The 144,179-nt window shown below is 43.2% G+C and overlaps 1 protein-coding gene across 1 annotated transcript; it reads right to left on the reverse strand.

The window, feature by feature from the left end:
* Nucleotides 1-41,506: 41,506 nt before the first annotated feature.
* Nucleotides 41,507-94,446, reverse strand: LOC141092824 (uncharacterized). Its single transcript, XM_073579150.1, has 3 exons — nt 93,847-94,446; nt 92,571-93,597; nt 41,507-41,897 (listed from the first exon to the last, which is right to left on the reverse strand). Exons 1-3 carry the CDS (start codon nt 94,397-94,399, stop codon nt 41,507-41,509), a joined length of 1,971 nt encoding a protein of 656 aa, XP_073435251.1. The 5' UTR covers nt 94,400-94,446.
* Between the last annotated feature and the right edge of the window lie 49,733 nt (nt 94,447-144,179).

A 144,179-nucleotide genomic window follows, 5' to 3' on the forward strand; every position in this document is an offset into this window, starting at 1 on the left:
ATTTCAAAGCAGGACATAATGCGGGAAAAATTCTCTTACAAGGATTTATGCCTTTATTTACACAGGAAGTTGCAATAATTGCATGATTTTATATATCTAACCCTTAAAAGGAAATAACTGATTGCATTTTAAAATATGTTCTGTGTGCCTTCACTGCATGGTTCGAATGACTACCACAGCATATGGAATTTGTACCTTGTTCTAATAATAAGTATACCAGACCAGTATACTATGTCCCTGTTCCTTAGGGAAAGAATTTTTAAAGGGGTCTCAGCTTTTGCAAAGCAATGGAATTTTTTTTTTCCAGGCCTAAATGTCAAGTATAGCTATACATATATTTATGTCATGTGTATTTGGGGAATATTCAAAGAAATATTAAGAGACTAAATTGAAATAGTTTACAATGCATTGATGATTAGGATAATTTGGGTTAAAACACGTGTATTCATCACACCTTCGTATGTGAGGTATTTGGTTTAAACTTAAATATGTGACACAGTCTGAGTGACAGTGACTGAGTGTATGAGCAGCTGCTGAGCGAGTAATGTGATACGTTTGTATGAGGCCTCAGGATTCTGAATGAGAAAAAAAACCAAAAAAAACCCCAAAGCTTTTATCTTTAGGAGAAATATGCAGATCAGATAAATTATTAGAATATTAAGATACATAATGAAATATTATCTACACAACATATATTTCTATAGTTCTTTAGTAATTATTTCTTGATTTAGTTAATTGTGGATAAGTGCAATCGCACAACAAAATAGAAAATAGTTTATGAAGAAAATCTATTCTTTCCTTATCAGCTTTAGCTCTTTTAAACAGGCACCAGCACAGAGCCTGGTATTCACCAGCTGCATCTGGGAATAGTGGACCTTCCTTCTCTGTCCAAGTGTGTTAATCTTAAACTACATTTAAATTAATTTTTCCAAAGGATAATTTTTTGATATTCAAATTAATTTTAATGGTTACACATCTTCAGACAAATAATGGTATAAGCAAGTATAATATTTACACAATTTATAAATTAATTCTTTTTAATTTTGGTTTTGATAAATGAATTATTTCATAGAACAATATTTTTTTGGTATTAAGGGGGAAAATATGTTTTTGATCCTGACTACATCATCACATTTGATTAATACCTCTTCTTCACACATTTTAATAGGAAAAAAATATTAATAAGGTACAATGGTATAAGTATTGGGTATAATAACAAGTATTATAAAGAGTCATTTCTTTACACTAAGAGGAATTACATGCAAAGTTGCATGATTTGAATATTTTGATAACACAAGTTTATGACAATTATGAAATAATCCAGATCATGGAAATATTAAGGGTATATGTTACTGAAGACATAACTACTCTGCATCAACATAAAGGCCTTATTCTTTTATTTTTATTCTTATTTTTCATTATTTTTAATTCTTTCACCAATATTTAGTGGGGTAATGTCTACTGAGAATATTGCTTCATTAAATATAGCAATTATATGGTTCTATTACTAAGGAAATGTTTCACTTCTGAGTTATATGCAACAATTCTTTTATTCATTCATTCGCTCACTCATATATTCTTATTTTGGTTCATGGCTTTACATTCCTACATATTATTAGTATAATAAATATATTCCTTATTAATAAAGATGAAAACACTGGTTACATAAAACACAGTGACACCTATAGGTTGAAAAAGGTAATTACACCTATGACATAAAAAATGTTCTATCACATGAAAAATACGGATAATAATTTATCACTTATTATTGGTTTATTATTTCAAATATGGAAATCTATATGGTACAAATTCTGATAATTATATGGATATTACTGATTGCTATGGTACGCTGTGATATTATAGGATAGGAAAATTACCAGATTTGGTATAGAATAGAGAATGAAGACTTCAAGCAAGATACTGAAATTGTCTTCCGACAGGTATGTCCATCCACCCAGCTCTCCTGCTCTCCTGCTGTCTGTCTATGAAGGACACACAGTGCATCACCCAGCTTTGCACATAGACTTGCCTCTGCACCTAGCATTCACATGGTATGCCTTTCAGCTAACCCCAGCTTACCCCAGTGTTATTTATGACCTTGTTTACTCTGGCTTGATCATATACATCTGGTCCACTCTTAATTGTCTGGCCAAGATGAGCAGAGACCACTCCTCTCTGCTTCACACCTGACTGCACTTAGTTGTACATATATTGCAGAGTACAAGTCTGCATAGACTTCAGTCTGCATTGTGATTGCTATAAGTGTGTGCTAGAAGTGTGAAGATTAATTTAAGAATTAAAACCAGAATTGAACCAGAAGGGAACTGAAGGTAATTGGACACAGTCACTGTAAACAATGTTTCTGTTTGTTTTCACTTTCACCCCAATAATCCTTCACTTTCTGCTAATTCCCCTAATCCCTACTCCTAGTAAGGAACTGTTCATCTCTTCTTCAATCCTCCCCATCCACCTCACCTCCGCCTCAAAACTGTTCCTTAACATACAATCCTCTGTCTCCAAACACAGACAGCCCCCTCATGCCCTCTCCTGCTCCCACCTGGTAACACTTTCTCTGCTCCTTCTCACTGCTGGTGATATCTCTCCAAATCCTGGTCCTCCTCACCACATTCCCACAGTCATTTCTACCTCCCATCCACACTCTATCACAACCTTCCGTAACCTCTCCAACCTTATACCCATTCACCCAGCCCCCGCTTCCCCAGTCCCACTAACAGGAGCTCTGTGGAACGCTCGCTCTGTCTGCAACAAGCTTTCCTACATCCATGATCTTTTTGTTACTACCAAACTCTCCTTCCTCGCCATCACCGAAACCTGGCTCACCCCTTCTGACACAGCCTCTCCTGCTGCACTTTCGTATGGCGGCTTCCACCTTTCTCACACCCCCCGCCCCAGCAGCAAACATGGTGGAGGAGTTGGTTTTCTCCTGTCAGATACCTGCTCCTTCACCCCAATCCCACTGCCACCCTCTGTTACCCTCCCTTCCTTTGAGGTGCACTCTGTGCGCATCTACTCCCCCTCCAACCTCCAACTGGCTGTCATCTACCGCCCCCCAGGGCCAGCCACCACCTTCTTTGACCACTTCACCACCTGGTTACTTCATTTCCTTTCCGCGGACATCCCTACTATCATCATGGGCGACTTCAACATCCCCATTGACACTTCCCTCTCAGCTGCCACTAAACTTCTATCTCTCACTTCCTCCTTCGGCCTCACTCAATGGTCTTCTACAGCCACCCACAAAGATGGCCACACACTGGACCTCATCTTCACCCGCCTCTGCTCCCTATCTAACCTCTCTAACTCACCTCTTCCTCTCTCTGACCACAACCTGCTCACATTCTCTTCCCTCTTCACTCCATGTCTACAATCCCCACCCCACAAACTTTCACACCCTCACAGGAATCTTAAACACCTTGACCTACACTCATTCTCCAAATCCCTCCTCCCTCTTACAGATATAAGTTCCTTACACAATGCGGATGACGCTGCCGCTCTATATAACACCACAATAGCTGTAGCTTTGGAATCCGCTGCCCCACTTACACATACCAAAACTCGCAAAATCAACAGACAGCCCTGGCACACCAGCCTGACCAAAGAGCTGAGGCGAGCTTCCAGGGCTGCTGAGCGCAGATGGAAAAGATCCCACTCCAACGAGCATTTCATCGCATTCAAACAGTCCCTCACTACTTTCAAGACCACACTCGCCACAGCTAAACAAACCTACTTCTCATCTCTCATATCCTCCCTGTCTCACAACCCTAAACAGTTATTCAACACCTTCAATTCTCTCCTCCGCCCCCCAGCACCTCCTCCCTCCCCACTCATCTCAGCTGAAGACTTTGCCTCATTTTTCAAGCAGAAAATTGATAACATCAGGGACAGTTTTGGTCAACAACCCCCAGAGCCCTTCCTCCCGACTTCCCAGCCCTCCACCTTCAAAACCAACTTCTCCACCATTACAGAAGATCGACTCTCCACTCTACTCTCAAGATCACATCTCACCACCTGTGCACTCGACCCGATCCCATCCCACTTCATCCCAAACCTCACCACAGTCTTCATCCCAACCCTAACCCATCTCTTCAACCTATCACTAACAACTGGTGTTTTCCCCTCAAGCTTTAAACATGCCTCCATCACACCTATCCTCAAAAAGCCCTCTCTTGACCCATCCTCTGTATCTAGCTATCGCCCTATATCACTTCTCCCATACGCCTCCAAGCTACTGGAACAACACGTCTACCTTGAACTGTCCTCCCATCTCTCTTCTTGCTCCCTCTTCGACCGCTTACAATCTGGCTTCCGGTCACACCACTCCACTGAAACTGCCCTTACTAAGGTCACCAATGACCTCTTAACTGCCAAGAGCAAGCGACACTACTCTGTCCTCCTCCTCCTGGACCTGTCGGCTGCCTTTGACACAGTGGACCATTCCCTATTATTACAGACCCTCTCATCCCTCGGCATCACAGACTTGGCCCTCTCCTGGATCTCATCATACCTAACAGACCGGACATTCAGCGTCTCCCACTCACACACCACCTCCTCACCTCGCCCCCTATCTGTCGGAGTCCCACAAGGTTCAGTCCTAGGGCCCCTGCTGTTCTCTATTTACACCTTTGGCCTGGGACAGCTCATAGAATCTCATGGCTTTCAGTATCATCTTTATGCTGATGACACACAGATCTACATCTCTGGACCAGATATCACCTCCCTACTAACCAGAATCCCTCAATGTCTGTCCACTATTTCATCCTTCTTCTCCACTAGATATCTGAAACTCAACATGGACAAAACAGAATTCATCATCTTTCCCCCATCTCACGTGACCCCCCTACGAACCTATCAATTACAGTAAATGACTGCCCACTCTCCCCAGTCCCACAAGCTCGCTGCCTCGGAGTAATCCTTGACGCTGATCTCTCCTTCAAACCACATATCCAAACCCTTTCCACTTCCTGCCGACTTCAACTCAAAAATATTTCACGCATCCGTTCATTCCTCACCCAAGAATCTGCAAAAACCCTAGTCCATGCCCTCATCATCTCTCGCCTTGACTACTGCAACCTCATGCTCTGCGGCCTCCCCTCAAACACTCTCGCACCCCTCCAATCTATTCTAAACTCTGCTGCCCGACTAATCCACCTGTCCCCCCGCTATTCCCCAGCTTCTCCCCTCTGTCAATCCCTTCACTGGCTCCCAATTGCCCAGAGACTCCATTACAAAACCCTAACCATGACATACAAAGCCATCCACAACTTGTCTCCTCCATACATCTGTGACCTCGTCTCCCGGTACTTTCCTGCACGCAACCTCCGATCCTCACAAGATCTCCTTCTCTACTCCCCTCTTATCTCCTCTTCCCACAATCGCATACAAGATTTCTCTCGCGCATCACCCCTACTCTGGAACTCTCTACCACAACATATCAGACTCTCACCTACCATCGAAACCTTCAAAAAGAGCCTGAAGACCCACCTGTTCCGACAAGCCTATAACCTGCAGTAACCACCGATCGACCAAACCGCTGCACAACCAGCTCTACCCTCGCCTACTGTATTATCACCCATCCCTTTAAGATTGTGAGCCCTCGTGGGCAGGGTCCTCTCTCCTCCTGTACCAGTTATGACTTGTATTGTTTAAGATTATTGTACTTGTTTTTATGTATACCCCTCCTCACATGTAAAGCGCCATGGAATAAATGGCGCTATAACAATAAATAATAATAATAATAATAATAATAAAATTATGTTAATAAAGACTTTTCACATTTCTAAACTTCATTGATTCTTATCAGTTGCAAGAAGAAGAATGCCGCGATCCAGAAGTCCCAGAAGGTAACAAAGCTATGATTACTGAGTAATAGACTGTGTTACTTACAAATGCAGTATCCACCACTGACAGTCACGAGTGCAGTATCCATCACTGACAGTCACGAGTGCAGTATCCACCACTGACGGTCACGATTAAAGTGTCTAACCTGACAAACAGAGGACGATGATCCTATGATGCTGAGATGAACTGTGTTATCACGTTCTTATCAAGTTCCAGAGGTTTTCAATCACCTGAAAAGCTTCAATGTAAAGCTGGTGAACAATGAAGGTAATTAACCCTGACATATGTCCTGTGCATTAGGAAAAGGACTGGTTATGGTGCTATGTTTAGCAAGGAAGAGTCATTTTAACCCTTGCTTTGCTGACCAAAGACGTCACACCTGTTCAAAGACCAGTGCCGATGGAGGATTCCAGAATATCCAAGGCGAGCCAATGTAAGCCCAGGTTTTTAAAGGTGACACTGCACAGATATTAAAGCTGCATTTCATCTATAGACTTTGTTTCTTATCAACATTTGAATTTATGAACTTTGATTTGATACACAACACAATTTCTACAACATCTATATGCTAGAGAAAAACTGTGGTTTTAAAAGAACTAAGAAGAAGACAGAAGACATCAAAATGAAGACCAGATGACATCAGATGATGATGACTGGACCTGAGATGCTTCAATTTAGACTTAGGGAAGTATAATTATACATATTTTATATGAATATTGTTCACGGCTTACCATAACATGAATTCACATCAATTATGTCATTGAGTACTTATAACGGTAATCTGATATTATTATTGTTATTGATATTAAATTATTTTGTCAAAGAAGAAGAAAAGAAGAAAAAGATCTTGTTATATTTGAGGGTTCCAATTAATGTCTGTCTCCCTCAAAAGGGGGAATTGTTAAATATTAATAATTCGTTAAATATTTCTTATTACACCCAGTTCTGTAGATTGCTTTAGCTTATATGACATAGGCTATTTTTAAGCTTGGCTCATGGTAGAAATGTCAGCTCACTACATATTTAAGTTTAGCCTTGAGGTAAATGTCAAACTCCATATATACCGAGATCACGTGCTTCAAGAGATGTATATAATTCATGGCTAACTGTAGAGGTCGCTGTCTTCTTCCCTCACCATCATGAAAGACAGACACGAAGATGTCGCCTGTGTTGGGCCATGACATGACATAACAGCTGGTATATTACTTGACGGCGATGTGAGAAGCCGAACTGAGAGACAGCAGCCATTTGCTATTCAGGATCTCGGAGAGAAGAAGAATACATGCTGCTTTGCTATGAACAATGGACAATCTCTCTTTCACTTATTTTTATTCACCTGTTTTTTCTGTAATAACCTTTCTTTGATGGAAGAAACCAAATAAACCACTATATTTTTATCTGGTAACTAGTCCTGAGTATTTTACAGGATAAGCATTATTTTACAGTACCCTGGGTTGCAATTGCACTTTATTTTTTATTTTGTTAAGAGCAATCCACCAACCCTAACAACAAGTCATGAGCCAATTTAATTTTACTTAAAGCAGATCTCTTACTAGACTTTGTATTAGTTACTGCATAGACTATTTAATATATATTTCAGACCACCTGAGGCAGTTGTACTTGCTTGGAAAATCCATGTCAAAATAGCAATATATAAACAACAAAAATACACATATTTGGTATCGCCACATCTAGAACGACCCAACCTATGAAACTGTGTCACTAGTTAACCTCTTTAGTGTACACCATAAAAAATAAAAAGCAAGGCAATAAGCAATGCTTTATCATCATATCCCCAAACAAAAAATAGCATAAAATGCGATCACAAAGACGTATTTAATTAAACATAGCATCACTGAAAATGTCATCTTGTTCCACAAAAAACAAGCCATCATACAGCTCCATTAGCAGAAAAATCAAAAAAGTTATAGCTCTCAGAATAAAGTGATGCAAAAATAAATATTATTTTTTTTAAAATTGTTTTTATTATGTAGAAGTGCCAAAACATAAAATAAGATATAAAAGTGGTATCGCTGTAATAGTACTGACAAGAAGAATTAAACTGTCTTATCAATTTTACCACACGCAGAATGGCAAACCTCCCCCCAAAAATTCCTGAATTTTTTCATTCTGCCTCCCACAAATTGGAATAGAAAGAGATCAAAAAAGTCATGTGTCTGAAAAAGGTTACCAATAAAATCGTCAGCTCGTCACACAAAAAACAAGCCATAACAAGACGCTGTCAGCCAAAATATGGAAAAATTATAGCTCTCAAAATATGCGATGCAAAAACTATTTTTTGCACTAACAATCCTCTTTTTTTATAAATCTGGTATCGCTGTAATTGCACCGACCCAAAGAATAGAATGGTCTAATCACTTACACTGCAGGAGGAATGGCATAAAAATTAAATAAAACTATTTCTTTATCTGCTGTTGATTTTTTCATTCTGCATCCCAAAGATCGCAGTAAGGCTCGGCGCACATTTATCCTGCTCACAGCGCTGAGAGTTAACACTATGTAAATCTCTGAAACACATTATTCAGACTGAAGCTTCAACAGAAGATTCCCTATAATGAGGCAGATGGTGGCACTGTGGACGCTGTCTGACCTGTGATATGGCGGTGTCCATCTTTTTAGGATTACATAAAAGTGCTGTTGGTCACAGTTTTGTACACTTCTGAAACAAGGCCACCGCTGAACAGAGGCCAGACAGAGTTCGGAGTAACTTTGCTGCCTCATTATAGTGAATGGATCCCTCTGGGGTTTCATCTGATTTACATCACTCAGAGATTGAGATGGAAACCCCAAAGTAAGTGCTTAATGTAGAGCGCCGGATAAATGTAATCCCAAACATTATGAAAAATGTTCCCAGATTCAACTCAATCCACAAAAAAGCAAGCCCCCACTCAAGTCTTACATCTTATAATGGAAATATAGAGGGCTTCCATTTTACTTGTACTTATAGTACAAAGGCTTTGAAAAAGGCGAGAATGGCTCCTCACCCTCCAAAAGAAATTCAGCAAATTCTGTGCTCTCAAATTCAAATGCCCCTTCTCTTTTGAAACCCAAAATGAACCTTAACCACATATAGTATCCACATGTTGGGCATTTCTGAAGTGATGAGAGCCTACCTAACTGAGGGGGGCATGTCTCCAGAAGCACGTATTGGGCATATCATACTGGTGGCTGCAACGTACTCGTCAATACAACATACTGGTCACTACAGCGTACTGGTCACTACAATGGCAGTTTGCAATTTTCACTCGGTAATATTCATACATTCATTGCTGCTTGTTTCTGGAAAATACTCGAGTCAAAATTGTCACAATACATGTAGATAAATTCCCAAATGGGTATAATCTGCAAAATTTGGTCACTTGAGGAGGGATTCTGCTCTTCTAGCAATTAGGGGACTCTGTCTATTTTGTCCACAAACTGTTCTTGTAAAATTTGCACTCCAGTAGGCAAATAGCACTCTGTTCTTCCCGAATGGAAATGAGCAAATATTTCAATGTTTGGTTCGGATTGCGATTGCCGGTTTTGCTATTTTTGCCAAATTATTCGTTGAATATTTGTCAAACACAGCCAAACGTCATAGAGGTCAGTGGGAGGCAAAAACAAATGCATGCACAAAATCTTTAAATGTTCCCAAAAGCTGCCAAACCATATCAAATTAGGGACAGACAGCAGGAAAGTTGCCTCAAATGACACACATTACAAATTTTAGAATGGCAAGGCAACAATTATACATGCATGAGGTATCAGGGTCTGGGTCAACATTTACAGCTTTGAATTCAACTTCAAATTAAGGTGAGGTTGATGTAGCATCGTATAGGCCTGCTGTGCTGGGAGCCTTGATACCACATGCAACAGCTCAACCTACTTTTATTCTCAGCCAGACTCAGGTGGCTCAAATATCAGTTTTGTAGACTACTATTGTCAGAAAAATGGTAGGGATAGTAGCATGGGTAGTTGTATGGCAGTAAGTGGAGGCCAGCCGGTCTCAGAGGCCTGCTGCTACAGGCAAACAACATGAAGGAGACTCAATCAGGAGCTACACATTTCCAAAAATTATTCTCAGGCACCACCAAAGTGGCATCAATTTCAATAGAGTATAACTGGTATAATGGGGACCAACACCTCTTCCACTAAAAACAACCCAGCAGATGGAGACCCAATCAGGAGTCTTCAAATTTATGTAAATTAGGGGCAGACACCACCAAAGTGGCCTCAATTTCACCAGAATAGATATAGTATAATAGGGACCGACACCTCTTCTTCTACAGCCAACCCAGTAGATGGAGATCCAATCATGACTGTTCACAGTTCCACAAATTAGTGTTAACTTCTGGAGCAGCAGCAAAAGCAGGCACAGAAGACACACTAAAGATATCACAGACTGCAATTACGCAATATCATTGCAGCACACTGAAAACTACAACAATGCCTCATCTGTACAGTCTTTGATTGGGATGCAAATGTCCTTTGAGTTCCATGACTTGTTCATCTTGATGAAAAGTTAGCTGGTCTCCACTTTCAGTGGACAGCTGACTGCACTTATCCATCAGGACACCACCAGCAGTGCTGAAGACTCGTTCTGAGAGAAAACTGGCTGCCAGGCATGATAAAACCTCCAAGGCATCAGAGCTCAGGCCACTCATCTATTTTTGAAGACCAAAATGAGAAAGAGTCCAAACCCTACCTGATGGTATTTATATTGAGTTCTAGATACTCCTGCACCATCCTCTTCAGTTGTTTACCACATGTCAGACTTGGACTCTGTTGTGCTGATCCTCGAAGTGTTCTAGAAAATGTGTCAAAAGACTCACAGAAATTGCTTCTGCCAATTACACAGCTGATGTTGCTTCTAATGCTTTGGCATTGATGAATTGATGTGCCAGAGGTTGGAAGTCTAGAGCTGCAATGCAAACTGTGTAACTCGCTTTTGTCTTGGGGAAACCTCTGTTTCCTCCTTTCTCTGAGACCACCATCTCCTCTTGCAGGCTATTCAAAGTCTACTCCAGCATGTAGATGACTAGAATACCGGAATAGTGATGCTGATGATGGCATTGTCGGCGCAAACCATCTTATTAGTGTTAGGGCACACGAGATGCGTGTGTTGTCATCTTAATGGTCTGCTGCCATATTGTATATGAGAGGTTATGGCTGGAGAAATCAGAGGACCAATGCAAGGAGTTGTGTCTCAAATGATTTCTGATTTTATTGGTGGAAAAGAACAGTATTTATAGCAAAAAAATAGGTGGTTTCCTCACATTAACTCATTGCCTTTTATCTAGTATTTATTGCTAGCCATTGCTGATTCCTGTCGTCCACAAGTCAGACCCTCACATGTCTTTATCTTTATTGCTATAAGGATCATTACTAGAATGACTAATCTGTTAGGTCGAGCTGACATCTGTCTTTGCATACAAACTAACAAAGAAAGAAGGGAGTCTATATCCACCTATAAAATTCCATCATTATTTATGGGTACTCACAAAATACTGTATAAAAATCCATAGACAAAACTACACAACCACATGTATGACAAATGCATTACAAAGAGACCAAGGTGCAAATATGTGCAGGATCGCTAACAGAAAACATAATTAGCATATCCACAGCAAGTGCCATTTTTTCTGAACCCTGCTCATGAAGGTATATTCATGTGTTTTGAATCTATTGATTTCTTGCTTATGCAAGCTTTGGGAGATCCCCCGCCTCTCTCTTTTGGGACATGCACAAAAAACATTTCGCCCAGCGAGCCCATACCGGGCAGCGCCTTTCTGAACCCTGCTCATGAAGGTATATTCACATGTTCAGGTTTTTAAATATATTAGATAGGACTGCTCCGAGAAGGGTATAGCTTGATGAGGCGGAGTGGCTTAGCGTACATTTTTTTGCAGAAAAACGTATCAACAAAATACCCTGGTTTTGTTAACATCTTTTACTAGCACTTGCTACTTACAGTTACATGTATTTTACAGCAGAGTATTTATGCACGTTTGTCATACTGTGTTCTGTTTCTGTGTCTTAGTTCTTGGGTGGTGTGAACAGGGTCTTATTGACCCGTTCAGTTTTTGTGCATGTTTCATGTGTTTTGAATCTATTGATTTCTTGCTTATGCAAGCTTTGGGAGATCCCCGCCTCTCTCTTTTGGGACATGCACAAAAAGCCATTTCGCCCAGCGAGCCCATACCGGGCAGCGCCTTTCTGAACCCTGCTCATGAAGGTATATTCACATGTTCAGGTTTTTAAATATATTAGTTAGGACTGCTCCGAGAAGGGTATGCCTTGACGAGGCGGAGTGGCTTAGCGTACATTTTTTTGCAGAAAAACGTATCAACAAAATACCCTGGTTTTGTTAACATCTTTTACTAGCACTTGCTACTTACAGTTACATGTATTTTACAGCAGAGTATTTATGCACGTTTGTCATACTGTGTTCTGTTTCTGTGTCTTACTTCTTGGGTGGTGTGAACAGGGTCTTATTGACCTGTTCAGTTTCTGTGCATGTTTCATGTGTTTTGAATTTATTTCTAATCACAGCAGGGCCACTACCCCTCCACAGAGATATAGATTTCAGTCTAAGAGAGAATTCAAATTAGGTTCTCATACAGATGAAGACTTTAGTCTAAGAGAGGATTGGCATTAGGTTAGAGTATAGGAGTAGCCCCGGCACACTAATGACATGAAAGTAGAGTCTTTGCAACGACAGTCTTTTTTGTTGTGATTTTTGTGGTTAAGGAATAGCAAGGTATGTTGAAAGAAAAAATATAAAAGAAAGTTTTAGGGGTCACATACCGATGTGTAGGGTCAGCACGTGACTCCCGTCCTAAGGACAAATAAGCAAGTCAATAAGCTGAGATGGAGAAGGGAAACCCAGTCTGTAAAGACTGTAGGGCACCATTACCTTATGTCCTAAGTCTAGTCAGGTGTAGAGGAGGCCGGAAGTGCATGTGGCTTAGTGCAGTGGTGTTATATACTGTCTTGCACTTCCTGGATGGGTGGGGAAGGGCGGGGATGGAGGAAGGGCCGTCGCCATCTTGGTGAGGTCAAAGATGTCAGAATGAATGTACTGAGCTTGTGCGGGGCGGGGATAGGAAATGAACATGTTTTGACCTTCCAGGAAGCGATGTTGGCAGTCGCCATCTTGGGATGTCAGAATGAATGTACTGAGCATGTGCGAGACGGGAATAGGAATTGAGCATGTTTTGACCATCCAGGAAGTGATGTTGACTAAGGAGGGGTGTAAAGAAGTGTCACATGCATGCAGGCGGCCATTTTAACGGTGGAACTGTGATGTATTCATGCACAGTGGTGATTTCAGTGCTGGTTGTGCCCATCAGGTTTCAAAGAAACTTCCTTTTCCTGCCTAAAAACAAAGATAAGACAATTAGAGCAGGGTTTACATACATAGAGTAAAATGGCGTTTACTTTAACACACTTATGTCAGAAATATCTCCTGTTAACCAAAATATGTTGTGTGGGAAAAGAACTTTTGGTAGTGATTTTTACACTCCTGCTGAAAAACAATACCAATTCACTATGTGGTGGAATTTAGAAAGGATTAATAATACATTTCAGATTCTCTGTTGAGACCGTGTGGGTGGAGGGTATTTAGGTGATATATCCTATACGCTTCACGCTCTTTGAGCGTTTGGATTCTATTACCCCCTCGTCTGGGTACAGGGATTTGTTCAATGACCTGAAATTTCAATTGACTTACAGAGTGTCTGTTTTCCACAAAATGGGCAGGAATTGGTAATAGTGTGTTCTCACACCGGATGGTTGATTTATGCTTGGAGATGCGGTCTTTGACATGCTGGGTAGTTTCCCCAACGTATCCTAGGCCGCATGGGCATTTGATTAGGTAAACGACAAAGTTTGAGTCACAGGTAAAATAGCCATTGATCTTGTACCATTTGCCGGACATCGGATGGGTGAATGAGTCACCTCTACTGACATTCGTGCATTGTGCACAACCCAAACAAGGTAAGGTTCCGTTGCGTACCGTGCTAAATGTCTTCTGCCTGAGTGTCTTGAAGTTGGAGCCCACGTCGGCTCTAACCAAAGTGTTTTTTAGGTTCTGAGCCCGCTTGTGGCAGATGAGAGGAGGATTTTTGAAGTTTTCAACCCCCAGGTAGGCCTTTTCTAGTAGGGGCCAGTGTTCAAGGACTGCTTTTTTGATTAGAGAACGGGTGATAGGTGTTGATGAACTTAACCCTATTCTCTACATCGCGGTCACGTTGGGTAATTCTGGTTTGTTGTTCAGCGTTAATTTTGGGGTATCCTCTTGTTTGAAACTTTTCAGTCATCTCGTCATGTCTCGTCTGCCTGATTTCAGGTGTTGAGACTATGCGGTCGATCCTGTCATGTTGGGATTTAGGTAGAGCTGTCTTGACGTGTCTTGGGTGGCAGCTAGACCAGTGTAGTAGACTATTGCGGTCTGTAGGTTTGACGTAAAGGTCACTTGTAAGGGTGCCTGAAACAGTTTTAGAGACCATGGTGTCAAGGAATCTGACAGACTGTGTGTTGGAATGTAAGGTAAAGGTTAGGTTCGGTATACTCTGGTTGAGGTCATGTACAAAGTCTGTGAGGCTGTTGGTATCGCCTGTCCATACACAAAAGATGTCGTCTATGTATCTGAGCCAGGTAAGAGCATGCTTTCTGTATAGATGATGTGTGTAGACAAAGTCAGCATCAAATTTACTCATAAAGATGTAAGCGTACGGGGGGGGGCTACATTCGCCCCCATCGCGGTCCCCCGTTCCTGTAGGTAGAATTGGTCCTCAAAGAGGAAATAGTTGTTGTTGAGGACCAATTTGAGTGTATCGGTACAGAACAATTTCTGGGGTTCGCTAAGAGGGGATTGTAGATCTAGGAACCATCTGACAGCCTCGATACCAAGATCGTGATCTATACTGGTATATAGGCTGTTAACGTCTAGGCTGGCTAATAAACATAAGGAAGGAATGTCATGGAGAGTTCTTACGTGGTTCAGAAAATCACCGGTGTCTTTGAGGTAAGATGGAATTTTTGGTACTAGTGGAGTGAGGATCTTTTCCAAGGTTATTGACAGGGGTGAGAGGATAGAGTCGGTAGATGCCACTATGGGTCTACCGGGGGGCTTTTCCAAGTTTTTATGTATTTTGGGGAGTATGTAAATGACTGGAGTTATGGGACTTTGTTTGTGCAAATACTCCGCCAGTTTAGAATCAATTGTTCCCAAATTTAAGTGGAAGTTGATCAAATTGTCTATCTTTCTCTCTATGGAGTAGATAGGATTCGTGGGGATGGGTCTGTATGTCGTGACGTCAGAGAGTTGTCTCTGGATTTCAGACAGAGAGTACTTCTTATCAAGTACTACAATGGAGCCACCTTTATCAGCAGGCTTTATGACAATGTTCTTGTTGTTCTTAAGGCTTTTCAGTGCTAATGATTCTTCTCTATTAAGGTTATGCTTAAGGTGGTATTTACCGTGTTTGATTTCATCTATATACTTATCCACAGAAGCATTAACAAGTGAAATATACGTCTCGACAGGATGATAGAGGCGGGGTGGTTGATATGTGCTCGGGATCTTGAGTCCAAGATCTTTGAAAATGAACGTCTCTTGGGTGCTGGTTCCCGAGGAGGAAGGTACCTGGTTGGTGTTTATGTCTCCGCCATCTTTGTCGAAATGTACCTTAAGTCTCAAAGAGTGGTAAAAACGGTTTAACTCTTGGTGTACGAGGAACGGATCAAAGGAGGGAGTGGGGCAGAAAGAGAGGCCCCTCTGGAGAACTCGTATCTCGGCAGGTGAGAGGCAGTAGGTGGAGATGTTGAAGACAAGATTGTTCTTACCTGAGATCGAGTATTGGGGCATGTGTCCATCTGGGGGTCCTCGTCTGTTCTTTCTTCCTCCTCGTCTGATACTGTGTTTGGGGGTGCCGGGGGTTTCTTGCGCGGGTCGAAAAAAGACTTGGGCGGTTTCCCACCGCGTCCTCCTCTGCCGCCCCGTCCACCTTGACCACCATCCAAACCTGAAGAGCCTGATGAGCCATATCGGTTTCTGTAGGGGGGACCATCTGGAAGTGTGGTATACCGCCATCTGTAGACCTGGTTTTTGAGATAGTCATCCTGGTCTCTCAGAAACTTGTTCTTTTTTCGTGTTTTCAGTTCGTTGGTGTAGTCTTGCAGAGTTTTGTTGGCTCTTGCCTTAAGGCTAGCGAGATCTGTTGGAGAAAGGGTGTTAGTCAACTGATTTTCGATAGCAGCAACCTGATCTTTGGCCTTCTTTATATTCTCCTGGAGAAATTTGATGGTCAACACCATTAAATCCCCGCCCTTCCCCACCCATCCAGGAAGTGCAAGACATTTACACCTTCACCCAATTCCTCTGCCCAACCTCTCACACATACACCGTATCACACCACAATACACACTCACTGGCCTCACATCACTATAGGTCCATACATACCTTCACAAAGGATGCATGACACTGTCCCCACAATATAAATCACTTATCACTAGGTTTTTGTTTTATAAAGTTTATACACTGATTTTTGTTCTTTTATTGTATATTCTGTAGTCATATCCCTGATGAAAGCTCGAGATGTAGAGCTGAAACGTTGGATTGTAACACCATCTTTTTTCACATAAAATAAAATCACAACAAAAAAGACTGTCATTGCAAAGACTCTACTTTCATGTCATTAGTGTGCCGGGGTTACTCCTGTACTTTAGCTTTGTTTTTTTTCCCAGAGCACCTAAGTTGGGGTTTGAGCCTGTCATATCTACTTTATATCTGGCATTAGGTTAGGTCATGGAAAATGAGAATCACTTCAACGTGGCTTCCAGGTACACATGAATTGGCCAATTTATGCGCTAAGCATTCTCAATTTTTCTTATTTCTAATGCAGTAATGCAATTAAATTTTCATATTTCATATTTGAATGCTATGGCACTACAGAGTTGTTAGGCGTCAGGTTTCTGCGTCTGCTCTGCTGGAATCCAGAGCCTCACATTCTGCGGTCTCCTGCTGTCTTTTTACTGCAGAGGAGATTACTTTGCAGCAGACCGCTCTAGAGACTAAGTCCCTCTGTGCTCCTACTGGGCATGCTCACGAGACGATCTCCCATTGGAGATCGGGAGTCATGTGCCCAGGTCCTGTTCCAGATCTCATTGGTCCATCTCGGAGATCTGGAAGGTCCCGCATGGCTATAAAAAGAGCGCATGGCCGTTCCGACATGCGTTAGTATAGACTATACTTGCTATGTGTGAATGGTGACGGATGTATGACTCTGGTGACTGACTCATTATAAAACCCCTTTGCTCTGATATTACGTATGTGGATAGGGAATTAGTTTAGTAGTCAGCGCCAGTCAGTGGCAAGCCTTAGGCCACAGTGCACACCGCACCTCTACGCTAGCGTCCGACATTGTGTGTGCTTTCTAGCTTTGTCATCGCGCGGCAGTGTTCTACGCCGCGCTGCAGTTGCAGCCCTTCTTGGTGCTCGCAGCAGCGACGCCGCACACATGGTAGGTCTAGATGGACGCAGCTCCTCTGTCTTAAGTCCTGCTCCTGTGACCAGATACCGTGTGTGCATTTTTCTGAGGCCTCTGACACTAACAGGCTCAGCGTTTTTGTATGTTTATGTTGTGGCGCCTCTATGTGTGAACAGAGCCCAAACTGCGCACTTCGGGTGAAGTTGAACCCGTGCGCATTATACCGCCATATTGCTCCTCTGTCATTACCCAGCAGCAGTGTAACACCTACTGCATGGTGGACCCCGTGCAGCAAACGCACTTTTTTATTTATTTTTATTTAGTGCATTCCGCCGTTCCTAACAAGAGTGCTGCCTTATTTGTTTGAATGCTGGTGTAGTGCAGGCACAGCTTTCTTAGAGAAGTAATGGCGACTAGGCAACTGGTACTGGGGACTGTGACGGCCATCATATTTTTGAAGCCATCTGAATCTACCTGGTGGAAAGTCAATATTTGCATGGCCAACAGATTGGAGATTGTGGAATTCAATCTTTTAGCTTTGTCATGTGTATGAGGAAACAATATTGTTACGTGACCACAAATATAGGATGAATGACTGGCTGCAGTGCTGAGAGAGGGTGGTGTACAATGAACTGGACAACAGCTGGACCATGAGTGATGTGCAGGCCGAGATGTTATGATTGATCAAGTTGTGGTGTGCTCGATCTCTGAGATTGGTCAAAAACAGCAGGCATGTCCGCTTCCATTTCAGCTGACGGACTTTTACTCAGCCTCACTGGTTCAAGTAAAGAACCAGAGGTTTTACATCTGGAGACCTGCTTGACAATACTTGGCACATTTACAGAGAAGGAGGAAGAAGCAGCAGATGCGGTTGATGGGGCGGCTGATAATTTTTGAGGTCCAGATTTTATTGCAGTGGGATTGCCAGAGCAACACTTGTTGATTGTGCATGTGAAGGTTCATGCCTGTAGTAGTCAAATTATTGCACATTTTCCCTCTACTGAGTTTTCTTTTGCAAAGTTGGAAGATAACGTGAGTTGGCTCATCCTTTAAGGTGTCAAAAAAGTTCCATATTAGGCAATCCTTGCCAACTCTGTAAGCTGCAGACCCGTGAACGCTGCTAGCCACAGCCACATTTGTCGCTGAGGATGCAATGCTCGTCATGGTTGCATCACTCCATGTCTGTGCCATAGGGTGCCACGTAACCTCCTCGCCTTCCAACTACTCAGATGACCTACTCAGCTGCATGCCTTCGGGTTCACATCAAGTGGGATCAATAAGTTCATCATCATCCTCTGTGTTATTCCATTCCTGACAGTCAGCCTCCTCCTATTCCTGCTCTGACAGCACAGTGCAATCCATGTTAGCCTCAGATATCTGAGTCTCATCAGGATCACCTTCCCTGGGGATTAACATCTGTTGACGAGGGTGAGGATACTGCTTGGGCCCGAGTTAGTCTTGCCCTAGACTTAAGTTAAAAATAATTGGAGGCATCGGTGCAGATGATTTCTTCCTTTTGACTCTGTGAATCTTTGCAGTCCATTTCTGATGCCCATGGCATAGAATGAGTGAACAACTCTGCAGACTCAGCCATCTGTGGTTCGTTCCCGACAGTCAGTTGGGTGGTTGGAGAGTTGTGACATGGGGGAATAAAGGATAATTGGGGTACCACGTCTATGGACCGTACTGTGTGTGATGTTAAGGTGGAGGAAGAGAAGAACAGGCCACTTGAAGTTGAGCTTGCCATCCACTCGAACATTTGCTTTTTCTGGCCCTCATCAACAAGGCATACTGCTGTGCGGTTGCCAAAGAAAGGGAGTAGAGTATCCCATCCAGAAATAGACGTTGTCACATGTGTTTGGATAGAATGTGACAGTGTTAGTTCACTAGTGCTTTCACTAACATTATCACCTACCCCAAGTGCACTATGAACAGCCGGCCTATTCGCCCTTCCAGCATGACCTCACTTTTTACCAGTCAGGTTGCTCAGATAGTGTGGTATGAGCACACTTTTAGCAGCAAAAAATTAGATTTTTTTCTCTGCATCAGCTGTACACACATCTGAAATTCAGCGGCACTAAATGAAAATCTGAAATATGACATGCTGAATCATGTTTGCAACTGAAAAAAAGTTATTTTTTTACTGTGCAACAGCTATCAACACAGCTTAATTTAAGCAGCACTAAATGACAACATGAAATATGGCATGCTTATTCATGTTCGTTAGAGAAGAAAGCATTTTTTTTAGTGCGGATGAGGCCTATATAACATAGAAGATATGCACCAAATAATTTCAAAATGAGATCTCCCCTACTGTATAACATAATAACAGAAAAAAAGTATTTTTTTTAGTTTGGGTGAGGCCAGTATAATATGGAAGATATGATACAAACAAATTAAAGCTGAGATCTCACTGGATCTTACTGTATCGTGATAGTAACAGGAGAAAGTATTGTTTTTATTGTGGATGACGTCTGCATCTGCATAACATAGAAGATATGCTTCAAGCTATTTCAAACTGAGTTCTCCAATACTGTATCATATTAACATATACATATTAGTCCTTAAAACCCAACACCAACCTTGGGTACATTCCACAAAGACAAACTAACACTAAATGCCACAGATAAAAAAAACAAATGGCACAAGGAATGTAGAGTACAAAATGTAAACAATTTTATTCATATTAGAATTCATTTATCATACAATCACATATAGATGCCTCAAATTATCAGAAAAATTGCTGGAAACATGGATAAAGAAAAATCACTACATTAACAAATAAATAAACCAATAATTTGTGCTAAAAATGGCATATAATACCCAAGCAGTCATATGTAAGACCGCTAAAAATCCATATTGTAATAAATGCCCAAAATGACAATTTACATCCTAATCATAATACCTGGATTTTACTAAAGCAGATCAAGTTCTAACAGCCTAAAGGGTAAGCCATAATGATGCTACCGAATGTAAAATTAGCGATACCTGTGTATATATGTGTCCACGCTGTCACCATGATCTACCCCGACGTGCGTTTCACCTCTTCTTCTTCCGGGGGCCCCCGTGGATGAGGCCTTTATAACATAGAAGATATGCTCTGAACAATTTCAAACTGAGATCTCCCGCTACTGTTTACCATTAGTAACAGAAGAAAGTATTTTTTTAGTGTGGATGATACCTGTTTAACATAGAAGATATGCTTCAAAACATTTCAACCTTTCTCCCCTACTATACCACGTTAGTAACAGAAGAAAGTATTTTTTAACTGTGGATGAGGCCTATATAACATATAAGATATGCTCCAAACAATTTCAAAGTGAGATCTCTACAACTGTTACACGATAGTAACAGAAGAAAGCATTTTTTAATTGTGGATGAGACCTGTATAACAAAGAATATACGCTCCAAACAATTTCAAACTGAGATCTCCCTTACTGTATCACCTTAATAACGGAAGAAATAATTTATTTAGCGTGGTTAAGGCTTGCATAACATTGAAGATATGTTCCAATTAATTTCAAACTGATATCTCCCCTAATGTATCACTTAATAACAGAAGAAAGTAATTTTTTTGTGTGGGTGAGGTCTGTATAACTGTTAGGGCTGGCGGAACGCACCAAATTATAAAATAATAGTAGGTGCGTTCGCAGCCTGGGGTCCACCGTGCAGAGGTGGTACACTGCTGCTAAGTAATGGCGGAAGAATAGAGTGGCCTAAAAACAGTCACACGTGGGTTACGTCACCCAATGTGAACAGGTGCGAACTCTGTTAATGCACAACCGCTGAACGTAAATACCAGAGCCTGTTTAGCTCACAGAACCCAGCCAAAAGAGCGCACAGTGTACGGCCACAGAACTCTACCCCAAGAACACGGGGTTAGAGTCCCTCTAGGCCCACTGAGTGTGTGGCATCGCTGCCGCGAGCGCCGCTATAGATGCTGGCTATGAAGTGGAGCACGTGCACAGAGGCGTGCCGAGTCCCTGGTGAGGACTGATGCCTGACTCAACCTCTGTCCTACCTACACCTAAGCCTGGGCGCTAGCAGGCTAAGCTGCACAACACATGCGTACCAAGGGTAGGGGTTTCTTAATGAGTCATTCACCAGAGACATTCATACGTGCATACATCACTCACTCCACATAGTCTGTAAATACAGTCTATCCTAGCGCATGGCCGAGCGGCCATGCGAACCTTTTATAGCCGCGAGCATCCGGGACCTTCCTGGCTTCTCGGATGGGCCAATCCGAACACGAGCAGGACCTGAGCACGTGACCTTCGATCTCCAATGGGAGATCACTCCACGGGCATGCCCAGTGGCCTGACATGGGGACTTAGTCCCTGGAGAATCTCGCTGCTGAGCAGCATGTATTGCCATAGATGTGCCAGAGGTGGCAGCAGCAAGCAAACCCACGGAGCTGGTCTGGGCAGAGCGCCTGGACTGATGAGTTTGCTGAGCAGCCTCCTCTGCGGCTGGAGAGGAATGGGAGACCGCTGGAAGTAAGGCTCGGGATTCTCGCTGTGCAGCGACAGAAATCCGACGCCTAACAATAACATAGAAAATATGCTCCAAGCAAATTCAAACTGAGATCTCCACTAGTTTATCACATTAGTAACAGAAGAAAGTATTTTTTGTAGTGTGGAGGATGCCTGAATAAAATAGAATGCTTGCTTCAAACAATTTCAAACTGAGATCTCCCCCTACTGTATCATGTTAGTAACAGAAAAAAAGCATCTTTTTTAGAGTGGATGAGACCTGTATAACATTGACGTTATGCTCCAAATAATTTCAAACTAGCATCTCCCCTACTTTATCACGTTAGTAAGAGAAGAAAGTATTTTTTTGGTGTGGATAAGACTTGTCTAATATAGAAGTTATGCTTCAAACTATTTCAAACTGAGATCTCCCCAACTGTATCATGCTAGTAACAGAAAAAATATTTTTTTTAAATGTGGATGAGGCCTGTATAACATATTCTATGCTCCAAACCATTTCAAACTTAGATCTCTCCTACTGTATCAAGCTAGTAATAAAAGAAAGTATTTTTAGTGTGGACGAGTCCAGTATATCATGAAAGATTTGCTACAAACAACTTCAAACTGAGATCTCCCTTACCCGTATCATGTTAATAACAGAAGAAAGTATTTTTGTAATGCAGATGAGGCACTGTATAACAAAGAATATATGCTCCAAACAAATTCAAACTGACATCGCCTCTACTCTTTCATGTTATTAATAGAAGAAAGTAATTTTTTGGTGTGAGTGAGTCCAGTATAACATAGAAGATATGATCCAAATGATTTCAAATTGAGATCTCCCCAACAGAATTACATTATTTATAGAAGGAAGTATTTTTAGTTTGGATGAGGCCTTTGTAACAGAAAACATCCTGCAAACAATTTCAAACTGAAATCTCCTCTACTGTATCACTTTAGTTACAGAAGAAATTATTTTTTAATGTGGATGAGGACTGCATAACATAGAAGATATGCTCTAAACAATTTCAAACTGAGATCTACCACTATTGTATTCTGTTAGTAGCAGAAGAAAGTATTTTTTTAGTGTGGCTGCCTGTCTAACATAGAAGAAAATGCTTCAAAACATTTCAAACTGTCGCTGCTACTGTATTATGTTAGTAAAAAAAGTTTATTTTTTTTTTCTGCAGATGAGACCTGCATAGCAAACAATTTTAAACTGAGATCTCCTCTACTGTAACACATTAGTAACAGAATAAACCATTTTTTAGAGGGGATGAGACTTGCATAACATTGAAGATATGCTCCAAATAAATTCAAACTGAGATCTCCCCTACTGTATCACCTAATAACAAAAGAAAGCATTTTGTAAGAGTGGGTGAAGCCTGTATAACATAGAAGATATGCTCTAAACAAATTCAAACTGAGATTTCCCCTATTGCATCTCACTTAGTTTGGAGGATGCCTGCGTAACATAGAATACTTCAAACTGTTTCAAACTGAAATCTTCCCTACTGTATCATGTTAATAACAGAAGAAAAATTTTTTTTGGTGTGGATGAGTCCTGTATAACATAGAAGATATGCTCCAAACAACTTCAAACTGAGATCTCATTTACTGTATCAAGATAATAACAGGAGAAAGTATTTTTTAATTCAGATGAGGCACTGCATAACAAAGAATATATGCTGAAAACATTTTCAAACTGAGATCTCCCCTTCTGTATCATGTTAGTAATAAAAGAAATTATTGTTTGGTGTGAACGAGGCATGTATAACATACAAGATATGCTCTAAATAATTTCGAACTGAGATCTCATCTACTGTAACACATTAGTAACAGAAGAAAGTATGTTTTACTGTGGATGAGGCATGTATAACATATAAGATATGCCCCAAACAATTTCTAAGTGAGATCTCTCCCACTGAATAGCTATAGTAACAGAAGAAAGCATTTTCTTAGTGTGGATGATGCCTGAATAACAAAGAAAATATGCTCCAAACAAATTGAAACTGAGATCTCCCCTATTCTATCACGTTAGTAACAGAATAAAGCATTTTTTTAGTGTGGATGAGGCACTGTATAACAAAGAATATATGCTCCAAACAACTTCAACTGAGATTCCCTCAACTGTCCCACTTTAGCAACAGAAGAAAGTATTTTTTTTAGTGGGTATGATGCATGTATAAAATATGCTCTAAACAATTTCAAACTGAGCTCTCTTCTACTGAATCACGTTAGTAACAGAAGAAAGTACTTTTTAGTGTGAATGAGGCCTGTATAATATGTTAGATATCATCCAAATATTCCAAACTTAGATCTCCCCTACTGTATCACTTTAGTAACAGAAGAAAGCATTTTTTTTAGTGTGGGTGAGGACTGCATAACACAGAAGAAATGCTACAAAAAGTTTCAAACTGAGATCTCCTGCTATTGTATTCAGTTTTTAACAGAAGAATGTAATTTTTAGTGTGGATGATGCCTGCATAACATAGAATATATGCTTCAAACAAATTCAATCTAAGATCTCCTTTACTGTATCACGTTTGTAACATAGATGAAATGCTCAAAACATTTTCAAAATGACATCTAGTCTGCTGTATGACTTTACTAACAGAAGAAATTATTTTTTTAGTGTAGACGAGACTTGTATAATACAGAAGATATGCTCCAAAAAATTTCAGCGAGATTTACAGAAAAAAAATTAAATTTGTATCAGTCAAAGGTAAAATTTGTAAAGAGCGACTATACTGAATTTTTGCTTTTCTTGTGCAATCCTTTATTGTGAAGGGGAGAAAAATTGTTTTTCAAAGTTTTCAAAATTGAAATTGCCTTAAATTAAGACATTTAACTGTCATTATCAACCTCTGAAAGTTTGTGTGTCACAAACATTTTTGTGTACATCTATTGTTCTGTTTTACTAGTTAAATTTTACATCTGTACCTAAAACATAAAAGCAGCACAATGTTGCAGAAGCTAGCCTTTTAGACACGTACCTACCTAGCATTTCTTTATCATTTTTTGGAAGGGGTAAAAAAAAGTTTAAAAAATGTGTACATTTAACTGTCTATGTTTTATAAATCAAAATTGACAATCCTATGCCTCGTCTATACTGCAACCTACAGCCACATTTTAAATGATTGTCAAAACTTAATTGTAATGTTGTGCCACATTTAGTGTAAAATAAAAAAAAAATCTCTCATATGGACAAGAATGTAGGATCCTCTAGCAGCAGTAGAATCGCCACCTCCACTGTCACAGTCATCTGGGCAGTAGATATTCCAAATGCAGGCTTTAATTGGTCTCCGTTGCTTCTGGCAAGTATAATATTGGTGAAGTAACAAAGGGTGTTGTGTGATATACAGCACATGATTATATTTTAAATCAGTCGTATACCATTATTTTATTTGACATTTTATCAATGGATGAATGTGTAAGTGGCAAATAAAATATCTTGCGGTCAATGGATAAACCTTAGTAAACTCTCCACTTTATAAGGCTGCATTAGAATACACACACAATGGAATGAACTGAATAAAACTCATCCCATCTTTAACGCTACCATGTCAACCTAACACATCATTTAAACACAATGAAGGTCTTCTTTCCACACAATTGCTTGATGTTTTTCCAGTGCAACAGCAAAATGGTTATTTACGGTACTTTGTTTTTGTCCTCTAAAAATGAAAATATTTATGTCAACTTTGCTTTCCTTGTTGCAGTCTAAAACTGAAAACAAATAAGAAAACTATGATGTTGCATGGTATGACACTAATGGCTCCTTTTTTGTAGTTTTTTCCATTTTTTTATAAAGCCATTTTCTTTGTCCAGTTATTGTTCACATTTGAAATAGCTATTATGCTTGTGATTACTCAGGTAGAAACCACTTTTTTGAATATGGAAAAAAAAGGAAATAAAATCTGACTACCTTTGCAAAACCTTTTGTACATTATTTTTGTGAAAATAATGATAAAGCTTGGCTTCATTGAAAAATTAAAAGCTTCACGTTTTTATAATGCACTACAGTAGCTTTCTGAATCCTATGCTGTTGTGATCATGAAGATTTCTAGTGTGAGGCAGTGACTGGAGTCATATGTGAGGGTCGCTATGTGTAACCCAGGATGCACTCAGAAACGTATTAAATCCGCTGGAGTGCCTTGTGGTCACCGCAGGGTGCCTGTGAGTCTCAAGGCAGAATAAAAGTAAGCTTGAACCTGGTCAAGTTAATTTTGACCAAGGAGTTTGTTCAGAAAAACCCGGTATGGGCTTTTAATTTTGAAACGGACTGCAGGACGGTCCTTTACGTTTCCTCCAGCCCAGATCTTATAAGTGGCCTATGGCCACAGAGTGTGTTAGGCGTCGGGTTCCTGCCACTGCACATCAGGAATCCAGAGCCTTGCACCCAGCGGTCTCCCATTCTTCTTCGGCCACAGTGGAGCCTGCTCAGCAGATTCACCGGTCGACGGTGGGGACGAATGGAAGACGGCATTTAACAACAGGGATGGGCACTATGGATACCTGGTGATGCCCTTCGGCCTCAGTAATGCCCCAGCTGTCTTCCAAGACTTTGTGAACGATATCTTCCGGGATATGCTTACCACCTCGGTTGTAGTCTATCTGGATGATATTCTCATCTACTCTCCAGATATTGACTCCCACCGGAGAGATGTTTGCAAAGTTTTCGATCGCCTGCGGGCAAACTCCCTCTATGCCAAGTTAGAGAAGTGTGTGTTTGAGCAGGAGTCCTTGCCTTTCCTGGGCTATATCATCTCCACCCGGGGATTGGCCATGGATCCTGCCAAGCTACAGGCGGTGATGGATTGGCAGGAACCTCATTCTCAGAGCTTTATGGGGTTCATAAATTACTATCGCCAATTCATCCCCCACTTCTCGACTTTGGTAGCACCCTTGGTAGCCCTCACCAAGAAGGGTGCAAATCCCAAGTTATGGTCGGAACCGGTCTCCAAGGCCTTCTCCTCCATTAAGTTCCATTTCGCTAGCGCTCCCATTCTACATCGCCCCGATGTAGATAAGCCCTTCATTCTGGAAGTGGATGCCTCTTCTGTCGGTGCTGGAGCGGTCCTGTTTCAGAAGGACACACCAGGTCGGAAGCACCCATGCTTCTTTTTCTCCAAGACCTTCACACCGGCGGAGAGGAATTATGCCATCAGGGACAGGGAGGTGCTAGCGATGAAGTTGGCCTTCTCGGAGTGGAGACACCTCCTGAGGGGGCTCGCCACCCTTTCCAGGTGTTCACTGACCACAAAAACTTGGTGTATTTGCAAACAGCCCAATGGCTAAATTCTCGCCAGGCCAGATGGCTTTGTTCTTTTCCCGGTTCCACTTCACCCTCCAATTTCTCTCCAGGGAGAAGAACGTCCATGCCGATGCTCTCTCCCACTCCGTGGTGTCATCAGAGGAAGAGGAGGAGGAGCCTCAGCTGATCGTCCCATCCGAGAGCCTGAGGACTGTGGCTCCGGTTGCCCTTGAGTCATTACCTCCGGGAAAGACATTTGTCCCTGCCCGTCTGCGACCGGAGGTCCTCTCTTGGGCTCATTCGTCCAGGGTGGGTGTACATTTTGGGACAAAACGGTCCTCTGAGTTTCTGGCGAGGACGTAATGGTGGCCGCATATGGCCCGTGACGTCAGGGACTATATTCAGGCGTGCATCTCTTGCGCCCAGAATAGGTCCTCTCGGCAGCAGCCCGCTGGGCTTCTTTATCCTTTGCCGGTAGCGGACAAGCCCTGGGAGATGGTCGGTATGGACTTTGTGGTAGGGCTACCCAAGTCCAGTGGCAGCACGGTCATTTGGGTTGTCATCGAACATTTCTCTAAGATGGTGCATCTGGTACCTCTCTCCCAGTTACCTTCTGCGCGGGGCCTGGCAGTGTTGTTCATTAAGCACGTTTTCCGCTTGCACGGCATGCCGGACAAGATTGTCAGTGACCAGGGTCCTCAGTTTACGTCCCGGTTTTGGAGAGAGCTTTGTTCCCTGCTCTGCATTGAGCTGAATCTCTCCTCGGCCTATCATCCCGAGACAAACGGGTTGGTAGAGAGAGCCAACCAGACCCTGATCACATATCTTCGACATTTTGTCTCAGTCAGGCAGCACGACTGGGCATCCTTGCTGCCATGGGCAGAGTTCGCTTTGAACAATGCTGTGGCCGACTCCACTGGTCAGACCCCATTCCTCCTACATTATGGCCAGCATCCGCGCGTCCCTGTACCCATCCCTGTGTCATACACTGACTCCAGGGTGGAAGACTGGGCGGTGGAGGCACGTGACATTTGGGATCGCACCCAGGATGCTATCTAGGCTTCCAAGGAGAGAATGAGGACCTCCGCTGACACACACCGGCGCCCTGCTCCGACTTTTGCACTTGGCAACTTGGTTTGGCTCTCCGCCCAAAACATCAGGCTGCGGGTAGAGTCCGCTAAGTTCGCACTATGCTACATTGGCCCCTTCAAGGTCCTCGAGCAGATCAGCTCTGTGGTCTACCATCTGGCCCTTCCACCACACTTGGCTATCTCTGATACATTCCATGTGTCCCTCCTTAAGCCTTTTCACTTGTCCTGGTTCTCCGAGTCATCTGCCGGGATATCAGACTTGTCTTCAGACGAGTTTGAGGTCAATGCCATCATGGGATGCAAGGTGATGCGGGGCAAAAAGTTTTATTTGGTGGATTGGAAGGGTCATGGTCCAGAGGTTCGGACCTGGGAGCCGGTGGAGAACATCCATGCTCCGCTCCTCATTGTGGCATTTGAGCATAGCGAGGCTCAGAGGGGAGGGGGCCCTATGAGGGAGGGTAATGTTAGGCGTCGGGTTCCTGCCACTGCGCAGCAGGAATCCAGAGCCTTGCACCCAGCGGTCTCCCATTCTTCTTCAGCCACAGTGGAGCCTGCTCAGCAGATTCGTCGGTCCCAGCGCTCTACACAAGCCAACTCCGTGGGTTTGCTTGCTGCTGCCACCTCTGGCACAGCTATGATAATGCAGGCTGCTCAGCAGCGAGATTCTCCAGGACTACGTCCTCATGTCGGGCCACTGAGCATGCCCATGGAGTGATTTCCCATTGAAAATCGAGGGTCACGTGCTCAGGTCCTGCTCGTGTTCGGATTGGCCCATCTGAGAAGCCAGGAAGGTCCCGGACGCCCGTGGCTATAAAAGGTTCGCATGGCCGCTCGCCCATGTGCTAGGATAGACTGTATTTACAGACTATAAGTAGTGTTGAGCATTCCGATACTGCAAATATCGGATGTCGGACGATATTCGCTGTATCGGAATTCCGATACCGAGTACCAATATTTTTACAATATCGGATACCGGAATCGGAAGTTCCCATAATGCAATGAGCCAGTATTGTGGCTGTGATTGGCTGCTGAAATGATGTCATCATGATGCGCAGTCTGTGCGCATCATAATGAGCGGTCTGTGCGGGCCTGCCGGGGGTCTGTGCGGGCCTGCCGGGGGTCTGTGCGCATCATGATGCGCGGTCTGTGCGGGCCTGCTGGGGGTCTGTGCGGGCCTGCCAGGCATCTGTACTGGCCTGCCGGGGGTCTATACGGGCCTGCTGGGGGTCTGTGAGGGCTGCTGGGGGTCTGTGTGGGCTGTCGGGGGTCTGTACGGGCCTGCTGAGGGTCTGTGCGGGCTGCCGGGGGTCTGTGCGGGCCTGCCGGGGGTTGTGTGTGTGTGCAGGCATCGTCCAATGGGAATACAAGTCCCATCAGGCTATGCCTGCTACAATGACAGTGATTGACACATTAGACAATGATGGGACAGTAGTAGTCCCATCATCCGGCTAATGTGTTGAATGAAAAAAAAAAAAACATACATAATACATGCATACTACATATATACAACATTCATACAACATACATACTACATACATACTTCATATATACTACATTCATGCAACATACATACATACTACATATATACTACATTCATACAACATACATACATGCTACATACATACTACATTCATACAACATACATACATACTACATATATACTGCATTCATACAACATACATACATACTGTATACATACTACATTCATACAACATACATACATACATACATACTACATACATACTACATATATACTACATTCATACATACATACATACTACATATATACTACATTCATACAACTTACATACATACTACATACATGCTACATATATACTACATTCATACAACATACATACATACTACATACATACTACATACAATACATTCATACAATACATACATACATATAGACATACAGTACATATAACATAGAGAACAAACTCACCATCACTTGTCACTTTGATCCCCGAAGCCAGTGTCATCTCACTGTAAAAAATATAAAAATAACAAACAAGCAATATACTCCCTGATCCACAGAAATCCACGAGTGTCCCATGACGATCTCCTGCAGTGCATCACTGAGAGGTTACTATAGTTCACTGGTCTCACTTTATGGCAAAAGCTGCGTGGAAACTTTCTCACACAGCAATGCCAGAAGTGAGACTAGGGACTATTTTTTTACAGTGGCGGAGGAATACAGTGCGGAAGGATACCTACCTCCCGTCATTGTATTCCTGGGGCCCCTAGAGAGCGGTGGCATCAGCTGATGCTGCTGTTCTACACGGCAGATCGTCGTGGGACACTCGTGGATTTCTGCGGATCAGTGAGTATATCGCTTGTTTGTTATTTTAATATTTTTTAAAGATTACACTGGCTTCGGGGATCAAAGTGACAAGTGATGGTGAGTATGTCCTCTTTGTTATATGTACTGTATGTCTATATGTATGTATGTATTGTATGAATGTATGAATGTATTGCATGTAGTATGTATGTTGTATGTCTGCAGCATGTTTTATGTATGTTGTATGTATGTAGTATGTACTATGTATGTATGTTGTATGAATGTAGCATATATGTAGTATGTATGTAGTATGTATGTTGTATGAATGTAGTATATATGAAGTATGTATGTAGTATGTAGCATGTATGTATGTTATATAAATGTAGTATATATGTAGCATGTATATATGTTGTATGAATGTAGTATATATGAAGTATGTATGTAGTATGTATGTATGTTGTATGAATGTAGTATATATGTAGTATGCATGCTTTTTTTTTACATTCAACACATTAGCCGGATGATGGGACTACTACTGTCCCATCATTGTAGTCCCATCGGACGATGCCTGCACACACACACAACCCCCGGCAGGCCCACACAGACCACCGGCAGCCCGCACAGACCCCCGGCAGGCCCGCACAGACCCCCGGCAGCCCACACAGACCCCCAGCAGCCCGCACAGACCCCCGGCATCCCGCACAGACCCCCGGCAGGCCCGCACAGACCCCTGGTAGGCCCGCACAGACCGCGCATCATGATGCGCACAGACCACGCATCATGATGACATCATTTCAGCAGTCAATCACAACCACAACACTGGCTCATTGCATTATGGGAACTTCTGATTTCGGTATCCGATATTGTAAAAATATCGGTACTCGGTATCAGAATTCCAATACAGCGAATATCGGCCGATACCCGATATTTGCTGCAGTATCTGAATGCTCAACACTAACCATGAGTCAATTGATGCCACTTTTGATGGTGTCTGCCCCTAATTGAAGCTGTCTGGGAAGCTTTTTGTCACCCTTAAGATGTTGTGTATACATTTGGTTTTGTATCCCATTGAATTTAACCCTTTTCTGACATCAGATATAATATTCCATCCATGTGACCTGAGCCATTTGACCATAGACGGAATGTTATGTCAATCGCAATCGGCCGAGCACAAGGGGGGTGCACGGGCGAACGGCATTAGGTGCCAGGAATGGTCTCAGACCGCTCCCGGCACTTTAACCCCTAAAATTCTGTGATTGAACACGATCAAATCATTCTGGAAGCCGGCAGAGGGCTAACAGCCCATTTGCCTTTGGTTCGGAGACCCTGCGGTGTGACAAGGGGTCCCAATTCTTGCCATAGTGACCCGATGTTGTCATGATGACATACAGGTCACCATAGTGAGGAAACTTGCCTATCATGCGCAGTGCATGATCAGCAAGTCGCTCTGTCAGTGCAGAGTTGAGAGAATATATGGCATGGTTATTCTGCTTCATCTCCAAGCTATAAAAGCAATCAACCTGCAAAAAATGATTGTCCCATTGTGGGACTAAGTTAAAAAAATTAACAAAAAAGTAAAAAAAAAAATTGTAAAAATATTTTTTTAAATATCAAAAATAATATTAAAAAAATCAATATATATTCTATCACTAAATAACTATTTGAATGAAAAAAAATCTAATCAATAAAAGTACACATTTTTGGTATTGCCATGTCCGCAATGACCCGACCTATAAAACTGCCCCACTAGTTAACCCCTTTACTGCAAACCATAAAAAATGAGTGCAAGTGACATGTTTCGATCTATTACAGATCTTTCTCAAAGCTTTGAGAAAGATCTGTAATAGATCGAAGCATGTCGCTTGCACTCATATTTGCACACTGTCTGTGGAGTTTTTAATCATGTGAAAACTTTTTTGGAATCATTAAAGAATAAAATTTTTAAAGGAGCTGGAAAAAACTTTTTTCTTATCATTACAAGATGACATCGCATTGGGATGGAGTTCCGTGCACCTGATGGTCTGGTTGGTGAGCTGGCTTTGGTTTTATACCATTTTCTTTTCAACATTATAAACTTCTGTGAAGCACCTGGTGATTCAATGTGATCACCATACATCTACATAAGTTCTATTAAGGGTCTAGTTTCCAAAATGGTCTCTCCTGTGGAGGATTTTTACTGTTTAGGCACATCACGGGCTCTCCAAACGCGACATGTCATCTGCTAATTGTTCCAGCAAATTTTACATTCAAAAAGTCAAATGGCGTTCTATCCTTTCCGGCCTCTGCTGTGCATCCACGTATGGGGTATCGGCATGCTCAGGAGAAATTGCACAGGAAATTTTGCAGTTCATTTTCTTTTGTTACCCTTGTTAAAATAAAAAAATTGGGGTGTAAAGATAATTTTTTGCAAAAGAATGTTAAATTTTCATTTTTTTTCCACATTCCAAATATTACTGTGAAGCACCTGAAGAGTTAATAAACTTCTTGAATGTGTTTTTGAGCACCTTGAGGAGTGCATTTTTTAGAATGGTGTCACTTTTGTGTATTTTCTGTCATGTAGACCCCTCAAATTTAATTAAAATGTGAGGTGGGCAATAAATATATGATTTTGTAAATTATGTTGGAAAATGAGAAATCATTGGTCAATTTTAAACCTTTATAACTGCCTAACAGCAAAAAGTGTTTCAAAAATTGTGCTAATGTAAAATAGACATGTGGGAAATGTTATTTACTAACTATTTAGTGTGACATATTCTGATTTTAGGGCTTAAGAACTAAAAATTTTAAAATTGCAAACTTTTCCAAATTTTCGCCAAATTTCCATTTTTTTTTTTACAAATCAAAGAAAGTCATATCGAAGAAATTTTGCTACTATCATGAAGTACAACATATCATGAAAAAAAATCTCAGAATCAGTGGGATCCTTTGAAGCAGTCCAGAGTTTTTATCTCATAATGTGACAGTGGTCAGAATTGTAAAAATTGGCCTGGTCATTAACATGCAAGCCACCTTGAGGGATAAAGGGGTTGAACAAAACAGAAGATGAAAAGATACAGCTGTGACAATTATAATTTTCAAATCCCTTTCTATAATGATTCTATTAAGATTGATCATCATCATCATATCATCACTTTAGTTCCATTCTTAGAGAAAAACTTTTTTCATAGAACCTTATAGTTAGTGCTCAAAGTACCAGTTTCATATATGTTTAAAGAGCAATGATGGAATATCAGTACTAAGGTATTCAGGTATTTTTCTCAATGATATTTGACATTTTCACTTTTAAGATTTAGTGGACAGAAACCTTATGTTATTGATAATGTAACATGCCTCATTGGTTTGTTATTATAACAGCCAATATTTTCTCTAAATTGTTTGATAGATAAGATAATAACATAAGATGATTGAGAAATTATTTCCACTATTAATTCTTCCTAATGCTCTTTCATGTGTCTGCTGTCAAAAGTTGTAATAGAGAAGCTATAAAGTGTACAGATTAAGCCTTTGCTCTCGGCAAACGATGAGCCAGAAGCTCAGAAGTTTTACCATTCTCTACTGGCTTTATTGATTGCAAAAGCATCTTTTCAAACTTAGCAAAAAATATGATATCTTTAAAATTGAATTATAAAATTGTATTTTTTTACCAGATCTTGCATTTTATTGTAAATCTGTACCAACATTTGAGAAAGTTATTTTAAATTTGAGAGCAAGGTTAAAGTGAGGCGGCTTAAAATGAGGTAAACATCTTTTTTTTTCGCTCTATTAGCAGTACTTTCACAGCGTTACGATTTTTCATGTTGCACTGAAATCGAAAACTAAACAAGTGACCACAGTATAATATGTGTAGTTGTGTGTGTGTGTATATATATTTCTATAGTGTGCATATATATATATGTATATATGCACACACTGTGGTGTAGTGACCACTGTGTCCGCTAGGGGGTGTTGTGTGGGTGTCCCAGGAGATAGGATGAGTGGCAGGGTGCTGAATGATCGTTACGTATCCCAAGGTAGGTGGCCTTGGGATGGAAGCTTAAATATGTGTGTTGATCAGCACAGGTACTGCTGCGCTTTCGTTACTCTGTCAGGGAGAGCTTTCCAGGTAGCTGGTGAGACGGGCAGGACCAGCTACCTACAAACCCACCTAGGGGTGGTGTCTAGAACGCCATAGTAAAGTATATGTGTGTGAATGATTGAAGGACCTGTGGTGAGGTCATAGCCATGTGATCCTGTGGGCGTGGCTACGGACCATATAAGGTTGCCAGGGTAGGTCACATGAGTGAATGCTTGGACCCAATTGGTCCATATGGAAGGTCTCATCAGACCGACTGTGCTGAGTGCATGTGGGGACTCTATCACGGTTGCATGTGCCTGAGAATTCCCAGGGAGGGAATGGATGTCGGCATTGTGGTGAAGCAACCATGAGGTAACCCGGCCACGGGGTGAGATAACTGTGAGACTAGAGAGCCTGCACATTGGACAATGCATAGCCTGTGTGACTACAGGGTTAACAGAGTGGAGCTCTGTCATGGACGCTATGCTGTTGATATGAACTTTCTGTTGCTGTTTAGGGTTTATGATGCTTAATAAACCGCATGGACTGTTGAAGTTATATGAGAAACCCGTGCCGGACCTGGTTATTTGGCTGCCTAGCGAGTGTCCCCTACCCGAATAACAAGCGCTACCTTGCAACACTATATATAGGAAATATTCTTAAACCAGCAAATTTAAATAATTTGCAAGTTGATTTAAGTGAACCACCAAAAAGTGCTTGTAGCCATTGCACACACTGCAAAAGTGTCATGGGTGTGTCAGATGCTACAGTCGCTCTGCATCTGGCTGCAGAAGGTCTCTGCGTTTGGCATTTCTGACACCTTCTTAATCCTTCTAACTTTTGAACCCAGTGGCAACCTCCCTCTTGCTCTAATTGAGACACCTGAACTTGGGTGTTTATAAACACCCAGCCTGTTTCAGGGAGTCGCCGGTGAAATTCACATTTTCCCTTGTGAAGGCTTGGAGCAATAACTGTTGGCTAACTTCCTCTCTGGTGCTGTTCGAGGATGTTTGGTGTTAACTCTCTGAGTCTGCTCAAGATAAGTTGCTTTCCCCTTGTTTGTCTCCCTTCTTCTCTTTAGTGTACAGAAGAGACTGACCAGTGCTCATCCCTCTTCCATATTCAGTTCTAGGGATATACAGGGCTTAGGTCCCTGCTTGGCGATTGGTGTGGAACCAATATAGGGATGGTAGAGGAGGCAGGGTGCTATTAGTTCTGCCTAGGGGACTCCACTCCCCTTTCCCTAGCATTTGGGTTTCCTTCCCTTCATGTTTCACTTCCCACACTGTGCATGACATTATCACCAGCCATGCATATTTAGGAAAATAAAGAAAACTGACATGTGGTTTTATTTATGTATGTTTTCTTCCTTTAGCCTTGTTTTTATTTCCTTTTCTCCCTTGGTTATGGATCTGGTTGCAGGGCTGGCAGAGTAGCTATGCTTTCTATCTCTGGAGGTGAATTACATCCACTATGAGGTTCAGCAGCAGCAACAGCTGCTGCAGGTCATGATGTAGGGGTCTCTGCAGGTAGGCCAGTCCAGCTGGAACCTAAGCTTGCCCTCCCGGACAGGATTTCCGGAGGTAGAGACAACTTTTTTGTGTTCAAGGAAGCTTTCAAATTGTATTTTAAACTTCATCCTCACTCATCTGGAAATGAGTTGAAACAAGTTGTATTGTGAATTCTCTGCTGCAAGGAGATCCTCAATCCTGGGCTTTCTCTTTCCTGCAGGATTTGGTTTCTCTCCAGTCTGTGGAGGGATATTTTGGGTCTCTAGCCCTTATCTATGATGACCCTGACCGAGTCTCCTTGGCTCAGTCCAGGTTGTGTCGCCTTCAGCAGGGAAATTGGTCAGTGGAGACGTATAGATCCGAATTCCACAGATGGGCAACTGATACAAAATTGAATGATCTGGCTCTCAGAAGCCAATTTCTTCAGGGCCTTACTGAAAGGTTGATGAATGCTGTGGCAATGTATGAAACCTCTGAGTCCTTGGAGGCTGCTATATCATTGGCTATGCGGCCTGTTAAACGCCTTCGGGATAGATGGGTAAGACCACATTCATCGAAACCTCTTTTTCAGGGTATTGCCACTTTCCCATGGGAGCAGTCTAGCAGTGAACCAATTCTGGGGAAGGTGGACGAACCCATGCAGTTAGGGGGTGCCTCTGCATCATACATTTCCCTGGAGATTCACAAAAAAGAAGGAGTGTGTTTTTTTGTGAAAAAAATGGACATTTTATTGGAACCGGTCCTTTGATGCCAAAGCAATAGGAGACTTGTTTAACCCTTGGTAGTCCATTGTTGAGTAAGCAAGGGGTGCATTTGTAGTCAACCTGCAGTTCCCGGTTTGTCCTGACAGCAAAGGTGGTGCTGAAGAGCAAAACTGAGGAGATTTCTGTGTTTGTAGACAGTGGAGCTGGAATCAGCATGATTGATGCTGAGTTTGCTAAAACTCATGGGCTGGCTTGCTGTACTTTAGTTAAGCCCATTCTCATCTTCGCCATCGACTCAGCACCACTTGCACAGAAAGCTCTGACTCAGATTGTACATAATGTAAGACTGAGGGTAGAGCCAATTCATTGTGATGTAATTCCTTGCTATATCCTGGATGGTCTTCCCACCCCAAATGTAGTGTGTCTTCCCTGGTTGGAGAAACATAATCCGATGGTGGATTGGAAAACCAGGCAGATTGTTGAGTGGGGAGATTAGTGCCATGAGAACTGTTTAAATATTTCTCTTTCTAGAGTCTCTACAGTAACCGTACCTGCATTTTTGTCGGGCTTTGAGGACGTTTTCTCTGAGAGGGAGAGTCAGGATTTGACTCCTCACGGTACATATGACTGTACTATTAAAATGACCCCCCAGAGCTAAACTTACAAAGTCCAGACTGTATAATCTTTCTGTCCATGAAGGATTTCACTGTGGAAAGTCTGGAGAAGGGATATATCCAACCCTCATCTTCGCCTGTGAGGGCAGGGTTCTTCTTTGTGAAAAAAAAAGATAGCTGTCTTTGTCCCATTTAGATTTCCAGGAATTAAATCAGATTACCACTTGAGATCCATACCCTCGTCCTCTGATTCTGGATCTATTCAGCCAGGTCATGGGAGCTAAGGTGTTCTCCAAATTGGATTAAAGGAGGGCCTACAACCTGGTTACAATCAGAGAAGGCGATGAATGCAAAATGGCGTTCAATACCCATGAGGGTCATTTTGAGAGTCTTGTCATGCCTTTCGGTCTTACCAATACAGCTGCGGTTTTCCATCATTTCATTAATGATGCGATTTTCCATCATTTGATGGGCAAGTTTGTGGTAGTCTATCTGGAGGATATTTTGGTTTACTCACCGGATTTTGAGACACATCAGAGGCGTGTTAAACAGATGTTGCAAATATTAAGAGATAACAAACTATATGCAAACTAGAAAAATGCATTTTTGCTGTCCAGGATGAACAGTTATTGGGGTACCTGTTATCATCCTCCAGTTCTTGGATGGATCAGCAGAAGGTCTGTGTTGTCATTGATTGGGACCATCCTGAGAACCTGAAATCTCCACAATGTTTTCTGGTCTTTACTAATTTTTACCAGAAATGTATTATTAAATTATTAAATTATTCTGTAGTCGTGAAACCCTTTACTGACATGACAAGGAGAAGTCTGATTTTTCCAAATGGTCTAATGCCGCCCTGCAGACGCTTTCCTCTCTAAAGAGCTGTTTTGTCACGACCGCTATACTCAGTCAACCCGATGTTTCCCAACCCTTTGTTGTGGAGGTTGTTGCATCGTAGGTGGAGGTTGCTGTTGTGTTGTCTCAAGGTCCATCCCCTAGAAAATTGTGTCCATGCACTTTCTTTTCTACAAAATTGTCTGCGGCTGAGAGAAATTATGATGTGGGCAAAAGGGAACTTTTGGTGATTAAATTGGCATTTGAAGAATGGCAGCATTAGATGGAGGGGGCTCTTCATCCTATTACTGTTATTACTGACCATAATAATCTCTCATATCTTCAGTCGGCTATTTGTCTCAACCTAGGCAAGCTAGATCGTCCCTGTTTTTTACTAGGTTCAGTTTTTTGTCACATTCCATCCAGGGGTCAAAAATGTCAAGGCTGATGCTTTGTCATCGCTACCCTGGTCACAGGCTGGAGGTACGCTTCAATAAGACGTTCATTTTGGGATCATATCCGCAAGATGGAAGCGCCTCTGAAATCTTCTTTTCTCTACCTCGGCTTGGAGTTGTGTATGGAAAAGGACTAACAAAACTCATACCTTAGACGTCTGGCAAGGCATAGTGAAGAATCCCAAATCATCCCACAACTCCTACATGGTGTTTTGCCCACCTCACACACTCCCATAGGTGAGCAGTTACATACGGATCACCTTTACCTCCACTTTTTTTTATTGCGCTTAGGTAGTGCTCTCCTGTTTTTCTCCCATTTCAAAGTTTCCCACTGAAATTTGAGCTCAATAACAGACAATGAGAGTAACAGCAGAGACTCAGCCCTGGATCTGGGATGGTTGAGTAAAGCTGCTCTACCTTCCTCCACGTATGATGCTGTGTGGATTCCAGCATACGGTTAAACCCTTCATCCACTTCCCAGTAAAAAGACTGTATGGATTCTTAAGTCTATATTTATTGAGATGATGATGTGAACTTGGTAACAGTGAACAACAATGGTGGATGACATTATGGTAAAAACTACAAAAGAAATAAAGAGTGTGTCAGTACTGGCAGATAACAGAGACAACAGCATGATAAAGAGTGCAAATACATCAGTAACTAACATTACAGAGGCTGCACAGTAACATTACAACACAGCTACGGCAAAGTACATGCTGCAACACTATCCTGCTCTGTACAGAAATGCAACCTATTTGGAAGCAGTGTAAAAGCATTAACTAAACTAAGAGATACAGAGACTACACAGAGGCTGTTTAACACAGACACATAAATGCTTTAGAGTGTCACCAGAATCCGCTGGTCAGGAGGAGAGATTGAAGGGAAGAGAGAGAGAGCAAGGACACTAATGTATCACTAAGAAAAGCCCGGGAAAGATGTCTGCATATCTCTTTTTGCCCGGGAAAACAAAGGAGGCGGTTCTATGCAGAACACATTATTCCTTAAAGGAGAAATTCTCTCTTGTACAGAGAAGCAAGATAAATGACTAACTAATGACCTCTAAAGGCTGTAACTGGTACTACGCTATGAATTTTAACTTGCTGCTCATGAATGGGCAGAATACTCCCAGCTTGGTATCAACGGATGCCACTATTTGTTTCTTTTGTACAACACAAAGTATTGTAACCTTGACTCTTTCCAAGTTGAGAGCCATAAACGCATGCTTGCAGTGATGCCAACCTTTGCAAGGTCTCTGGCTTGAAGGTAGTGCTGATTTGCAGGACTGGGCCACATGCAGTAGACAAGCCATGGCTCGAACAAGTGACTTCCGGGTGGAGAACCTGCTGAACTGATGAGATTCGAAGTGATGACTTGAAACTACTGTATGAAGAGCTGACACCTGAGGATAGAGTTCTTCGTCAGCAATCCTAATCCACTAGTTCAAATGTATCAGGCTTGATGATGTGGGGTGTCAAACAGTACAAGGAGGCAGGGCCTGTGAACCATATATTGTCCTTAAGATGACTTGGTGCAATGGATCTAGTTGCAAGGTCCGCAGGATTGTTGTGTGTAGATATGTATTGCCACTGATCAGAGCAAGTGGATCTCCTGATCCTCAGCACCCATTTGCTAGCATAGACATAGAAACGTTGTGTTTCATTGCAGATGTATCCCAGTACCACCTTGCTATCAGAGTAGAACTCTACATCTTTGGTCTCTAGATTCATCACATCTGAGATAGTCTCAGCCAACTCAACTGCGAGGACAGCAACACAGAGTTCCAATCTGGATATCGTGTGTTCGCGGAGTGGCGCCAGTTTAGTCAGGCTCATCACAAACCCTATATGGCATTGTTCATACACGTCCATAGTTTTGAGGTACGATACTGCTGCGATTGCTTTGACTGATGCATCACAGAAGATACAAAGCCTTTGTGCTTTGACTTCCGTGGATTGCACAGGAGCATGCAGTCATTTCACATGAAGGTCAGTCAAGGCTTCGAGAGAATTCCTCCACTCTGCCCATAGGTCATCTTTCTCTGCCTGGAGTAGATTGTTCCAATCAGACTTGTCTTGGGTGAAGTCTCTTAGCATCATTTTTCCTTGGATGGTTACTGGAGCTATGAACCCCAGGGGGTCGTATAGACTATTCATGAAAGAACTCCTCTGCGCATGAAGGGTTTCTCGTCTTTGTTGATCTAGAAGGTGAAGGCATCCGTCTTCAGATCCCAAAGCAATCCAAGGCTCCGTTGCATGGGAAGGGAGTCGATGCTTAGGTCTAAGTCCTTTAGATCGCTGGAATAGTCTTGAGAGGGAAAGGCTTCCATCAACTCTCCGCTGTGGGAGGAAATCTTGTGTAACCTTAGGTTAGACTGAGCAAGCATTTTTTGAGCCCTTTTTAGTAGACTGATTACAGCCTCATTTGTCATTGTGAACTTCAAACAGTCGTCTACATAGAAGTCCTTTTCTACGAAGGATCTGACGTCTTACCCGTACTCTTCTTCGCCCTCTTTAGTGGAATGTCGTAGGCCATAGATAGCGACTGCTGGGGAAGGACTGTTACCGAAAATGTGTACCCTCATCCGGTACTCTGCGATGTCTTTGTCCAGGTCATTGTCGCGGTACCAAAAAAAACCTCAAGTAGTTTCTATGTTCCTCTTTGATGAGAAAACAGTGGAACAGCTGTTGTATGTCAGCCATAAATGCCACCGAATCTTTGCGGAAACAGAGTTATACTTCCAGAAGTCTGTTGTTGAGGTCTGGGCCCATCAGTAGGACATCATTCAAAGAGACATCTTCGCATTTGGTGCTTGAGTCGAATACCACTCTTATTTGACCTGGCTTCTTAGGATGGTTCACTACGAAGGTGGGCAAGTATCAACACTCCTCTGCATGCCGAAGTTCAGGTGCAATCTCTGCATGGTTGTTCTGGAATATCTTCCCCATGAAGGTAAAGAAGTGGCCCTTCGTCTCAGGTGACTTCTGAAGCTTGTGTCTGAGAGAGAAGAATTGTCTGTAGACCAGTTCCCTGTTGTTGGGTAGGCGTCTTCTCTGAGGTCGAAATGATAGAGGTACGACCCAACTGTTTGACTTGTGTATGACTATCTGTGTATCCATGATGTCCAAGAACATCCTGTCTTCTATAAACATTGCTACCATGTTGCCTTCCTTTTTCCTGTGGAAGACTGTACATCCTATGTGGTCTTGTTCACCTTCACAAGCATGGTCTTCATTGGTAGGAAATGAAAAAGGGCAAGGTAGGAGAGTGCTGTTCGGTAATTCATTTACAAGCAGAGTATTGTGACATGGCAGGAATAGAGACGGACGTTCATTTTTTAGTGTGCTGGTAAGCATACTATTGACTGAGTCCAGCTTGTGTGCTCCTCCTAGACAGACGTCTCCTATAATGACGCATCCAAGGTCGAGCCTCTGTACGTATTTAGCGTTCTGGAAGCCTTTGATAGATTCTCTAGCCTTGTGGGCTCGTAGTATATCTCTTCCCAGGAGTAAAGCTATTGGTGCCTCTGGATCCAACTCAGATATTAGGTGGGCTATGCAATTCAGATGGGGGTGATGTGTCCCCAGGTATCTCTGACCTGTTGTCGGGAATCTGGTAGCAATCCAGGATAGTCGGTAGCAATAAGCAGGTCTGGCCATCTATGGACTCCATCTTGTATCCGGTTGATTTCCTCCCCACCATCTCAATGGTACCTGAACATGTCCTCAAAGAGTAGTGAGAACTGGGGCCTACAATGCGGAAGTTGTCAATGAAGATGGACCTGGCTAAAGACCTATTACTTTGGTCATCCAGGATTGTATATATCTTGAGGGCTTTGTCCCTTTGGCCTGCTAGGTAGACTTGGACAAGGTAGATTTTTGAACAGGATCTTCCTCCTGTGAATCCCTTCCAGATTTCTGTACAATGAGAGGTGACCGCAGGGGCGTCTTCATCAATGCTCTTCTGCTTTCTATCGTACTTCTTCATTTGCGACAACACTCGTGGAGGCAGTCCAGGGTGCAAGGCTGTGTTGTGATCCACGCTGCTGCATTCTGCACATTTCAAGCTAGCTTCACAGTTCCTGGTGAGATGAGTGGATGTGGCACAGTATTTGAAGCAGATGTTGTTTTCCTTGAGGAAACCTTTGCGTTCTTCCAAAGACTTCTTCCTGAAGGCTCTGCATTTTAGTAGAGGATGTGGTTTCCTGTGTAGAGGACACTGCTTACTGACGTCTTGAGTTTTGTCCTCTTCTGGAGGGGGCTTACTCGTATTATGAGGAGGACCTGTGGAAGTAATGTTAGTTTTGTGAACTTCCACGGGTGTCCTACTGGGTTTGAGACCGAGGGCAGTGGAGCATGACAGAGTGAAGTCAAATCTAGGGTCATTTCTAATCAATACAGTGAAAGGAGGGAATGGTACATTATAAGTTTGCCTATACCATGAACCATATGTAACCCACTTTTCTTGTAAGTTGTAAGGAATAGAGTTGAGTGAAACGGGTCGGTCAAATTCAAATGTCGCCGACTTTAGCTAAAGTCGGGTTTCGCCGATCGAAACCCGACCATAGCGTGAGGTCAGCCATGAGGTCGCCGACCCGAGCGCCAAAGTCGCATTTCAAATAATGCTTCCAGTGCCTTTTCTTACCCAATGATGGAGGACTCACACTGTGGGCAACGCGATGACATGGGCAGCGGCCACCACCGTCTTAGAGAAGGGCATTGAAGTGATTGGCTGGTTTTGTGTGGCATCACAGTGGGTATAAAAGGCTGTGACCGCCGACCGCCATCTTACTTCTGCCGATCTTAGAATAGGAGAGGTGCTGCTGCTGATTCTGAACAGGGAGAGCGTTAGGTAGGGAAGAAGAAAAAAAATAGCTTCTGCTGATAGCACTTTTCACTGTACAGTTAGTGTGCAGTGAAAGGGGAGGTTTTTTTGTGTGCAGCAGCGATGGTGGTGATTAGGCTGCCTTTTAAGGCTAACTGATAGCTGCATTTCTGCGTGCACACTGCTGTCCAAACTGCTTTTTTCAAAGCACTCCAACTTTTATTATTTTGTTCTGGTCAGTTACCGAGCGTTCAGTTTTTCACACACCGTATAGCGATGTATGCTCCTCACACACTACCGTGTACCGGCTGGTATCACGGACAAATACAAGCTGTGTGTGACTCTGGAAAAACAAACAGAGAGGATTTTCCATTTTTCCAGACGTACACCGTATAGAGCTGTCCGCTTTTCAAACAGTTTCGTAATCACTAAAATTGACAAATCCCCCACCCCCGAGTACTGCAGGAATTAACATAGTCATAGATAGACCATTATTTTTAATCTTTAAAGATTCCATAATAACAGGGTCTTTAACACAGGACTGGTGTATAGCAAATGTGGTGCCTATATTCAAAAAGGGGACAAAAACTGAACTTGGAAATTATAGGCCAGTAAGTTTAACCTCAACTGTGGGTAAAATCCTGGAGGGTTTTCTAAGAGATACTATACTGGAGTATCTGGAGAAGAATAACCTCATGACTAGTGTTGAGCGATACCATCCGATACCCTAAAATATCGGATCGGATGGTTTCGGCCCGATACGAAAAAAGTATCAGGCATCGCCGATTCCGAAACCGGAATGCCCATTCAAGTCTATGGGACTTCCTGTATCGGAATAAGAAAAACCCTTTTCTGTCCTTGTACAGCCTCTCGGGGGGTGTGTACGGACCTGCCGGGGGTCTGTGCCGACTGCCCGGGGGTCTGTGTGGACTGCCGGGGGTCTGTAGCGGCCTGCCGGGGGGCTGTGCCGGCCTGCCGGTGGTCTGTACCGACTGTCCGGGGGTCTGTGCAAACTGCGGGGGTCTGTGCAGGCATCGTCCGATGGGACTACAAGTCCCATTGGGCGATGCCTGCTACCATGACGGTGATTGACACATTAGCCAATGATGGGACAGTAGTAGTCCCATCATCTGGCTAATGTGTTGAATATAAAAAAAAAACATACTGCATACATACTACATGCTACATACATGCTACATACATGGTACATACATACTACATACATGCTACATGCTACATACATACTACATATATACTACATGCATGCAACATACATACATACAACATATATACTACATGCATGCAACATGCATACTACATATATACTACATGCATGCAACATACATACATACTACATATATACCACATGCATGCAACATGCATACTACATATATACCACATATACTACATGCATGCAACATACATATATACTACATATATACTACATGCATGCAACATACATACAACATATATACTAAATGCATGCAACATACATACAACATATATACTACATGCATGCAACATGCATACTACATATATACTACATGCATGCAACATACATACTAGATATATACCACATGCATGCAACATGCATACTACATATATACCACATATATACTACATGCATGCAGCATACATACTACATACATACCACATGCATGCAACATGCATACTACATATATACCATATATACTACATGCATGCAACATACATATATGCAACATACATACTACATATATACTACATGCATGCAACATACATACATACAACATATATACTACATGTATGCAACATGCATACTACATATATACCACATATATACTACATGCATGCAACATATATATATATACTACATATATAGTACATGCAACATACATACTACATACATACTACATATATACCACATGCATGCAACATGCATACTACATATATACTACATGCGTGCAACATACATACTACATATATACCACTTGCATGCAACATGCATACTACATATATACAGCATATATACTACATGCATGCAACATACATATATACTACATAAAATACATTTATGCAATAAAAACATATAGACACACAGTACATATAACATAGAGTACATACTCACCATCACTTGTCACTTTGGTCCCCGAAGCCATTGTCATCTGTGGAATAAATATTAAAATAACAAACAACCAATATACTTACCCCTGATCCGCAGAAGTCCACGAGTGTCCCACAACGATCTTGCATGGAGAACAGCAGCATCAGCTGATGATACCGTTCTCTACGGGCTCCAGGAATCCAATGACGGAGGTAGGTATCCTTCTGCACTGTATTCCTCCACCACTGTAAAAAAAAAGTCCCTAGTCTCACTTTATGGCAAAAGCTGTGTGGGAAATTTCTCACACAGCAATGCCATAAAGGGAGACTAGGGACTTTTTTGTTACATGCATGTGTTATATATGTAGTATGCATGTAGTATATATGTGGTATATATGTAGTATGTATGTTGCATGCATGTAGTATATATGTAGTATGCATGTTGCATGCATGTAGTATGTATGTTGCATGTAGTATATATGTATGTTGCAAAGTGACAAGTGATGGTGAGTATGTACTCTATGTTATATGTACTGTATATCTATATGTATGTATTGTATGAATGTATTGTATGAATGTATTGTATGTAGTATATATGTATGCTGCATGCATGTAGTATATATGTAGTATGCATGTTGCATGCATTTGGTATATATGTAGCATGCATGTATGTTGCATGCATGTAGAATATATGTAGTATATATGTAGTATGCATGTTGCATGTATGTAGTATATATGTTGTATATATGTATGTTGCATGCATGTGGTATATATGTTGTATGCATGTAGTATATATGTAGTATGTATGTTACATATGTTTTACAGCAGAGTATTTATGCATGTTTGTCATACTGTGTTCTGTTTTTGTGTCTTAGTTCTTGGGTGGTGTGAACAGGGTCTTATGAACTTTTAAATTCCTATTTTGCATCTGTTTTCTCTCAGAAAGGAAATGCAACATCAACTGTTATTCACTGTCCTATTAAGGGAATAGAAGAATCCAGGATATCTATAAACAGAAAGATAGTGAGGAAACACTTAGCTAACCTAAATGAATTCAAGTCTCCAGGTCCAGATGAATTACACCCCAGAGTACTGAAGGAGATAGCAGAAGAAATTTTTGAACCCCTCTCCATAATCTTTGAAAATTCTTGGAGAACAGGAGAAGTGCCAGAAGACTGGAGAAGAGCAAATGTTGTTCCTATCTTCAAAAAGGGGAAGAAGGTGGACCCAGGCAACTATAGGCCGGTGAGTCTGACTTCTATACCAGGAAAGATCTTTGAACAAATTATTAAACAACATGTATGTCAATACCTGGATAAGAATGAAGTGATTAAACAGAGTCAGCATGGGTTTCTAACTAATAAGTCATGTCAGACTAACTTAATTTCCTTCTATGACGGTATCACTGATTGGGTGGATCAAGGAAATGCTGTAGATATAGTATATCTTGACTTCAGCAAAGCATTTGACAAAGTCTCTCATACAATCCTTATTGAAAAAATGACTAAGTATGGAATGGACAAGGCAACTGTTAGGTGGATTCATAACTGGCTTAGTGATCGGACCCAAAGAGTGGTCGTAAATGGCTGCACATCCAGTTGGAAGAATGTCTCAAGTGGGGTACCACAGGGCTCTGTCCTGGGCCCTGTATTGTTCAACATCTTTATCAACGATTTAGATGAAGGAATTGAGGGTAAACTGATTAAATTTGCTGATGACACAAAGCTAGGAGGGATAGCTAATACTAGAGAAGAGAGAGAGAGGATTCAAAAAGATTTAAATAAACTGGAGAAGTGGGCAGCAACTAACAGAATGGTTTTTAACAGGGAGAAATGCAAAGTACTACATCTGGGCAATAAAAATGAAAAAAGCATATATAGAATGGGAGGAATAGGGCTAAGTGACAGCACATGTGAAAAAGACTTGGGTATACTAATAGATCACAGACTGAATATGAGTCAACAGTGTGATGCAGCAGCAAAAAAGGCAAATGCAATTCTAGGATGTATTAACAGAAGCATACAGTCTAGATCACGTGAAGTCATTATTTCCCTCTACTCCTCTTTGGTCAGACCTCATCTGGAATATTGTGTCCAGTTTTGGGCACCACATTTTAAAAAAGACATCAACAAACTGGAGCAAGTTCAGAAAAGAGCGACCAGAATGGTGACCGGTCTGCAAACCCTGTCTTATGAGGAAAGGTTGCAGGATTTGGGAATGTTTAGTTTGCAAAAGAGAAGACTGAGAGGAGACTTAATAGCTGTCTACAAATATCTAAAGGGCTGTCACATTGTAGAAGGATCAACTTTATTCTCATTTGCACAAGGAAAGACTAGAAGCAATGGGATGAAACTGAATGGGAAGAGACACAGATTAGATATTAGAAAAAACTTTTTGACAGTTAGAGTGATCAATGAGTGGAACAGGCTGCCACGAGAAGTGGTGAGTTCTCCTTCAATGGAAGTCTTCAAACAGAGGCTGGACAGACATCTGACTGGGATGATTTAGCGAATCCTGCTTTGAGCAGGGGGTTGGACCAGATGGCCCAGGAGGTCCCTTCCAACTCTACGATTCTATGATTCTATGACCCGTTCAGTTTTTGTGCATGTGTCATGTGTTCTGAATCCATTGATTTCTTGCTTATGCAAGCTTTGGGAGATCCCCGCCTCTCTCTTTTGGGACATGCATAAAAAGCCATTTTGCCCAGCGAGCCCATACCGGGCAGCACCTTTCTGAACCCTGCTCAAGAAGGTATTATTCACATGTTCAGGTTTTTAAATATATTAGATAGGACTGCTCCGAGAAGGGTATGCCTTGACGCGGCGGAGTGGCTTAGCGTACATTTTTTTGCAAAAAAACGTATCAACAAAATACCCTGGTTTTGTTAACATCTTTTACTAGCACTTGCTACTTACAGTTACATATGTTTTACAGCAGAGTATTTATGCACGTTTGTCATACTGTGTTCTGTTTTTGTGTCTTAGTTCTTGGGTGGTGTGAACAGGGTCTTATGACCCGTTCAGTTTTTGTGCATGTGTCATGTGTTCTGAATCCATTGATTTCTTGCTTATGCAAGCTTTGGGAGATCCCCGCCTCTCTCCCTTGGGACATGCATAAAAAGCCATTTTGCCCAGCGAGCCCATACCGGGCAGCACCTTTCTGAACCCTGCTCATGAAGGTATTATTCACATGTTCAGGTTTTTAAATATATTAGATAGGACTGCTCCGAGAAGGGTATGCCTTGACGCGGCGGAGTGGCTTAGCGTACATTTTTTTGCAAAAAAACGTATCAACAAAATACCCTGGTTTTGTTAACATCTTTTACTAGCACTTGCTACTTACAGTTACATATGTTTTACAGCAGAGTATTTATGCACGTTTGTCATACTGTGTTCTGTTTTTGTGTCTTAGTTCTTGGGTGGTGTGAACAGGGTCTTATGACCCGTTCAGTTTTTGTGCATGTGTCATGTGTTCTGAATGTTGCATGCATGTAGTATATATGTAGTATGTATGTTGCATGTAGTATATATGTAGCATATATGTATGTTGCATGCATGTAGTATATATGTAGTATGTATTTTGCATGTAGTATATATGTTGTATATATGTATGTTGCATGCATGTGGTATATATGTAGTATGCATGTAGTATATATGTGGTATATATGTAGTATGCATGTTGCATGCATGTGGTATATATATAGTATGTATGTATGTTGCATGCATGTAGTATATATGTGGTATATATGTAGTATGCTTGTTGCATGCATGTGGTATATATGTAGTATGTACTGTATGTAGCAAGTAGCATGTATGTAGTATGTATGTTGCATGTATGTAGCATGTAAGTAGTATGTATGTAGCATGTAGTATGTATGTAGTATGTATCTTTTTTTTTTTACATTCAACACATTAGCCGAATGATGGGACTACTACTGTCCCATCATTGGCTAATGTGTCAATCACCGTCATGGTAGCAGGCAACGATGCCTGTACAGACCCCCGCAGCCTGTACAGACCCCCGTACAGTCGGCACAACCCCCCGGCAGGCCGGTACAGACCCCCGGCAGTCGGCACAGACCCCCGGGCAGTCGGCACAGACCCCTGGCAGGCCGGCACAGACCCCCAGCAGACCGGTACAGACCCCTGGGCAGGACAGTACAGACCCCCGGGCAGTCGGCACAGACCCCCCGGAAGACCCAAACTGACGGCGTATCATGATGCACACAGACCGTGCATCATGATGACGTCATTTCGGCAGCCAATCAGAGCCACAACAGTGGCTCATTGCATTTTGGGAACTTCCGATTCCGATATAGAAAAAATATCGGTACTCAGTATCGGAATTCCGATACAGCGAATATCGGCCAATACCCGATATTTGCAGTATCGGAATGCTCAACACTACTCATGACCCAATATCAACATGGGTTTACAAGGGACCGTTCCTGTCAGACTAATCTGATAAGCTTTTATGAAGAGGTAAGTTCCGAACTGGACCAAGGGAATGCAGTGGACGTGGTGTACATTGACTTTTCAAATGCTTTTGATACGGTGCCACACAAAAGGTTGATACATAAGTTGAGGACAATGGGGATAGGGGAAAATATGTGTAGGTGGGTTAAGAGCTGGCTCAGGGATAGGAAACAAAGGGTGGTTATTAATGGAGCACACTCGGACTGGGTCACGGTTAGCAGTGGGGTACCACAGGGGTCAGTTTTGGGCCCGATTCTTTTTAACATATTTATTAATGACCTTGTAGGGGGCATAGAGAGTAGAATTTCAATATTTGCAGATGACACTAAACTCTGCAGGGTAATCAATATAGAGGAGGACAATTTTGTATTACAGGAGGTTTTATGTAAACTAGAAGCTTGGGCTGATAAATGGCAAATGAGCTTTAATGGGGATAAATGTAAGGTCATGCACTTGGGTAGAACGAACAAGATGTATAATTATGTGCTTAATTGTAAAACACTGGGCAAAACTGTCACGGAAAAAAACCTGGATGTTTGGGTGGACGACAAACTCACATTTAGTGGTCAGTGTCAGGCAGCTGCTGCAAATGCACATAAAATAATGGGATGCATTAAAAGAGGCATAGATGCTCATGAGGAGAACATCATTTTACCTCTATATAAGTCACTAGTGCGACTACACTTAGAATACTGTGCACAGTTCTGGTCTCTGGTGTATAAGAAAGACATAGCTGAACTGGAGCGGGTGCAGAGAAGAGCGACCAAGGTTATTAGGGAACTAGTGGGTCTGCAATACCAAGACAGGTTATTACACTTGGGGTTATTTAGTTTGGAGAATCAAAGGCTTAGGCCTCTTTCACACATCAGGTTTTCGCCGTCAGGCGCGATCCGGCGCTTTTGACAGAAACCGGATCCGGCGAAATGCAATGCCGGATCCGGTTTCCCCCCCATTGACTTGCATTTGCGCCGGATCGCGCTGGATGGCCATGCGTTTCATCCGGTTTTCGCCGGATCCGGCAATGTGTCGCAATGTGTCGCGATCCGGCGTCTGGAAAAAACGTCTACTGTAACGTTTTTTGTCTCCGGCGAAAAAGCCGGACACGCCGGATCCGGCGCGTCCGGCTTTTTCACACAATGAAAGCCTATGAGCGCCGCAATGCGCCGGATCCGGCGAAAGCCGGATCCGGTGGCCGGATCCGTTTTTTTTGGTCTGAGCATGCTCAGTAGCTCTGCCCACAGGAGATATATAAAAGCAAGACAATGGGACCCTCAGCCACACCCAACATGCCACCCAAGACAGCAACCAGGCGCAGGAGAAGGCAGCAGACATCTGCAGCAGCAGCACCATCAGCAACACCCCAAATGGAGCAGCATGCTGAACGGGAGGGGAGTCCAGAAGCAGATGAGAGACGGTAATTATCAAATCCCCCATTCCTCCAAACTAGGGCCATGGAATATCAAGATATTCATTGGCCCTTTGTTTCTCTTTATTCAACAGCCGCCAAAGAGATGCAGCAGCAGCACCATCAGCAACACCCCAAATGGAGCAGCATGCTGAACGGGAGGGGAGTCCAGAAGCAGATGAGAGACGGTAATTATCAAATCCCCCATTCCTCCAAACTAGGGCCATGGAATATCAAGATATTCATTGGCCCTTTGTTTCTCTTTATTCAACAGCCGCCAAAGAGATGCAGCAGCAGCAGCAGAAATGGCATCACTGGCAGCAGCAATACCCACAGCCATGGAGTCTGGCCATCAACAGGACAGCACATCTTCTTCTGGGAGCCCTCCCTCGCATCGTCAGCGTTTGACGGTAAGTTTTTATTTCCAAAATCCATCATCTCTGTAATATATGTCTATTCATTGCCTTTTATTTCAAAACAGGAATCACAAGATGAAGAGGAGCTCCCAGAAGAAGAAGGAAGGGGTGGACAGACGCTTGGAGTGGGCTCACAATTCGTAAGTTTTTTGCATCAAACGCAGAAACACAACATCACACTACACACAACACATAGAAAACAATGTTCTGCAGACCACACACAGCAAACAAATGCCTACATCCAAACTCATAACATTTTTTGTTTTCTTCTCTAGTCTTCCCAATCTGGTGCTCGGCCAAGAGGTCCTCGCAGTGCCTCCCAGGGTCGTCGGCGACAGCAACGCGGCGGTCACCAGCGTGTAAGTATAAATATTTTTGCTTTGTTTTTTGGCACTTTTTATTTCATTTCTTTTGTGGAGGCTAATTATGTTATTTTTGTCTTTTTCTTTAACAGCCTTCACAGCGTGCTCCCGACTCTGACGGTGAGGATGGAGGGATTGATGTGGACCGCCTCATCGATCTCGTCAGAGAAAGGGAGCCGCTCTGGAATATGGCTGACCGCCGCCACGCTGACCTGATCATTACCCGACGACTCTGGGAGGAAATCTGTTCTCTCCTTGTGGGCCGCTGGGAGGACCTCGAAGCTCGGGACCAGATTAAAGAGCGTAAGTATATACAGTAACGGTTGCTTGATGTAAACCAGTGTTTCCCGAACTCCAGTCCTCGTGGTCCCCACGGATCATGTGTTCAGGATTTCTATTTACTATTGAAATCCTGAAAACATGACCCCTGGGGACCATGAGGACTGGAGTTTGTGAAACACTGATGTTGTATACTAACCACTCCTTTCTCGTTTCAGGGAACAGAATTGTGAATCGGTGGCGGTCTGTGAGGGATCGTTTCAAGAAGGAGTTCAATAAAGAGATGCGGGCCCCGAGTGGATCTGGAGGACGCAGGAGCAAGTACAAGTACGCACAAGCCCTGTCGTTCCTCCGGGAAACAATGCTCACCAGAAGGTAAATATTACACACCACATGTGAAAAAGATGTAACTTTTTTTTTTCAGCCAGGGCCATACCATGTCAGTATTTTAATTGTTTTTTTTTCTCTTTATTCCACAGCACGGTGAGCAGCACTCGGGAGCCTGCACGATTGGACCCTTCTGAGGCGATCCCTGAGGAGACCGGCACCGAGGGACACTTCGACCGCCCCGGTACATCTGCACCTTCCCTGCCTTCCCACACATTCGACCCATCTGTCCCATCCACCAGCACAGGAGCATCATGGCTGCCTACATTACATGAAGCTGCTGGTGAGGAGATCGCTTTCCCTTTACCCCACCCTTCTGCCCCTGCCGCCTCTAGTACACCTGCGGGTACTGGGCGGCAGCGGCAGAGGGGTCAGGAAAAGAGTTATGCGCAAGAGTTATTGCATCTGAATGCATCTTTCCAGAACTGTCTCAAAGTCTTGTCAGAGCAAATCTCCGCAGGCTTTCAGCAGATCAACTCCAGCATTCTGGAGGTGAAGACACTTCTGCAAACCATGCATTCAGAAGCAAGATCTTCGCCAAACCACACCTTTTTCAGGTCTGTTGTGGAGCGCATGGAAACGCTCTCTCCTGCCCAGCAGATGCATGTAATGCATTCGTGCCACGGTGCTCTACAGCAGGTTACCTCCCAACCTCCACCTCCCACCACTGTAGTTCCTCCACCTGCACCCCCTCCAGCCACTTTCCATCCTCCCCCTCCTATTACATCTGCACCCCTCCAGCCACTTTTCATCCTCCCCCTCCTACTACATACCAGCAACCTGCCCAGTACCAGCAACCTCCCCAGTACCAGCAACCTCCCCAGTACCAGTCATCTCCCCACTTCCAGCAACCTGCCCCGTACCAAACTCCTTCCCCGTACCAAACTCCTTCCCCGTACCAAACTCCTTCCCCATACAACTTTCCATCAACATCATCTGCTCCTACAGTCCCTGCCCAACCCTCCACTCCACCACCCACCACCTCTTCTGCTTCCTAAATGTCCACCCATTCTGTAGTTTTTTCCACACCTTCACCTCTAACTGTTCCTTCCCCACCACGATCCCAGTCCTCTCTCCACACACCCAGTGTCGAAGTGTCCCGCAGCCCCTCCAGCAGTATTTCCACCCCACAATACACAGATTTGTAATGTGTGTTTTTTAATAAAAATGCCCATTGGGTTTAAAACCTTTATTAAAAAAGTTTTTTGCACTTTAAAAACATTTTACAAAAAAAAAAAAAATTTTAAATAAAAGTTAAATTATCGTTTCACAATGGTTGTCTGTCTTTTCTTTCTGCGGCGAACTATGTTTAAAAAAAAGGTTAAATACAGGGTATTTCAAAGGTAAAAAGGTATTCAAAACCAGGTATAACTGTGGGTAAATTTTAGCTTTTTGCCACAGTTGTGTTCCTGGTTGTGTTTGAAGCAAAGTATTTCACCTAAAAAGTTGTGTTTATTGTTGGTGATTTCCTAACAATGTACACAACTTTTGTTAAAAGGTGAAATACTTTGCATAAAACACAACCAGGTACACACCTGTGGCCTAAAGCTAAAAATAGTAGACCATGACAAGATAGCCAACTTTGGTTGGCAAAGGTATATACTGTTGGTCCAGAAGGTACACAAGTTTGGTTAGGGCACAAATCTTTCACACTCTGTCATCCTGCCAGTGTACTCTGCCTTGAGGGGCCACAAGGGTCAATTTTAAAAACCGGATCCGGCGTAATCCGTCGAAAAAACGGATAGAAAAACGGATGAACCGGATGAGACGGATCCGGTTTTGTCTGTCAAGAACAAGACGGATCCGGCAGAAAACCGGATCCGGCACATCAGGTTTTACAAAACATTTGCCGGATCCGGCATTCCGGCACGACGCCGGATCGCGCCTGACGCCGAAAACCTGATGTGTGAAAGTAGCCTTAGGGGTGATCTTATTACAATGTATAAATATATGCGGGGACAATACAAAGACCTTTCTAATGATCTTTTTACTCTTAGACCTGTGACGGGGACAAGGGGGCATCCTCTACGTCTGGAGGAATGAAGGTTTAAGCATACTCACAGACGTGGATTCTTTACTGTAAGAGCAGTTAGACTATGGAACTCTCTGCCATATGATGTTGTAATGAGTGATTCCCTACTAAAATTTAAGAAGGGACTGGATGCCTTTCTTGAAAAGTATAATATTACAGGGTATATACACTAGTTTCTTTAATATTGCGTTGATCCAGGGAGCTAGTCTGATTGCCATATGTGGAGTCGGGAAGGAATTTCTTTCCCTAATGTGAAGCTTACTGTTTGCCACATGGGTTTTTTTTTTGCCCTCCTCTGGATCAACATGTTAGGGCAGGTTAGGATAGGATATGGGTTGAACTAGATGGATTTAAAGTCTCTCTTCAACCTTAATAACTACTGTATTTTACTATGTTACTATGTTGCTATCTTGTCATGCCCGCCATGTCCGTTATGCCTGCCATGTCTGTTATCGGCAAGACCCCAGGGGCAGTGTGCATGTGCACAGAACTATCATGCCTGCCATGTCTGGTATGCCGCATCACTCCTGGAGTGGTGTGCACGTGCACTGAATTCTCATGCCAGTTATGTCTCGTGCTGCAGAATGCCTGGAGCAGTGAGCACGCGCGCCTTACCTCACGGCTGCACGCCGTTGCTAGGTAACCATCCGTCTCTGCTTTGACTCTGCAATTCTCTGTATTCCTGGAACCTCTGATCATGTGACCTTCCAGCGCTGTCTGATTCTGCAATCCTCTATGTATTCCTGGAACCCCTGATCATGTGACCTTCTCTATGGTTCAGCCTAGTCTGATCTAGCAATGCTCTCTATGATCCTAGAGGATCTGAACCGGAAGTCCTTCCCTGATCCTCACCGGGAAGTGCAGGTGCTATGGTGCTATATCAGACCGCCCCTTCCTATGGTCGGGGCCTGAGTATCGTGTTGCTTCCCTGCATGGCTGCCTGGTCTGCTTGGTTGCTCCCTGCATTCTGTGCCTCTGCACTGTGCTCTGTAGTGCGTCTCTGCACACGCTCTGTGCTTGTACTCTGCCTCTTGTTTCGTGCCTTGTCTTGTGTTGTCTCTTGTGCCATGGTTTGTCTTTGTCATGCTAGGACTTGTAGTCCTTGCGATGTTCTCTGCCTTGCCTGCTTTGCCATGTCTTGCCTTTGCTATGCTTTGCCTTGTGGTCCTTCCTATGTTCTCTGTCTTTGCTTGTTCTTCCTTGCTCTTACCTATGGTGCTTTGTTGTGCCTCCTGGCACACGCACCATTCCTCCTCTCTTACCTATGGTGCTCTGCTGGCACACGCACCACTCCTCCTCTCTTACCTATGGTGCTCTGTAGTGCCTCCTGGCACATGCACCATTCCTCTCCTTTTACTTATGGTGCTCTGTTGTGCCTCCTGGCACACACACCATTCCTCCTCTCTTACCTTTTGTGCTCTCTTGCACATTCCTATGCTAGTCTCAAGGTTTTCCCTTGACCCGGCTCTGGGCTTCGGTCTACGCTCCGCTGCTAGCTCTGACCTGGCTCTGTGTTTCTGCCTATATTCCGCTCATTGTTCCGTACCCTGCCTAGCTTTGCCTTGTTTCTTACTTTGCCTTGTCTTGTTTCTTCGTGTGCCCTTTGCATGTGCCTGGCCTTCCTAGCCTCCTGTTTGTGCCTCAGCCATGCCCGCCCTAGCCGTGCCCACCTGCTTGTGCCTCAGCCGTGCTCATCGGTCAGTGACAGCTGTTTCACCTGCTATGCCCCAGCCGGGTTCGCTGGAGTCTTGCCCGTCTGTTTGTGCTACAGCCCGATCAGCTAGCCAGTGACCCAGCCGTGCTCTCTGTGCTTCCTTGCACCCACGCTGTCTCTGCACTGTGCTCTCCGTGCTTCTCTTAGCACGCCCAGGCTCTCAACTGCCCTGTGGCATACCTCCCCATGCTTCTGTAAAAGTATGCGCAGGTCTTGCCATGTCCCCTGTCGTGCCCTCTCGCACGCACAGGTCCTAACCTGTACTCTGTCCCTGGCATGTCCTCTGCACATGCTGGACTCTGCTTTTAACCCTGACCCTGGCGTATCTCTCTACACATGCAGAACTCTGCCTTGAACCTTGACCCTGGCATGCCTGTCTGCACGCACAGGATTCTGCCTTGAACCCTGACCCTGGCGTGTCTCTCTGCACGCGCAGGACTCTGCCTTGTACCTTGTGCCTTGGCATGTCTCTACACACGCACCCTGTCTTGTTTGTTGAACTCTGAACCCTGGCGTGTCCCCTACACATACACCTTGCCTTGCACCTTGCTTTGAACGCTGGTGGGTCCCCTACACACGCACCCTGCCTTGCTGCCTGCCCTGGACCCTGGTGTGCCCCTAGAACGCACCCTGCCTGGAATCCTGCCTTGAATCTCGGCGTGTTCCCTAACACGCACCATGCCTGGATATCTGTCATGCCTCCTTGCCTGTACCCTGGTTTGCCGGATGCCCGGATCCTGCCAATCACCATCAGAGCTCCGGTGTCATGATACTAGTGCTGGGTGACTGGCACTTCAGGGGTTAATGTTTTGATCTCAGTGCAGACTCTTACCTGCACACCTGGGACCTATTATGGTGGCCTCTCATTGATTCTGGGAAAGCTTCTTATAGCCTCAGGAAGCTCCCATCACCCGTCAGTTATACTTTCGCCCTTGGCATTGTGTGGTGACCCCTGAGTGTGTTTGTGCGCTGTTCTGGTTGCTTGATTCTCTGTGTACGACTCTGTCTGTTCTCTGGATATTGCTTTGGATTCTGCTTGGTACCTTCTATGTCTGTTTGGTTTTGACTTCTGCTTGGCCCTGACTATCCGTTCTGTCTCATCCCTGGTACTTTACTAATATCTCTGTGTATGACCTCCGTTTTGCCTGACTCTGAGAATTTCTGTATAGTGTCCTGCCATCTCTGAAAGCAGGATGCTAAGCCCCTCCCCCTTGCAGTCACAGGACCGTAGGATCCTGACATCCCGAACCTGAAGACCCTGTTGATTGTTGCCTGCTGTCCGGAGTCGGATGCCATTGATACCCAGGCATGCCACCTAGCTCGTACCATGTAATGGACCTTGGCGTGCCCTCACATGCACCTTGCCGTGTTTGCTTGTTCTCACGTTTTTGCACTGAATGTTTTCCTGAAGTTGTCTTAATGAAGATACCTTGTCTTGTCTTGTTTTGCTTTCTGCTCATCCACTCGTACCTAGTGTCTACCTGAGCCGGCCGTCTGGTGCCAGCAGTCATGGTGGCTCACCCCCTAGGTCTTGCCCCTGACACTCCCTGTATAGGGGAGGTTCCTCACAAGGTCAGCTCGCCCTAGGTGGGTGGATGACACGACCCAGAGGGTCCACTCTAAAGAAAAGTCGACTCAGCGTAAGCTGACCTAATCACATATCTGCTGTTTGATTACTGTCAAAACTTTACAGAGACCACTCCATATAAAAATAGACGGAGATTTAAAATTTTCCATACCGACACTGTATAGCGGTGTACACTCCTCACACACTACCGTGTACCGGCTGGTATCACGGACAAATACAAGCAATCTGTGTGTGACTCTGGAAAAACAAACAGAGGAGATTTTCCATTTTTCCAGACCTACACCGTATAGAGCTGTCCGCTTTTCAAACAGTTTCGTATATCTGCTGTTTGATAACGGTCAAAACTATACAGAGACAGCGTGTGTCAATCCATATAAAAATAGACGGAGATTTACAATTTTCCATACAGACAAAGTATAGCGGTGTACGCTCCTCACACACTACCGTGTACTGGCTGGTATCACGGACAAATACAACTTATCTGTGTGTGACTCTGGAAAAGCAAACAGAGGAGATTTTCCATTTTTCCAGACCTACACCGTATAGAGCTGTCCGCTTTTCAAACAGTTTCGTATATCTGATAAGAAAAGAAATACACCACGCTATACTGGGAACTGAAAAAATAATAGAACTGAGTACTTACTTGCTGGTGTGTGAAAAAATCACGTGGTGGTGGATGTATAGCAGTATTCTGAGACTATTCACCTTGTCATAGATGTATATTGCCTTGCATTTGGATGCCAAAACTGCTGAGTAGATAATATAGGGTTAAATGGGGGTGAGCCCGTTAGTGTGTTACAGAGGGAAAAAAAAATAAATAAATAAAAATAAAATAAAATATGAACTAATCTTGATTTACTCACTTAAGGAAATCAGAACCATATAAAATACATGCTGTAAATGTAGCCATTGCCAAGTATTAAGATTGGAATGTTGCAGCCTGTTTCTGATGTAAAAAAATATAATAGTTGAAAAATAAAATGAAAAAGAGGGGGATAAATAGATGTTTGAGATAATAACTGAATGCTGACCTTACTGCATGCCAATTTCAACAGGCGAGGTCAGAATGATTAATCCTGTGCAAAACAAATGATGGCACAGTTCCTGCAAAGTGAATGAGCGTTAGTGACAGCTTGTGCCCACTAGTGGAACGAGGTGCTTAATTCTGGTGCACTTACTTGCAGGGCCAGTGCTCAGTGAGGCAGGCTTGGGTGCTCAGCGTGGGGGCTGGGGTTGCTGCTGCTAATCCGTATGGACGTGGAGACCGCCGCTGCCTCGATTGCTACGGCCGAGAGCAACGCTGAGGGACTCGGCGTGTGATGGGGCAGGGCTAGCGTGACATCACACTGGGGGTAAGACGGTGGCTCAAAGGCAGCACAATACCGACATGTTTCGAGAGATAGCTACTCTCTTCCTGATGAAGAGAGTAGCTATCTCTCGAAACATGTCGGTATTGTCAACCCTGCTGAAGAGAGTAGCTATCTCTCGAAACATGACGGCCGGAGCACGTTAGTGTGTTTCCTCTGTAACACACTAACGGGCTCACCCCCATTTAACCCTATATTATCTACTCAGCAGTTTTGGCATCCAAATGCAAGGCAATATACATCTATGACAAGGTGAATAGTCTCAGAATACTGCTATACATCCACCACCACGTGATTTTTTCACACACCAGCAAGTAAGTACGCAGTTCTATTATTTTTTCAGTTCCCAGTATAGTGCGGTGTATTTCTTTTCTTATCAGCTTTAGCTCTTTTAAACAGGCACCAGCACAGAGCCTGTTATTCACCAGCTGCATCTGGGATTAGTGGACCTTCCTTCTCTGTCCAAGTGGACTGGCGCCAGTGTGTTAATCTTAAACTAGTTTCGTATATCTGCTGTTTGATAACGGTCAAAACTATACAAAGACAGCGTGTGTCACTCCGTATAAAAATAGACGGAGATTTACCATTTTCCATACAGACACCATATAGCGGTGTACGCTCCTCACACACAACCGTGTACCGGCTGGTGTCACGGACAAATACAAGCTATCTGTGTTTGACTCTGGAAAAATAAACAGAGGAGATTTTCCATTTTTCCAGACCTACACTGTATAGAGCTGTCAACTTCTCAAACAGTTTTGTATATCTGCTGTTTGAAGACGGTCAAAACTGTAAGGGACGGCGGAACGCACTAAATATAAATAATAGGAAGTGCATTCGCTGCCCGGGGTCCACCATGCAGTAGGCGTAACAACCGCTGCTGAGTAATAGCAGACTCGCTATATGGCGGTATACTGCGCTCGGGTTAAATGTCACCCGAAGTGCGCAGAGCAGACTCTGTTAAACTCACAGAGGCGCTTTATTATAACTCAAGCATAAACGCCGAGCCTGTTAGCTTCACAGGTCTCAGCTGGCGTGCACACACGGTATATGGTCACAGGACATGGCCCAAGGAAGAGGTCGGTGTCCGTCTTGACCTACCATGCGTGCGGCGTCGCTACCGCGGACGCCGGTAAGTGCTGCTAACTGCAGCGCGGCGGTAACTACTGCCGCTGTACGACAGTGCCGTGAGGCATCACACTATTGGACACTAGTGTAGCGGTGCGGTATGCACTGTGGCGTATGGCTTGCCACTGACTGGCGCTGACTATAACTCTAATTCCTTATCCACGTGCGTAATATCAGAGGGAAGGGGTTTCAAATGAGTCAGTCACCAGAATCATACCTCCGTCACCATTTACACATAGAAAGTATAGTCTATACTAGTGCATGGCCGAGCGGCCATGCGTGCCTTTTATAGCCATGCACTTCCGGGACCTTCCAGACCTCTGAGATGGGCCAATCAGATCAGGACAAGGACCAGAGCACGTGACCCATGATCTCCACTGGGAGATCATCTCATGGGCATGCCCAGTAGCGCAGCGAGAGAACTTAACCTCTGGAGTGGTTTCCTGCAATGCAGGTTGCGCTACCATTGTTGGTCCAGAGGTGGCCACAACATCTGGACCCAGAGAACTGGTCTGAGCAGGGCGCCTGGATAGCCGAGATTGCTGAGCAGGTCCCTGAGCTGTCAGAAAGGAATGGGAGACCGCTGGATGCATGGCTCTAGATTCCTGCTGTGCAGCTGCAGGAATCCAACGCCTAACATTACCCCCCCCTAGGGCCCCCCCTCTGAACCTTGCTACGCTCAAAGGCCACGATCAGGAGCTGAGCGTGGATGTTCTCCACTGGCTCCCAGGTCTGGGCCTCTGACCATGACCCTTCCAGTCCACCAAATAAAACTTTTTGCCACGCACAATCCTGCGTCCCACAATGGCGTTAACCTCAAACTCGTCCAAAGACAAGTCTTATGACCCGGCAGATGACTCAGAGAACCGGGCCATGTGAACAGGTTTGAGAAGGGACACGTGGAAAACGTCAGAAATGGCTAATTGTGGAGGAAGAGCCAGGCGGTAGACCACCGAGCTGATTCGCTCGAGAACCTTAAAAGGTCCGATGTATCGCGGTGTGAACTTGGTCGACTTGGCCCGCAGCTTGATGTTTCGAGCAGAGAGCCACACCATGACGCTGGGGGAAAAGGTTGGAGCGGGTTGCCGATTTGTGTCGGCGGATGCCCTCATTCTTTCTTTAGAGGCATGAATAGCATCCTGAGTGCGATCCCAAATGTCGCGAGACTCCACTACCCAGTCTGCCACCCTGGAGGCAGCGGAGGACACTGGCATAGGGACAGGGATGCGCGGATGTAGAAGGAACGGCGTCTGACCAGTGGAATCAGCGACTGCATTATTCAGGGCAAATTCAGCCCATGGTAGCAAGGATGCCCAGTCAGAGACAAATTGCCGCAGGTACGTGACCAAGGTTTGGTTGGCTTTCTCAACCAAGCCGTTAGTCTTGGGATGGTAAGAGGAGGACAGGTTTAGCTCAATGCTGAGTAGGCTGCAGAGCTCCCTCCAAAACCAGGACACAAACTGGGGACCTCGATCACTAACAATTTTGTCCTGCATGCCATGCAGACAGAATACATGTTTTATGAACAGTGTGGCAAGACCACGAGCGGAAGGAAACCGTGCGAGTGGCACCAGATGCACTATTTTAGAAAAATGGTCGGTGACCACCCAGATGACCATACTGCCACCAGACTTGGGCAGGCCAACCACAAAATCCATGCCAACCATCTCCCAAGGTCTATGTGCCACCGGCAAAGGGTACAATAACCAAGCCGGCCTCTGTCTGGAGAACCTGTTTTGTGCACACGAGGTGCATGCTTGTATGTATTCCTTATTGTCTCGAGCCATGTGCGGCCACCAATACGACCTTGTCAGGAGTTTTGTGGTCCACTTATTGCCAAAGTGACCACCCACCCTGGATGCCTGTGCCCAGGCGAGAACCTCCGGCCATAGCTGAGGAGGCACAAAGGTCTTGCCCGGTGGCACTGACTCGAGAGCAACTGAAGCCACGATCGTAAAGCTCTCCAAAGGGAGAATTAGCCGTGTCTCAGCCTCCCCTTCCTCCGCTGAGATCACCGAGTGCGAGAGAGCATCCGCACGGACGTTCTTCTCTCCAGATAGATAGCGCAAGGGAAAGCAGAAGTGGGAGAAGAAGACCGACAACCTAGCTTGACGAGAGTTCAAGCGCTGGGCCGTTTGTAAATAGACCAGATTTTTATGGTCCGTATACACCTGGAAGGGAAACCAGGCTCCCTACAGGAGATGTCTCCACTCGGAAAAGGCCATCTTCATTGCTTGCAGCTCCCTGTCCCCGATGGAGTAATTCTTCTCAGCCGGTGAGAAGGTCTTAGAGAAGAAGAAGCAGGGATGCTTCCGACCTTGAGCATCCTTCTGGAAAAGGACTGCTCCTGCAATGACGAAAGTAAGATGGGAGTGCCAGCAAAATGGGATTTTAGAGACGAGAAGGCCTTGGAGACCTATTCAGACCAAGCGTTAGGATTAGCTCCTTTCTTTGTGAGAGCAACCAAAGGAGCTACCAGTGTGGAGAAGTGAGGTATGAACTGGCAGTAATAGTTGACGAAGCCTAGGAAGCGCTGCACCGCTTTGAGTGAGTGTGGTTCCTGCCAGTCCATTACCGCTTGCAGTTTGGCCGGATCCATAGCCAACCCCTGGGCCAAGATGATGTAGCCAAGGAACGGCAAGGACTCCTGCTCAAACTGGCACTTCTCCAGCTTGGCGAAAAGAGAGTTTGCCCGCAGACGGTCGAAGAACCTGCAGACATCTCTCGGGTGGGAGGTCAAATCTGGCGAGAAGATGAGGAGGTCATCCAGATTGACCACCACCGAGGTGGAGAGTATGTCGCGGATGACGTTGTTGACGAAATCCTGGAAGACAGCAGGCGCATTACAAAGGCCGAAGGGCATGACCAGATATTCATAGTGGCCCTCCCTGGTATTAAAGGCTGTCTTCCATTCGTCTCCTTCGCGAATGAGGATCAGGTTGTACGCCCCCCATAGATCTAATTTCGTAAAGATCCGGGCCCCTCGCAACCTGTCAAATAGCTCCGAGATCAACGAGAGAGGGTATTTGTTTTTAACTGTTATGGCGTTGAGGCCTCAGTAGTCAATGCAGGGACGTAACTCTTTGCTCTTCTTCTGCACGAAGAAGAACCCTGCACCAGCCGGCGACACCAACTTTCTGATAAAACCTCTAGCCAGGTTCTCCCGGATATATTGAGACATAGCCTTTGTCTCGGGGAGTGACAGCGGATACACACAGCCTCTAGGAGGTTCTGTGCCTGGCAGAAGATCTATCGGGCAATCGTAAGGACGGTGCGGCGGGAGCGTTTCCGCAGATTTTTCAGAGAAGACGTCAGCCTACTGGTGGTAAGGTTTAGGAAGCGCATAGAGATCCGCGGGCACTTCAGTGGAAGCTACCTGAACACTGCCTCTCAGGCACCTTCCCTCACAGTCCTTGCTCCAACAGAGTATATTCCCCGAAGTCCAATCAATATGAGGGGAGTGACAACGGATCCAGGGAACTCCAAGAAGCACCTGGTCGATGCCATCTGGCAAAATGAACAAGGACAGAATCTCACGATGAGAGGGTGAGATTGAGAGCCCGAGTGGGGCTGTCTGGTGGATCACCTGAGATGGTAAAGGTGCACCATTAACCACCCTGATGGTCAGAGGTTGACACAGTAACACCAGTGGAATAGCATGTTTCTGGGCGAAGGTCGAGGACATAAAGTTCCCCTCAGCCCCGGAATCCACGGTAACCTCTACCTCGCAGGTGGAGGCCCCACTATCTAATGTCCCTCGGAATACCGGTTTGGAAGAAAAGGGTTTCATATTTGCCTGACCACCACCTACGACCACTGGACATGATCGTTTTTCTGACCGCAGATGACACGCGCTAGCCGAGTGACCAAACTGCCAGCACTGGTAACAACGTGCGGAGCTTCACACCGGACATGGCTTGGGGCCGGTGCGAGACACCTCCATAGGTTCGGAGGATGTAAGCTCCTGAGCGGGAGATCGTAGTGTCTCGGTGTAGGTGGGAGCCAAGTTAACCCTTCGTCTGAGTTGCACGTTCCAGCCCGCGCTCCGTAAACCGGAGATCAATGCAGGTGGTGATGGCAATCACTTCCTCCTGACTTGTGGGGACCTCTCTGGCTGCTACAGCATCTTTGACATGCTCTGCTAACCCTCTCCAAAACACATGGATGAGTGCTTTATCGGGCAACTCTAGTTCGGAAGCCAATGTCCGGAATCGGACGGCATAATGGCTGACCGAGAGAGACCCCTGTGTTAGGGCCAATAATTGGAGAGAGGTGTCGTGCGTGATCCGTGTTCCCAAAATACCTGCTTCAGAGCCGCGAGGAATTGAGCAGCCCCCCGAACCACGACTCCCACAATGGCGTAGCCGACTCTAATGCCCTGCCAGATAAAAGAGAAACAATAAACCCCAACTTAGCCCGCTCTGTAGGGAACTGTGCTACCAGTAACTCAAGCTGGATAGAGCACTGGCTCACGAATCCCCTACAGGTGGCGCTGTCACCCGAAAACTTTACGGGGAGCGGGAGGCGAGATATTGTCAGCATAGGCGTGAGTGTGGGCACGCGTGAGACAGCCTCTGTGACAGCCTGAGCAGCGGCTACCGTAGCATTCGCAGCTGAGGTGGAGCTCTCGATAGCCGCCAACCTGCTCTCCAGCTGCCGAATGTACCGCTGCAACTGCTGCAGGTCCGCCATTACTAGCCAGACCCTGGCACTAGTATAATGTTAGGGATGGCGGAGCGCACTAATTATAAATAATAGGAAGTGCATTTGCCGCCCGGGGTCCACCATGCAGTAGGTGTAACAACCGATGCTGAGTAATGGCAGACTCGCTATATGGCGGTATACTGCGCTCGGGTTAAACATCACACGAGATGCGCAGAGCGGACTCTGTTAAACTCACAGAGGCGCTTTAGTATAACTAAAGCAAAAAAGCCGAGCCTGTTAGCTTCACAGGTCTCAGCTGGCATGCACACACGGTATATGGTCACAGGACACGGTCCAAGGCAGAGGTCGGTGTCCGTCTTGACCTTCCGTGCGTGCGGTGTTGATACCGCGGACGCCGGTAAGTGCTGCTAACTGCAGCGCGGCGGTAACTACTGCCGCTGTACGACAGTGCTGTGAGGCATCACACTATCGGACGCTAGTGTAGCGGTGCGGTATGCACTGTGGCGTATGGATTGCCACTGACTGGCGCTGACTATAACTCTAATTCCATATCCATGTGCGTAATATCAGAGGGAAGGGGTTTTATAATGAGTCAGTCAACAGAATCATACATCCATCACCATTCACACATAGCAAGTATAGTCTATACTAGCGCATGGCCGAGCGGCCATGCGGGCCTTTTATAGCCATGCGCTTCCGGGACCTTCCAGACCTCTGAGATGGGCCAAACAGATCAGGACAAGGACCTGAGCACGTGACCCCCAATCTCCACTGGGAGATCGTCTCGTGGGTATGTGCAGTAGCGCAGCGAGAGATCTTAGCCTTTGGAGTGGTTTCCTGCAAAGCAGGTTGCGCTACCATTGCTGGTCCAGAGGTAACAGCAACATCCAGATGCAGAGAGCTGGTCTGAACAGGGCGCCTGGATCGCCGAGATTGCTGTACAGGTCCCTGAGCGGTCGGAAAGAAATGAGAGACCGCTGGATGTATGGCTCTGTACTCCTGCTGTGCGGCTGCAGGAATCTGACGCCTAACAGAAACTTTACAGAGACAGCGTGTGTCACTCCGTATAAAAATAGACGGAGGTTTACAATTTTCTATACAGACACCGTATAGCGGTGTACGCTCCTCACACACTACGGTGTACAGGCTGTTATCACGGACAAATACAAGCTATCTGTGTTTGACTCTGGAAAAACAAAAAGAGGAGATTTTCCATTTTTCCAGACCTACACCGTATAGAGCTGTCCGCTTTTCAAACAGTTTTGTATATCTGCTGTTTGATTACAGTCAAAGCTATACAGAGACAGCGTTTGTCACTCCATATAAAAGTAGACAGAGATTTAAAATTTTCCATACAGACACTGTATAGAGCTGTCTGGTTCTCAAACAGTATTGTATATCTGCCGTTCGCATTACGGTCACATCTATACAGAGTCAGCGTGTGTGTGTGACACTCTGTAAATACATATATGGACATTTCCATTTCTCCATACACCGTATTGAGCTGTCCGATTCTCAAACAGTATTGTATATCTGCTGTTCACATTACAGTCACATCTATACAGAGTCAGAGTGTGTGTGTGACACTCCGTAAATACATATACGGAGATTGTTAGTTACACAAAATACGTATACAGCTGTACACTTCTGATACAGTACCGTATATCTGCTTGTTGGATAACAGTCAAATACATACTGGGAGAGCGTCTGTGACTAGCAAAATATATACGTAGATTTAATTTTTTAATACACCTTACACAGCTGGACGCTCCTCATACAGTACCATCTCTCTGCTGGTATTTTTGGTACATTTTCCCAAACATGAGGAAGTATGGTGGAAGAGGCTGCGGACATGGGCGGGGAGCGCGGCTGGTACTTATGGTGGTGGTGCATAGGCTGGTTCTGGCAAAAGCACAATAGCAGCTAAGACAGGAGGTTTTCTATGTGCTGCTTCCTGTAGGCAATGTCACTTTTATTTTCTGCCAACGGCGTGAGTAGCTGACTCTGCTTATACCCTGATTTGTCCAGCTGTGTTTTGCTGACTGTGCCCTTATCTGTTCATTCCCCTCTTCCCATCCTGACTCAGTATTTCCCTTCATATTTGGACTCCCCAGTACCCAACTCTGCTTTGACTCTGACCTACTCCTGCCTCTTGCTTCTGGTATATTTCTTCTTCTGACCAGTACTGACCTTTTTGGCACTCTTCTGACTCTGTGTATGATATTTTCATTTGTACTGCCCTACTCTCTGGTATCGACCCAGCTTGTTTGATTATTCTTCTGCCACCTGGTGGTAACCTTGCTGCAGTGCTTCTGGACTGCTCTGAGCATTATTTCAGTCTTCCCTCCACTCTGCTACCATCTTGTGGAGTATGCATTTACCTTCAGAGCTGCAGCGTGACATTTAGAATGCAAAAAAGAAGAAGAGGAGACATAATAGCTGTCTACAAATATCACAGCCACTCTGACTGTAAACTACGGTAGAATGAATGGAAGCAGAGCGCAGACTCAGTGATGAGCGGTAACATCACCCCTAGTTACTGAGCATGCGCCGGTTGCTTCCATTCATTCTACAGTAGTTTAAAGTCAGAGCAGCTGTGTTAGTAGCGCTCCGCCTGTGAACTGAATAACCCCCGAGATGGATTACGCCGTGGGATGTGACTGAGCGCTGGACAGGTAATATATATGTTTGGTTTATTATTTTAACCTTTTTTTTTACAGGAGAACAAAGGCGTTGCAATGGAATGAAGAGTGCAATAAAGATTTAAAAAATGTGTGTGGTGTATTCTTTCATTAAAATACTTTGCTCTTATTGTGTGTGTGTTTATTTAACCTTTGAGTAATTCTAGGATTAGTAAGGATAGGTGTCTTATTAACACCACTCCATTACTAATTCGGGCTTAATGTCACCTTACAATAGAAAGGTTACATTAACCCCTTATTACCCCACTTGCCACTGCTACAGGGCAAGTGGGAAGAAGCGGGCAAAACTCCAGAATAAGCACATCTAATAGATGTGCCTTTTCTGGGCAGCTGGGGGCTGCTGTTTTTAGGCTGGGGGGGCCAAGATCAATGGAAAGAGGGAGATGATTGATGGTTCTGAGGCGGTTGACACAGGGGGAGAAAACATACCTCCAGGACAATAGAGGTATGGCGGGCAATTTAGAAAAGTCTGTATTTCAGCGTTCCTAGGGATAAGAAACATAAGTGCCACCTTCACAGAATGCAGCCTTAGTGCTGCTGAAGGTGGCTCTTTTACTTAAAAAGGCCCTGGGGGGGTGACAGGTTCCCTTTAAGATGTGACCACTGTAGTCAAGGACTAGCCAAAGCAGTAATAGAAGCATTGCTATCATGTGAATGTAAGGGTAGTGTTTACATACAACAGTCACATAAGCATACTTGGAGAATCACTGCATGATACAGTAGTTCAAAAATATTGACCTGAGCACCATGGCAGCAATTAATGCACTTATTAACCTTTACAGTATTTCATACACTGCAAACATTCATTGCATGTGATTGGGGATAAAATTGTATGCGAGTATGCCACCACCATCGATGGTACAAGTCTACCGAGGAGCAAGTTGGAGGTCCTTGATGACTGACGATTAGAGTTGAGCGAAACGGGTCGAAAAATTTCAAAAGTCGCCGACTTTTGGCAAAGTCGGGTTTCATGAAACGAAACCCGACCCTAGGATGAGGTCGGCCACGAGGTCGGCGACTTACGCGCCAAAGTCGCATTTCAAAAGTTTGTTTTGCGCTTTTTCAGCCAATCAGGATCCACAGACACTGTGGGCAACGTGATGACATAGGCACGGGTCACCACCATCTTTCAGAAGGGCATGCAAGTGATTGGCTTGCTTTGGTGGGCGTCACAGGGGGTATAAAAGGGCTTGCACGCCGACCGCCATCTTACTTCTGCCGATCTTAGCATAGGGAGAGGTTGCTGCTGATTCTGTAGGGAGAGTGTTAGGCAGGGAAGAAGAAAAAAAAACTGCTTCTGCTGCTAGCGATTGTGCCTGTACAACACACCAGTCACTGTGTGTGCAGTGCAAGGGGAGGCTATATTGTGGTGTATCAGTGGTGTTGGTTGTTGGGCTGCCTACTAAGGCTTCCTGACAGCTGCATTGCTGTTTACCCACTGCTCTGCAAACTGCTTTTTTAAAAGCAATCCCAATTTTTTTTTTTGTCCTGCTGAGGTACTGAGCTGCAAACTGCTTTTTTAAAAGCAAACCCAATTTTTTTTTTTGTCCTGCTGAGGTACTGAGCGTGCATTTTTTCACACCATACAGCAGTGTACGCTCCTCACACAGTACCGTGTAACGACTGTTATCACAGCCACAGTGAAGCTATCTGTGTCACTCTGTGAGAATAAGTCGAGGACATGTTCCGTTCTTACAGACCTGCACTCTAGGGAGATTCCTACTCTGCCCAATTCTACATACACCTTGTAGTTTGTGATACACTAGCCAATTTCTGCCTGTGACATAGCGCTGTGATATTCAGTGGGCCTCACACAATCCAAAAGTGTCCAGTGTCCACAAGTGTCTGCAGAAATTCAAAATCTCCCTTATCCTCTAGTCACTTTGGTCACAGCTGTGCCATCGAGCCTGTGACATAGCGCTCAGATATTCAGTGGGCCTCACACAATCCAAAAGTGTCCAGTGTCTGCAGAAATTCAAAATCTCACTTATCCTCTAGTCACTTTGGTCACAGCTGTGCCATCGAGCCTGTGACATAGCGCTCAGATATTCAGTGGGCCTCACACAATCCAAAAGTGTCCAGTGTCCACTAGTGTGAGCAGAAATTCAAAATCTCACTTATCCTCTAGTCACTTTGGTCACAGCTGTGCCATCGAGCCTGTGACATAGCGCTCAGATATTCAGTGGGCCTCACACAATCCAAAAGTGTCCAGTGTCCACAAGTGTCTGCAGAAATTCAAAATCTCACTTATCCTCTAGTCACTTTGGTCACAGCTGTGCCATCAAGCCTGTGACATAGTGCTCAGATATTCAGTGGGCCTCACACAATCCAAAAGTGTCCAGTGTCCACTAGTGTGAGCAGAAATTCAAAATCTCACTTATCCTCTAGTCACTTTGGTCACAGCTGTGCCATCGAGCCTGTGACATAGCGCTCAGATATTCAGTGGGCCTCACACAATCCAAAAGTGTCCAGTGTCCACAAGTGTCTGCAGAAATTCAAAATATCACTTATCCTCTAGTCACTTTGGTCACAGCTGTGCCATCGAGCCTGTGACATAGCGCTCAGATATTCAGTGGGCCTCACACAATCCAAAAGTGTCCAGTGTCCACAAGTGTCTGCAGAAATTCAAAATCTCACTTATCCTCTAGTCACTTTGGTCACAGCTGTGCCATCGAGCCTGTGACATAGCGCTCAGATATTCAGTGGGCCTCACACAATCCAAAAAGTGTCCAGTGTCCACTAGTGTGAGCAGAAATTCAAAATCTCACTTATCCTCTAGTCACTTTGGTCACAGCTGTGCCATCGAGCCTGTGACATAGCGCTCAGATATTCAGTGGGCCTCACACAATCCAAAAGTGTCCAGTGTCCACAAGTGTCTGCAGAAATTCAAAATCTCACTTATCCTCTAGTCACTTTGGTCACAGCTGTGCCATCGAGCCTGTGACATAGCGCTCAGATATTCAGTGGGCCTCACACAATCCAAAAGTGTCCAGTGTCCACAAGTGTCTGCTGAAATTCAAAATCTCACTTATCCTCTAGTCACTTTGGTCACAGCTGTGCCATCGAGCCTGTGACATAGCGCTCAGATATTCAGTGGGCCTCACACAATCCAAAAGTGTCCAGTGTCCACAAGTGTCTGCAGAAATTCAAAATCTCACTTATCCTCTAGTCACTTTGGTCACAGCTGTGCCATCGAGCCTGTGACATAGCGCTCAGATATTCAGTGGGCCTCACACAATCCAAAAGTGTCCACTAGTGTGAGCAGAAATTCAAAATCTCCCCTGTCCTGTAGACACCTTGTACCTTGTTTTACATTACTATATAGTTTGTTGGATTTTGTCTACATTTCTACCAAAAATGAGGAAGGCTGGTGGAAGAGGCCGTGGAATTGGGCGGGGGTTGGCAGCTGGTAATGATGGTGTTGGTGGTGTATCTGATGGTAGTGGCAAGAGCAAAATAGGACCGAATGCAGGAGGTGTTGAGCCTGCGTCATCGTCTGGCTCCATAAGGCTTCGAAGGCTTAGTTTTCTAGGAGTTGGCAAACCGCTTTTAAAGCCAGAGCATCAGGAAAAAGTTTTGTCTTACATTGCTGACTCAGCCTCCAGCTCTATTGCCTCCTCTTTTTCAGTTGTAAAAAGTAAAAGCACTGAGTCGTCATTGGAGGCTCATGTTCATGAACCACACCTTTCCTTGTGTCCTTCACCCCAACCAAGATTGAAGGATGACGCAGGCCATACTACTGATTACTCCATGGAGCTGTTTTCACATACCATGCCTGGATTATCAAGTCAAATGGTGAATTACCCAGGCCAAGATGAATCTGACATGGAGTGCACTGATGCACAGCCGCTGATGGATGATTCTGCTGGTACATTCACTCAGAGCACTACATTGTCCTCACAGTGTACAGAGCCAGATTCTGACCCTGATGAGACTCAGGTGCCCCTTCCCGCACACTATACCACCATACACGGTGACACAGAGGAAGGTGCACATGACATTGAAGAGGAGGTGATGGATGACCCAGTTGTTGACCCAGATTGGCATCCATTGGGGGAAGAGGGTGCTGCTTCCAATAGCTCAGATGAGGAGCATCCACAGCAGACATCGACATCGCAACAGCTGTTATCTGGCAGGCCCGGAGCACTCCAAAGATAGGTTCCAAAAATCAAAAGAGTTGCTGGACAGCTTGTCCAGAGGGTCAAAAAATCACAGCGTGCTAGGCCGCAAAATGTCTGCCAAAGTAGGAAGAGTGCAGTGTGGCACTTTTTTGAACAAAATCCTCATGATCAGGCCAAGGTTATCTGTAAGAAGTGCGCAAAGACCTTTAGCCGAGGGAAAAATCTGAAAAATTTGAATACCAGTTGCATGCTTAGACATTTAACCAGCATGCACTTGCAAGCGTGGACACAACACCAAACCTCAAGTGCCACATGTGCAACTGATCACAAAGAAGGTAGTCAGCAACGCTACATTGTTTCCCCCACTGTAAGCCCACCGGTTAGCACAGCAGCAAATGTTGAGGTGTCGTTGCAAGGCCACAGCAGTCAAGGAATCCCACTGTTATATCAACGAAAGACTGATTCTAGGCCATCAGAAAGAACACCAACTCCATCACCATCATCAACCCTCTCTCAGTCCGCCCTGTCCACCGCTACTTCCACCATATGCAGCTCTCAAGTCCAGCTCACCCTCCCAGACACTATGAGTAGGTCAAGAAAGTACTCAGTCTCTCATCCGCGTACACTGGGTTTGAACGCCCACATTGCCAAACTAATCTCGTTTGAGATGATGCCTTTTCGGTTGGTGGAAAGCGCAGCTTTCTGCGAACTCATGGCCTATGCAGTACCACGCTATGACCTACCCAGTCGCTACTTCTTCTCTCGCAAAGCCATCCCAGCCCTCCACCATCATGTGAAAGTCCATGCACTCAAGCAGTCAGTGAGCGGAAAGGTGCACCTCACAACTGATGCATGGTCCAGTCGGCATGGCAAGGGCCGTTACGTGTCCATCACTGCGCACTGGGTTGATGTGGTGGATGCAGGGTCCACAGGGGACAGCGGTGGTGGGACAGTGCTGCCTAGCCCATGGTATAGGAAACAGTTGGCTGTAGGCGTTCGACCCTCCTCCTCCTCCTCCTCCAGAAGCGAAAGCTCGTCCACAGAGCGCAGTCGTACGAGCACTCCATCTGCAGCTGCCACTGTTGCACACGAGGTGTCCCCCTATCGAGCAGCTAGTGGAAAGCGTCAGCAGGCTGTGTTGCAGATGATGTGTTTGGGCGACAGACACACCGCCGAGGTGCTGGCCGAGTACTTGAAGCGACAAACTGAGTCATGGCTGGGCAGTGTACATCTTGAGGCAGGCAAGGTAGTTAGTGATAACGGCCGTAATTTTGTGGCAGCCACAGCCCTTTCAAAACTCAGCCACATACCTGGTGGTGCAGTGCTTCCTCAAAAATTATCCGGAGTTAAAAGCCCTGCTCCAGAAGGTGCGAAGACTGTGCGCGCACATCCGCCGGTCGCCTGTACACTCCGTTCGTATGCAGAAGCTGCAGCGATTGCTCCACCTTCCCAACCACCGCCTCATTATTGACATTGCAACAAGGTGGAACTCCACCCTGCACATGGTGGAGCGGCTGTGCTAGCAGAGGCAGGCCATAATGCATTTGTTGGAGGATACACGGCCAGGCACTTTGAGAGCAGACATGGAGTTGACAGGTGTGCATTGGTCGAAGCTGAAAGACCTCTGTAAAGTCCTTCAGTGTTTTGAGGAATGCACACGGCTGGTAAGCGCAGACGACGCCATCCTAAGCATGAGCATCCCACTTATGCGTCTGCTCATGCAAACTTTGACGCACCTTAAGGAGCAGGCTTCTGCAGCCAATGTTGATGAGGAGGAAGAGGAGGAGGGAATCCTTGATGACATTCAGCCATTGTCTGCTCAGGGACCTCTCCTGGACGAGGTGGAGGAAGAAGAGGAGGAGGAGGAGGAGGAGGATGATGGGGATGATTACTTAGGGGAGGAGGATGCATCTCGTGGGGCAAGTGAAAATGTTGGCGTGGCAAGGTCTGGTACAGGGTTTGTGCGTGACTGGAGGGATGTGGATTTGCCAGAAAGTGCTCCTCCAACCAGCCCTCGCAGTGCATCATTGACACCGGGAACATTGGCCCACATGTCAGATTATGCCTTGCAGATCCTAAAAAGGGACCCCCGCATTGCCAAAATGATGAACAATGACGACTACTGGTTGGCCAGCATCCTGGATCCACGCTATAAAGGCAAATTACAAAACATCATGCCACAGGAGAACCTTGACCTAATACTGGCTAATAAACAAGCAACTCTGGTAAATCGGTTGCTTGAGGCATTCCCAGCACACAGCAGCGGTGATGGTTCTCACACGAGCCGTACGGGCCGGGGTCAGCTTGGCAGAGGTGTTCGTGGTGCACACAGCAGAAGTGGCGTTGGAGACAGGGGTTTCATGACAATGTTGTGGACTGATTTTTCAAGTACCGCTCACACAACTGGTAATACTGCATCGATGGAAAGTGACAGGAGACAGCAGTTGTCAACTATGGTTACAAACTACTTTTCCTCCCATATCGATGTTCTCCCACACAGGTCATTCCCCTTTGACTATTGGGCCGCTAAACTGGACACCTGGCCTGAATTGGCACAATATGCCTTACAGAAGCTCGCTTGCCCAGCTGCAAGTGTGCTATCGGAAAGAGTCTTCAGTGCAGCTGGATCAATCCTGACAGAAAAAAGGACCCATCTGTCAACCCAAAATGTGGATGATCTAACCTTCATTAAAATGAACCACGCATGGGTTTCCAAGGATTTTGTCCCACCTTCCCCTGATGACACATAGGGTGACAGAAAAATGGCTTGTTTTGGTCCACCTCTTCCTGGGACTTGACCTATTTCACCTTTTGCATCAGCTGAATGTCCAACATCAACATATGCCACTTTCTAAAGCTCCCTAACTGTGCTGCCTCCCCCCCATGGCCGGGGTCACCACCTAGCGCACGACACTGTGCGAGTGCCATTGCCCTGGACAGGTGGGTAGGCCGACTCTTGGGCGCGGGCACTGGCACAGGGTCCCTCATAGTGCAATCAAGTGTCTCTGATGGTGGTGGTGCACACCCGCCGTCAGACACACCGCCGTACTATGAGGGGCCCAGTGCCAGTACCGACGCCCACGAGTGGGCCCCCCATGCTTGGGCAGGGCCCCAGCATTTGCAATCTTTACCTCTCCCTGCTCCTCCTCTGTGTAGTCTGGGCCGTCAAATCCATACTGTGCCTGGCCCCGTTTGAGCCTGCCTCCTGATGTATAGACATATATTTTGAATGTGTACGCTATCCATACATGTTATCTGGGGATACGGTACCCTTTCTCACCTTTGTGCAATCACGTGCAATCCATACTGGGCCTAACACCGTCTGAGCCTGCCTCCTGATGTATAGACATATATTTTGAATGTGTACACTATCCATACATGTTATCTGGGGATACGGTACCCTTTCTCACTTTTGTGCAATCACGTGCAATCCATACTGGGCCTAACACCGTCTGAGCCTGCCTCCTGATGTATAGACATATATTTTGAATGTGTACGCTATCCATACATGTTATCTGGGGATACGGTACCCTTTCTAACCTTTGTGCAATCACATGTAATCCATACTGGGCCTAACACCGTCTGAGCCTGCCTCCTGATGTATAGACATATATTTTGAATGTGTACACTATCCATACATGTTATCTGGGGATACGGTACCCTTTCTAACCTTTGTGCAATCACGTGCAATCCATACTGGGCCTAACACAGTCTGAGCCTGCCTCCTGATATATAGACATATATTTTGAATGTGTACGCTATCCATACATGTTATCTGGGGATACGGTACCCTTTCTCACCTTTGTGCAATCACGTGTAATCCATACTGGGCGTGAGAACGGCTGGCGAGCTGTTAAGCAAGCTACAGCACCTGTGGTTTGCACACGTAAGTTTTTCATTTTTTCAGGAATGACGGTTAGGCCTAATTCCGGAACTGCGGTTGACCTGCACTTACTGGGAAATCATTGTTCGCGGGTAATAATTGTAATCAGTGATCCCCATCACTAACGTTGTTCAGCGGGTTATCTGCACCTGTAAGCGACAAACGCTGGCCTTTTCAGTGTAGCGCACATGCAGCCACGGACATGTAAGGGCATGACACACCAGTTATTAGCCAATCTCATGTGCCAGAGCCTCACGTGTCCCTCTAGTAAGCCGGACTCGGACCGCGGGGCATGACGGAGTCTCGTTCGTTAACGGAATTAAGCTTGCAATGTGTGCATCTGTTCTGTAGCTGGCATGGTTGAGGTTTCCCAGGTGGAGTCGAATTTAACCGTAGGCTCCACTCCTGGTGGTGCCCTTCTGGACATTCCTTTAAGGTTCAGCTTTGCAACCATACTGCCCACGTAAAACAAACACTTTGCCTTCATGAACGCTGTTTGGAGGGTCATGACTCGTGGGAATAACGCCGCCCAATCAGTTAACCTGCTAGAGAGATCGTTCATTGCTCCCAAGCATGACATCACACTCCCTAGGAAGAAGGTAATGCCACTGTGGGACCGTACTCCTGGGGGCGATACAAGTGCACTGATGCCCAGCCACTGCTCGATGAATCTGCTGGTACATTGACCCAGACCACTACATTCCCCTCGCACGCTACACGGCCTGAATCTGACCCTGATGAAACTCAGGTTACCCTTCCCATATACAGTTCCATCTTACACGGTGACAAAGAGGAAGCTGCAGATGAAAGTGCAGGTTTGGCCCACCCGCCATCAGACACACCACCGTACTATCAGGGGCCCTGTGCCAGTGCCGTCGCCAACGAGTGGGCCCCCCCTGCTTGCTCAGGATCACAGCACTTGCAAAGTTGAAATACTGTGCAGTGAGATGGAAGATGGGGACGACGAGGAGTCCAGACAAGTACAGGGATTCCCTAGCGAGGAGACTTATTTGACTGTTTTCAATGTTGGGACAGCAATTTTTGGGGAGCACTATACTCTGGAGAATGATAGATGGGGCCCACCATACACTGGAACATTCCAAAGGTGGACATCAGACACTGGAGCAGCATTTACAGGGCCCATTATACACTAGAGCATTAGAAATGGGGCCCATTATGTTTGGAGCATTAGTTGGGCCCATAAGACAGTGGAGCTTCATCCATGGGGACCAACATATACTGTAGCATTATGTGGAGCTCATCATATACTGTTTCAAACATTATATGGGACCAATGATTCTGTTTGGAGAAATAGATGGGCCTCGTCATGAGATGTAAAAAGTGAAGTATTTTTCATTGTACTATACCGCTATTTCTCTGCCGTATCGGAGCATGATGAGTTGTGGTATGTGTTAAAGGGGCGCTCTTTCGCCCAGGGCACATGAAAACCTGGAGCCAGCCCTCCCCCCCCCACAACTGTAGCCAAATAACCCCCATTTTTCAGTGCGTAACTTGTATTATGAAGTTAATTAAGGTTGACAAGCTTAAGTAAGAAGAATTGATGCTTTTGGCATTCAAATGGGCACTGTTGGTGTGTTTCCTGTCCTCCTCTCACTGCCGACTTTTATTCCCCATTGACTTACATTGGGTTTCGTGTTTCGGGACGACCCTGACTTTTCCCTATAATCGGACGATCTTGCTCGACCCGACTTTTGGAAAAGTCGGGTTTCACGAAACGAAACGCGACCCTAAGGCTAATTTCACACTTGCTTTTTTTTGCAGCGCGTTTTTCCCGCAAAAAAACGCATTGAAAAAACGCATACAACTGCTGCGTTTTTTTCAAGCATTTTTATGAGCATGCATGAAAAAAACGCAGTGTTTTTATGCGTTTGTATGCGTTTTTAGTGCGTTTTTACCGCGTTTGCGTTTTTTCCAAACATTAGGTGGCCCCTCACACTAACCCAAACCATGACTTTACTAACCCTAACCCTGACTCTAACCCTAACCCTGACCCTGACCCTAACCCTAACCCTAACCCTGACCCTAAACCTGACCCTAAACCCCCTTAACTAACCCTAACTCTAACAAAAAAAACCCTAAATTCCATGGTTAACAAAAAAAAACGCATGTGCAAAAAAACGCATACATAAGCATGCTAATGCGCACATATGCGCACCCATAGACTTATAATGGGTGTCTTGCTGTAAAAAAAACGCATTGCACGCGCATGCGTTTTTTTGAGGCAAGTCGGACGCCCAAAAAATGCAACAGGATGCATTTTGTGCGCCCGAGCGCATACCGCAAAAAAACGCATGCGCGCAAAAACACATACAAACGCGTGTGTATGCGCACATAAGCGCATCCCATGCAAAGTATAGGAAAAAAAATCGCATGCGTTTTTTAGCACTAAAATACCGCGAAAAAAACTCAAGTGTGAAACCAGTTTAAAAAACCAAAAGTCGCTCAACTCTACTGACGGTATCTTAAAAGTGCCATGTAAAGCACTGTTGAGATTGAAGAATGTGTCAGGTCATGTAGAACATGGGTTGTTTCTGAGTTTAACCTAGGAGAAAAAAATGTTGACATACAGTTCCCTATGGAGGCATCAGCATTATTACACAGACCGTGCACTTCTGTGCAACTTCAATGTACATGGCTGTTTGCATGATGGAGATGAAAGAACATTGACTAATTTTATGAGCAATACCTTAGCTGCTCTGAACTTCTGGTGGTTGGATGTTAATTTTTCTTAATATTTTCAGGCTGATCAAACATTAGTCCAAGAAAACAGAAATCTAATAATCCAGCACGTGTCTTGACTTTTAGTTCATGCTGTGTAATAATTTTCTTAATACTTACAAGTTATGTAAATTTGAACTACTGAAGTTATTAGCATGGTCTTATTTTAGAATAATTCAAACAAAATTTAATCACAAATGGTCCATTCTCCAAAACTCTCCAGTGCTTAGGACTATTTTAATCATCTAAAATTAATCTTAATTGCTCTGGCTCATTTCCAAAAACAAATCATTTGAAAACAGCTGCTGGAAGTACTCATTGAATGTCAACACCATGGTAAATGGTTTTCAAGTTGCATTTGAAGTGAATTCCTAAAGCTCTTTCAAGAAAATATTAAAGATAGTTTAATTCAGTTGATAAGGGCTTTTTTTTTATTCAAATCATATACTTCACCAAGTTAGGAGCACGACTTTTCTTTTACTGCAGATCTAAAAAGTTAGTAAACTTTTTGATCTTTCTAAATTTTGCATAGTTTAATTGCAATTTTTGTTTAACATATAATACATTGCAAGGCAAAAAAATTATTTGTTAGTGGAATTGGAAAAAGCAGCAATTCTGCTACTAATTTTGGGTTTAGGTTATCTGTTCTACTTTCTGTGAGGTAAAAATGTCATATTGACGGTATTCTGTTAGTCAGTACAATCATGATGATAGAAAATTAAGATAGTTTTTTAAATCTTTTATAATAGGTCAGTGAATTGATTCAGTCTGGAGAAGGGCAAATATTGTCCTATCTTCAAAAAAAGAAAGAAGATGGAGCGAGGAAATTACAGGATAGTGAGCCTTACTTCTGTAGAAGGAAAGATATTTAAAAAATGTATTAAAGAGCAACATCATATATGTAAGCACTTGGATAAGAAAACATTAATTAACCAAAGCCAGCATAGGTTTGAAGCAAACAAGTCGTGCCAGACTAATCTAATTTCCTTCTATGATGGAATCACTGACTGGGTGGATCAGGGAAATCCAGTAGATATAATATATCTCGACTTCAGCAAAGCATATAATATATCTCACACAATATTTATTGAAAAAATGACTAAGTGTGGGATTGACAAGGTTATGGTTAGGTGAATTCCTAACTGGCTCAGTGATCACAATTAAAGAGTGGTAATAAATGGTTGCACATCCAATTGGAAGAGTGTTTCAAGTGGGGTACCACAAGGCCCCAGTGTTGTTCAACATTTTTAATAAATTGTATAGATAAGGAATTAGAGGGTAAACTGATCAAATTTGCCGACAATGCAAAGCTGGAAGGGATAGCTAAGACATTGAAAAACTGGAGCAAGCTATGAGAAGAGCTGCCAGGATAGTGAGTTGTGAGTAGACAGCAAAATTTGTCCTATGAGGAAAGGTTAGAGTAACTGGGAATGTTTAGCTTACAAGTAAGAAGGCTAAGAAGAGACTAAGCAGCTGTCTACAAATATCTCAACAGAAGTCACAGTGTACAGGCATCATTCTTATTCTCATTTGCACATGGAAACATGAGAAGCAATGGAATGAAACTGAAAGGGAGACGATACAGATTAGACATTATGAAAAACTTTTTGACAGTGAGAGTGATCAATGAGTGGAACAGGCTGCCATGAGAGGTGATGAGTTCTCCTTCAATGGATGTCTTCAGAGTCTGGACAGACATGTGTCTGAGATGGTTTTAGTGAATCCTGCATGCAGGGTGTTCGACATGATGACCCTTGAGGTCTCTTCCAACTATAACAGTCTATGATTCTGTGATTCTATGAATTACATTTGTGGCAAATTTTATGAAACCTTACCCCTTAGACCACAGTCCAGAGCATCTCACCTAGCCAAATCAGTTCTCATAGTTTGCACTCACGAGGACCAGTAGCCCGAAACACCATGTCTGCAAATTGAGATACTGATTTGGCTTTTATCCTAAGTCATATTGCAAGACTCGTTAAAGGGAGTCTGTCACCCCATTTTAGCCCTATCAGCTGCTGCCACCGCCATCAGGGGCTTATCTACAGCATTCTGCAATGCTGTAGATAAGCCCCCGATGTAATCTGAAAGATAAGAGAAACAAGTTAGATTATACTCACCCGGGGGTCCGGTCCGATGGGTGTCGCAGTCCGTTCCGACGCCTCCCATCTTTATACAATGACGACCTCCTTCTTACTTCTGCCGCTGCTCCGATGCAGGCGTACTTTATCTGCCCTGTTGATGGCAGAGTAAAGTACTGCAGTGCGCAGGCGCCGGACGTCTCTGACCATTCCCGACGCCTGCGCACTGCAGTACTTTACTCTGCCCTCCACAGGATGTGGCAGAAGTAAGAAGGAGGACGTCATCGCTAGAAGATGGGAGGAGCCGGACCGCGACACCCACCGAAACCGACAGCGCCCCCCAGTGAGTATGATCTAACTTGTTTTTCTTATTTTTCAGGTTACATTGGGGGCTTATCTACAGCATTACAGAATGCTGTAGATAAGCCCCTGATGGCTTGTGCTGGCAGCTAATAGGGCTAAAATGGGGTGACAGATTCTCTTTAAAGGGTTGATTGTGACATGGAGGATCTCTACTTCCAACAGGTGGCGCTATAGAGTTCAAGTCATCTTTTTCTCTGAAGAGGCAATTTGCCTATTGATGAATAGGCAGCATTTTGCATGTTTAGTATAATACACCCAATAGTCCTTCACATAGTATAATGCACCCCATAGTCCTTCATATAACATAATTTACACCCCATAGTTCTACATATAATATAATACACTCCCCAAAGTCCTCCATAAAGTATAATAAATGTTCCATTGTCCTCTGTATATTATGATACACTCCCCATAGTCCTCCACAGAGTATAATACACTCTCCATAGTCCTCCACGTAGGATAATACACTCCACATAGTCCTTCACATAGTATAATACACTCCACCTTGTCCTCCACATAGTAGAATACGCTTCCCATAGTCCTCCACATAATATAATACACACTCCATAGTCCACCATACAGTATAATACATATAGCATAGTTATCCATAGCGTATAATTCACCCCATAGTCCTCCATACAGTATCATGCACCCCATAGTCTTCCATATAGTATAATACATACCCCATAGTCCTCCATACAGTATAATACACACTCCATAGTCCCCCATACAGTAAAATACACACCATATAGTCCTCCGTACAGTATAATGCATACACTATAGTGTTATGTACGGTATAATACACACCCCATAGTCCTCCATACATTATAATAAACAACCCATAGTCCTTCTTGCAGCATAATGCACCAAATAGCCTTCCATACAGTATAATACACACACCATAGTCCTCCATATAGTACAATGCAGTCCCATACAGGAGTACAATGCAGCCCCATAGAATGTAATGCTGCCCCATAGAGTGTAATACAGCCAGCCATATAGAATGTAATGCAGTCAGCCCCCATATAATGTAATGCAGCCCCATAAAACGTAATGCAGCCCCCATAGAATGCAATGCAGCCCGCCCCATAGAATGTAATGCTGCCCCCATATAATGTAATGCATCCCCATAAATAAACACAATACTCACCTCTCCTCATTTCTTGCTGCAGTGCGCCTCCTCATCTCAGCAACTCCACTGATCAGCACAGCATCATGCGTGATCAATGATGTCATCGCACCCACTGCATCAGAGGCAGAGAGGGATGACGGGAGAGGGAGCATCACAGGACATTCCCTCCTCCATCATTGCTTTCAACTGTATCGGTATCTATGGTGCTGATGCAGTTGAATATGTGGTGCAGGGGAGGTGACTGAGACCAAGCTTTCTGACACTGGGCAGCACATTTCTCTCTAGAATCCCTTGATAGTCATGATATTTCATTGTACCCTGCACAGATTCCAGACATTATTTGCCAGATAAAACAAAACAAAAATATCCTGAACTAAAAAGTAAAAAATATACTGCAAATAATGCATAAAGGTAATAATAATAATAAGGGTATTTAGTAAACATAATTTTGATCAAAATAATGTACAATCCATCCCGCCACGTCACGGCAACCCTTGTGGGACAGTCCCTACTCTAGCATTTAAAACCTTTTCACTTGCCAAGTGGCGTGAATGTGAATAAGGCCGGAGTCACACTGGCGAGGAATACGGGAGAGTGAGAGGCGCAAAAAGCACGCATTAGACACGGACAAATGATTTTCTATGGGGTCCCTCGCACCAGCCGTATATTTCTCCTCAGTATCCTACGCTCCGTGCCACTCGCAGCATGCTGCGATTGTCAGCGTACTACGCCCGTAATACGCCAATGCAAGTCTATGGGTGCGCAAAAAATACGGATTACACACGGAGCACACATGTGACCTGCGAGAAATACGCACCCGGTGTCTTTTAGCAAAGCCGGCAATTCAGTGCACGATACAGTAAACTCACACTGACTGTTTTAATAAAGAAATGGAAGAATAGATATAGACACATAGAATACATATATATATATATATATATATATATATGCATTCTATGTGTCTATATCTATTCTTTCATTTCTTTATTAAAACTGTCATAGGGCTCCATTATATGTCCATTTTGCAAGCCTGCGAGAAAATCTCACCATACGGATGCCATACGGATTACATACGGATGCTTACATGCGCAAAATACGCGACCACACCTTGATTATGGATGACATACGGAGCATTGTTTAGGGGTCTGTCATCTGTATTACGCATGTAAAATACTGGCCGTATTTTACGCAGGTTAGTGTGACTCCAGCCTAAGGGTCGAGCGGCTGAACCACTAGTAACAGCTTAGGCCAGACTGGATGGCTTTCCCAGCTCAGAAAGAGGGTGGTCACACCCATGTATGCACTGAATGCACAATGAAATGAATAAAAAACAAATCTGAACTGAGAAAAGTAAGTAAATGTGTATGCACAATGTAAGTGCATATTAACACATGACCATTAACCAGAGAAAACAAAACAAAAAACAAAAATATCCTGAACTAAAAAGTAAAAAATATACTGCAAATAATGCATAAAGGTAATAATAATAATAATAATAAGGGTATTTAGTAAACATAATTTTGTTCAAAATAATGTACAAGCCATCCCGCCACGTCACGGCAACCAGATGCAGCAAAACAGCCTCAGAACATAACAGAGCGTCCTCCATGTTTTACAGTAGGGTCAGTGTTCTATTCATGATATGCTTCATTTTTCCATCTGTGAACAAAGAGCTGATATGCCTTGCCAAAAAAAATCCATTTTTGTCTCATCTGTCCATAGGACATTCTCCCAGAAGCTTTGTGGCTTGTCAACATGTAGTTTGGCAAATTCCAGTCTGGCTTTTTTATGATTTTTTTCCAACAATTGTGCCCCCTTTGGTCCTCTCCCATGAAGTCCACTTTGGCTGATACAAAAACAGATGATACGATCTGACAGTGATGTTCCTTGAGCTTGAAGCTCACCTTTAATCTGTTTAGAAGTTTTTCTGGGCTCTTTTGTTACCGTTCGTATTATCCGTCTCTTTGATTTGTCATCAAATTTCCCCCTGTGGCCACGTCCAGGGATGTTGGCTACAGTCCCATGGAGCTTAAATTTCTGAATAATATGTGGAACTGTAGTCACAGGAACATCAAGCTGCTTAGAAATGGTCTTATAACTTTTAAAACATGTTTGTCTATTATTATTATTATCATTATTATTATTTATTTATATAACGCAATTAATTCCATGGTGCTGTACATGAGAAGGGGTTACATACAAAGTTATGGATATCATTACAGTAAACAAATTTACAATGACAGACTGGTACAGAGGGTAAAGGACCATGTCCATGCGGACTTACATTCTACGGGATAATGGGGAAGTGACAGAAAGTCGGGGGTGCAACAGCTCTGGTGGTGGTGAGGCAGCAGCTCAGGTGGTGGTGAGGAAGCAGAATGGTTATTGCAGGCTGTAAGACTTTCTGAAGAGATGGGTTTTCAGGTTCCATCTGAAGGATCCGAGGGTGGTGGTGTCATGACCTGCTTAGTTCATGGGATTAGGTAGTTCAGAGGTTAATCTGGACCGGCCTCACTCAGATTCTGGGAGGCTTTTTATAGCCTCATTGTGGGCTCATTCCTCGTCGCTTATACTCAGATCCTTGGCCGAGTGTTTGTGACCCTGGTGGCTTTGTGACTGTGATACTTTATGCTTGTTTGGTTTTGATCCGGTTCTCTCCCTGTTACGAGTTCTGCCTGTTCCTTTTGTACTGCGCTGCTATCTCTGTGTATGACTCATTGCTTACGTTCTGACTATTCTCTGCTTGCCCCCCTGGTACCACGCCGCCCTCTCTGTGTATGACCCCCCGTTTGTCTGACCTGAGTTTCCCTAGTCTTTACTACAGGATTCCTGTAATAGAATCCTACAGTTATCTCCTGCAGCAGGACGCTAAGCCACGCCCCCTGTGGTCACATGATTGTAGGTCCTTGTACTCTTTTCTACCTTTAGTGTCGCAGGTCCTGTTCTCGGAACTTTCCCTGCAGTATCGGACCCTGGGCTCTCCCGTAGTCTGGGTGAGTTACCTTGCTCAGTCGCGGCAGTCAGCCGGCGCTGACAGGATCCTGATAGGTGGATAATAGGACATGTCGAGGCGTGGAATTCCAGAGGATGGGGGATATTCAGGAGAAATCTTGGAGGCAGTTGTGTGAAGAATGAATAGGTCATGAGGAGAGTAGGAGGTCTTGGGAGGATCAAAGATTGCATGAGGGAAGATATTGGGAAATTAGTTCAGAGATATAAGAAGGAGACAGGTTGTGGATGGCTTTGTAGGTCAGTGTTAGTAGTTTGAACTGGATACATTGGGGAATTGGGAGCCAGTGGAGGGATTTGCAGAGAAAAGTAAAAGGGGAGTAGCGAAGAGAGAGGTGGAATAGTCGGGCAGCAGAGTTGAGGACAGACTGGAAAGGTGCAAGAGAGTAGGCATTGATGCTAAAGAGGAGGGTGTTGAAGTAATCAAGGCGGGAGATGATGAGGGCATGCACAAAAAGTTTTAGTAGATTGATGGCTGAGAAAGCGAGGGATTCTGGAAATATTTTTGAGTTGGAGGCGACAGGAGGAGGCAAGAGTTTGGATGTGTGGTTTGAAGGACAGGGCAGAGTCGAGAGTTACTCCGAGGCAGCGGATTTCAGGTGCAGGAGAGAGCGTGATAGATCAGGTAGGGAAGATACATGAGATCATCGGAAAGATGATGAGTTCAGTTTTGTCTACATTGAGTTTTAGGAAGCGAGAGGTGAAGGAGGATATGGCTGATAGACACTCCGGGATTCGGGACAGCAGAGAGGTGACATCTGGGCCAGAGAGGTAGATCTGAGTGTCGTCCGCATAAAGGTGGTACTGGAAGCCATGGGATTTTATGAGTTGACCTAGGCCAAGGGTATAGATGGAAAAAAAGTAGGGGCCCCAGGACAGAGCCTTGAGGGACTCCAAAAGAGAGAGGGCTGGATGAGGAGCTAGAGTGGTCGTGGGAAATGCTAAATGTGCGGTCGGAAAGGCAAGAGGTGATTCAGGACAGGGCAAGGTCTTTGATGCCAAGGGAAGAAAGAATCTGTAGCAGTAGGCAGTGGTCAATTGTGTCGAAGGCAGAGGACAGGTCCAGAAGGAGGAGGATGGAGAACTGTCTGTTAGCTTTGGCATTGAGTAAGTCATTAGTAATTTTGGTCAGGGCAGTTTTGGTGGAGTGGTGGGGGCGGAAGCCAGATTGGAGGTTGTCAATGAGAGAGTTAGATGAGAGATGGGAGGAAAGTTGAGCATGGACATGCTGCTCAAGAAGTTTGGAAGCAAATGGTAGCAGTGATATGGGGTGATAGCTGGGCATAGCAGTGGGGTCAAGGTTTGTTTTTTGAGGATAGGTGTGATGGTGGCTTGTTTGAAGGCAGAGGGGAAGGTACTAGAAGATAGCGATAGGTTGAAGAGATGGGTTAGGGCTGGAATGAGCGTGTTAGTGAGGTTGGGAAACAGGTGGGAAAGGATGGGGTCAAGTGCACAAGTGTTGAGGTGTGATTTGGAAAGGAGATGAGTAAGTTGGGGTGGTGGAACAGTAAAGATTTGCCTTGCTTGGTCGATCTTATTTTTAAAATAGGTGGCAAAGTCCTCGGCAGAGATGAGGGGAGTTGGAGGTGGCAGTGGTGGGTGGAGGAGAGAGTTGTATGGGCTGAACAGTTGCTTTGGGTTGTAGGATAATGAAGATACAAGGTCTATAATTTTTTTTTTAATCTCCTGAGAGAACTCTTTCCTTTGAATACACATCATGTCACCAAACAGCTGATTCCAAGATTGTAGATGGATCACCCCCTGGGCAGGTGTGCGAATCACTTGGTATCAGGCCGGTGTCTTAAAGGGATGTGTCACGGTGGCGGCGACCCCGTCCGTGGCCCTGGGCATCCATGTAAAATAGGTGGAATGAAGCTGAATAAAGTTTATAGGTAGATAATTTGTGACGCCACCTGTAGTACTCGGCAATGAAGGTGTTAAGCCGACGCTGGGGTGCATATCCTCTGGGACAGATGGTATAAGGCAGCAAAGATGGGATAGCTCCTCACAGGTAGAGATGTAGTCCCAGGGAAGGAGTAGTAAGTGTTGAGGTAGATGGTATAGTGTTTGGCAGAGAGATGTAGCAGTGCTGAGTGGGTTGGCGCAGGAAGGAGGCAATGCCACAGATGAGTGCAGTTCCAATTCTTTTACTCACGTTTCTGGCTCAGACAGGTGCCCGCTTCAGTGCTGCGGCTTCCAGGTCAGGGACTCAGCCAACTCCCAGGCAGATGGAATTAACCCCTCCAGCACTCCCTTTTGTGTGCCTGTTCTGAACGTCTCCTTTCTAGTGCTAATCTGAAGTACTTGTAGTTCTGAATTACACTCAAGTTCCTCCTTCTTGATGTTACTTATAACTCTACTCGTATGACGGGCAGCTGTAGCCTGCTTCAGGGACTACTTCCAATCATGTCCTGGCTCACACACGTTGCTGCTGCATCTTTGAGTCTTAGGTGGAAATAAAGTGGTCACAAATTCAATTCTTATATACATCCTTGGATACCAGCACCCGGCCTTGGCGCATTAAACTTAGGAAAGGGCTCTGCACTAGCCCTAGTCATCAGTCTCTCTCCTCCTCACATTCCGTTCTTATCTATCTTCCTTCTGAACAACTGATCCTTCCTTCTTTCTCTTTCCTTGCAAGCAGCTCCAGGAGGCTACTGCATCTACGTCCTTTCCCTCCTTCCCCCATAGGGGAACTCTGACTGGAGAGAGGTCTTCTCCCTGCTTCCCCCTGCAGGGAACTGACTAACTTCCTGTCAGCTTTCCCCTCTAGTGTAATCTAAGCTCCACTCACCACCCAGCACCCTTCATGAACCAAAGCAGCTGCCATAAAGGGTGCTCTGCTGTTCTATGGTGTCTGTGCTGGATGTAGGTGCTGGAGTCTGCTCAGGTGTTACCATTTTACCTGGGAAGTGTGACACTACACCTCAGGAGGAGGTGCAGTACCTCTGTGGTGACTGAATCCTCAGGGGCGCCACAGTAGACACCTCTGATGCTAATTAGCGGACACACCTTGATTTAACATGTACCTTTTGTCACATTATTTTCAGGGGTACCATCATTTCTGTGCAGGCTGATTTCATGAGTTTTATTTTTTTTTTTAATTCTGTAAAACATGGTTGAAAAGCAATGTCTGACTTTCATTTGTTAATTTTCATAGATTTTTGATTTATTATTACTTTTGTCAGATTCATGTTATTTCTGTCACCATTGTGGGTTTTTCTGTCATTGAACAAGGGATACTAACAATTTCGACCATGTGTGTATAGTGGTCACGGGAAGACACAGGTAATGACGAGACGTGAAGAACTACATAAGTTAGGTAGGGAACAATAAAGTGCAAGTGGCAAATATGCAAAGAGGCACAAACTAGTATATATGCTAATAATACATATACTGTACATATATTGAATGAATTAACAATATAAGAGTAAATAAATATATGAAACATTATACATAATAAAAATGACATGAGGCGAATATATAATCATCTCCCATTATCAGGATCAAAGAAGTTGCCTGAAGAACATCCATTGGTATTAAGAAGCTGCAATGTTTCAATATAGCCCTCAGTGCTTCCCTATACACATTATAATGCCCCCCAAACCCTCCCTAAGTAGTCAGCACATATTACACCAATACCTCCAAAGCCCCAAATGTACACAGTAAACTCAGCATGTTCCCAATGGCTTTCCATACACAGTAAATGCTTCCCACACTGTATCCTAGCTACCCGCATTAGTCCTCATACAGCATAATTCCCCCAAATCCCCTATACACAGTACACTACAGTTATGAAAGTAAAAAAGCAATAAAATTAAAGCAAGAAAGATGATGGTATTCCTAGTTGCCACTTGCGTTTAACTCTTCTTACTTATAAAAGTTTGTATTTTTATACATGATGTTCATATCTAGTTCTTCCTGATGTCAATATACCCTCTTCACTAACGATTCTGTTCATTATCTTGAAGGGTCTCAACATATTTAGCCTATGCCAGTTGGAAATATATGCATCATTGCTAATTACATCCACAGGGATGAAAGCACAATAGACCGATCTAAATTGTCCAACTACCACAGCATTTTGTCCTTTGCTTTCAATTTTACCGAGTTGTCAGACTATTTATAATTTATGTATTCCAGTACGGGGACCCTATATACAACACCGCACCATACGCTACATTCCACTAGTCAATCATACAGAGGATATTGAATGAGCGCCTGCATAAGTTTATACAGTAGTATATTATGCTAAGTTTTATTTCATGTTTAGTCCTCAGAGGAAGAAAAAGCTGCTATAATTAGCAGGGAGAAACTGAAGAGCTGATTAGCACTGTGATTGCAGCAAGTAATTATGCGTAATACCAGCTACATATTAAGAAAAGACTGTACTTTGACTTCTTTAGAAATTGCACTGGGAAAACAGGAGAGCATACTAGCACATCTGTATACCACTCAATTCAATAGAGAGTATTACCATTCTAAGAGAACCACATTTCTCCTCCCTTAGGCTGCTTTCACACTTGCGTTTTTTTTGCTGAGCACTTTTTGCGCACACAAACGCATCATGCGTTTGTGTGCGTTTTTTTGCGGGCTTCGGTGCATTTAAAAAAAAACTGCATGCTTTTTTTGCGCATATGTGCACTAGGGTGACCGCAAAAAATCGATGTCGGAATTTTGTCCGTCTGGACCCCACAAAACGATTCCCCTTTCCAGATATTGAGATAGCCAAAATTTGAGCTCGATCAAACGACGTTAACCCGTGCCGCTCGTCGCTCAAAGTTTGAAAAAATCCAAATTTTTGGCCAAAAAGCTGACATATGGAGCCATAACTCCAGAACGGTAAATAATAAAAACACGCTTAATATCTCAAAAGAAAGCTAATGTTGTTCTTCAAAATTTATATTTTATACATAATTGTTGTTATTTTAAGTCAAACTGAGTTACAACAGCTTTTAGCCCCAAGAACGTGACCTGGTACCACTAGGAGCAATGGAGCATACTTCGTATATTTTGTTATTAAGTGATAAATTTAAAATTTAAAAAGTCCCTAGTCTCACTTTATGCCATTGCTGTGTGGGAATTTCCCACGCAGCAATGGCATAAAGTGAGACTAGGGACTTTTTTTTTTAAGTGGCGGAGGAATACAGTGCGGAAGGATACCTACCTTCCGTCATTGGATTCCTGCAGCCCGTAGAGAACGGCAGCATCAGCTGATGCTGCAGTTCTCTACCCAAGATCGTCATGGGACACACTTGTGGACTGCTTCGGATCGTGGGTGAGTATTTTTGTGGTTTGTTATGTTAATATTTATTCCGTAAAAGACAATGGCTTCGGGGAACAATGTGACAAGTATTGGTAAGTATGTTACTCTATGTTATATGTACTGTATGTCTATGTATGTATTGTATGTAGCAAGCATGTAGTATGTATGTAGTATATATGTGGTATGTATGTAGCATGTAGTATGTATGTAGCATGCATGTAGTATGTATGTAGTATATATGTGGTATGTATGTAGCATGTAGTATGTATGTAGTATGTATGTAGCATGCATGTAGTATGTATGTAGTATGTATGTAGCATGCAGTATGTATGTAGCATGCATGTAGTATATATGTAGTATGTATGTAGCATGTAGTATGTATGTAGCATGCATGTAGTATGTATGTAGTATGTATGTAGTATGTATGTAGCATGCAGTATGTATGTAGCATGCATGTAGTATATATGTAGTATGTATGTAGCATGTAGTATGTATGTAGCATGCATGTAGTATGTATGTAGTATGTATGTAGTATGTATGTGGTATGTATGTAGCATGTAGTATGTATGTAGCATACTACTGTCCCATCATTGGCTAATGTGTCAATCACTGTCATGATAGCAGGCATCGCCAGATGGGACTTGTAGTCCCATCGGACGATGCTTGCACAGACCCCCGGACATCAGCACAGCCCCCCGGCAGGCCGGCACAGCCCCCCGGCAGGCCGGCACAGACCACCACAGGGTGCACAGACCAGCGGCAGGCCGGCACAGCCCCCCGGCAGGCCGGTACAGACCCTGGGCAGTCCACACAGCCCCCCGGCAGGCCGGCACAGCCCCCTGGCAGGCCGGCAGAGACCCCCGGAAGGCCCGAAATGACGGCGCATCATGATGCGCACACACCGCGCATCATGATGACGTCATTTCGGCTGTCAATCAACTTTGAACTTCTGATTCTGATGCCGACTTCCGATATTGAAAAAATATCGGAAGTCGGTATCGGAATTCCGATACAGCAAGTATTGGCCGATACCCGATACTTGCGGTATCGGAATGCTCAACACTACTAATGACATTTTTTATTTTAAAATAAAAAAATGAGGTATATAATACATACAAAACAGACACAGAAAAGATACAGACGTAGTACCTACATGAGTTGATAATTTTACATAGTTATCTAATCTATTCTAGAGCTTTTGTTAAAGTAGTTTTTGAAACGTCAGAATATAATGTTCGGCATTTGCTTACAACTTGCAGGACATATTGCTTTTGTTCTTCATCTTTTGTCAGAAGGTCGTTAAAGTCGGTTATTAATTTAACACCACGCTCAGCCATATCATTTACTACTTTTAATGTTTTGACAATTTTCAATCCTTCTTGGAAGTCATTATTTTGAGGCCAGGTGTTTAGATTTTGTCTTAGGAAATCTGTTTTTATATTAAATCGGTCAAAGAATGTAAATGTTTCTTTGGTAAGTAAATTTACCAATCCTCCATCAACTACCTCTTTTAATTTTTCTTTCCTAACTTTTGGATTTACAACCCTAGCATGCTCTGATGGTTCATCTGTGCTACTGAGCAATTTATTAGCCATTAACAACTTTTCATCGTCTGTAATGGTGGGATCAAAAAACGATAATCCCACCAACTCTGCATTCAAATACCACAAATGGTTCGAAAATTTGGTCAGGGCTATTTCTGCAATGTCGTTGTCACATTCTTTATAGTCTAACAGACTATGCAAAATACCTAAATCTTGCTTTGGCGCAAGATGAGCTTTTGGAGCATTGAACCAAGCTTTACAATAAATTTTAACTAGGAAAACAGAAATGGCACACACAGAACTTTCTTCTTCTTTAGACATCTTAAATTGATGACGAAAAATGAACATTTTTAAGCAGTAAATAGCCTTTGCCATCCACCTAGCGTGATGAATGGCTCCTGGAGTTCTAAAACCCACAACATTGCCGTCTAGTGATCCAACAAATACGAGAACCAACTGCAACAGTTCCTTGTAGTCATCTCTGGGGTGGCTCTCAGTTAATTTGGTCTCGAATTCAGCAGTAACATTTGCAATTACTTCTGGAGTTAGCTGCTTTTGTATTAGATTGTCACTGATACCTGTGTCGTATTTTCCTTTGTCTATCTTGGGCCACGCAGTGACGAATCTTTTGAAAATGTCTCGATGAGGTCCAGTGGTTGATCCCATTTTTGTGTCGAATACGCCTCTTAACACAATTTCCAAGATATGGTGACGGCAAGCTAGGTGTAGCAATTCTCTTCCTAACATTTGCTCCAATAGGACGCATGCTCCTTTGAGTCTTCCCGTGTTCGATGCTGCAGTGTCGAAGCACATCGCCTTGACGGTGTTGGGAAGACCCCATTCCTGTAGGTATTCATATACGGCTATGGCTTGCTCTTCTCCAGAGCTGCTTGCTGTTACAGGAACTCCCAGCAGCAGTTCCTTTTCGCCATATGAAATAGCAATAGCTATTCGCTCACATTGCTCATGTTTTAAAACACCCGGTAAAAGTTTACCATCCCAATGGACAACCACGGGCTCTTTTTCAGGAATGTTTACTTTATCTAAAAAATTTTTAGTATATTGTTCTCTGAACATTTGCCTTCTAGAATGTAATAAAGTTTTCGAGACTTTGTACTTAAGAGGGTCAAGGTTTAGTGCTTCTAGAGTAGCTATTAAAATTCTCGTGGCATTTCTGTTGGATACCTTACATCGATCTAACACAATGGATAATTTCATGTTTAAAATCTCTTTAACGCCCCTTGCAAATGAAACTTTCATCCTCTTGCTCTCAGATGGTCCTGGATCTTCTGCAGCTTCTTCAGGGTTGTCCATTTCCTCCAAGCTCTCAAGTTCCTGGTAGATGCTGTCCTCTTCAGTATCTTCTTCTTCTTTTCCTTCTTCGAGCTTGTCTTCATCATCCGTCTCTAAGAAGCAACAAAAGAAAGAGAAAAAAAAGACTATAAAAACTTGTCGTTTTAGCAAAATAGTAATAATACATAGGTACTAAATTACCTACTTCTAATTATCAATAGGTATTATTTTAAGAATATAAACTCAATCATAAAGATGCCAAATGATGCTCTCATGTACAATTTTCTTTCAATTATAATGAAACTATTTACTTATTTGTTTATCTACTTTTTAGAATAATAATAATAATAAAATAAACTCACCAATATCAAAAGTTTCTTCTTGGATTTGTCGGTTCATTTTTGCAAGTTCCTTTTGCGCCTTGATTTCTTCAGCTCGAGACAACTTGAGATCCACTCCAGCCATGGAACCTGGGCGGCCCTTCTGCCTCTGTTTCACGAGAAATGCCTTATCTTCTTCCAATTTCAGCAGAGCCAAGGCATCTTGTTGAGCAATATCAAAGAGATCATTCAACTTTTCAACAAACTGTTTAAATTTGTTCTTGGCCGTTTCCGATGTTTTCTTCCGGTCTTTTTGAAGACTTCTCCACTCGGCGTGAAGTTTTTCCAGCTTAGTAATTGCATCTTGCTCATGTTTAGTCGGGATTCGAGCTTTCCCCCAAAAAATGAACACTTCTCGTATGGTCAGTTTTGCTGATTCTCTTACAGTTAATTTCACAGTACGTAAATTATAAAATAAAGCACATAAGACTTGACGATTTGAGGGTAGTTTACAACCGGTGATCTGGTGAATGGGATAGCCCACAAGAAATAATTTATCCTTGTTCCGGCTTTGTACACCTGATGTGAATGCCATTTCAGAGTCCAATAGGTAAATAACAGTTAACTAGAAAAACGAAACAAAATATATTACAAACTTTAATTTCAATAAAATATATTCAAATATCTTTTAAAATAATACTATAATATCGCGCATCACCCCTACTCTGGAACTCTCTACCACAACATATCAGACTCTCACCTACCATCGAAACCTTCAAAAAGAGCCTGAAGACCCACCTCTTCTGACAAGCCTATAACCTGCAGTAACCACCGATCGACCAAACCGCTGCACGACCAGCTCTACCCTCGCCTACTGTATTATCACCCATCCCTTGTAGATTGTGAGCCCTCGCGGGCAGGGTCCTCTCTCCTCCTGTACCAGTTATGACTTGTATTGCTTAAGATTATTGTACTTTTATTATGTATACCCCTCCTTACATGTAAAGCGCCATGGAATAAATGGCGCTATAACAATAAATAATAATAATAATAATAATAATAATAATAATAATAATAGCTATAAAAACAATAACACACACACTTGGAAAATTTAAAAAAAAGTTACCATATCTTCACTGGATAATTGTTTGATCTAACCAGCTCAAAGGCACTTTAGAAACTAAACTGAATAAATAAAAGGTCGGTTGTATGCTGAAGTAAAATCACCATCCCTAAAATAGAAATTACATGCACCCTGTGTGTAACATATAAATTTTGAAGAACAACATTAGCTTTCTTTTGAGATATTAAGCATGTTTTTATTATTTACCATTCTGGAGTTATGGCTCCATATGTCAGCTTTTTGGCCAAAAATTTGGATTTTTTCAAACTTTGAGCAACGAGCGGCACGGGTTAACGTCGTTTGATCGAGCTCAAATTTTGGCTATCTCAATATCTGGAAAGGGGAATCGTTTTGTGGGGTCCAGACGAACAAGATTCCGACAATTTTTTCCCCCCATATGAGATCCGGTCACCCTAATGCGCACCCATAGACTTTAATGGGTGTTTTGCTGTAAAAAAATGCATCGAGTGCGCATGCGTTTTTTTTGGGCAAGTCGGACGCACAAAAAATACAACAGGATGCATTTTGTGCGCCCGTGCGCACACTGCAAAAAAACGCATGCGCATACAAACACGTACGTGCGCATATGTATGCGCACATATGCGCACCCATGTTAAAGTATAGGGGGAAAGACGCATGCGGTTTTTTTGCGCTAAAAAGCAGCGCAAAAAAACGCAAGTGTGAAACCAGCCTTAGATTACATTTTGCTTGTGACATTTGTTAAAGAGTATCAGAGAAGATCATAGGCTTGTTGTAGGTTTCTTTTTTTTTGCACTATTGTGGGTCACCTACTACAGAATCTAGATCACTTTTTGATTTTAAAAAATGCACTTTGAGGCTGTCCACAAATTGTCCTGTTTTTGTTATCATTTTTTTTACTAGCACTTGCTGTCTACGGTTATATATTTTTTACAACAGAGTATTTTTGCACGTTTGTCATACTGTGGTTTTTCTTTGTGTTTCAGTCCTTGGGTGGTGTGAACACTGTCCAACCAACCTGTTCACTTTTGTGCATGTCACATGTTTGTTTAATCTATTAGTTTCTTGCTTATGCAAGGTTTGGGAGATTCCCGCCCCTCTCTTGTGTGACATGCACATAAAGAGCCGTCTTACACAGCGTGCCCATATCAGGAAGTGCCTTTCTGAATCCTGCTCATGAAGGTACTGTTCACATGATCAGGTTTTAAATACATTAGAGAGGACTGCGCCGAGATGGGTATACCGTGATGTTGGTTGAGTGGCATCGTATACATTTTTTGCAAAAGATGCATCCACCCACCTCATCCCTAACTTTGCCACAGTCTTCATCCCAACTCTAACACACCTCTTCAACCTTTCACCTACAAATGGTGTCTTTCCCTCATCCTTCAAACATGCCTCAATCTCACCCATCCTCAAAAAGCCCTCCCTCGACCCATCCTCTGTGTCTAACTATCGCCCGATATCTCTTCTCCCTTACGCCTCAAAACTACTGGAACAGCATGTATATCTTGAACTGTCCTCCCACCTCTCCTCCTGTTCCCTCTTTGACCAGTTACAATCTGACTTCCAACCGCATCACTCAACTGAAACTGCCCTAACTAAAGTCACTAACGATCTTCTAACCGCCAAGAGCAAGCCACACTACTCTGTCCTCCTTCTCCTGGACCTGTCTTCTGCCTTCAACACCGTGGACCATTCCCTCCTGCTGCAGATTCTCTCATCTCTTGGCATCACAGACTTGGCCCTATCCTGGATCTCATCATACCTAACAAACCGAACATATAGTGTCTCCCTCTCACACACTAACTCCTCACCTCGCCCCCCTGTCTGTCGGTGTTCATCAAGGCTCAGTCCACAGATGAGTGATGGTGATGAGCAGAGAAACAAGCATTAAGGTGAGTATGAGAATTTTTTTCATTTTTTTCATTCATTTTGATAGCTTTGTATGGTTCTGAAAAATTGTTACAATAAGTCGCCATTTTGCTGAAACTGTATGGAAACAAATTGCAAATAAGTAGCATTTTAGTGAATGCATATTTTTGTAAAATTTTACTAGAATTCAATTCTATTTGAATCTATTCATCTGTACTGATATAGTATCTGCCATTACTACCTCAATGGGAGAGCATTCCTCAGTTTAACTTCTCTAACTGTAAAGAACCCTTTCCTATTTTTTCACCCCCTTCTCCACTCAAGCTTAAAAGGATTCTGTCAGCAGATTTTGCTATGTAATCTGAAGACAGCAAGATGTAGTGGTTAAAACACAGATTTCAGCGATACCTCTCTTATCAAGCAGGTTTTGTTTGCTTACAATAATTGTTTTAGCACCAGTAGCTTATCAATGCTGTGACTAAATGGGCTTTGAGCCCTGGTCCCATACACCCCCACCTCTGATAGGCAGCTCTCCGTCTAATTTGATGCACCATGGGGCAGCCACAGGCTTGCATTTTTAGGCTTGGAAGGACCTAATAGCCAGGGACCTTCCCACCCTTATAATATAAGCCACCATCTGTCTGCTTTTCCTTGGCTGGTTATTAAAAATAGGGGTACACCAAGTCATTTTTTTTTATTTATGTGTTAACAAGTTGTTAATAAATACAGTACAGACCAAAAATTTGGATATACCTTCTCATTCAAAGAGTTTTCTTTATTTTCATGACTATGAAAATTGTGGATTCACGCTGAAGGCATCAAAACTATGAATTAACACATGTGGAATTATATAATTACCAAAAATGTGTGAAACAACTGAAAATATGTCTTATTCTAGGTTCTTCAAAGTAGCCACCTTTTGCTTTGATTACTGCTTTGCCCACTCTTGGCATTCTCTTGATGAGCTTCAAGAGGTAGTCACCAGAAATGGTTTTCACTTCACAGGTGTGCCCTGTCAGGTTTAATAAGTGGGATTTCTTGCCTTATAAATGGGGTTGGGATCATCAGTTGTGTTGTGCAGAAGTCTGGTGGATACACAGCTGATAGTCCTACTGAAAAGACTGCTAGAATTTGTATTATAGCAAGAAAAAAGCAGCTAAGTAAAGAAAAACAAGTGGCCATAATTACTTTAAGAAATGAAGGTCAGTCAGTCCGAAAAATTGGGGAAAACTTTGAAAGTGTCCCCAAGTGCAGTGGCAAAAACCATCAAGGGCTACAAAGAAACTGGCTCACATGAGGACCGCCCCAGGAAAGGAAGACCAAGAGTCACCTCTGCTGCGGAGGATAAGTTCATCTGAGTCACCAGCCTCAGAAATCACAGGATAACAGCAGCTCAGATTAGAGACTAGGTCAATGCCACACAATTGAAGGCATACTGAACCAGCATGGCTACCACAGCATCTAGCAGCGGCATGCTATTCCATCCGGTTTGCATTTAGTTGGACCATCATTTATTTTTCAACAGGACAATGACCTCAAACACACCTCCAGGCTGTGTAAGGACTATTTGACCAAGAAGGAGAGTGATGGAGTGCTACGCCAGATGACCTGGCCTCCACAGTCACCAGACCTGAATCCAATCGAGATGGTTTGAGGTGAGCTGGACCGCACAGTGAAGGCAAAAGGGCCAACAAGTGCTAAGCATCTCTGGGAACTCCTTCAAGACTGTTGGAAAACCATTTCCAGTGACTACCTCTTGAAGCTCATCAAGAAAATGCCAAGAGTGTGCAAAGCAGTAATCAAAGCAAAAGGTGGCTACTTTGAAGAACCTAGAATATAAGACATATTTTCAGTTGTTTCACACTTTTTTGGTAATTATATAATTCCACATGTGTTAATTCATAGTTTTGATGCCTTCAGAGTGAATCTACAATTTTCATAGTCTTGAAAATAAAGAAAACTCTTTGAATGAGAAGGTGTATCCAAACTTTGGTCTGTACTGTAAATTAAAAATTTGATGGGGTTCCCCCTATATTTTATAACCAACCAAGGTAAAGCAGACAGCTGACGGCTGATATTATCAGGTTGGGAAGGTCCATGGATATTGGCCCCTTCAAGCTAAACATAACAGCCCGCTGCAGCCACAGAATTTAAACATCCATTAGTTGTGCCAATTATGGCACTCTGCCTTGTTCTTTCCAATTACCCTGATGCATTGGCAATTGGGGTAATATTTTTTGGGGTTGATGTAAGCTGTGTAATGTCAGTTGGCATCAAGCCCAGTGGTTAACAAAGGAGAGGCATATATCAGACACCCCCATTACTAACCAAGTAGCCCCACCCAAAAAATACACAGAAATTTTTTTTATATGAATAAATACTCCCGCACACTATCCCTCATTCACCAATTTATAAAAAAAAGTTCTCACGAAGCTCCTCTGATGTAGTCCAAGATCCTCACATCTGGCTTCAACTTCTGGGAAAAGCAGTAAAGTACAGCTATTCAAGGGGCTGGTTAGTGAGTACAACTCTCAACAGAGCCACCAGGTCTTGCTGATGGCTGTATTGAGCCGATGGCTCTGATGTGAGTTGTCACTACTGGGTGCCTGTGACTAGCTGTACTTCACTGCTATAAACAGATGCTGGAAATGTGGGGGAACATGGATTACATCATAGGAGCTTTGAATGGAAATTTCTTTAATAGATTGGTGAACAAGAAATAGTGTGGGGGGGGTGTTCACTCAAGTGAAGTATTTTTTTCAGTGTGTGTTTTTTTCTGGATTACTGGGCTAGTAATGGGGGTGTCTAATAGACACATTTACATTTACATTACTAGTCCCTGTGTTTAATGATAGCTGACATTACACAGCTGTCATAAACTGCAAAAAATATTACCCCAATTGCCGTTGAACCAGGGTAATCTACAAGACCTGGGCAAACAACCAGAATTGGAGCATCTAATGTGATGTGCTAATTCTAGAGTGACTGTGGGCTTGTATTTTTAGGAAGGGGTCAAAGTCTATGGACCTTTTCAGCCTGATTATATAAACTGTCTGCTTTTTTTTGGCTGGTTATCAAAAAAAGGTGGAACTCCAATTTTTTTTTTATTAATTATTTATTTATGAAGTTTAAAAAAAGTTAAAAACACCCTTTAGTGTGGCAACAAATGTGGTAAAGGGTGCAACTTTATAATATTTAATAGGAGGTAACAATCTAAACTCTCCCTCCTATCACAACTCTCAACGAACTGCTTCCTGAGCACACTGTGTGAAGCATTACATCACCAGGTCTTCTATATAGCAGAAAAAACTTAGCACTCCAAATAAGAATGAACATGATTATTTTTAATAAGCAATCCCAAAATGTGCAAACATTCCAGTCTATTTCAGACCTTCACCAGTACACTGCAAAGATGCATAAATAAAAAGTCTATCAACAAAAAAATCTTATATCAATATCAAATAAGACATACTGTCAGCATAAGGGCAAGAAAATCGAAGATTACATTTACAGAATGGAAGAAATAGAGCTAAGCAAAAGCATGTGTGAAAAAGACTTGGGTATACTAATAGATCACAGACTGCTCATGAATCAATGTGCTGCAGCAGCAAAAAAGGCAAATACACCTCTAGGATGTATTAAGAGAAACAAAGAGTCTATGACTTGAAGTAATTATCCCCCTCTACTTGTCCTTGGTCAGGCCTCATCTGGAACACTGTTTCCAGTTCTGGGCACCACATCTTAAAAAAGTCATTGAAAAACTGGAGCAAGTTTGGAGAAGAGCTACCAGGATGGTGAGCAGACTGCCAAGTATGTCCTACGAGGAATGGTTAAGGATCTGGGAATGTTTAGCTTGCAAAAAGAAGGCTTCAGAGGAGACTTAATAGCTGTCTACAAATATCTGAAAGGATATCAAAGTGTAGAGTGATCATCTTTATTTTCATTTACACATGGAAACATGAGAAGCAATGAGATGAAACTGAAAGGGAGAAGATGCAGATTAGATGTTAGAAAAATTTTTTGACAGTGAGGGTGATCAATGATTGGAACAGGCTGCCACTAGAGGTGGTGAGTTCTCCTTCAGTGGATGTCTTCAAACAGAGTCTGGACAGTCATCTGTCTGAGATGGTTTAGTGAATCTTGCATCCAGCAGGTGGCTGGACATGATGACCCTGGAGGTCCCTTCCAACTCTAATATTCTAAGATTCTGCGATTCAATATATGAAATTGTCAAAAATGCAGAAATTCCCATTGTCAGCTTCATATAACCTTTGATGCTATTGTAGAAATGCTATGGTATGCGATACAACAGCAGTATAGACAAATCGGGATTAGAGATATAAAATGGAGAGATTGACAGAACAGACGAAAAGGGGTGGGGCATGGAACATCCTCACTACCAATAAGAACAAAGCATTTAAGGTAAGAGTGGATGAGTCATGCCCAGTGGTGTGAAATCAGCAACCAGTCAGCATTTATGCCCTGTGAAGATTAAGGACGTCTACAGTGAAGCGAATTGTGGGAGGTGTGTCCATCATTCCAAGGTAAGAGTGCTGTAGGCATGCTTGCCAAATGTGAAGTGAATGCGTCTCAATAGCTTTCATGGAACTCAGCAAACAGGAAGAAAGGAGCTGGATTAAGATCATGGAGCTATAGGAAATACTGGTACACAGGAGGATTGTGGTGTTGGAACGTGGAATGAGAGCACAAGTGCATAATTACATCTATCTCTAGAGGAGGAAAATAAAGTTGGTATTAATGATATTAATAACCTCTAATAACAAGATACAATATGTTCCAAAAGCTATAAAAATGAATGATAACTTTAGGCAACAATTATTTGAATTATAAATTGTGATTATGTCACCACTTAAATAGCTGCATACTGATGCAAATATTAGGCAGTAGAGAAAATAAATTATGCAGAACAGTCAGTGGACAGAATATTTTACAGCCAATAATTACATAAAAGACTGAAATCATATTCACTGTTTAATCCCTTGAGAGAAAGAGATTGCAATTCATGGAATCAGAAACCTTCTTTACGTTTTCATAGACAAAAACAATTGCCCCCTCTCCGGGGTGGGGGGTATCTTTTATATTGGGTGAATGTTTAAAACATCAAAGGAAAGGAGACTGAAATTCTTTTACGTTTGTCTGTAAAATATTCCAATGTTTTCTGATGGTCTTATGCATCAAATAAGCATATGGAAAGTAAGTGTGTACAAAAGGGCTAAGATTTAGTTTCTTTGCATGTGAAAATTGTCTGACATTTATGGAGTGTTGTAACACATTAGGAGAATAATCTCTGCCACTGAATTTTTGACATATCTCATCTAGGCACAGAATCATAGAATCGTAGAGTTGGAAGGGACCTCCTGGGTCATCTGGTCCAACCCCGTGCTCAAAGCCGGATTCGCTAAATCATCCCAGACAGATGTCTGTCCAGCCTCTGTTTGAAGACTTCTATTGAAGGAGAACTCACCACCTCTCATGGCAGCCTGTTCCACTCATTGATCACTCTAACTGTCAAAAAGTTTTTTCTAATATCTAAGTGACCAAGCCTCTTGTTTACTTTCAATTTTCTTGACACACTGGAACTGGGACTTATGTTTAGACCATTTCATCACTAGGGAATGAAGGGTATCAAAGTGGAGAAGGCCGTTTCAGTCAGTTGGTTTATGTAAAGATCTGTAGTCAGAAAGCCAAAATCACCATGTCCAGCGATACCCATTGCATCAATTTTTTCATTAAAAATTCAGTGATAGAAGTTACAATACTCCTTAAATGTCACCCAATCTCCATGTACAAACATACTAAATCGTATCCCATTCATACAAACTTATCATCTATATGCTTATATGATACATAAGGCCACCAGAAAACACTGGAATATTTTACAGACGACTTACCCTAATGTAAAAGAATTTCTGCCTCTATTTCTTCCTGTTTTAAACGTGCACCCAATATAGTATGAGCTGATTTAGGATTTTCCTGAACTATCACCAGACATCTTTTTTTTTGCAGACTCCTAAGACTGACACATTTTAACGACGCCAATGTCATCAATGCAACAATGTATTGAGATTCAATTGCATTAATCATCCATAATATAGGTAGGATGTACTGAATTAAGGATTTTTCTGCACGCGATTCTTCTTATGTGATATAACTAATAAAATGTTCATTTGAAATTTTTTTACATAGGAGAGACCACCCAACAGGTGAAATATTGTATATCTAAGCAAAAGTCTACGATGCATTGTAAAAATCTACCTTTACCATTTCATAACTTTGGGACATACAATTGCCCGGTTGAAATTTAAGGTGATGGGGCCCACCTCTCCCCCCCCAAGAAAGGAGGAGATTGTTTACATCACATGAAACATAGACAAGCTTTCTTAATCCATGAATTGCAAACTCTTTCTCCCAAGGGATTAAACAGGGAAAGTGATTACAATCTTTTAACTAATTATAGGATATAACAATTTCTCTTCACTGACTGTTCTGCATGATTTATTTTCTCTACTGTATAATATTTGTATCAGTATGCAACTTTTTATGTGGTAACATAATCATCATTTACAATTCAAGCAATTTCTTGGCCAAAGTAATCATTTCTTTGGTTTTTGATGGATTTTTTTGGACCATATTGCAACTAGTCAGTGCTATTTCTACACTCATAAAGGCCAATCCCACAGTGCAAAGCCAGAAAATAATATAAGGAGAGTCATCCATGAACTCTTGAAGGCATCAAGTGGAGTGCTTCATAAAAAATAAAGAGAGTGTAGTTGTGGTACACTGGGTATCACAATCAATGATGGTTTTGGGAGCTATGTCATCTGCTGCTGTAGGTCCTGTGTGCTTTATCAAGACCAAAGTCAGCGCACCCGTCTACCAGGAAATTTTAGAGCACTTCATGCTTCCCTCTGCTAAAAAGCTTTTTGGAGATGGAAATTTCATTTTCTAGCAGGACTTGGCACCTGTCCACACTGCCTAAAGTATGAATTCCTGGTTTAAGAACAACAGTGTCGCTGTGTTTGATTGGCCAGCAAACTCGTCTGACCTTAACCCCATAGAGAGGGATATTGTCAAGAGGAAGATGAGAGACACCAGACACAACAATGCAGACGAGCTGAAGGCTGCTATCAATGTAACCAGGGCTTCCATAGCACCTCAGCAGTGCCACAGGCTGATGGCCTCCATGCCATGCCGCATTTATGCAGTAATTGATGCAAAAGGAGCCCCGACCAAGTATTGAGTGCATTTACTGAACATACATTTCAGTGGCCAATGTTTCAGATTTTAAAATAATTTTTTTAAGCTGGTGCTATAAAGTATTCTAATTTACTGAGAAAATGACTTTGGGGTTTTTACTGGCTGTAAGTCATAATCATCAGCATTAACAAAAAGAAACACTTGAAATAGATCACTTTGTTGGTCAAGACTCTATACAATATATGAGCTTCAATTTTTGTATTGAAGAACTGAAATAAATTAACTTTGATGATATTCTAATTTTGTGAGATGCACTTGTATGTAGGCAGCTATTAAGTCTCCTCTTAACATTCTTTTTTGCAAGCTAAACATTCTAAGATCCCTTAACCGTTCTTCATAGGACATACTTTGCAGTCCGGTTATCATCCTGGTAGCTCTTCTCTGAACTTGCTCCAGTTTTTCAATTTTTTTTTCAATGTTGTGCCCAGAACTAGACACAGTATTCTATAAGAGGTCTGACCAAGAAGGAGTAAAGGGTGATAATTCCTGCACATGATCTACACTCTATGCTTCTCTTTTTTTTTCCAGCCACACTCAGATGCAAAACCATAAGTTTCATTCAGTACCATTGGTTGAAAAATGTATGGAAAATAACAAAGGTAGCTGACTGATCAATTGACCCACAATAAAACATTTTATAATGGCACAGAAGCTGTCAGCCAGGGTTTGGCCCAGCATTTGCAACTTGGAATTGAGGTTTCTATGTGAACCTGATGGTTAAGAAAGTGGTGTAATACTTCATAGCTGGGAGCCCTGATACATCATTCAACAGCTCCTTTTTTTTCTTTTCCCAGCCACACTCAGATAGCACAAACATCAGTTTCATACACTGCTATTGGTAGAAAAATGTATGGCTAGTAACACAGGTAGTTAAGTGAAAGTAAGTGCAGGCCTTCTTGTATGGGAGTCCTACTTATACAGTCAACACAGATGAAAGAGATCCAACTTGGAATACATTTCAAAAATTTTTGTCACACACCACTACAGTGGCATTAATTTCCAGAGTAGAAACAGTACAATAGGCCTCTGACTCACAATGCACTACAGGCAACCCACAAGATGGAGACCCAAATTGTTTGTTACCTCAGCAGCAGTAGCAACAGTAGGCACAAAAGCCACAACAAAGGTGGCACAGATTGCAATAAGGCAAGATCAATGCATGACACTAAAAACTACCCATCGCCTAGTCTGCCCAGTCTGCGACAGGGGTGCAAAAGTTATAGGAGATCCCTGACTTATTCATTTTGATGAAAGTTAGGCGGTCTACACTTTCAGCGGACAGCTGGATGCACTTATCTGTCAGAATACCTCCAGCAGCGCTGAAAACATGTTCTGAGTGAACACTGGCTGTCGGACATGTCAAAATTTCCAAGGCGTGAAAGACCAGTCTTCCATTTTTGAAGACCAAAATGCAAAAGGGTCCAAATTCCCCCTGATGGCATTGATATTGATACTCCTGCACTATCTTCTCCACTCTGTTCTTCTGGTGCACAGGCTGATCTAAAAAATGTGTAAAATGACTCACAGAAATTGCTTATGCCACTTACACTGCTGCTGCTAATGTTTTTGTGATGATGCTTGTAGTTCCTGGGGTGGGAAGTCTAGAACCGCAATCCACACCATGTGCCTCACAGCTGCCTTGGGGAAAACCCACTCTTAAGATTGTCTACAATTGTGTTTGCATGTAACTTTCCAGGGGGGAAGCATCTGGCAAAACTGACTCTTGTACTGTGGATCTAACAGAGTGGTTATCCAGTTGTCAGCACTATTTCTAATCATAAGATTATGGGCATCATGTTGAAGATAGTGCAGCAAACAGTTGCTCATATGTCAGGCACTTCCATGTCGTCCAATTCCATGGTCTGTTGGTGGTGTGGTAACACTGAAAGTTGCTTCCTCTGCCCCATCTTGGCAACCACGAACAACAGAGAGGGGATCATTATCCTCTTTATCTCCTGACTGTTGCCTGTCCATCACCTCTTATTCCTTGCCCCTTCAATTTGCTCCTTGGCTCCTGAACCGTTACTAAAATTTTGTCTAGTACCATGAGCACTCTCAGTTGCTGTAATCCACCCTCTCATGGCTCCTTCTTGCATGATAACAGTCCGTAACTTAGAGATATTGTTATCCCTTCCCCATCCTCCTCTGCTTCTACCTCTTCCTCTGGTACCACCACCTTCTCACGCAGACTATTTAAAGTGTGCTCCAGCATGTAGATGACTGGAATAGTGATGCTGATAACAGCATTGTCATTAGTAACCATCTTAGCAGCCATTTCAAAACTGTACAGAAAGGCGCAGAGGTCCTTCATCTGTGCCCATCCACAAGCATGATTTGCACCACGTTCATACTGCATTAGCCCAGGCTATGTAAAAGGACATACTGCACCAGGGCTCATCGCTGCTGCCACAGTCGCTGCAACATGTGCAGAGTGTAATTCCAACATGTAGGAACATCGCAAATCAAATGGTTAACTGGTAGGTCGAAAGACATCTGCAAGTCGATCACCTGCGGGGTGTGATTGTCGGAAGCGAGCACACATGCTTTCTGCAGCAGCGCATCCAGGTCAGGATAGTGGGGGAGAAATTGCTGTACCACTAGGTTGAGGACATGTAAAGCACATGTGTGAGGTTGCCCCAGTTTTAGGGCCACTACCAGTTTGCATTGTTAATACAAATGGCCTTCCCTGGCTCTATGATCAGTGGAGACAGCCATTGCTCTGACTCGGCCTATAAATAGCTGTCCACAACTTTTGAGCTGTAAAACTACTATCTCCAAGGCATATTAATTTAAACACTGCCTGATTGTGGTGAGCCCTGGCTATGCAGTACAGTGGTGGGGGTGACTCTCTCTGCACTCTGGAATACATGTCTCAATAAAGGAGAGTTTGGGTGCACAGGTGGAGGCCCTAGAGGATGTGGAAGAGCCAGAAGTAGTGGAGGAAGTGTAAGATAGAGAGGTTTGTCCCACAAGTCTTGGGGATTCCAACACTTTTGGAGAAGCCCCTTGACCACCTGCCCTCACAGCTACCAGAGGCACCCAATGCCCAGTCAGAGAGATGTAACACCCCTGAACATGTTTGAAGGTGTTAGTGGTGAACTGCACCCTGACAGACATATATTTTTCAGGAAATGGGTGATGTTGTCTGTGACATGCCAGTGGAGCATAGGCACAGCTTTCTTAAAGAAATAATTGCAATTGAGCAACTGGTACTGGGGGTAACTGCCATCAACTTTCGGAAACTGTCTTTATCCACCAGGCAGAAAGGAAGCATTTCTGTGGCCAACAGATCAGAGATGGTGGAGCTCCAGCTCCTAGCCTTGGCATGGGTAGGACAAAATATTCTTTGTGACCACAACTGCAGGACCGAGGGCTAGTTGCTGTCCTGAAAGATGATGGGGTAGGGAGAACAGGACAACCTGCATGACTTTGAGTGAGGTGGAGGCAGAGATATTATAGTAAATTGAGTAAGATGTAGTGTGCTAGATGACACAAAAACAGCAGGCATCTCCACTTCCATAACAGCTGACTGGCTCTCACTCACCCCAACTGTAGGGGATAAACAAGTGGAGTTTATGCAGCCGGAGACCTGTGTGAGAACACTTGGAATGGTGATGGAGGAGGAAGAAGCAGCAGATGTTGCTGATGGGATGGCATTGGATGGCGAGACCCGCTAGTTGGCATTTTAGGGCAGTGACATTCTCAGACTAAGACATATTGATCATGCATGTACTGTTGATGCATGTAGTTGGCAAAGTATTGCAATTTTTGTCTCTATTAATTTTTTTTGCAAATTTAGAGTGAGTTGGGTCATCCTTTGTGGTCTCAAAAAAGATCCAGGCTTTGCAACCGTTGCTGCTTCTGTGAACTGCAGACTTGTGACCTATGCTGGCCATAGCCAGAGTTGTGGCTGAGGATGCAGTGCTTGTCATGGTTGCATCACTCCGAGTATGTGCACGAAGCTTAAACATAACCTCTTCATCTTCCTCTTCCTCCACCACCTCTGCTGAGCTTCTCAGCTACGTACTTCTGGGATTTTTCAGCAAGTGGTATCTACAACCTCATCATTATCCTCTCTGTGCTCACACTCCTGTCCCTGATAGTCACCCTCCTCGTCTTCCTGCCCTGACACCACAGTACAGTCTGTGTACATCTCTGGTATCTGAGTATCATCAGGATCAACACCACACTTGGGGTTAACATCTGGTGTCTAGATTCTGCTCGGACCTTACTTTGTTTGGCCCTGAATCCAACATGAAAAAATTTTGGGCTTTAGTGCAGATTCTTTCCTCCTCTAAATTCTGTGAATCTTTGCAGAGACTTCTGATGCCCATGGAATACAATGTGTGAACCACTCTGCAGAAAGGCCCATATATGGTTCCCCTCAGTTAGTTGGGCATTGGGAAATATATGACGTGGGAGAAACAAAGGTGACTAGGGTGCCACCTCTGAAGATTGTACTGTGCGTGGTGGAGTAAGAAGAGGAGAGGCCACTTTACTACAGAGTGAAAATTCATCTCACTTAATTGAAAGCTTGACATAAGCAAACTTCTGTTAGGAACAGCGGAACGCACTAAATAAATAAATAATAAAGTGCGTTCGCCGCTCGGGGTCCACCGTGCAAAAGGTGTTATCACTGCTGCTGAGTAATGGTAGATGCGCTATATGGCGGTATAACGCGCACGGGTTAAACGCCACCCGATGTGCGCTGAGCGGACTCTGCTAGCTCACAGAGGTGCTGTAACATAAACATAAATGCCGAGCCTGTTAGACTCACAGGTCTCAGCTAAATTGCACGCGCGGTATACGGTCACAGGACACAGGCCCAAGGCTGAAGTCGGTGTCCGTCTAGACCTACCGTGCGTGCGGCGTCGCTACCGCGGACGCCGGTAAGTGCTGCTGAATGCAGCACAGCGGCAAACACAGCCGTTATACGATAGTGCCGTGAGGCATGGCACAATTGAACGCTAGTGTAGAGGTGCAGTGGGCACAGTGGCCTAAGGCTTGCCACTAACTAGCGCTGACTCTTTCTCTAGTTCCCTATCCACATGCATAATATCAGAGGGAGGGGAATCTTAATAAGTCAGTCACCAGAATCATATATCCATCACCATTCACACATCTAGCAAGTAAAGTCTATACTAGTGCATGGCTGAGCGGCTATGCGGGTCTTTTATAGCCGTGTGCTGCCGGGACCTTCCAGATCTCTGACATGGACCAATCAGATCTGGAGAAGGACTTGAGCACGTTACTCCTGACTTCCAATGGGAGATCATCTCGTGAGCATGCTCAGTGGAGCAGCAGAGGGACTTAGCCTCAGGAATGGCTTGCTGAAGGGCAGCATGTGAGGCTCTGGATTCCTGTTGTGTTGCTGCAGGAATCCGACGCCTAACACACTTCATTTAGCACACAATATTCAGAAAGCGAATTGCACAACTATATCTGGATATGACAACAGGTAATTAAAAACTCTCCACTGTTGGTCCAGACCATGTTGTTAAAATGGCCTTACTGTATAACACTCTTAATTAATTAGAATGCCTCATCTCCAACAGCAACTTAAGGAAAAAGATGTAACTTTGAGCCAGGTAAGCACTGTGAGGTTGGGACACTCAATTCCTTGATCTGAAGCTGCCGACCCATTATGGAAGAACTGAAGATTTTGAAATCCCTAGTTCTTTCGTAGCCCCCTTATATCAACAATCGCAATCCTATATGTACAGTTGACCAAGACTGACAGAACAATGGAAAAATACATTTTATAATTGTAATATTGGGACCATGAGTTTGGCTGCTTTTTCATGCAGATGTGTTTCCCATCCAGGTCCCATATGCATTTATGAAACTGTCACCTTGCCTCAAATCCACGGGCAATGCATTCCCAGTCTTGACATTCCCAATCTTAAGTGCCGGACTCTGGCATCTCAGCGGGTTGTAATTTGGTCCATATCTCATAACAGATTCTTCTAATGATTCCAGAAATGGTCGACTTGCCCAGGAGGAACTCCAGGTGTAAGGCAGCATAGGATAGGCCTGAAGACAGAAACTTATAGATGTTAAAGCATAAGAATATGAAAAAATATTGTTTTTCTCATTTCTCAAGTTTATTTTTAAGCCTATGCAAAACTTTATACATTATATTACATGTTTTTAAAAAAAAAAAAAAAACAACAGTAATATAGGTATGGTTTAAAAATATTTTAAGAATCATCATTATTTTCTGGTATGGCAGTTTTTAAACTTTGTTATTTGATGTGGACATTTTACAAAATTTGTTCATGATTTTGCTGTTAAACTATGGCAAAACCTAAGGAATTAACACAGCGCTTTTACGCACAATGAACATAAAAGCTATTGCAAACAAAACAGAGACTGAAATACCGAGAATAAAATAGTCATAACAAAAACATGACAACAAAGAGACATAGATAGAAAAACAGATAAAGAAAAATATAATTTGCTATGACAAACATACCTTTAGGGTGACAAGAAGATGTTCTTCAGCAGAAATACATTTCCGCATGTTAATACTGTGTGACCGAGTCACTGGCATAGTATGTGAAGGGAATTACGTGTCACTGTGCATACTGCAGTCAGTGATGTAAAAGCAGAGTGTTTTTGCCTCCAGCATGCTACATGCTGAGAGGGTTAATAGGAACCTATATTTGGGCTGGTTTTAGTGGACCTCCATAGAGCATGTGGGCGGGGGTCCACTGTATCTCCAATGCAGAGTCCTGACAAGACCTGTGGTATGTCAAGGTCATGTGATCATCATATGGGGTGTTAAAAACCTGGCCATAAGAGTCAGTGGGTTTCATGTATTGGGAGACCAGGAACTCCCAGATTGCTCCTGGATGTTCTAAAGGACTGTGCATATTAACTGCAGGTTGAAACCTGCAGAGTAAGGGCTCTGTGATACTTTATTTTTTTGTTTTCCGGTAAGACAGGAAGGCTCTGCTTTTGTTTTTCTGAACCCTGCCTTGGTGTATGCTGACATTAATTATCCAGCAGGTGTTTCACCACCAAAGTGTTCCTGTGTCTACCTGAAGGAGCAGCTATGCGTGTCAACCCCTAACAACTGGTATATATCTGCCCACGTCATAGCTCCTCTAACAGAATGTCAAATGCGAGGATGGTCATGCGACAATGGGCAAAAAAATTGGCAAGATATAGTCCAACATACATGCTCTGAAAGTGTCCTCTTGTTGTTCTTTGTGAGATCAGTGAAGGAACACACAATCTGCGCCACTTCCTTGTATCCAATACTATTGGGTACCATTCACCAAAATTGCAAGATACCACCAAGTGGAATAGAACACCTTCAGTTGTATTCATTTTGATATGGAAAGGCATAAAGACAGACAGTGGAAAGGAAAGCTAAAACACTCCAATAAGTATAGGGGATATCCTACCGAAACGTTCAGGATGTTTTAATCTGAGCTTTTACATGCAGCCATTCTCTGTCATTTATCCATCATACATACATCTATCTATCTCATATATAGATATATATATATATTGTGGTGTAGTTACCACTATGTCAGCTAGGGGGCGCTGCGTGGGTGTCCCAGGACGGGTGTACAGGCACATTCAGTGTGGTAACAGGAGCAGGGTCCTAAATGACCATTATGGGTCTCAAGGTGGGTGGCCTTGGGATGCAGGCTCCAGGGTGTATTGATCAGCAGAGGTACTGCTGATCTTTCTGTTACATTGTGTCAGGGAAGTCTGTGTGTGTCTATACAACCTTTAGTGATGTCATAGTCATGTGATCACCTGTGGGTGTGGTTACAGGGCTATGTAATTGAGGTGTTTGGCACATGTGAGAGAGAGAGAGAGAGAGAGAGAGAGAGAGGGAGTCTGTCAGAGTGTGGACAGACTTCCATGTGTCCAGGTGGGACACTACAGAGAGTGGCCTGTGTGCTAAGGAAGGAGAAGCCTTCCTGGGTCTGCGGCTGCAGATAGAGCGCTGCTCGGGACATTGCCCTGGCCTATGTATATTAGTTGTATATGGGGAGGACTACACCTCCCAGCATGTGCTGAGACTCTCGGTCCGAGTCTGAAGCCACGGACGTTTATGTTCTTTTGTGCCCAAGCTAGAGGCTATTTTGGTGATATGCTGAGTTATGGTTTATGGAGCAAATAAACCTCATGAACTTTGGGAAGAACCTGCCTCATGATTGTCTCCCGCTGCACTAGAGCGAGTCACATCCCTACAATATATATATATGAAAAGCTGACAATTCGTGCGCGTATACAGTAAAATCACACTGACAGGTTAGAATAGAATAGATATACACATACAGTAGAACACATATACAGTATATATAGCTACGCTCCCAGCAGCTCATTCAACAGTGGTTTTCAGCTGGGACGTTCGCATCTTGGCACCATCCAGGTTGAAAACTATTTCTCCCGAGATATGGATTACTGCGTTGGACACAATGACGGACTGTTATGGTATATTGCTGTTTTATTATTTTACTTTAATTGCAGGAGATTGAGGGCATCGGGGGAATAGGCGAGGTCGTACTGTAAGTATGGTTTAATTGAGAATATTAAAGGAGTCTGTGTCTTTATTTCAATTAAAGGATTTTTTACTGGGTGTCTATGTTTTCTTTACAGTTTGACTATGGGTTTAGAAATAGGGGCGCCTTATTGATGCCTCTCCATTACTAACCTCAGGGCTTGATGTCACAAAGGTGACATCAACCCCCCAACTATTACCCCTCTTGCCACCACTGCAAGGCAAGTTTGAAGAGCAAGGCTAAGTGCCAGAATTGGCTGAATTTTAGAGAAGCGCCTTTTCTGGGTTGGCTGACAGCTGATGTTTTTAGTCGGGGGCAGTATCTATGGCCCTTTCCTAGGCTATTAGTATTAGCCCGCAGCTGTCTGCATAGCCTTTGCTGGCTTTTAATTATAGGGGGACCCCAAGTAGTTTTTTTGGATGGTCCCCCATTTTAATAGCCCGTAAAGGCTAAGTATTCAGCTGTGAGCCAATATTAATAGCCTGGGAAACTCCATGGGTGTTACCCCCTTCCCAGGCTATAAACATTGGCCCCCAGTCATCAGCTTACTCTCTGCTGATTCCGAAATTTGCGCAGGAGCCCACGCCATTTTTTTCCAAAAAATATTCTTTTATTAATTAAATACATGTCCAGTAATTTATACACACACTGAACTAATTGTATTTGTCACAAACATCTTTATATCTACCTATTACATTTGTATTTACTGTATGTAATCCGCAATGTAAATACATCTAATATATAAAGCTCAAAGTGTGTATGTATGTGTTTATGTATGTGTGTATGTGTGTGTGTATGTTTGTATGTCCGGGATAGGCATCCGCACCGTCGCAGCTACAGCCACAAAATTTGGCACAGTCACATGTCTGGACCCCGAGAGCATCCTAAGCTATGTTGTGAGGCGAAATTTTAACCCCGCGCGTTCCAATTCACCAAACAATTTTGCCCCTATCTACATACTGGGGGAAAAAGTGTGTGCGCGTCAAGCCCCGCCCCTCATTGTGATGTCACAATGCCCCTATTTGCATACTGGGGAAGCAGTGTGTGCGTATCAAGCCCCACCCCTCATTATGAAGTCACAATGGTTGCCATGGCGACGCTGGTGTCATCAAAGGTTGCAAGCCCTGCCACCGCTCATTATGATGTCATAATGGTTGACTATGGAATGGAGGATGTGTGATGAGTATATGGGCACCGGACTATGGGATGGAGGATATGTATGACAGGTATATGGGCACGGGACTATGGGATGGCGGATATGTATATGGGCACGGGACTATGGGATGGAGGATGTGTGATGGGTATATGGGCACTGGACTATGGGATGGAGGATATGTATGACGGGTATATGGGCACGGGACTATGGGATGGTGGATATGTATATGGGCACGGGACTATGGGATGGAGGATGTGTGATGGGTATATGGGCACTGGGCTTTGGGATGGAGGATATGTTTGACGGGTATATGGGCACAGGACTATGGGATGGTGGATATGTATATGGGCATGGGACTATGGGATGGAGAATATGCATGATGGGTATATGGGCATGGGACTATGGGATGGAGAATATGTATGATGGGTATATGGACATGGGACTATGGGATGGAAAATATGTATGATGGGTATATGGGCATGGGACTATGGGATGGAGGATGTGTGATGGGTATATGGGCACTCGACTATGGGATGGAGGATATGTATGATGGGTGTATGGGCATGGGACTATGAGATGAAGGATGTGTGGTGGGTATATGGGCACTCGACTATGGGATGGCGAATATGTATGATGGGTATATGGGCATGGGACTATGGGATGGAGAATATGCATGATGGGTATATGGGCATGGGACTATGGGATGGAGAATATGTATGATGGGTATATGGGCATGGGCCTATGGGATCGTGGATATGTATGATGGGTATATGGGCACGGGACTATGGGATGGAGGATAATTATAATTTTCTATAACTAACCACAGTTAGTTACTAAGCCCGGGCAGCGCCGAGCTCTTCAGCTAGTATATATATATATATATTCTATGGGTATATATCTATTCTATGCTAACCTGTCAGTGTGATTTTACTGTACACCGCCCATGAAATGCTGGCTTTTCAAAGGACACCGTTGCGTAAAAATCGGACAGCACTCGCATGGTCCGAATGCTGTGTGATTTTTTTTTTTTTTATCGCATCCATTGACTTACATTGGCGAGTCTCGTCCGAGATATGCAGCAAATCACAGCATGCTTTAATTTTTTTCTCAGTCCGATTTCAGATTTTTTATCGGATTGGACTCGTTTGTTTTTCTCGCAAATGAGTATGAGCCCAAAAGGCAACTTCTGGTCCCCACTCATTTACTACAGGACAATAGAGATATTTATAATCTTTTGTTAAAGAATAAATTCTTACTTAAAATACATTATTTTATAACAGTAGAAGAAGAATGTTTTTTTTGATCATTCTATTTTTTATAGAATACTTGAGTGAAAGAAAAATATCACATTTGAAGTTTTATGTATATAAAACTTTCATACAAAAGTGTAAGGTAGAGTGATTGAAATCAAGACAGATGTTTGCGTCATTTCAGGCTGCTGAAAGTGAGCCAAATCACTGGTTAGATATTTGACCTAGGTTATTATATTCAAATGTTAAAAATGAAGGTGTGATTAAATATATTCTCTTTTGGATAATTGTGTTGAAAGCTGGAGATTGCAGAATATATAATACATTTACTACCTTATTTCCATTTCAAAAGGAGGTGCTTTAAAAATGTGCAGCTCTGGCATTTTTCTTGTGTAAAGGGAATAACCCTTTTTTAGTAGCGATGAGCCAGTTATTATTAAATTCTCAGGTTTTTTTCAGTTTGGACTTCCTAATTTATGACTTCAGTGACTTTTCTTCTATAAAATTTCAGTCTTTTTTTCTTCCTTCTTAAAAGATTTATTGAAGGTTAAGTTCACGCTGAGTTTTAGGTGAGGTTTTGGTGCTGCGAATTCTCACTGAACAAAAAACGTAGCATCTTACAGTTTCAGCAAGGAAGGGATTTATAGAAATCTCATGCCCACGCTGCTTTTTTTAAAGCATTTTTGTGGGGCATTTTTGAATTATAGAATATGTCCATGTCTCTTGTGGGTATGCTGAATCTTATGCATGGATCTCTCACTTATCGTTGCATTTGACTTGGAAAATCTGCAAGCAACAAAGAGCATTTTTGCTGCAGAAACACACTATATCTGCATGCAATTTACGCATGACTGTATCAATAAAGTTTTATCAAAGCAAAAAAGCAGAAAGTTTCAAAAGCAATATTTTATTTAAAACATGACATACCAAAAAAATACAAAAACCACAGCATCATAAAGCATTAAAAATACATGGAAAAACACCCCAAAAAGCAATGAGGAAAACTGTAACTTAATCTAATTACAGTAATAGGTTCAGAAATGCTGCAGGAAATCTGTAGCATCAAAACACACCAAATTCTCATTGTGGGAACGTAGCTTAAGACATAACCAAAAATACTCAAAAACAGCAACTCAGCTCACACAAATAGTTTTTAGCGCAGTTTGTAATACAATTGAGATCCCTAAGTGAAAAATGCAAGGACCTGTTTGAGCTATGAACCAAAGAAGTAAGCAAACAATAAAGTTTTGTTTCTAAATATTTCTTATGTATTTTTTTTGCTCCCATCTACCTACAAACAGTTGGCATTGTCTTTTTCAGTGAACAAAAAAAAGTCTGCAAAAAAGCTATGAAAAAAGAAACATTGCAAAAAAATTACCCTAAGTACCATTTGAATTAAGATGTGATAAAAAAGAATCTACAATGTCACATGTCAAGTGTTTTTTCAATGCTTTTCTTTTATATACATTTTAAGTTCAATAGAAAAGCACCTGAAAAAAGTCACACTGTGTTTTAAAAGAATAATGCCATTGACAAAAATCAGGCAAAAAATGTAAAAGCAATGCAACAAAAGCACACTCTAGTGCATTTAAAATAAAAAAAGGTGGCAAAAAAATGAAGAAAAATGGCCCAAAAACATAGTTTTCCAAAAAAAAGGTTTCGTACTAAAACATCTTTGAAGGTTTGCTTACACTAGCGCATAAAAATTTGGTCCCAATCTCATCCAGAAAAATGATAGGAGTGAAATATGTATTGTATTCCATCTTTAATGTGAGTGCAATGCAAGTGAGCGATTATTTTCTTGGATTGCAACTCTATGCCTTCCATATAAAACACATTACATAAGCAATGCGGTTTCAAACATGCACCTTTGGAGGCCCTTTCCTAAGTGTAGTATGGACCACCAAACGTAATGTTCAACTACTGTCTAGAAAGTGAAGGGCGTATGGAAGAATGTTGGTTGGGCATTGCCCGCAAAATGGAGAATACTGATGTCTGCCCTCCTATTAAATGAACAAAATGTCAATTTTGTAATTATGGCAGGTGTGAACTACTGCTTCTTGAGCCATATCCATGCGAGTCCTGAGTATGTGTTTGAACATGGAGCCAACAAACCAAATTCCTGCACAGTCCCACATTTTGGCTATAGTTGCCTAGACCCTTCTGACATCAGGTTTTGGAATGTGTTTGCTTCAAACTATATTATACCAGAGGGATTTTCTTCCAGTCAAGACACTCAGGCTGTTTTGCCTTAAGTGATGTTTCTGAAATACCATTGTAACCATGTGATAATCTCATCTAGCCACAATGAGTGTTTTGTGATATACTGTGCTAATTTGAATTTAATGACGTTGATTTAAAATAAAACACAAACAATAATTCAAGATACGGTATATAATTTTTGATGAAGTCATAAAATCCAACAAGGGCAACCAGCAGCGCATTGCTCTCACATGGCAACTTAACTAAAGAAAAAAAAGGCATATGCTGGAATATTGACAACCAAAAAACATAACAAATTATAATATGTAGGGTAGGATCTGGACTGAGGGTCTGGATTGAGTGATGAGGTGGATAGTCCGTAGGCTGTAGGAATTATTTTACACTCCATTTTGAATTTTTTATTTATATTTTTAAATATACTTTCACATTTATTGACCCTTTTCTTAGACCTGTAAATTCGAGTTTCTCTTTTTCGGTGTTTCTTCAATATCTCGAATGGTCTACCATTCTTTCCAATAGTCACCATATATCACGTATTTGGTATTTATTAGTGTGTGTGTATATATATATATATATATATATATATATATATAAAAATAGTGCGATATATGGTATTGACATTTTTTTTAGGTTTTATTGGTGTTTGTTCTCAATAGGGAAAGTGTTTAGGCAGGCCAAAAAAAAATTGCTTCTGCTGATAGCGAATGTCACTGTACAACACAACAGTACAGTGTGCAGTGCCAGGGGTCGATATATTTGTGTGCAGCAGCTCTGTTGGTTATTAGGCTGCCTTATAAGGCTCCCTGATAGCTGCATTGTTGTTTGCACACTGCTGTGCAGACTGCTTTTTTAAAAGCAAAAATCCTTTTATTCCTTTTTTTTTGCACAGTAGATACTGAGCGTACATTTTTTCACACACCATATAGAGGTGTACGCTCCTCACACACTACTGTGTACCGGCTGGTATCACGGACAAATACATGCTATATGTGTGTGACTCCGTAAAAAATACACAGAGATTAACAGTTTTCCACCGTAAAGAGGTGTCCAATTATCAAACAGTATTGGATATCAGGTGTTCTTATTACGGTCACATTTACACAGAGTCAGCGTGTGTGTGACACTCCATAAATACATATATAGACATTTCCATTTCTCTATACACCGTATTGAGCTGTCCAATTATAAAACAGTATCGGATATCTGGTGTTCTTATTACGGTCACATCTACACAGAGTCAGCGTGTGTGTGACACTCCATAAATAGATATATGGACATTTCCATTTCTTTATACACTGTATTGAGCAGTCCGATTCTCAAACAGTATCGGATATCTGGTGTTCTTATTATGGTGACATCTACGCAGAGTCAGCGTGTGTCTGTGAGACTCTGTAAATACATATACGGATATTTCCATTTCTTTATACACCGTATTGAGCAGTCCAATTCTCAAACAGTATCGGATATCTGGTGTTCTTATTATGGTCACATCTACACAGAGTCAGCGTGTGTCTGTAAGACTCCGTAAATACATATATGGACATTTCCATTTCTCTATACACCGTATTGAGCTGTCCGATTATAAAACAGTACCGGATATCTGGTGTTCTTATTACGGTCACATCTACACAGAGTCAGCATGTGTGTGTGACACTCCATAAATACATATATGGACATTTCCATTTCTTTATACACTGTATTGAGCAGTCCAATTCTCAAACAGTATCGGATATCTGGTGTTCTTATTATGGTCACATCTACACAGAGTCAGCGTGTGTCTGTGAGACTCTGTAAATACATATACGGATATTTCCATTTCTTTATACACCGTATTGAGCAGTCCAATTCTCAAACAGTATCGGATATCTGGTGTTCTTATTACTGTCACATCTACACAGAGTCAGCGTGTGTGTGTGAGACACTCCATAAATACATATACGGACATTTCCATTTCTTTATACACCATATTGAGCAGTCCGATTCTCAAAAGGAATCGGATATCTGGTGTTCTTATTATGGTCACATCTACACAGAGTCAGCGTGGGAGTGTGTGACTTTCCGTAAATACATATACGGATATTGACAGTTTCATCAACAATGTATACTGCTGTACACCTCTGATACAGTACCGTATATCTGTGAACGTCTGTGACTCACAAAATATATACGGAGATTTCACTTCTTGCGTACACCTTACACAGCTGTACGCTACTCATACAGTACTATTTCTCTGCTGGTATTTTTGGTACATTTTCCCAAACATGAGGAAGTCTGGTGGAAGAGGCCGCAGACGTGGGCGGGGGGGCGCAGCTGGTACAGATGGTGGTAGTGGCGCATCGGCTGGTTCTGGCAAAAGCACAATAGCAGCTAAGGCAAGAGGTGTTGAGCCTGCATCATCGGCTGGCACAAGAAGGCCGTTAAGGTTCCCTTTTCTGGGAGTAGATAAACCGCTTTTAAAGCCGGAACATCAGGAACAGGTTTTGGCTTACATTGCCGAACCAGCCTCCAGCTTTATTGCCTCCTCTTCTGAAGTTACAAAAACTGCAAGCACAGAGTCAGTGCAGGCCTCTGGTCAGGAACAACAACTTTCATTGTGTCCTTCACCCACACCAAAAGTGAAGGATGCTGCAGCACACACTTCAGATAACTCCATCGAGCTTTTTTCACATATCATTCCTGGGTTATTAAGTCAAATCCTGAATTCCCCAGTCCAAGATGAATCTGACATGGAGTGTACTGATGCACAGCCACTGCTAGATGAATCTGCTGGTACATTCACCCACAGCACTACATTGCCCTCGCAGTCTACTGACCCCGAATCAGACCCTGATGAAATTCAGGTGCCCCTTCCCGCATACTATACCACCTTACACGGTGACACAGAGGAAGGTACAGAGGAAGGTGCAGATGACATTGAAGACGAGGTTATGGATGACCCAGTTGTTGACCCAGATTGGCATCCATTGGGGGAAGAGGGTGCTGGTGACAATAGGTCAGAACAGGAGAAGGATCCGCAGCAGGTATCATCATAGCAGCAGCAGGTATCCGGCAGGCCCATAGCTGTCAAAAAACTTGGCAATAAAACTAAAAGAGTTGCAGGACAGCTTGGCCAGACGGCCAAATTAGCACAGCGTGTAAGCCCTGAAAATGTGTACCATAGTAGGAAGAGTGCGGTGTGGCACTTTTTTGAACAAAATCCTACTGATGACACAAAGGTTATCTGTAAGAAGTGCTGAAGGACCTTTAGCAGAGGGAAAAATCTAAGAAATTTGAATACCAGCTGCATGCTTAGACATTTAACCAACATGCACTTGCAAGCGTGGACAGACTACAAAACCTCAGGTAGCACATGTGCACCTGCTCCGGCTGAATTTAGCCGGCAGCGCTCCATCGCTTCCCCCACTGTAAGACCCGCGCTAAGCACACCAACATCAAGAAATGTTGAGGTGTCATTGCTAGGCCAAGCCAGTCAGGCAATTACAATATTTTCGCGAGGAAACACTGAATCTAGGCCATCAACACCCTCACCATCACCAACCCCTTCTCAGTCCATCATGTCCAATGCTAGTTCCACCATATGCAGCTCTCAAGTCCAGCTCACCCTACCAGACACTCTGAGTAGGACAAGAAAGTACCTATCCTCTCATCCACATACACTGGCTTTGAACGCCTACATTGCCAAACTGATCTCATTAGAGATGATGCCCTTCCGTTTGGTAGAAAGCGAAGCTTTCCGAGAGCTCATGGCCTATGCTGTCCCACGCTATGACCTACCCAGTCGGCACTTCTTTTCTCGAAAAGCCATCCCTGCCCTCCACAAGCATGTGAAAGATCACATTGTCCATGCACTAAAACAATCAGTGAGTGTAAAGGTGCACCTCACCACAGATGCATGGACCAGTAGGCATGGCCAGGGCCGTTACGTGTCCACCACTGCGCACTGGTTTAATGTGGTGGATGCAGGCTCTACAGGGGACACCGGCAATGGAACAGTGCTGCCTAGTCCATGGTATAGGAAACAGTTGGCTGTAGGCGTTTGACCCTCCTCCTCCTCCAGAAGCGAAAGCTCGTCGACAGAGCGCAGTCGCACGAGCACTCCATCCACATCTGTCAGTGTTGCACATGAGGTGTCCCACTATCGAACAGCTAGTGGTAAGCGGCAGCAGGCTGTTTTAAAAATGATGTCTTTGGGCGACAGTAGACACACCGCGGAGGTACTGGCCGACTACTTGCATCGACAAACTGAGTCATGGCTGGGCAGTCTACATCTTGAGCCAGGCAAGGTAGTAAGTGATAATAGGTGGAATTTTGTGGCAGGCATAGCCCTTTCAAAACTCACACACATACCTTGCCTGGCTCACACCTTGAACCTGGTGGTGCAGTGCTTCCTAAATAATTATCCGGAGTTAACAGCCCTGCTCCATAAGGTGTGAAGACTGTGCTTGCACATCGGTAGCTCAAACGTCCACTCCAGTCGTATGCAGAAGCTGCAGCAATCACTCAACCTCCCCAAGCACCACCTAATCATAGACATTGCTACAAGATAGAACTCCACCATGCACATGGTTGAGAGGCTGTGCGAACAGAGGCAGGCTGTAATGCATTTGTGGGAGGATACATGGGCAGGCAGTTTGAGGGCAGACATGGAATTGTCGTGTGTGCATTGGTCAAAGCTGAAAGACCTCTGTAAAGTCCTTCAGTGTTTTGAGGAATGCACTTGGCTGGTAAGCGCAGACGACGCCATCATAAGCATGAGCATACCACTTATATGTCTGCTCATGCAAACTTTAACGCACATCAAGGATCAGGCATCTGCAGCTGAGGAGCAACAGGAGGAGGAGGAGAGGAGGAAAGCCTTGATGACAGTCAGCCATTGTCTGGTCAGGGAACTGACAACACATAGGTAGCCAGAAAAAAGGCTCGCTTTTGTCCTCTGACTTCTCCAATTCCTCCATTTGCAGCAGCTGAAAGTCCAGCCTACACATCAACATATGCCATTTTTTAAACCACCCAAAATGGGCTGTCTCCCCACCCCAGCTCCGGGGTCAACACCTGCAGCACCTGGGCAAGTGCTGTTGCCCTGAGCAAGTGTGTGGCCCCACCCTTGGGTGACGGGACTGGCACACGGCCTCTCATAGTACAATAAAGTGTCTCTGATGGTGGAAGGGCCCACTCGACGTCAGACACACTGGCATACTATGAGGGGCCCTGTGCCAGTACCGGTGCCCACGAGTGGGTCCCCCTTGCTTGCTCAGGGACACAGCACTTGCAATACTTACCTCTCCCTGCTCCACCGCTGTATAGTCTGGCCAGTTAAATGCGTCACAGGGACGGCCACTGCAAATTTGGTGTACTGATCGATGATGGTTAAGATGCAGCTATGTCCTGTCCTGCTGGCCTCTACCTTCAGTTTAACAATGGCTACCATTTGTAATGGACGTCAACTCCCAATTGGATGCAGTGGTGCTTTATAATTACCTTTCACATTTTTCATAGTCACAGACGTGTGACGTTCCTGCCACCATTTTTCAATGTCTCCTCTCATGGCAATGCAATAAAATCCCCTGTGGCTGGTGTGTTTTGCACTCCAAAGTAGCCAGACAGATCATGATAGGCAGTGAGGACCATGTCTACAGCTCTCCCTGTGATCACAATTTGATGGAGACGAGTTACGGTGATGGGATCGACGCTGCTGTGATACAGCAACCCTTTCTTCACTAATTTGCATTTTAGCTGTATCCACAGTTAAAGTTTTTGAGGGTCAGCATCGCCTCTGCGAATTCTCCTGGGAGGTTTTCGGGTGATTACTAATTCAAAAACATCTAAAATCACTCGACTTTACGTCTGTACTTTTGTCCATCTACCTTCCTCTAGCGGAGAGTCTGGACTGGCAGACTGACACTGAAATATAAACGAAGATTTCAAAGTACTCCAACACTGTATACTGGTGTACGTTTCGAATGCATTTCCCTTTTTCTCATTTTTATAATCGGGTGTAATCCATACTGAGCCTGTGAGAGTGTGTGTCTTACTTTTGGTAAAATATAAGGAGATTTAAAATGACACCAACACTGTATGCAGCTGAACGATTGCAAAACATTACCCTTTTTCAAGTTTTTATATTCTTGTGTAATCCATTCTGAGCCTGTGAACGTCTGTCTGTAACTCCAGAAATATATTTGTACAGTAGATTTAAGATTAACCCAACACTGTATACAGCTGTACGCTTGTGATACCTTATCCATTTACTGCTTTTTATATAGTGGTCTAATCCATACTAAGCCAGTGAGAGTCTGTTTCTGACTCTGGAAATATCTACTGAGATTTACAATTACCCCAACACTGTATGCATCTGTACGCTTCTGATCCATTACCCTTTTACTGCTTTTTATATTGTGTAATCCATACTGACCCTGAGAGCGTCTGTGTCTGCCTCCTGAAAAAAATAAGAAGATTTATATTGTTTAAACAATACTATATGTACCTTGTATCTGGTGATACAGTAACCTTTTTATACTTTTTATATTCTTGGCTACTGCATACTGGGACTGAGAGCGTCTGTGTGTGCCTCATGAAATGTCTACGGAGATTTAGAATGTTTAAACTATACTATATATACCTTGTATCTGGTCATACTGTACCCTTTTTCAACTTGTTACATTATTGTCAAATCCATACTGAGCGTGTGAGCATATGTGTCTGCCTCCTGAAATACATACGGATATTTTTTTGTATTTTAAGTATACTATATATACCTTGCATCTGTTGATCCAGTACCCTTTGTGCCCGAAATTCATCCTCCACCCACCACTCAAAGTGCATCATTGACACCTGGAACATTGGCCCACATGTGTGATTATTTCTTGCGGATCTTCTTTTTATATTATGGTGTGATCCATACTGAGCCTGTGAGAGGCTGTATGTTACTCTTGAAATATATATGTAGATCGCCAAATGACCCCAACACTGTATACAGCAGTACGCTTGGGATCGATTCCCCTTTTACTGCTTTTTATTTTGTTGTGTAATCCATACTGGGCCTTAGAGCGTCTGTGTCTGCATCCTGAAATAAATACGGAGATTTTGAATGTTGAAACTATACTATATATCTTGGATCTGGTGATACTGTACCCTTTTTCTACTTTTTAGATTGTTGTCTAATCCATACTGGCCATGACAGTGTCTGTGTCTGCCTCCTCAAATATATACGTAGATTTATAATGTTGAAACTATGCAATATATCCCTGTTATCTGGTGTTAAAATGAAACACCACGCAAGGCCTGGGGTTACTCAGTACCGGGCCTTTCAGGCTCTTTTAAGGGAGAAGTATGTCACGGTGGTGATTGGGACCCGGTCCATGGCCCTGGGTGTCCAATAAAGAAGATGACAGTTCAGATGAGGGGGAAGATGGTATGATAATTAATTTGGAAAAGGGGGATCGTGACGCCACCCGTGGTACTTGGCTAGGGTAGCCGACACTGCAATGCAGATCCTCTGGGCCGGTGTTAAAGCAGCCAAGATGATGAAGCTCTCCATGGGCGGAGCTGTATCCCAGGGCAGTTGAGATGGTGTTTGTGAGCCATTGACGGTGATGGTGAGTGTAGCGTGTGTTGCAGGCGAGTTGTAAAAGCCACCAAGGACACAGTTGGGTGCAGTTTCTGAGTTTTTCCTCAAAAGTTTTGTGCACAAGATGACCCAATTGGTACTGTGTCATCTGAGGGACGTGTCCGACAAACTCCAAGGTAGATCAGGACCACCTGTTCAAGACTCCTCCTTGTATATCCTTTCTAGGCCGTGTCTCTGCGCTGATCTCTCCCTTCCTTCCTGCTGTGCGCCTTCGCAAACAGTGTCTCAAGGCGGCAGCCCCAGATCACACCAGGCAACGTGGGTCAGGCTCTGGGGTCCTTTATTCCAACTGCTGCCTTTTTGAGTATTGAATGCGACTGCGACTGAGGCACTTAAAGTTACCTCAGCCTCCATCTTTCTAGCTGAGCCCTGTATTTCTCCACTACCTTCAGGAGCCACCTTCCCCAACAAGGCCTGGTCCTTCCATCTCCAGAAATGGGCTTCACAGGTGGCTTATTGCACTTCCCGTGCCCCAAGGACCCCTTCCTTCCTGTCTAGGAGCTTGGAAAAGAATTTTCTATCTTCTCTGACCCTCAGCCCTCTCACAGCAATCCTGCTCTTACTTTGTCCTGTCACCGACAGACAACTCTCTAGAAAGATCCATTTACCTCAGACTAGCTCCACCCCTCAACTGTCAGCTTGCTCTCTCTGATTGGATGCCCACAATCACTCCACTACCTAAGCTCCTCCCACTGTACCTACCTTCCACACTAACCCCCAACACCCTTTCCTAGTCAATCTGGGATGAGGCCATCCTCCCGCCGGGTACACCCAGAAAGCACTGACTAACTAGTGTGTGTGTTGAGTGCAGGGTTAGGAGTCCTGAGTGGTGATCCCTCCTTACTTGAGGGTGGGATACCACACCTTTGGATGATGTGCAGTACCTCTGTGGTGACCGTACCCTCAGGGGCGCCATAGTACCCTTTCTCAACATTCTATATTGTTGTCGGATCCATTCTGGGCCTGAGAGCATCTGTGTTTGCCTCCTGAAATGTATACGGAGATTCAGTATGTTTAAACTATACTATATATACCTTGTATCTAGTGATACTCTACCCTTTTGGACATTTTTATATTATTGTCTAATCCATACTGAGCCTGTGACCATTTGTGTCTGACTCATGAAATATATATGCCCTAGACTGTATAGAGCTGTCCTCTTCTGAAACAGTACCATATATCTGCTGGTATTTTGAGTCCATTTTCACAAAAATTATTACGTATGGTGGAAGAGGCCACGGACGTGGGTGTGGGGGGGCCAGCTGGTACTGATGGTGGTGGTGGTGCATCTGCTGGTAGTGCCAAAAGCACAATAGCAGCTAAGGCAGGAGGTGTTGAGCCTGCATCATCCGCTGGCACAAGAAGGCCTTTAAGGCTCCCTTTTCTGGGAGTAGGTAAACTGCTTTTAAAGCCGGAGCTTCAGGAACTGGTTTTGCCTTACATTGCCAAAAAAGCCTCCAGCTCTATCGCCTCCTCTTCTGAAGTTTAAAAAAAGCAAGCACTGAGTCGTCAGTGCAGGCTTCTGGTCAGGAACCACTCCTTTCCTTGTCTCCTTCACCCCCACTAAAAGTGAAGGATGCGGCAGCCCACACTTCAGATTACTCCATGGAGCTCTTTTCACATGCCAAGCCTGTGTTATCAAGTGAAATTCTGAATTCCCCAGTCCAACATGAATCGGAGATGGAGTGCACTGATGCACTGCCACTGCTAGATCATTCTGCTGGTATATTGATGCACAGCACTACAATCCCCTCGCATTCTACAGAGCCAGAATGTGACACTGATGAAACTCAGGTACCCCTTCCCGCATACTATACCACCTTACATGGTGACACAGAGGAAGGTGCAGATGAAAGTGCCGGTTCCCTGAGCAGGTGGGGGGTCCTACTCGTGGGCGACGGCAGTGGCACAGGGCCCCTCATAGTACGCAAAAGTGTCTCTGCCGGTGGGAGCGCCCACTCACCGTCAGACATACCATTGTACTATGAGGGGCCCTGTGCCAGTGCCATTGCCCACGAGTGGGCCCCCCATGCTTGCTCAGGGCCACAGCACTTGCAATACTTACCTCTCCCTGCTCCACCGCTGTGACGTCTTCTGCCTTTCCTGACAGTGACATTCAGGTTACAGAGCGCAATGACATCACGTCTGTATGCCCTCTACCGGAACAGTACAAGTGCAGAGAGCTTTAAAATGGCAATGCTGAGGAGTCCAGAGTAGAGCAGTGCCCAGCGAGGAGAGATATTAAGTTTTTTGAAATGTTGGGAGCATTTTTTGTGGCGCAATATACACTGGAGAATGATATACGGGGCCCATCATACATGGGAGCATCATCTATTTGGCCCATCATATACTGGAGCATTCCAAATGAGGGACATCAGACACTGGAGCCGCATCTATGGGGCACATTGTACACTGGAGCATTAGAAATGGGGCCCATTATATTTGGAGCATTATTTGGGCCCATAAGACACTGGAGCATCATCCATTGGGACCATCATAGCATTATGTGGAGCTCATCATATACTGTATGGAACATTATATGGGACCAATTATTCTATATGGAGAAATATAGGGGGCTCATTATTGTGTATGGCACACAATGTTGTGGCCATAATACTGTATGGAGTAATATACTGTCTGTTTTTTGAGCTATTGTAGAATTTAAAATAGATATCACAGTCATGTCATATAAGCAGTGAAGTATTTTTCATTGTACTATACATATATTTCAGTGCCGTATCGGAGCATTATGAAATGTGGTATGTGTTTAAAGGGCGCACTGACACTCTTTGGCCCAGGGCACACGAAAACCTGGCGCCAGCCCTACCCCCCACAACTTTAGCCAAATAACCCCCAGTTTTCAATGCGTAACTATTATTATAAAGTAAATTAAGGTTGACAACCTTAGTAATAAGAATTGATGTTTTTGGCATTGAAATGGGCACTGTAGGTGTGTTAACTGTCCTCCACTCCCTGCCGACTTTGCTTCCCCATTGACTTGCATTGGGTTTCGTGTTTCAGTCGGACCCCGACTTTTCCCTATAGTCGGCCGATTTCGTTCGAACTGACTTTTTAGAAAGTCGGGTTTCATGAAACCCGACTCGACTCGAAAAAAGGCAAAGTCGCTCATCTCTAGTCAGCACTGCAGATTTGCAGCACTGGAGTCCTGGGTTTAAATTCCACCAAGGACAACATCTGCAAAGAGTTTGTATGTTCTCCCCGTGTTTGTGTGGGTTTCTTCTGGGTTCTCTGGTTTCCTCCCATGTTTCAACTACATAATGATAGTGAATTTAGATTGTGAGCCCCATTGGGGACAGTGATGATAATGTCTGCAAACTGTAAAGTGCTGTGGAATATGTTGGCGCTATATAAAGATTACTATTAGTATTAGTAAGCCTCCATCAAGTCGTTGCACTCACAGATCTCTGTGTAGTCAAATTACAAAGGAAAAATTATGCTTCTATTGTAATAATGATGATCACCAGATGAGGAGCAAGACCTTTTCACTAGTCACAACTTTTAAAGTTGACAGTCAAATAAGGAAGTGTGCTGCTAACCTGAAAAATAATGCTCTTATAGCAAAGATAAATCAAGAGGACATGATTGCTAAGAAAGCTGTATATCATGTTCAGAACTTCACTAGTATATACAAGAGAAATGCAAAGTGGCAAAGCTCTTATTCTGCCCAGTTTGATTGTCAGAAAGGAGTACATAACAGTGTGATGGTAGAGTTCATGGAATTTATTGAATTGAGTTTAGACAGTGAAGATGGGACTCCAGTTTTTAAACTCAATGAACGGAAGCATTTTTATAACATAATAGTGGATGATCTTGGAGGAATTAAAGCTAAAATTCACTCAACTAGACGGAAAGAGCAAAGAGCAGATATTAGGTAACTTTCCTGAGCTTGTGACTTATTATTGGTTGTAAATAATGATGTTGAGTAGTGATGAGTGAAATTGTTCGGACAGCAAGTGCCAAGCATAAATTTGATATGCATATGCCACTTTCGGATTCGTGATCGGAGACACGAGCAAAATTTTATAAAATCGGAAAAAATCGGTAACATTCGGTAAAAAGTGCGGGAAAATATTTACGTTGCCACAAAAGTATTTTCAGCACTTTAGCAATGATAATGGTGGTGTATCATGAGCGTTTGGCACGTGTTTGATGAGGGGAGGTGGTTTGCAGAGCTCAGTGATGCTGCGTTCCTGTGAACAGTCTTTTTTCCCTCTAACGTTATGTGGCTAGCCAATCAGGGTGAAGGAAACACTCACAATGTCCTGACACAGCGGCTTGTGTCATTGGCTGCTGAAATCACATGTCCATCTCCATATAAATAGCGGACATCTTGTTTTAGTGCCATTTTGACACTAACAGTCCAGAGAGGCTGTTCCTGACAATTGCACTGTTAGCAGCAAGATTTTATCTAGTTAGCTAGATGGTTGTACATCAGTCAGATAGTGTAGCTAACTAGTGTGGCTGTTAAATTTACCTTCCAGAATTTTTTTTTATTGAGGTCCTCAGACAAAACCAGCAGGGCACATGTCCTATAAGTATGTTGTGCACTGCTTCTATTGTGCTCCATGTACGAGTATAGCATTCTAAATAATATTTTTTCACTAGCTAAATGTGAAACAGCCTGCTGTATCCCATCTTGCCTTTTTTTGTTGTGGTGATATGAAACTGTCTTCAGACCTAAGGCACATTCAAAAAATGATAATTTTTCAGTTGCAAAAAGTTAGACAACCTGCCGTATCACAGTTTGTCATTTTGTTGGGTAGAGATTAAGCTGTAGAAGCCTGATCCAGAGGCCACAAAAATTATTCCGTCCCTAGTGTCATACAGTAGTTGGAGACCTGACATTCAAAGAGTTTGTAGCATCTAGTGAATTATACAGGCCTGATCCAGAGGCCACCAAAAAATCCTTCTATTCCTAACGTCATACAGTAGGGGAAATCTGACTTTCAAATAGGTTGTGAAAAATGAGGATGAATGAACTCATGGAGATCAACATCCAACACTGCGGAGACATCATCACATGTTTCTCAACGCAGTGATTCTAGAGCAAAGCCCCCATCCCTTATGGGAAATATGTAAAAATATGCAAAGCACAAGCCGCGGAGACACCATCACATGTTTCTCAACGCAAGCAATGACTAGCCAGGTCTTTCCCCGGCTTTGATTAGTGGTGCCTCTTGCTTAATGGTGTTGCTGCCTGTGTGGCTTTTCAGAAAATGTGTGTATATACTTACAGAGGCTGTGAATACATATGCACAAGTACATTGTACATTCCAATTTTTAGCTGTTTGATCCCACAAATTTCATAGAATCATAGAATCGTAGAGTTGGAAGGGACCTCCTGGGCCATCTGGTACAACCCCCTGCTCAAAGCTGGATTCGCTAAATCATCCCAGTCAGATGTCTGTCCAGCCTCTGTTTGTAGACTTCCATTGAAGGAAAACTCACCACTTATCGTGGCAGCTTGTTCCACTCATTTATCACTCTAACTGTCAAAAAGTTTTTTCTAATATCTAATCTGTGTCTCCTCCCATTCAGTTTCATCCCATTGCTTCTAGTCTTTCCTTGTGCAAATGAGAGTAAAGTTGATCCTTCTACAATGAGACAGCCCTTTAGATATTTGTAGACAGCTATTAAGTCTCCTCTCAGTCTTCTCTTTTGCAAACTAAACATTCCCAAATCCTGCAACCTTTCCTCATAAGACAGGGTTTGCAGACCGGTCACCATTCTGGTCGCTCTTTTCTGAACTTGCACCAGTTTGTTGATGTCTTTTTCAAAATGTGGTGCCCAAAACTGGACACAATATTCCAGATGAGGTCTGACCAAAGAGGAGTAGAGGGAAATAATGACTTCACGTGATCTAGACTGTATGCTTCTGTTAATACATCCTAGAATTGCATTTGCCTTTTTTGCTGCTGCATCACACTGTTGATTCATATTCAGTCTGTGATCTATTAGTATACCCAAGTCTTTTTCACATGTGCTGTTGCTTAGCCCTATTCCTCCCATTCTGTATATACTTTTTTCATTTTTATTGCCCAGATGTAGTACTTTGCATTTTTCCCTGTTAAAAACCATTCTGTTAGTTGCTGCCCACTTCTCCAGTTTATTTATATCTTTTGGAATCCTCTCTCTCTCTTCTCTAGTATTAGCTATCCCTCCTAGCTTTGTGTCATCAGCAAATTTAATCAGTTTACCCTCAATTCCTTCATCTAAATCATTGATAAAGATGTTGAACAATGCAGGGCCCAGGACAGAGCCCTGTGGTACCCCACTTGAGACATTCTTCCAACTGGATGTGCAGCCATTTACGACCACTCTTTGGGTCCGATCACTAAGCCAGTCATGAATCCACCTAACAGTTGCCTTTTCCATTCCATACTTAGTCATTTTTTCAATAAGGATTGTATGAGATACTTTGTCAAATGCTTTGCTGAAGTCAAGATAAGATATACTACATCTACAGCATTTCCTTGATCCACCCAATCAGTGATTCCGTCATAGAAGGAAATTAAGTTAAGAGCAAACAAGATTTCAAGGGCAGTGAACATATAATTACAGGTGGCCCTGACCCATGGTGACCACCCCATAACATGCACTAGCTGTGGAATAACTCCCAATACTTTGTAAACAAAACACACTTGGAGTAACAACATCCACCAAGGAAAATAATTAAAATAGTTTTATTCTCAAAGTTAATAATATGAACAAAAAAGTACATAACGACGGGTCACATAGTAACAGAGCTCCATATGATAAGGAATTCAGGTACAGAAAAAACACACATGCAGCAATACTAAGGGCAATGGAATGTATATAATGGATATACAGAGATAAATAAATAAAGTGCCAGTGCTTCAAGTCTTTCTTTTCAGATATCCAAAGACTCCCACCGAGTGACCCCCTCATAGTAATGAACCATCACGGCATAATAGCTGGAAATCATAGTTGAGAGGCCACACAATGAAAACCTGTTCAAAAGCGCTTACCCATAGCTCATTAGTATGCCACACATGTAGCCCCTACGCGCGTTTCGCGTGGGCTACGTCGGGGGGCTGTGATGTGTCACAGCCCCCCGACGAAGCCCACGCGAAACGCGCGTAGGGGCTACATGTGTGGCATACTAATGAGCTATGGGTAAGTGCTTTTGAACAGGTTTTCATTGTGTGGCCTCTCAACTATGATTTCGAGCTATTATGCCGTGATGGTTCATTACTATGAGGGGGTCACTCGGTGGGAGTCTTTGGATATCTGAAAAGAAAGACTTGAAGCACTGGCACTTTATTTATTTATCTCTGTATATCCATTATATACATTCCATTGCCCTTAGTATTGCTGCATGTGTGTTTTTTCTGTACCTGAATTCCTTATCATATGGAGCTCTGTTACTATGTGACCCATCTTTATGTACTTTTTTGTTCATATTATTAACTTTGAGAATAAAACTATTTTAATTATTTTCCTTGGTGGATGTTGTTACTCCAAGTGTGTTTTGTTTACAAGGAAATTAAGTTAGTCTGACATGACTTATTAGTTACAAACCCATGCTGACTCTGTTTAATCACTTCATTCTTATCCAGGTACTGACATACATGTTGTTTAATAATATGTTCAAAGATCTTTCCTGGTATAGAAGTCAGACTCACCGGCCTATAGTTGCCTGGGTCCACCATCTTCCCCTTTTTGAAGATAGGAACAACATTTGCTCTTCTCCAGTCTTCTGGGACTTCTCCTGTTCTCTGAGAATTTTCAAAGATTATGGAGAGGGGTTCAAAAATTTCTTCTGCTATCTCCTTCAGTACTCTGGGGTGTAATTCATCTGGACCTGGAGACTTGAATTAATTTAGGTTAGCTAAGTGTTTCTTCACTATCTTTCTGTTTATAGATATCCTGGATTCTTCTATTCCCTTAATAGGACAGTGAAGAACAGTTGATGTTACATTTCCTTTCTGAGAGAAAACAGATGCAAAATAGGAATTTAAAAGTTTGGCCTTCTCAACATCCTGTCTTACCATTTCATCATTTTCATCCTGTAAAAATCCTATAGCATCTTTGACTTTTCTTTTACTTTTGACATATCCCCAAAATCCTTTATTATTGCTTTTGACATCTCTTGCAAGCTTCAATTCATTGTCATCTTTAGATAATCTGTTTGTGCCCTGCAGGTTCTGCAGACAGCATTATATTCTTCTTTAGATATGCCTCCCTCTTTCCATTTTATAAACATTTTTTTCTTCCTTTTTAGCATGTGCTTAAGTTCTGTGTTCATCCATCCTGGTTTCCTTAAATGCTTCCTATTCTTCCATCTTTTCGGAATTGTTAACAATTGTGCTTTGAGAATTTCATTTTTCAAGATTTCCCATCCTTCCTGGACATTTTTGTCTTTAAGGATATCCAGCCATTGGATCCCTCCAATTCTCTTTCTGAATCCCTTAAAATCTGCCTTTCTGAAATCTGTCCTTGACGTCTGAGTCTTCACAGGTCTTCCTCCTCTAGTTATCCAAAATTCTAAAATAGCATGGTCGCTACCTCCTAGGGTCCCAGCCACTTTTACCTCCTCAACCATTTCCTCCCTGTTTATAAGGATTAGATCCAAGATAGCAGTTCCCCTTGTTTTCTCCCCTACCTTTTGGAAGATAAAGTTGTCAGCAAGAGAAGATAAGAATTTCCTTGACCTGTTAGTTTTGCCTGAGAGAGATTCCCAACAAATGTCTGGATAGTTGAAATCTCCCATGACAACTATGTCATATTTTTTGGAGAACTTGGCCATTTGGCCATTTTTAATTTATGCCTATATTTTTCTCACTTCACCAATGTAGACTATTTAGTACTGATGAATCACACACAAATGAGATTCAAAAAATATTTAAACACAGTTTGTAATGCAACAAAATATGTAATATATCACGGGGGTAAATACTTTGGCAAGCCACTACATGTTCCTGTTCAGCTTCAACTTCTAACTTCTATTTAAAAAACTGTGTATAGAGTGGCGACCAAAAGTTTTGAATTTTTTTTAAGTATGATTACTTCTGTCTGGTTCATTTGATGCTATTTTCCTGGTGATAAATTGATTGTGCATGAAGTTGTCATCATACAAGACCTTAATTTTTACCAAAATGCTTTTGATTATAGGTATGATCATTTAATTAAAGAAAACTGACTGCCAAAAGTTTTGCATACACTATGTGTTGATTACAACATAGAGAGTAATTCATACTTTACAATGCCATAACTTAATATTTTGTAGCATAACCTCTTGCTTTAATTACTGCACCACACCAAAGGGGCATTGCCTACTTTGGTTTTACCATGTGGCAGCATTACATTCTCTAGTATATCATTGTACATGATAGACTTCATATTTTGATAAATTCTATGCAGAAGGCTAATGACTGATGCAGAAAAGCAGCCCCAAACCATGACATTGCCACCATCATGTTTCACTGTAGGTGCTTAGTACATTATATCATTATGTTTTCCAATTGGACGGTATACTTAGTGCTTGCCATCACTACCAAACAGATTGAACTTGGATTCATCCGACCACAACACATTAGACCAATCTGTCTCTTTCCTTTGACTGTGTTCTTTGGCAAACTCAAATTGTACCTCCTAGTGACTCAATTTAATCCCATGTGCTTTGTTCATTTCATGCGAAATCTATAGAGCACATTATGGACATAAGATACTGACTTTTTCTTAATACTCTATCAACTTTGGAGGAAGTTTTCTGTTGTCATGCTTTTCTAGGTTTGTCAGCTGTTCCATAACATTCTTTTTCTTTATTATACACGACACTTGACTCTGACAGCAGTTGAATTTCATAGCTATCTCTTTTTAGCTTTTTTCTTACTTCTCTCTCAGAATAATAAGCTTCCTGACATCTGATGAGAAATTTTGCTTTGCCTTTGCCATCTTTCAACCGAAAAACACACACAAAAAAAATTTTAGAAAAAATTAGACTACCCATGATAGAATATGCAAAACATTTGGCCCAGAAAATGCTGAAAACATAACACATAAAGAGATAAAACAATTCCAAACACAATTTTCATCCTTATAGTTGGCAACCATTTGCTTCCGTATTACTAAAATCACCAGGAAAATAGCATCACAACAGCCAAACAGAAGTAATCACAGTTAAAAAATATGCAAAACTTTTGGTCGTCACTGTACTTTGAAACATGTGTGGTTAAAACTAAAATGAGCATTGACTTGACCATATATTTAGACATCAGAAGCCATAAAATAGTTTTGTAAAAGAGAAATCTATTCACAATGCAAGGCAACTTGTCATGACTGACATTGTGCAAAAATTATTTTAACTTTTATTATAAATCAATTATAAACAAACATGAATATTAGTGGAATGATTACCATTTCAATTAAAATGTAGTTGCATGTGAAGCAGGCAAGTGGCTTGAGTAATGATATCCTCTTTTATTTGAGCTATTTAAGATCAAAGTAATTTTCTGATTTTATTATGCCTGCAGTGCTGAGCTAAATCTTCGCTAAAATAGGAAAGGTATAGTGCTAGTTGACTTACTCGACACAACTCTGAGGCTTCAAACATGGTCTATTTTCATATGTTCCCTATATTTTATCCTGTTTTACTGTGTGTATTATAAGAAATAAAATCTATTCACTGTAGGAAATAAATTAGTATTTTGTGGCACCTGTACAGGAGCCCTGCACAGTGTCTCATACCTGACAGGAACCCTGGCTCCTCTGATGAATAGCTGGTCTAGTCCAATGTCATCATTATGGAATGATGCACACATAAGATGGCTCACAGTGATTCCATCCGGTAGCCATGAAACACTGATGTGGCTGCTGGTCCAGGCTGCAAAACTGTACATTGAAAAAAATTATTGTGTCACATACACAAAGAGAAAACACTTTAGGATGTAGGGAATATACTCAGTAGCATAACTATAGTATGACTGGCCCCAGGGCAAAATTTGGATCTGGGCCCCCACCTGCATGTTGGTCAAATATATGACCCCCCCTGTAGCATTCTAGATGATATAAAAACATATGTGTTGACTTCTCATATAATTGTGTCTCCATCCTGGTGCCTTCCTTTAATAATGTCCCCCATCCTAGCACCTTCCAGTAACAACGTCCCCCATTCTGGGCCCCTCCCTGATATATTGGTCCCCATCCTGAGCCCTTTCTTGGTATAATGTCCTGTAATCTGGCCCCTTCCTATAATAATGTTCCCCATCTTGAGCCCTTTTCAGTAATAATGTCCCTCATTCTAAGCCATTTTCAGTAATATTGTCCTCCATTCTGTGCCCCATTCTAGTATAATGATTTTTTTAGCCTGTGGGGGGACAATATCCATGGCTCTTTCCTAGGCTATTAATATCAGCCTGCAGTTGTTTACCTAACCTTTGCTGGTTATTAGTTATAGGGGGACCCTACGTCATTTTTTGGGGGTCCCCATTTTAATAGCTAGTAAAGGCTAAGTATACAGCTGAGAGCTGATATTAATAGCCTGGGAAGCTCCATGGGTATTACCCTCTTCCCAGGCTATAAACATCTGCCCCCCAGCCGTCTGCTTTCCCTCTGCTGGTTACGAAAATTACTCCGGAACACACGCCATTTTTCTCCAAAAAATAATTTTTTAATAATTAAATACATGTATAGTTAGCTACACACAAACTGTACTAATTGTATATGAAACTGACATCTTTATTTATCAATTTTGTGTGTATATACTGTATGTAATCTATTTTTTCCTGTCAGGTCCCACTGTGATTTTACTGTACGTGGCTGCTGAATTGGCGGTTTTTAATCTATCTATCTATCTAATCCATATATATATATATATATAACGTGTGTGTTTTGAAGAATATTTCCTTTGAAAACTATGTGTAAAAGATATAGAGATTGGCTCTATTTAAAAGCTCATGTTATAATTACATTGCAATTGGATAGCAATCACACTGCATTTGGATGTAAATCGGATGCTAGATGTTAAAAATCGGATTGCACGCGCATGAAAAATGCATGACACTTGCATTACACTTGTCCAACTTTGCAGGAGCAAAATTTTAAAATCGCTAGTGTGTCTCCAGCCTTAATTTGACACAAGATATTGATCTTTGCATTCCCCTGTCCTCATCCCTGAGCTTTGATTGTGTCCAGCCGTAGCCCTCTCCAGTTTAGATGTGGCAAGATGACAATTCTCTGCCAGCTTACTCCACCAGTTTGTGACTACTCCATAGATGTATGTTAGGGGACCCTGCACAAATCCATATCACTGTATAGAGATATCCTTTTAAAGTGAACCTGTCACCTGGTTTGGCCGATATGAGTTATGGCCACCACCTTTCAGGGCTTATCTACAGCATTCTGGAATGCTGTAGATAAGCCCCTGATCCTACCTGCAAGAGAATAAAAATAAGTATTATTATACTCACCCAGGGCGGTCCTGTCCGATGGGTGTTGCAGGTTTTGGTCTGGCGCCTCCCATCTCCTTGCGATGCCGCCCTCCTGCTTGCTTCATTGCTCCCAAGCATCACGCTCCTGTGCACAGGTGTACTTATCTATGTGTACAACTTTGCAGCCCAACATTTTTGGTTTCTATCATTTACTCTTTCATTTGATTGAAGGGCTTGCATCGTCAATTCCCTCAAACAGCAATAGATATACGGTGCAGCGATCGTGCGGCCTCACGCTGAGTGCTGCGGAGATCGGGTGCTGGTGCCAGCTCTATGTGAGAGCTGACACCCTGCAGCAATGGCCATGATTGGTGCTGGCACCGATTGTAGGCATTTAACCCCCTATGATGCCACTGTCAATAGTGAGAGTGACATCGACAGTGACGCGATCTCGTTCTTCTGATGGTCTCCATCTATAAATTTATCTATTCTATCGATTGTATTGTAATTTGTCATACTGTGATTTTACTGTACACTGCTGATAAAATGTTGGGTTTTCAAGAAGGTGGGTCAGTAAAAATTGAATGGCATTTGCATAGTCCGAGCACTGTGCAATTGTTTTTTTTTCCATCTGATTGCATTTGTCCAATTTCATCGCTATTGTGAGCAAGCCCTTACAAGGCAAATCGCTGCCAAGGTGACAACATTTCAATGAGGTCATTGAGGACAAATGTGTTGAATGTTTTTTCCAGGGTAAACCCTCACCAGCATGCAAGAGATGATGAGAAAGAACATCAATTTGGATCTTTTCTGCTCCACTCTGTGTTAGTTGGGGACATTCAAGGTTCATGTCACATGTTACAAGATTTGGAGTAAAAGGGGAAGGAGGATGCCACATGATCCAGGACACCACAGGGAAATAGTGCATTGAGTGCATTTTTTGCATTGAAAATCAAAATTTCCCAGAGTGCAGCTGTTTTCTCTTTACTGGATAACCCTCTGGACTAAGTTCCAGGTTCAGCTCGCACCTACCTCATATCCACAGAATGCACGCCTTGTCTGTATCACATGATCCAAACATGTCAGGGCTGCCCTCTTTTTTCATAGTGCTTGAAAGTACTACTGATGTTGGAAGATGTATTGTCTTGATGATATCCAAACTTGAAAGAGCTACCAAAAAAATGATGGTCTGATCTGGTCATTAACACTTCCTATAAACCTTGACCAGACCATCTCTGTCTTGTGAGCTCTGCTTCCTTGCTCTTAGGAGACACTGTGCTGAATACGAGATCATTGTTGCTTTTGGAGATTCATCTTCCTGTGCTGTGTGCTTAAGCTATGTGTTTTGGAGAGAAGCTGTTGTAGAGGTGCTCTGTTGTATGTGTATGTTTATCTCCTGGTCCCTGTTTCCCATTTAGTTTATTCATCCCTGTCCCCATCCTCCTACTTATTGTTGTTTGGTACTTCTGTTATTCCTGTTTTTTGTCTTGTGTGTGTCTTGTTCACCTTATATTTCTGTCCCAGGCTCCATGTGGTGGGGGAGGAGACAGACCAGGGATTAACAAGAGCATAGTGCTATTGGATACTCGAGCCTCTGTACCATCTAGAGTACCTTCAGGACAGAGATAGCTAGGGTTCCAGAGACAGGTTGAAGCCCTCATCCCCTACTTAAGACCGTAACAGCGTGACAAACACCTCTATGGGTGTTACAGTCCAAAATGGGTTCTGCACTGCACATAGTAGAGGCACATTTTGTAAGATTATTTCAGCACAGGAACATTTTTTTTAAACTCATCAAATTGTGGGAATTCTTATTCCAAGATGTATTGATTAAAATGAACTTCAATATGAACCATTAGTCGGAAAACCTTTGTAAGTCATTTCCAAATTCAAATTTGTTTGCAGGGCAATTGTGCTATGTTTACCCCCATTTTGCTTCCTTTTACAGTCCCCTAACCCCTACTACTAGTGATGAGCAAGTATACTCATTGCTCGGGTGGTCTCCGAGTATTTGGAAGATTTAGTTTCTGTCACCGCAGCTGCATGATTTGCAGCTATTTGACAGCCTGAATACATGTAGGGATTGTCTGTTTGTTAGGGAAATCCCACATGTATTCAGGCTGTTAAGTAGCTGTAAATCATGCAGCTGCTGCAATAGAAACGATATCACCGAGCACTTCCAAATACTTGGAAATCACCCGAGCATGCTCGGGAAAACCCGAGCAACGAGCATACTCGCTCATCACTACTTACTACGAACATTTTACAGCACCAAAGTAAGGATTCCCATTGACTCCTATGGTATTCATGTTCAAGTTTGGGTAGAGTTCTAGTACTAGAACCAAACTTTGGACTGTAGTTCGTTTGAATCCTTAGAACCTGAACATTCATGGGTCAGCTCAACTGAAGTGATCACTCTTTGGCTTCAAAACAGCAACAGTTATTCTTGATACACTTGTACAAAGTCAATGATTTTGTATAATTATAGTTAGGTGTATAATTAGCCATTTATATTAAACAGGTGATAATAATCATTTATATATTTAGGAAGAACCACGGTTGTTAACTGAAACAAATGTGTAAAAATATAAAAACCTGGTGCGAAACAGCCAAATACTGATATAAAGGTGAAAGTGTTGAAGACAGTTTCATGTTACAGGTCCTACATCAAGACTCAATACAGCAACACTATCAAAGTTAGTTATACTATATAAGTAGGTCTCGCTCAGACAAAAATTTCAAAGCAGAAAAAGGCTTCAAAATGTGCTGTTCAAATCTATTTAGAAGAAGCCCCAAGAAATGCTAACCTTTTGAGGTCTTTAATCACAGTGGTCGGCCAAGAAAACATAATGAAGCAGATGAAATCCACTGGTTGCTTACCTCACTTTGAAATTGGAAGATATCCAACAGTGCCACAACCTTAGAATTGAAAGGAACCAGTTGGACTAAGTTAGGGCCCCGTCACACATAGCGATCTCGCTAGCGAGATCGCTGTTGAGTCACAAGTTTTGTGACACAACAGCGATCAGCGACCGGCCCCCCTGCCGGTATCGCTGATCGAAGCAGGAAAGGCCTGGACTTATTTTTGGTCACTGGTCTCCCGCTGGCCAGCACGCATCGCTGCATGTGACAGGCGGGAGACCAGCGATCAGCTGGTAACTAACGTACACATCGGGTATCCAAGGGACGTGCGTCCCTTAGATACCCGATGTGTACCTTAACGGCGTCGCTGTGCTGATCGCTGGTGAAGCTGTCTGTTTGACAGCTCACCAGCGATCACATAGCGATTCACCAGCGATCCTGACACATTGATATCGTTGTCAGGATCGCTGGTGAGTCGCTATGTGTGACTCCAGCTTTACACCCATCTACTATTTGGAATAATTGAAGCCTAAAAGCAACATAAATAATAGCAAGCTACTCAACTATGTATGTTCTGTAGAGCAGTACAATGATTGTTTGCAGGCAACAGTGAAGCATAATGGAGTTTCCTTGCAAGTTTGAGACTCCATTTTAAAAAAATGGAGTTGGGGATTTAGTCAAGAATAATGATGTCTTTATTGATGTGAAACAGATATTTCAGGGGCAGATATTTTTCCATCATGCACTGCCATCAGTGATGTGTCTGATAGGCTTTAAATTTATTTGCAGCATGACAAAGAATCTAAAAATACAGCCAATATTATTAAGCACTAGGTATGAGCGGATCTTTGAAATTCAAATTTGCCAGTTTCGTCAAATGTTCTCAAAAAGTTGGACATACTGTTAATAAATTTGTGTCGAAATGCAAGGCTAAAAATCCTCCAATTGCCTGGAATACAACTCTTAAGAACCCTTGGAATCTATTGAATCCATTTTAAGGTCTTCAAAGCAAACACAGCCATTTTAACACCTTTAAGATCTTAGACGTATAGGTATGTGCGGAGACACTACGGGTATCTGAAAATGGCAACTTTTTTTTTACAAACCTTTGTTATTTTTTTCACCACTGAAATAAAAAAGAACCTATACATGTTTGCTATTTATAAACTCATAACGAACTGGAGAATCATAATGGCAGATCAGTTAGCATTTAGTGAACATGAAAAAAAAAAATTGTGAAATTGCACTTTTTTTTACAATTTCACCGCACTTTGAATTTTTTTTCTCTTTTTTTCAGTGCACTATATAGTAAAACCAATGGTGTTGTTCCAAAGTACAACTCGCCCTGCAAAAAACAACCCTCACATGACTATATTGATAGAAAAGTAAAGTTATGGCTCTGGGAAAAAGGGGAGCAAAAAACAGAAACTCAAAAACAGGAAAACCCAAGGTGGTGAAAGGTGTTAATATTCAAGTGACCTCAGCATATCTGGCTAGGAGAAAATAGATGGTAAGTGGTGGTAATCTACAGTCTATTTAGCCCCATAGACCAGTTTCAGGCTTTGTATGTTATTAATATTGTGTAAAAGGTCTAAAAATAATCTCTGTTTAGAGGCACATGCCTGCTTTGCTGTTTATACACAAGTGGTGCAAAAATCTTCCCTGTTTGGGAGCATCTAGAACTTTGCTACACACAGTACAATAGCTTTTTCATAAGCCATCCAAAAATTATCTACTTAATTAGAGCGACAAAACAGTTGTACTGTTTTGAATGTGAAGTTATTTTTCTCAATTAAGATTTAAAATGTATTCCTTTTTTGTGATCCACATCTGGTTTGCTTTTCCCAAAATGATTAGGAATGACAGCAACTTCATATCAAGCAATCCAAAATTGATCATCTTTTTTAGGGATACAAAACAGGAGTACTCTTTCAATGTGAAGAGACTATGGCTTGTTTTCACCAAATCTTTCCAAAGATTAGCTCTATTTCAGGAATTTTTTTGTGTTTGAGTACCCACAAGAAAGTACATTTCCCAGCATCACTAAAATTATGTAGCACTATGAAACACAATATGCAGCCAGGAGATGTGTGGCTGGAATGGCTGTGCAGTGACTATGGCATGAGCAAGATAGTAAAGAGTTTGAACTGGGCAGCCAACAGATATATGGCAGTTTAGGGCCAGCAATCACAGCCCCTGCAGCAGCAGTATAGCCTATCACTTTAAAGCACAGTAGCAGCAAGGGGTGTGTGGTTGGTGGGCATGTGAAGTGGAAGTGGATCGCCCGCCAGGGCAGTGGGGTACTCGGTACCGGGCGGTATCTCAGAGGGAAGTGTCACAGTAGCGGTGACTCGCTCTGTGGCCCTGGGTGTCCATGTAAAAAGGGGTTAAAGTGTGGCTGGTTAAAGTTTATGAGTGGATGATACGTGACGCCACCTGTGGTGCTCGGCAATAAAGGGGTTAAGTCGACGCTGCAAACAGATCCTCTGGGACAGATGATGTGGTGCAGCAATGATGGATGTTGTAGCCCTCCACAGGTAGGGCTGCAGTCCCAGGGAAGAGTAGATGAAGAGGATAGGTGTTGAGGAAGAGGGTGTAGTGTCTGGCACAGAGATGTAGCAGTGCTGGAGAGTTTGCAGGAAGAAGGCAATGACACAATAGGGTGCAGTTTCTTTTACCTTTACTTTGCTTGGTACATGCAGTCCAGAATTACAGATTACAAATGGAACAGAGGCTAGCCAGCCTGGAAGCAACTTAGGAATCTCTCTATCAGATGGGTTGTGTAGTCTCCTTTCTAGCGCTTATCTTAGGTACTTGCAGTACTGTGTTACACTGAAGTTCCACTTGCTTGTTCTCATTTAGGCCACGGTGGCTCAGTGGTTAGCACTGCAGCCTTGCAGAGCTGGAGTCCTGGGTTCGAATCCCACCAAGGACAACATCTGCAAGGAATTTGTATGTTCTCCCCGTGTTTGTGTGGGTTTCCTCCGGGTACTCCGGTTTCCTCCCACATTCCCAAGACATACTGATAGGTAATTTAGATTGTGAGCCCCATCAGGGACAGTGATGAAAATGTGTGTAAAGCGCTGCGGAATATGTTAGCACTATATAAAAATAAAGATTATTATTATTATTTAGAACTCCCTCGTATGGCAGACATCTGTAGCCTTCTTCTTCTTCTGGCTCACCCATTGCTGTTGTGCCTCCGAGTCTTATATGGGAACAGAGCATTTACAGCTTCCTATTCCTCCGGTTTCTGCTTCAGGAACATCAGTATCCATACAACCTTGGAGACCGGGCTCCAGATCATGCGCTATAGCTAGAAGTGAGCACTCAACTCTGCTCAATCTTCCAGCTCCTCTCCTCCACGTCCACACACGTTGCCCTCCTCACACAAACTCCTAATTTTCCCTTCCTGGCCCCCAGAGAGTAGCACTTCCCCCAGTTTTGGTTCAGAGCTCCCTCTGCTGGCCTGGAATGAGAACTGTGTTGTGTGTTGTGATTAACTGACAGAGAGACCCTTCATTGCTTCCAAACATGACATCACACTCCTTAGGAGGAAGGTAATGCCACTGTGGCGACCATACTCCTGGGGGTGCCACAGAAGCTATGTTTTCCATTGTTGCAGGAAGCGATTTGGTCCGCTTTCATGTGACAAATCCACCAGCCAAACTGAATACGCTCTCTGACATGACACTTGAGGCAGGAAATGAAAGTGCATTGTGAGACAGTGACTGATGTTATCGTGAATGGCGGGTATGTGTCGCAGAGGTGGAGGTCCTCTGCACTGTAAGCCTGGAATGTTGCTTTGGGAACTGTATTTCCATGAACCTTATTTAGTTTAAAAGAGATGGGGCTTGCAAGGTTAGCCGGAGAGCTGGGCGGGTCTGGCTAACTACACACCTCCCATCAATAGTTGTGTCTCATAGGATAATGAGACTGTGGCTTGGTCACATGGTCTCTGTGTTTGGAAGGTCCTGCAAGAGGACAGGTTTCCTGAAAAGCACATGGTGGAGATCATGTACCTGTAGAGTCTGTGAAGGCTACTGCGTTGGGATAGCTACCAT

This window comes from Dendrobates tinctorius, unplaced genomic scaffold (genome assembly GCF_039654945.1).
Source record: "Dendrobates tinctorius isolate UK_male_01 unplaced genomic scaffold, ASM3965494v1 ptg000060l, whole genome shotgun sequence".
Classification (NCBI taxonomy): Eukaryota; Metazoa; Chordata; class Amphibia; order Anura; family Dendrobatidae; genus Dendrobates; species Dendrobates tinctorius.

Excerpts from the sequence above, each read along its gene's own strand:
- LOC141092824 (XM_073579150.1), bottom strand. The coding sequence starts at position 94,399 with ATGGCATTCACATCAGGTGTACAAAGCCGGAACAAGGATAAATTATTT. Across the intron at positions 93,598-93,846 it reads AGAAGAAACTTTTGATATTG|AGACGGATGATGAAGACAAG; the intron begins GTGAGTTTATTT and ends GTTGCTTCTTAG. Across the intron at positions 41,898-92,570 it reads GGAGCCATTCATCACGCTAG|CACTCTCCTACCTTGCCCTT; the intron begins GTGGATGGCAAA and ends ATTACCGAACAG.